Genomic DNA, 144,179 nt, shown 5'->3' with positions numbered 1-144,179 from the left:
ACTGATTTCAAAGCTTTTCCTTTATGAACCCTAATTTCACTCGCCTGTTTGGAATTGATTGATTCTTTTCCCTTTACTGTGATGTTTTGCCTTACTCAATCTTTTTCCAAAATAAGCATATTTCTGTACTTAGACTTGATTACTTACTTAATGCTTGTACTACTCCTTTTATGGAAATAATCAGTCTGTCTCTAAACTGATCTCTTTCCTTATTTGAATCTGTTACTACCCGTTAAACAGTGATTCCTTAATTAAAGGGAATCACTTGTATAATTGATTCTGACTGTTGATTGTTTCCATATTTGTAGTAAAACTTTACTTATTACCTCTCTTTCACTCGTTTTCAAAAAGCTATAAATACCTTTCACTCCCCTTCTTTCAAACACGAACGAACCACTTGAGTTCAGAACACACACTTCACTCAAAACTCTCTCTCATTTCTCTGTTACTACTTGTGTTGCTGCCTTGTCTAGCCGGCTGAAAGCCAAGGCTAGGCTGTGTAAATTTGCTTACTTTTCTTTCTGCATTTGCTTCTTTACTGGTATGTTCTAATTAATCTTCAAGCATAAAAAACAACATATTTTCTTTACAATTGCCTTCACTCTTGCCTGTTTCGTGCTTGTGTTTAATCAAGTTTCATTCCTAAAAGCATGCTGTAAATCAATGTGTTCCTTTATGTATAAATATTCTGTCAGTCATTTGATTATGTGATTATGCCTTATGAATCCCAAACCCTCATATCCCATATGTGTTTGTATTCTCTGGTTGGTTTGAGGGCATGTCAGCATTAGACATTGCTGTGCATGACCCAAACCTGACCCTCCCTGGGGTCATATGCTTTATATCCCCTCTATGTGTTGTGTTCTCTGGCTGGTTTATGGGCATACCAACACCATCTATTGCTGTGCATGCCCAAACCTGATCCCTTCCTAAGGTCATATGCTCCCTGTAATGAATTCCCAAACCCCTGACCCCTTTGTATAAAAATGCTGATTCTGTGTAGTGTTAGCTTTACTACTACTATTTTCCAATCACTCTTACCCCTCTCTATTCTCCACTCAGTTTTAAATCTCTGTTTCTGCACTTCAATTATACTCTTAGACTTAGGTTCTGCCCCTCTTTGGGACCCATGAGCTCCCTCTGAACTTAGACACATAAGGGTTGGCCCTTCCACACTGCACTCATCTCTATCTGGTTATGCAAACTTAGATGTAAGCACTGCCCTGGGTACCTTGAGACCCTTAGGGAACTTTGACACACTCAAGTGTGAAAAAGGCTTTGAAACAAATGGCATTTGAGGTGGTTTATTCCATAACTTAGAGAGGAAGTCAAGAATCAAGCCTCCTCTGGTTGTAACCCCTTCTTTTACACTCTTCTGATGCAATTCATTATTTGGTCTGTAATAAGTTGTAACAAAAATTGGGGTTGGTTAGTGAAAAGGGCTGGGTAATTATGCATGCTTAACTATTAGAAGGGTAGAGAACATGCCTATAGGACCTGTTTTCTGTATGATTAATTCAGCATTTAGATAATATGCCTATAGGACCTGTTTTCTGTATGATTAATTCAATATTTAGATAATATGCCTATAGGACCTTTTTTTGGTCTGCATGTTTAACTCTGCATTTAGAGAACATGCCTATAGGAACTGTTTTCTGTATGATTAATTCAGCACTTAGATAATATGCCTATAGGACCTTTTTTAGTCTGCATGTTTAACTCTGCATTTAGAGAACCTGTCTATAGGACCTGTTTTAAATTCTGCATTTAAATAACATGCCTATAGGATTTGTCTTAAATTCTGCATATTTATTACCACACTTAGACACCATGTTCTTAGGATCCAATTGGTTATAATCCGGCATCATGTCTAATAGATTAAAATCAGTACCTTTTCATAGAAATCATGCCTATAGGAATTTCAAGCAAATCCTGCCTGCTTCGTTTCACGTTCAACTAGATATCATGTCTATAGGAATTAAAATTAGCAATAATAGATATCAATGTCGATAGAATCTGAAACCAGTCTAGTCTAAAATCAGTTCAACTCATACTGTTCTGAACTAACTTTTAGAACAACTCTCTCTCTTCCTATTAATACGGTTTAGAAAGCATGTCTATAGGATCTCAAATCGTTTATTTTAGAATTGTTACTGCTTTGCCACATTCTGAATAAATAATTGATATCATGTTTATAGGATCTCACCCAAACACTTAGGCAAGCCTTAGGCGACAACAAATAAAACTGAACCCGCCTTTGTTAATTAGTAACTGCTACAACCAGCAGGCAGGCCTGATTCGGACTTCTTATCTGAGTTATGTAATAAACTGGTCTGCCTCAACAATTAAAACTCCCCTTGCCTTAGTACTTTAAAATTAGACCCTGACTGTGTTTAAGTCATGCTATTTATGTGCTTTGCTTGAGGAGGTATACATGAGCCTTTTAGTTGTTTACATGTTTCCCCTTTATGTGCAGTCCTATGTGTTTTTGTATGTCGCCTTAGCTTTTTCACCTTTTGAAACCTAAAAGTCAGCCTAATAGGAATAGTAGTCCTAAGTTCCTCCGGGAATGATAGGAATGGGACGAATAATAGCATGCAATAGTGGTCGAGACCTATCCGCGCTTTAATACCTCAACGGGGTGGGAAGGGTAGATAGGATATGATGACCGGTGTGCTAATACCATGTCTAACCCCTCTTTTGAGGAGTGATAACCGGGTATTTCATTGATGTGATCCATATTATAAATAAACCTAGGACCCCTTTTCTTTTCATTTGCCACTTCTTTTCAAAATTCGCTTTTTAATAATTGCTCTTCTGAACTTTTATGCGTTTAAACTTAAATCCCCTACTATTTGAGCCTATACTTGTCTATTTGCTAAATTGCACAAATTCACAAAAAATTGTCTGGACGGGAACCACACTAGTGGATCCTGAGGGGTACCTAACACCTTCTCCTTAGGATAATTTCAAGTCCTTACCCTATCTCTGGTTATCAAAGAAACTTAGAAGTGAACCTTATAGGTGTCCTAATGCACCTTAAATCATTAGGTGGCAACTCTTCAAATGCAAAACCCAGTTCCCAAAAGGAATGAGTTGTCCTATGCCCAAAATGTCATAAACCCGATTTTCCGATGCAAAGAGGGAAAAAGGGGGCGCGACATTAAGTTCGAAATGTTTGATGGCACGGGTGATCCAAGGGTCCATCTGAGGACATATTGCGACAAGCTGGTTGGAGTAGTGAAGGATGAAAGGATCCGCATGAAGCTGTTCATGAGGAGTTTGAAAGGAGATGCACTATCTTGGTACATCAGCCGAGATCCCAAGAAGTGGTCAAGCTGGGTAGGCATGGCATCTGACTTTATGGACAGGTTCAGGTTTAATACAGAGAACGCGCCAGGCGTGTTCTATATCCAGAATTTGAAGAAGAAGCCCACGGAGATGTTTCACGAATATGCTACTCGCTGGAGGTCTGAAGCTGCTAAGGTCAGACCCGCCTTAGAAGAGGAGCAAATGAACAAGTTCTTTGTCCGGGCTCAGGACCCGCAGTACTATGAACGGCTGATGATGATTGAGAACCACAAATTCTCCGACATTATCAAATTAGGTGAAAGAATTGAAGAGGGTATTAAGAGTGGTAAGGTCACAAATTTTGAAGCCTTGCAAGCTACAAATAAGGCTTTACAGTCTGGTGGTGTGTCCAAGAAAAGGGACGTAAGGGCCGCGATGGTTGCACAAAGGACCAAGTCTCCCCTCAAAATACCAAGCTTACCCAACACCTACACTCACATTCCAACCAACCCCAAATTACCAAGCACCCTCATACCAAGCTCCACCACCAACTTATCAGTCATCTCCGCCTCCTACATATCAACCTACCTCACCCAGATACTCCCAACCCGCTCATGTCTACCAAACCTATAATGCTCAACCATCCCATTATCAATCACTCCATGCACGCCAAAACTTCCCTAGACCTCGACCTAATTTTGATTGCAGACCTCCAAAACAATATACCGCCATCGCCGAACCCATCGACCAGCTGTATGAGAGGCTCAAATTTGCTGGTTATGTCACCCCATCCCTGCTGCAACCCCTGAGAATCCTTCTCAATAGGTTAACCCAAACAAGTCCTGTGCATACCACTCCGGCATGAAAGGGTACACCATCGATGAATGCCGCTCTCTGAAAGACAAGATACAGTCTTTGATTGATAACAAGATCATTGTGGCAAAGGAACCCGCTCCAAACGTCTGCAACAATCCTCTGCCATACCATAAGGGTGGAGGTATCCACATGATTGATGTAGAAGATGACTGGGATCCCGAGGGATCAATCGGGTTGATCGCAGAAGGTGATGACCCAAAGAAACCGGCAATTACTCTCAAACCAATCATAGTCCAGATCCAACCGTCTGAAGACGCTGAGGTGAATATGTCTATACCTCTTGAGTTTGAAGCAGTGCCATCCGCAAAAACACCGGTACCAATTGAGGTTGAGTTCGTGTCTCCGGTAAATGCACCCGCACCATTTGAGGTTGCAGTCTTGCCACCCAAGGCACATGTTCCATTCGAAGTGGCAATGTCAACCACGCCACCCTTCTATACAAATGCTATACCCTGGGATTATACAGCCGAGGCGAGAAGGAAAGGCAAGGTCAGGATTGAAGAAACTGTCGCAGCACAGGGTATGACAAGAACTGGTAGAGTATACACCCCTGAACATCTAGCTGAATCAAGCAAGCTAGCCTCCAATCGGCCACCCCTCATTGAGACAGGTCCGGACGACCTTTTGAGGAAAACAGGCCAAGGAATATTCGGTCATCGACCAATTAAACAAGACGCCAGCACAAATATCCATTCTCTCTTTGCTGCAAAATTCCAAGACGCACAAGAATGCTTTGTTAAAGGTGCTAAATGAAGCGTACGTACCAAGTAACATCACTGGCGGGGAAATGGCTAATTTGGTATGACAAGTGCTGGAAAGCCATAAAATCACCTTTTATGAGGACGAGTTGCCACCTAAAAGGCTGGGGCACAACAAAGCACTGCACATCATCGTGCAATACGAAGATTATTTCATCACCAGAATCCTGATCGATAGAGGTTCCAGTCTTAACATTTGTTCGCTGGTAACACTCAAGAAGTTGGGCAAAGGGCTGCACGAACTAAAGGATGGAGCAATCAATGTGAAAGCCTTTGATGGTTCTCAGAGATCCACCATTGGTGAGATTAGTCTATGCCTGCAGATGGGACCAGCCTGGTTCGAGGTCAATTTCCAGTTACTAGATGTACCAGCGTCTTACAACTTGCTGTTGGGACGGCCGTGGATTCATGTTGCTGGGGCCGTAGAATCAACGCTGCATCAGACAGTAAAGTTCGAATGGAATCACCAGAAAGTGATCATTCACGGCGACGGTAGTAACCCTATATACAGTCGCCAGACCATTCTGGCAATTGGGGGAAGAAGGAAGCTAGGTGGAGAAACTTACCACCACATTGAGCGGGTCAATGATGTCGACAAAGACAAATGGTAGGATAGCAAAATCGAGAGTATACTGAGTTGGAATGGGTACGAACCCGGCAAAGGGCTCGGCAAGAACCTCTAGGGAATCCCTAAACCCATAAAACTCAAGAAACATGGCGCTACCTTCGGTTTGGGATATGAATACACCTGGGAAGAATTCAATAGCTGGTCACCACCATGGCACGGTTCTTACTACCCACTAGAGCAGCCAATACCGCATTTGGAGCAGACCTTCCAACAGGCCGACATCATTTATGGGTCAGATGAAGAAGAAGCACTTGCAGCAGTGAAGAACTTGTTTCTAGAGGATAATCATATGGACTGTTCCGTTATTATCGAGGAGGAGGGGGAGGAAGGCCCTTCCATACAGGCCGTGAGCAGAGGGGCACATCTCAAGAATTGGACAATCAGGACAACCAGAGCCCGAAGAGCCTCGGGCGTTACTATTACTTGTCTTGATGAACCGATGACTGTGACATGCAATGAGACAACGCAACAAATGAACATTGATTCAGAGAAAGATGACATACCTGACGAGATTGTCAAAGAAGTTGAGAATGTTGAGAACAGACCTAAGTCCAACCTGGACGAGACCGAAATTGTCAACCTGGGAGATGCAGAAAACGTCAAGGAAACACGAATCAGCATTCACCTATCGCCATTGGAGAAGAAAGAATACACAAAATTTCTAAAGGAGTATGAGGACATATTCGCCTGGTCGTATGATGACATGACTGGTCTGAGTACGTCTATTGTGGCTCACAAACTGCCAACCGATCCAATGTGTCCACCGGTAAAGCAAAAGCTCAGAAAGTTCAAGCCTGATATGAGTTTGAAAATCAAGGAAGAAGTCACCAAGCAGATCAAAGCCAAGGTTCTCAGGGTAGTAGAATACCCGACATGGTTAGCCAACAGTGTGCCAGTTCCAAAGAAGGACGGGAAGGTCAGAGTCTGTGTCGACTATCGGGATCTCAACCGGGCCAGTCCGAAAGATGACTTCCTATTGCCAAATATACACATCCTGATTGACAATTGCGCCAAGCATGAGCTACAGTCATTCGTAGATTTCTTTGCTGGTTATCATCAGATCTGGATGGATGAGGAAGATGCGAAAATGGCTTTCATTACGCCGTGGGGAATGTACTGTTACAAGATGATGCCATTCGGCCTGAAGAATGCAGGGGCCACCTACATGAGGTCCATGACTACCATCTTTCATGATATGATGCACAAGGAGATAGAGGTATACGTGGCTGATGTTATTATCAAATCCAAGAGGACCACTGACCACATAGAAGATCTAAGGAAGTTCTTCAATAGATAGATCAAACACAAGAATTCCACTGTCATGCCCCAAGCTCGTGAGGCGCGACCGGCGCTCAATCGAGTGATGCCAACTGAGCAAGCCTTATCAAACACTTTCTACCCAACTCAATGTGATTAAGGAATCCGGTTTCCATTTAATTAGACAATAAGAGGGGTTGCACATTTAACATGGATAGCTTATTTTATAACACAACCTTAACCGTAATTAGGCTTCCAAGATTCCATACAGTTATAGTTTAGAAGAAAGCAAGAGTACAAGATTACAACATGGTTCATTGACCTATCCAACACCCGTACATAACCCACACAAACGTCTACAGAGCCTCTGAGGATATAAAAGACAACGATAACAACGCCTGTAACAAGGCCCCGGCTATACCTCAAAAAGGATATCTATAACAAAAGGTGTACAACATAACCCCTTGAAGGAGGAAGGGGCTCACCAAGATTTCTAGAAGAGAATGCTCCGCTACACACGATCGGCACTATCCGCTATGAAGCCACCTACATTCATTTAAAAATGTAGCACCCCCGGCAAAAGGGACGTTAGTACCATGGAATAGTACTAGTATGTATAACTAAACGCCATCCTGTTAGAAAGAACAACCACACAAGAGCAAAGAGGAAATCGTAAAGACAACAAAGTTTCAAGTAAGCACCATGCCAACAATATAAGGAGGTTCACATGATTTTCACATAGTTCTTGAAATTTTAGATTGGAGCATCCCACACTGTTGCATCATTATCCATATTACCACCGCTTCCGTGAGCGGAGTCCGATCACGGCCCGATCGGCTAAGCCGTCTCCCTGAGACGTTACCATTATTTCATTCACACTTTCCAGCTTCAATCATCAATACATTACCACCATGTTTATATATATCATGGCGTCCGATCACGGCCCGATCGGCTAAGCCGTCTCCCCGAGACGTTACCATTTTTCGTTTTCCATCTCACACCAATCTTTCGTTACACGTCGCCTTCGCTAGACCTCTGTTCACCGCGAAGCTGCCATCTCCGGTGAAGCTTCACCTTACAAACGACCAGCCAACACCATGAACAGCCACGCATAGTAGTAGACGATCTCCTCCCTTCCATTCTGTCACGAAAACACGACACTCATCTTCGTCTCGCTGGAAAACACTTAAATACAGCCACACACGCACAGAACGGGAAAGGGACAATAGCGAACTCGTTGAGTTTTTGTGAGCATGAGAGGCACGTGAATCTAGTTTCAAGCTTCGCTTGGTTTATTATAGATATCGTCCATTCAATCTGTTTTGAAATCGCGATTGAGGTAATATCGGAGGCGAGGTTGTTCGTCGAGGTCTTCGTACGTGGTCCGCGAGATCCAAACGATTTGTTGCTGTACATTGGAGGTCTAACTCTTGCTATGTTCCTCTAATCTCTTTTATCTTGCTGCCTGATCTTATAAATGGCTTGAATATTGAAATTAAATGTGTTATCTTTGTTGGTTGCCCAAAGTAGTTTGATGTCATGAATATGATATTTTAATAGTTTGGATATTATTTGGTTTTGACTTTGTGAAATTCCTTTATAATCGAAAGAACGTCCAGATAATTAGAAATTCCTAGTGATAGAGTACTGATTCTAACTTTGTGTAATTGAGCTTCTTGAGTTGTTGTTTTATGTGTGTTTAACGTGCTACATGGGGATCTTTCTAAAGCGTATTTTCTATGGAGGAGGAAAAATCCAATAAAGACACGCAATTGACTCTGTTTGTTTGATAACTCCTCTTTGTAATTGACAACAAATTGAGTGTAAAAGCTTGATGACATAGGGATAGTTTCTTAAAAATCAGATTCGGCCTTTGCTGTATATTGTGCATTGGACTTAATGGCCATTGCATTTGATTCTACTCGTTTTATTCTAGTTGAATGTTAATTGGATATGTGACGATTTGATGTTGTGATCTATTCGGTTATTATCTCCAGTTTTGAGTTTGTTCATATAGTTATCACTCGAATTGGTTATAGCTGAACATGACTTTGTCACGGTAAAGAGATTGGGTAGTTATTCTTCAACTGAACTACGTGAAATTAGATTAAAAGGGCTCGGGTGTGCATTTCATGTGACCCGATTCTAATTTCCAACAATGTTAAATAGAATGTGTCGTGAACCGCGGGTGCATTTCTTGTAGCGTGGCTTACGATGTGTTTTAAATAACCTTGGATTTTTCTGAAATACTAAAAGCGGTTAGAAAGTTAAAAAAATGCACAATAGGTTTAAAAAGTGTAATAAGTCGGATAATAGGCGAATTTTAATAGTTTAAGCGACCGTGCTAGAACCACGGAACTCGGGAATGCCTAACACCTTCTCCCGGGTTAACAGAATTCCTTACTTAGAATTTCTGGTTCGCAGACTTTAAAATGAAAGTCGAATTTCCTCAATCTGGGATTTATAATAAACCGGTGACTTGGGACACCAAATAAACTATTCCAAGTGGCGACTCTGAAATAAATAAAATAATCCCATTTCGAATAATGTCACTTAAAATAATCCCATTTTGATACCCTCTTCAATCCTCTCACCCAGTTTGATAATATCGGAAAATTTGTGGCTCTCGATCATCATTAGTCGTTCATAGTATTGCGGGTCTTGGGCCCAGACAAAGAATTTGTTCATCTGTTCCTCCTCTAAGGCAGGTCTGACCTTAGCAACTTCGGACCTCCAGCGAGTAGCATACTCGCAAAATGTTTCTCTAGGCTTCTTCTTTAGATTCTGAATATAGAACACATCCGGCGCGTTCTTTGTGTTAAACCTGAACCTGTCCATAAAGTCGGATGCCATGCCTACCCAGCTTGACCACTTCTTTGGATCTTGGCTGATGTACCAAGACAGCGCATCTCCTTTCAAGCTCCTCATGAACAGCTTCATGCGAATTCTCTCGTCTTTCCCTACTCCAACCATCTTGTCACAATACGTCCTCAAATGGACCCTTGGATCGCCTGTACCGTCAAACATCTCCAACGTTGGAGGTTTGTACCCCTCAGGCAGTACGACATCGGGTTGTATGCAAAGATCTTCATAGTTCAGCCCCTCAATTCCTGTGTTTCCTTCAACATCTTGAATCCGGCTAGTCAATTTCTTAAGTTCCTCAGCTAGGTTCCTGATGAGCAAGTCTATATCATCAGACTCGGGTCTGCTTAAGATGGGTTGGGTGGAGTATGGCATGGTCTACACGTAGATGGGGGTGTTATGGTGGGTGTGAAAGTGGTCATTTGTGGAAGTTTGGAGTTCTGGGATGAGTAGCGGAGTGTTATTTGAGAGGTGGCAGGTGTTGCATTGGGTCTTTAGTGGAACAGTGTGAGGAGCGGGGTGATTCTGTTGCTTCAGGATCTTTTGAGGTGGTGTAGGGTTCTGAGTATTGGGAAAGGTGATATCTGGGGTGCTGAGGGAAAATGACAGGCTTGCCAGATTTCGGACTTGATCGAGCTCTTCCTGGAATTTCAGCAATTTCTGTTCAAGTTGGGATACATTTTCCTTAGGAACCTGAGTACCATGACCATTAGTGGCCTCTTCCCGTTCAGTTGAATTCTCCTTTCTGACGTAGTTCAAATCTTCCATTTTGCCTTTGTTCTTGTTTTTGACAGGACTAAGAGGAGGAGTGGTGGAGGGCCCCTGGATCTCGTGGAATAGGATGATGTTGCCAGAGTGCTGTCGCGCCCCCTTTTTCCTCCAAAATCGGGTTTATGACATTTGGAGGGACAACTCATTCCTTTTGGGAACTGGGTTTGAAGAATCGCCACCTAATGATTAGGGTGCATTAGGACACCAAAAGAATTCGATTTGAATAACCAGAGATAGGGTAAGGGCTAGAAATTATTCTAAGGGGAAGGTGTTAGGCACCCCTCAGAATCCACTAGTGTGGTTCCCGGCCAGACAATTATTGTGAATTTGGGTACAATTGACATATAAACAAATAAGGCTCAAATAAGAGGGGATTTCAGCACATAATGGTTTGAAAGTAAACAAGGTTTTCAAGAGCAATTAGAACAGCTGATTTTAAAAATAAAGAGTTAAAATGCTAAGGAAAAGAAATAAAGAATGAAGGGAGAGGGGTCCTAGGTTTATTAATAATATGGATCACCCCATACAATATCCGGTAATCACTCCTCAATGAGGGGCTACACGTGACATTATCGCGTGGTCATCATATCCATATCTAACCATCCCACCCCGTTAAGGTATTTAAAGCGTGGATTGGTATCGATTACTTAATGCATGCTATTACCCATCCCAATCCTATCAGTCCAGGAGGCACTTAGGACTACTAATCCTAAAAGGGAAGGATATTAGGCTTATTTGGTATTTCAAAGGTAAAATTCTAAGGCGACATACAAAGCACATACTGCATATTTGGGGAGACATATAAACATATAAGGCTCAGTTATACCTCCCTGAACAGAAAAACATATAATTAGTATGATTTGCACATACTGTTTAGGTCTGATTAAAATTGAATACGAGGGAGTCTAAAAGATTGGGGCAGATTGGTTTACTACATAATTCAGATAAGAAGCCCGAATCAGGACTGCCTGCTGGTTGTAATAATTAGCTGAAGCAGATTCAGTTTTTAATTATTACTCTAAGGCTTGCCTAAGTGTTAAGACGGGGTCTTATAGGCATGACATCTACTGAATTCAGAAGGCGATGAGACAGTAAGAACTCGGAATGAATTATTTGAAACCCTATAGGCATGCTTGCTAAACTTTGGTTAAGTGAAGGACTCAGATTGTCAAAAGAGAGGCAGAATTAACAGATTGATTACAGGTTCTGCAGGTGAAAGTACATATTGTTACTGATTCTTAGATCTAACAATAGATAGGGTGCTTTAACCAAGGATAAAGCTCACGAGTTGGAGGGGAGGTTATCCGCTATGGGAGCTTGGAGGAGTAGTGGACATGCGAGCACTATGCGGTCAATGACGGCGAGCTGTGTGAGGAAGGCGGCGAGGGAGGTGCTAGGTATATCAAAGGGTTTTTCTAGCAGGCACCAAGGCGACTGGTGGTGGAATGACGTAGTCCAAGGTAAAGTGGAGGCGAAGAAGGTAGCGTACACGAAGTTGGCAGGGAGCACTAGCGAAGAGGAGAGCGAATAGAGAGAGGTACAAAGTGGCTAGGAAGGAGGCAAAGCTGGCGGTCACGGAGGCTAAGAATGCAGCGTTTAGCCGTCTATACGAGGAATTGGGGGAGAAAGGCGGGGACAGGAAGCTGTTTTGGCTAGCTAAAGCGAGGGAGAGGAAGGCCCGGGATCTGGACCAAGAAAGGTGCATCAAAGACGAGGATGGTAGAGTATTGACGGGGGAGTCCCAGATTAAGCAGAGATGGCAGACGTACTTCTACGGTCTTCTAAACGAGGAGGGGGACCGGGATATAGTGCTAGGGGACTTGGGGCATTCGGAGAGTTTTCAAGATTTTAGGTATTGCAAGCGCATTAAGGTGGAGGAGGTCGTGGGGGCTTTGCGTAAGATGAGTAGGGGTAGAGCGACCGGGCCAGATGAAATCCCGGTGGAGTTTTGGAAGTGTGTGGGTAGAGCAGGATTGGAATGGCTGACTGGGTTGTTCAATGTAATTTTTAGGACGAAGAGGATGCCAGATGAGTGGAGGTCAAGTACAGTGGTACCGTTGTACAAGAACAAAGGTGATATCCAGTGTTGTAACAATTATAGGTGTATCAAGTTACTTAGCCATACCATGAAAGTCTGGGAGAGGGTGGTGGAGGTAAGGGTGAGGAAGACGACGTCTGTTTCCGACAATCAGTTTGGGTTCATGCCGGGTCGCTCCACTACGGAAGCTATCCAGCTTATTAGGAGGTTGGTGGAACAGTGCAGGGATAAGAAGAAGGATCTGCACATGGTGTTTATTGACTTGGAGAAAGCGTACGACAAGGTTCCTAGGGAGGTGCTCTGGAGATGTCTTGAGGCGAAGGGCGTGCCGGTAGCCTACATAAGAGCAATCAAGGACATGTATGATGGATCTAAGACTAAGGTTAGGACTGTGGGAGGCGACTCGGAGCATTTTTCGGATGTTATGGGATTACACCAAGGCTCTGCGCTTAGCCCGTTCCTATTCGCCTTGGTGATGGATGCATTGACACACCATATTCAAGGGGATGTGCCATGGTGTATGTTCTTTGCTGATGACATAGTTCTAATTGATGAGACGAGGGCCGGTGTTAACGAGAGATTGGAGGTTTGGAGACAGACCCTCGAGTCTAAGGGTTTCAAATTGAGCAGGTCTAAGACAGAGTACCTGGAGTGCAAGTTTAGCGCTGAGTCGAGGGAAGTAGGCAGGGACGTAAGACTTGGACCACAGGTCATCCCGAAGAGAGATAGCTTCAAGTACCTTGGGTCGATGATTCAGGGGGACGGAGAGATCGACGAGGACGTTACTCACCGTATAGGGGCGGGCTGGATAAAATGGAGGCTTGCTTCTGGAGTTCTGTGTGACAAGAAAGTGCCACTGCCAGAGTGTTGGCCGGTTAAGAACTCCCATATCCAGAGGATGAAGGTAGCAGAAATGAGGATGCTGAGGTGGATGTGCGGGCACACTAGGATAGATAAGATTAGGAATGAAAATATTCGGAAGAAGGTGGGTGTGGCCACTGTGGATGACAAGATGCGAGAAGCAACGCTCAGATGGTTTGGGCACGTGCAGGAGAGAAGCCTAGATGCGCCGGTAAGGAGGTGTAAGCGGTTGGCCGTGGTGGGTACGAGAAGAGGTAGAGAGAGGCCTAAGAGGTATTGGGGGGAGGTGATCAGGCAGGACATGGTACGACTGCGGATTTCCGAGGACATGGCCCTTGATAGGAAGGTCTGAAGGTCAAGCATTAGGGTTGTAGGTTAGGGGGTAGTAGAACTTTCCTTACTTCATTCTGGGGGTGAGGCGGGGTTGGAGTAGGGTTGATCTTAGATAGCTTGCAGTTTATGCTGAATACACTCTGTACTTGCTGTTTATCTTAGCCCTAGGCCTTAGATTCTGGTTACTGTTATTGCATGTCTTTCATCTTTTGATTGTTATGCTTTCTTTACTATTACGGTTTATACTGGAGTTACTAATGAGTTGTCTTTTCTTGTTTTCTTGTTTTTTTTATTTCTGTTTTTCTGAGCCGAGGGTCTATCGGAAACAGCCTCTCTGCCCTATCGGGTAGGGGTAAGGTCTGCGTACACATTACCCTCCCCAGGCCCCACCTGGTGGGATTTTACTGGGTAGTTGTTGTTGTTGTTGTTTTTATCTTAGATCTAACATTGAGCGAAACGAATCAGATTCATTTAGAAGCTCCTATAGGCATGCTTTCTATACATTGCTGATTTTAAACCTTATAGACGTAGCATCTGAATGCAGATGCTTATTTTTTTTAAACCTATACGTATGGTATCTAATGCAGAAATTGCTTTTAAAACCTATAGTCATGATTTCTATATGTATTTGAATATGCAGAACTATAATAGACCTATAGGCATGATTTCTACCCTTTTTGCATGCATAGTTACCCCAACCCTGTTTCACTAGCCAACCCCGAGTATTCTTTACAAATTATTACAAACCAGAGTAACAAATACATCAGAAAAATACAAAGAAATTAATTACAACCCTAAAAGGCCTGATTCTTGACTTCCTGCCTGAATTATGAGATAGACCAACTCAAAGACCACCGATCCAAAGCCTTTCTCCAATTTGAGTGTGTCAGAGTTCCCTAAGAGCCTCAATGGGACTCCGGGCAGTGCTCACACCCAAATTGTATCACCGGAATAGGGACAAGTGCAGTGTGGAAGGGCCAACCCTCGAGTGTCCAAGTTTAGAGGGAGCTCAATGGGTCCCAAGGCAAGGCTCACAAGAGGGGGCAGAACTTAAAGTCTAAGAGAGAGTGCAAGTGCAGAAATAGAGTTTTAAAGAACTAAGAAAGTAAAGAAGAGGGGGAGAGGTGCTGGGAAACAGCCATAAACAAGTCATACAAAGGGTTCAGGGATTGGGGAAATTGCTAAAGAGCCTATGTGCTTAGGCATTAGCTAATTCTGGGCATGCACAGCAATAGAGAGTGCTGCTATGCTTACAGAATCAACAAGAATACACAACATATGATGGTGACATAGAGGTTATGATTCCAGGGGAATCAAATTTGAGTCATAGGTAGTAATACTTAATACTGTCATGCCTCAAACAAACCATTAGCATCAAACACATTTAGGATGCATAGTAGATGCAGAACAGGCAAAAGGAAATTGCAACATGCTAAAATAAGTACTGAACTAAACACAAGCAGTAGGCAAACAAGAGGGTAAAAGTATTAAGTAAACACATTGTTGTGATTGCTGAAAATCTTAATCAGGACATACCAGTTTCAAAGAGCAAAATACAGTAAAAGCAAGTAGCAGGGCTTGAGAGCAGGCCACAGTAGAAGTAACAAGAGAAAATACTTTTGTGTGTGAGTGTGAGTTCAGAAACTAAGAGTGTTCGTGTGTGTTTGTTAATGGAAAAGCCGGGTATTTATTGTTTGAAAATAGGTAGAAAGTACAACAACAACAAGAAGCCCAGTTTGATCCCAACAAGTGGGGTCTGGGGAGGGTAGTCTGTACGCAGACCTTACCCCCACCTAATTCAGGTAGAGAGGCTGTTTCCAATAGACCCTCGGCTCAGGAAGGGCAAGAAAAAGAAGAGGAAAGCAAGGGAGAAAGAAAGATGGAAGATAAAAAATGAAAAAAAATATAAAAAAATAATAGGATAAGTGGCACCAAATAATAGCAACAGGGAATACAATACCCGAGGCGAACAAAACCACATAACATAATAAAAATCTAAGACTATGAAGGGACTTGCCTACTACTAAGACTAACAGTGAACAACTATAAACTACCAACTAACCTTCTACCTTAATCCTCGACCTCCACCCTCTCCTATCAAGGGTCATGTCCTCAGTGAGCTGAAGCAGCGCCATGTCCTGCCTAATCACCTCTCCCCAATACTTCTTAGGCCTACCTCGACCTCTTCTCAAACTCTCCATGGCCAACCTCTCATACCTCCTAACTGGAGCATCAATGCTTCTTCTCTTAACATGTCCAAACCATCTCAGCCTCGACTCCCGCATCTTGTTCTCCATGGAGGCTACTCCCACTCTGTCCCGGATATCTTCATTCCTAATCCTATCTCTCCCGGTACACCCACACATCCATCTCAACATCCTCATCTCTGCTACTCTCATATTTTGCACGTGGGAGTTCTTGACTGGCTAACACTCTGCCCCATACAGCATAGCCGGTCGAACCACCACTCTATAAAACTTACCCTTAAGTCTTAGCGGCACATTCCTATCACACAAAACACCGGAAGCGAGCCTCCACTTCATCCATCCCGCTCCAATACGATGCACGACATCTTTATCAATCTCCCCGTTTCCCTGGATAATAGACCCGAGATACTTAAAACTCGCTCTCTTGGGGATAACTTGAGCATCAAGCTTAACCTCTACGTCTGCATCGTGGGTCCCGTCACTAAACTTGCACTCCAAGTATTCCGTCTTGGTTCTACTCAGTTTGAAACCTTTAGACTCCAAGGTCTGTCTCCAAACCTCCAACCTCGCATTAACTCCGCTGCGCGTCTCGTCAATCAATACTATATCATCGGCAAATAGCATGCACCAAGGCACCTCCCCTTAGATGTGACGCGACAATACATCCATCGCCAAGGCAAATAAAAATGGGCTAAGAGCCGATCCCTGGTGCCACCCCATCACCACAGGGAAATGCTCCGAGTCACCACCCCCAGTCCTCACCCGAGTCTTAGCATTAACATACATATCCATAATCACACTAATGTACGCTACAGGAACACCGCTAACCTCCAAACACCTCCACAGTACCTCCCTTGGAACTTTATCGTATGCTTTCTCAAGGTCAATAAACACCATATGCAAATCCTTCTTCCTCTCCCTGTACTGCTCCACTAATCTCCTTACCAGATGAATCGCTTCCGTAGTCGAACGCCCCGGCATGAATCCAAACTGATTCTCGGAAATAGACACGCACCTCCTCACCCTAGCCTCCACCACCCTCTCCCAAACCGCATGATACCCCTATAATTATTGCAATTTTGGATATCACCCTTGTTCTTGTAAAGCGGAACCATCGTACTCCACCTCCATTCTTCGGGCATCTTCTTTGTCTTAAAAATAACATTAAACAGCCAAGTGAGCCACTCCAAACCTGCCCGCCCCGCGCTCTTCCAAAATTCCACCGGGATTTCGTCTGGCCCCGTCGCTCTGCCCCTGCACATCTTACGCATCGCCCCTTCCACCTCCTCTACCGTAATCCGCCTACAGTACCCAAAATCCCGCCGACTCTCGGAGTGCTCCAACTCACCCAGCACAATGCGTCTATCCCCCTCCTCATTCAACAGTTTATGAAAGTATGTCTGCCATCTTCTCCTAATAAGTGCCTCGTCCAATAACACTTTTCCATCCTCGTCCTTGATGCACTTAACTTGGTCTAAGTCGTGGGCTTTCCTCTCCCTCGCCTTGGCCAACCGGTACAACCTCTTGTCCCCGCCTTTGCCCTCGAGCTCCTCGTACAAACGAGCAAACGTCGCGTTCTTAGCCGTCGTAACTGCTAACTTCGCCTCTTTCTTTGCCTTTCTGTCACACTCCCGATAAGTCCTTTTTTCCTCCTCGTTTGTACTCTCCACTAGCTTCAAATAAGCAGCTTTCTTAGCTTTCACATTACCTTGAACCTCTCCATTCCACCACCAGTCCCCTTTATGACACCCAGGAGAGCCCGTCGTGACCCCTAAGACCTCTCTAGCAGCTACCCTAATGCAATCAGCATTAGTGCCCCACATACTAGATGCGTCCCCCCTACTCATCCAGGCCCTCATAGCCAACAATTTCTCCCCTAACTCCTGAGCTTTGTCCTTGGTCAGGTTACCCCACTTGATCTTAGGTTGCCTGCACCCCGCCCTCTTCCTCCTACTCCTCTTGATCTCCAGGTCCATAACTAGGAGCCTATGTAGAGTCGTGAGGTGCTCACTCGGGATGACCTTGCAGTCAATGCACAGACCTTTATCACACTTCCTGCAAAGAAGATAATCAATTTGAGTCTTGCCCATTGAATTCTGGAAAGTGACCAGGTGCTCTTCCCTCTTCGGAAAACTCGAGTTAGCTATAACCAAATCAAAAGCTCTAGCAAAATCCAATAGTGAATTACCTCCCTCATTCCTAACCCCAAAACCGTACCCGCCATGCACATCATCATAACCCTAGCGCTAGCCCCAATATGACCATTGAAATCACCGCCAATGAACAACTTCTCTGTGTGCGGGATACTACGCACCATCTCGTCCAAATCCTCCCAGAATTGCTTCTTGACCTCCTGGTCCAAACCTACCTGAGGAGCGTAAGCACTAATCACATTTATAGTAAACCCAACAACTACCAGCTTAATACTCATCAACCTATCATTTAACCTCCTAACCTCAACCAAGAGCTCCCTGAGGTCCCTGTCTACTGAAATACCTACCCCATTCTTACCCCCAGCGCTCCCTGAGTACCATAGTTTATAGCCGTCTACATCTCGTGCCCTAATACCCTTCCATCTAGTCTTCTGAACACACGCTATGTTAATCTTCCTCTTCTGAAGAATCTTACCTAACTCTATAGACTTCCCCGTCAACGTCCCAATGTTCCAAGACCCAATTCTCAACCTAGAGGGTTCTTACCCCCCTTCCCACCCCTGGACCCCACCCCCAGCCCCACCCGAGGACATGACCTTACTCTCACATCGTCCACTACCGCCACTATAAACAAAAGGTATTAGGTACACACTACCACTAAGAACCAATAATGGGGATGAAGGACTACAGGCTACGAACCCGAGTGCTAAAATAACTCAAAGGGGCGACTACGAGAACACTCACGCGAGCAAGCACTGGGACAATGAATCCACCACGTCCACGAAACTACCCCTATGCAAACACAGGATTAAAATGAATAGATGAAACCTTAAGCTTAAAACACTAGTGGAAAAGATAGAAAAAGCAATCAATCCAATCGAAACTGCCGGCAAGGCAACAGTCAATAGATGTGCGCAGATACAATTCAAGAAAGATGGAACCTGGATCACAGTCGGGACGCGCTGGGTTTTTCGACTTGGTATACTCCAGATGCTACGGAACCTGGCGTATAGTTGCTTCTCTACTGCTTGTGCGTGCGCACCTCCCTACCGCCACCAAACAGCAACAAATGTGATACCTGCAAAACACACAAACACCCACGTATCCAAGAAAAATACAGGCAGGCCGGACTGTCACCGTTACCAGCGGCAGAAAATTAATTCAAGAAAGATAGAATCTGGGTCACGGTCGAGGATGTCCGGACTGCTTGTTTTAATATGATTCAAAAGAGTTGTTTTCCGGCCCAAAAATTAATTCTTATTAACTTTTTTCTCCTCTGAAGTTTGCAAATCAAGAACAATGAGGACTACTGTTCGCAAACCCAAAGTCCGAAGAGAAATCGGAAAAGCAAAGAAAGAAATGAAATGGAAATTAATGGATTACTGTAAAATTGAAGAGAGTACTGAAGAAAACGAACCAGTTTGTATTGTAAATCAAATGCTATCGATTTCCACAACAGTCCAATTCAATCAGATTTTCTCAAGAAGTTTTGTATTTCCAGATATTCCGGTGACCGGAAACTGTGACGGAATATTCAAAATTCTCCAAGATAACGGGGGCTAAAGAAAAATGCAGAATTAAGGAAACCAATAATTGATGATTTAAAAACAAGGAATTAAAGAAACCTGGCAATAAAGAAACTGAGCAAAGTGGTGTGTAATCCAATAGCAGAGTGATTCTTTCTTCTTCAAGATAATGAAGAAAATGACCCAACTCTTTTAATTAAAACCGTTTTTAAAATTCACCAGAGATGCAAGAGAAAACGGACAGTCTGAAGAATTCTTCTCTGACGCTTCCGATTCCTTCTGATTCAATCCGATGATAAATTAATATTATCAGTATAATATATATATTTCTAAATTGGCCTATCCAGTATTAGTATGTGATTTTTATTCTATTACTTTAAACTGTGTTATTTCATTTAAAAAAAAAAGCTTAGAAAAATAAACTTTATCCAGGAGCTTAGAATTAAGTAGAATTGACTATTTGAAAATAAATCTAAAGTTTCTTGCTTCGGGACAAAAAAATAAAACAGATGTGGAATGGGGGTTGCATAGACTTTTCTCAAGTGGACTTTGAAAAGCTTAAAAGTAATTTTAGTCAGCCACGTAAAGCATGCTACGGAGTTCTGATAGATTTCTTTATAACTAATTCCTTTGATTTAGCATTTGTTTTGAACGCAAAATATAATACGTAGAAATTTCAAAATAGGTAGAAAGTAAGGCAAGAAAATAATTATGGAACTATGTATCAATTAAAAATCAATCAGTATCAAAGACTTCCTTTAATCAAGGGGTTAAAACCAAATGGTAGTGGATAGAAAACTTTCAAGGAAAGAAATCAAGTAAGCATCTTGTGCAAAGTAGACAATTAGGGGTAAATACATAAGGGTTTAATTAAGGAAAGAATCTTTGAAAGACTCGGTTAACCAAATAAGGTAAGAAAACAAAGTAAAGCTTCAGAATATAGAGGCAATCAGTGCATAGTAAATCAAGGAGTCAGGGATTCGAAATTACTGATTCATGAATAAACAAATAAACCAAGTCAGAAATAGGAGAATCGAAAGGCTAAGGAAAGCTTTCAAATCAACCCAAAAAATATGGAAATCAGTAAACAAGGAAAGAATCAATCAAACTTACACGAGGAGGTCTGAAATCATTCCACAATTAAGGGTTATTTTGAGAGGGAAATTTAGCCTATAAAGAGTGCATAAACATTAAGCATGCAAGTCTGAATCTATGACAAAGAGAAGTGTCATGCAATCACAAAATCAGTAAGTAGTAGATTATAGGAACATGGTAGTCACCTCAATAACAGTGAAGAGGGAATATCCAATAGCATGCCAAAAGGGGTCAAGTAAAAGATCTTATAGAGTTTAGCAGGAAGTCAGAATCATACAAAGAAACAAAAGTTGAAACAAAGATTTCGAAACTCAGTCGAGCAGTAGATGAAACAACTTCAGAAACTCGAATAGGTCCAGAGAAATTAGGTTTTCGAAACCAAACAAGTGCAGAGATGAGGAACAAGCAAATCACATAGCAAATAGTCTCAAAACATGATTTGGAGAACAATGTCTAACAACTGGTACTCAGTAATTGTCAATGGCTCTAGGTGGGGTTTCTTTCACTCCACAAGGGGTCTAAACAAGGTGACCCTCTTGCCCCAGCTCCATTTATCATTGGTGCTGAACTTCTTTCCAGAATGCTCAATATCCTCAACCATGACCAATTTTTCAATGGCTTTTACATGGAAAGGAGAGGCCCTCAAGTCAATCATTTGAGTTTTGCTGATGATATTATCATCTTCACTTCTGGGAAAAGGTCCTCTCTTCAGAAAATCATGTGGGTATTGAACAACTATGAAAAAACTTCTGGCCAGCAGATTAACAGACAAAAAAGCCATTTCATGACCTCTCCTTGTGCTTTTCCTTCTGCTATTAGAAGAATCCAATATGTCACAGGTTTCACCAAGAAAACATCTCCTCTAACATACCTGGGCTACCCTCTGTACATTGCCAGGTTGAGAATCATGCACTTCAACACTCTGGTCTCAAAGATTGTGAACAGGATTAGCGCCTAGCATGGAAAGATGTTGTCTCATGGAGGAAGAGCCACTCTGATCAGATATGTCCTTCAATCTATGCCAATTCACCTCCTGGCAGCTGTTTCTCCTCCTAAGACTGTATTGAAACAAGTGGAGAAGATTGCTGCTAACTTTTTCTGGGGAATGGATAATAACAAAAGAAAGTACCATTGGGCTTCATGGCACAAATTATGCTACCCTCTGGAGGAAGGTGGCTTGGGATTCAGGAAAATGGAAGACATTTGCAAGTCCATGGAATACAAGCAATGGTGGCACTTCAGAACATCTCAATCACTTTGGAGCAATTTCTTGAAAGCCAAGTATTGTCAGAGATCTAATCCTATCTCCAAAAAATGGCATACAGGTCAGTCACAAGCCTGGAAAAGGCTAATGACCACCAAAAGAGAAGCAGAGAAGTATATTCACTGGAGGCTTCATACAGGGAATTGCAGTTTCTGGTGGGACAACTGGCTAGGAGTTGGTCCTTTACCTTACCACAGACATGAAGGAGGCAGGCCAGGAAATGTTACAGTTTCCCACTTCTGGGACAATGGCCAGTGGAGTATCCAAAGGCTCAATGCAGATGCCCCTGCCAACATGGCTCATCTGATCATGCAGACCCCCATATACTCCAACAACAATAATCAAGATACAGCTATTTTGAGTCCAAACACTGAAGGCAGATTTACATGTGCATCAGCTTGGGAGTTAATTAGAATCAAGAAACAACCTAATTTCTCCAACAAGATGACCTGGCATAAGAAGATCCCATTCAAGTGGTCCTTCTGCCTTTGGAGAGCTATCAGAAATAAACTCCCCACAGATGACAGAGTTCTTCCTTTCAGTAGCCCCACTGTGACCAGATGTATGTGCTGTTCTTTACACACAAATGAAACTGTCAACCACATTTTCAGCAGGGGCAACTTTGCCAAAATTGTATGGAAAAGATTTGAATGAATTGTTGGGGTCCAAACTGAAGAATTACCCCTAAGACTTCTGTTGATGAAGTGGTGGTTGCTCCACAGTAATAATGAAGTCCAGAAGCTCATTCTCCATTCAATCCCTATCATAATATGCTGGAACTTATGGAAGAATAGGTGTAATGCAAAGTATGGAGCAAAATCAACTTCCTTGACTAGANAGGATGAAGCCAAGACATTGGTATGTTAAGGTTACAGTGATAGGGAGTTCTCTTTCAAACCCAGGCAAGATTTGGGGCAGGAGTGATCATCAGAGATCACAACTCTGACTTTATTCATGCAATTGCTGCTCCTTTAGGGGAAGGAACCAACAACTTTGCAGAAACTGAGGCTGCTTTTATAGGAATCCAGTGGTGTTTGGAAAATGGTTTCTCTAAAATCCACTTGGAAACAGACTCTGCCCTCCTTGTTCTGTGGTTAACCAATGGCAAAAAATTCCCTTGGACCATCAAGATGAAGCTTTTGCAACTCCTAGACCTATGCAACACCTGTGAAAGCTTCACTTGCTCTCATACTTACAGGGAAGCCAACTGTCCTGCAGATTCTTTGTCAAAACTCAGTCATGACCTCACCACAAAGACTGAGTTTCACAATGTCCACTCATTGCCTCCTCACATCAGAGGGCAGTTTCAGCAAGACTATTTGGGTACTCCTGCTTTTAGGCATAAGAGAACAAGAAAGATTCAAGCCCATCCAAGCTATGCAAACACATCTACTTCATCTAATGGTTATGGTTGATGCCATATTGAGATAGGAGATCCCCTCAGAAGTCCAAAACATCACCATGATCTAGAATACCACAAACACCACCTCACCCTACTTCCCTAGGGGCAGCAAAGTCAGGTTTTTTTCACTACTCGTGTTTGCTCTTTTGCAGGTTTTTCTTCCCTATAAACTATCCAACCTCTTGTTGAAGTTTCAGGGTGTGGTATTAGCCATAGTGTTCATCCTCCTGATATTACAGCAAAGGGTTGGTATAGGTTATAGGAAGGAAGGAACTCACTACATCAATGGAGGGCTTTCTCCAATTTACAAGCAAATGGTCAATCTCCTAGTGACAATTGGCCCCTGGCACATACCTGATCCTAACACACAACACATCTCCAAATACCAGTTCAACAACACAACCCCTTACAAAAATCACCTCCCACCATTCAGTCTGATCCAATGAACACCTACAACCCCCTTTGTCCATCTCTATGTCTGTTCACAAACACTCCTAGAACCCACAAGAACCTAGGAGTAGACCCCACCACTTGGATAACCTACAACACATATCCAAAATCCAAAATAGACATACAGGCAGCAGACTACAGAAACTGGGCTGAACCCTTCTTTTTCTCTAACTCAGTTTCCTTTTTTGCAGGTCTTCAGTCAACCCTTATCACTGCCCAATTGATATGCTTTCTAGGAGTGGTATTAACATCTTGGATGTTCATTCTCCTGAAAACATATCAATGGTGTCCCTCTGATCAAACAGGCAATAACATCAGCTCAAAGGTACTCCTAGATAAAGCAGCTAGTGCAGAAGAAAAAAAATACAGAAATTACTGTTGCTAATAGCAGTAATTCCTCAGTCAGCCAGTTTTCTTCAATCCATAGCAACAGCAAAGAAAAGATACCTGAGCAATCTGTTAATGCTGAACCGATACCCCAGAAATGCAGCTTCCCACATAAAATGATCCTGCAACTGAAAGGGAGCTTCAGTAGCCTCAACACACCTTCCCAACATCAGAGGCATTAGTGCAAAAAGATGCAGTCAACACACAAACCTGCAGCCTATGCCCTCAGTTCTTCAACTCTCAATGCTAGTACCAGAACACACAAGAACCTAGGAACTAGGACAGTCTCATAACAATGCCAGCAGTCAACACAAGAACCTGCTGGCATCTGAGTATCAGAACCTGCATCAACCTCACATAAATACCTGCAGTCCATACAAGAACCTGCAAGTAGCATTTCAGCAAGAGTTCTTGATATAGGCATCTGAGCATCAGCAAGAGTTCTTGATGCCATCACCTCTTTGGCTCCCAAACTCACTTCCAGATCCCACAAGAACCTGGAAGGGGAGAATTTTTACACTAACATGTTTGCTCTTTTTTGCAGGAATTTTGAGCAGGCTTGGTAAATTGGTGCATTTCCAGCTAGTGGTATTAGCATCTCAGATGCTCATTCTGCTGAAAAAGCATCAATTTCATAAAGCCTCTCAAACCATCACTTCACAACCATGCTAGATCACCACTTCTTGGCTGCTAATTCCAGCCAGTAATCCTCTCAAGAGGACCTCAGGAACCACAGCAGGCACATTTTAATAGCCTGAATCCTCTACTAGGCATTTCTGGATGCAGCACTATCAGCAACAATTGGCCATGTGCTCAACTGTCCAGCAACAGACTATTAGGGACTCAAACCTAATCAGCCTGCAACACTCCAGTCCACAACAGCCAACACCTTCTCATGGCAATAATGTTCTCAGAAGAAACAAGCAAGCTGCAAAACACAAAGCCATCTGGAGAAGTGAAGCAAGCTTATGCTCACTCTCTTTTGTCATCTTCAGGAAGCAGCAACTCCCTAACCCAATAATTTGGGCCTTTTTGATAGCCATCTTCAACTTAGCTTTCCTTGCCCTCAATGTCAAAGCAAGGCTGAAGATGGTCCCTCCTACCATCAATTGCTTTTTGTCAACCTTCATACGGATTTTCTACACTGTCACTAGATGTAGAACTGTCTGTATTTGGAAGATAGCCTTCCAACTCACATCTTTGGTAGATTTAGGATCACGTGTGCTTTTTTCTATAGCTGATCTAGGTTTACTTCAGTTTGATTTTGTTCATCTAGTTATCTACCATTTGTGGATAGGTAATTGGAGCATCTTTATAGATCCAACTTATCACATTGTACAGGACATATTTGATTGTCATGCTTGGACAATCAAATATCCTTTTCATCACTTGGAGGTCAGGTTTATGCCCCCCTCCAATTATTGTATTTTATGTTATATATATATATATATATAAAAATATATATATATATATATATATATATATATATATATATGAAAATTAACCCTAGGCACAATGCCTAGTGGCCTTTATTAAAAAAAAAAAACCCCCAAATTTTAGGGTTTCTACCATCAATCGAGTATAGAGATGAAATACAAGAGAATTAGGCAAAAAATATCAACAAAGAAAATAAAATCAAAAACCTTAAGAAAGAACTAAGATTTTAACATGCACACTCCAGTAGAAGAACAACATAAAGAAACACAGTAGAACATGCTAAAGATCAGAGAAACTTCTAAATAACTTAACAAAACCCTAAATCTGGAAAGATAAAGGTTCTGAAGGTAAAGTTTTGAAAGAAACTTCGAGAAAACGTTTAAAAGCTTAGAGAAAACACAGATCTACAACGGATCTAAAAGAATCAGAAGAACCTCGAAGGTTAGGGTTTCAGAAGAACCCAGATGGTGAGAAAATCTTGGAAGGTCATTGATCTGAGCAGGAAAAGCCAAGAGTCAGGCTTGAATAGCCATGGCTGGCCGGAACAAGGTCAAAGATGGCCGGAAACAGCCATAGAACTGAAAGCATCCGAGGTCTGGACCAAGCTTCTTCAAAGTCTGGTCTTGAAACCATAATAATCGAGCATGTAGGAGTCACAGGAGGGAGATACAGGCCTTTAATGGCTTTAGAAGCCATTGATTCAGGCGATTTTAAGGTGGTGTTAGAAGGCGGCGACTAGGTTTGAGAGAGAATTTGGGAGAAGGGGGGATTCAAGGGCGGCTACCGGTGAGAAGTGATTAGGGTTTGGGGGGGTAATGGGGAATTAAAAAGGAAAGGTTAAAAGGTGGTCGTTGATCATTTTGATTAACGGCCTGGATTAAATGGGGATCCGGACGGGTTATTTTAAAAGGGTCGTGGGTCGGGTAGATTAGGATTTGGGTTGGGTAATTGGGTCTTAGGATTGGGTGTAATTGGGGTACCAAATCATGCTAAAAATTGAAATAAAAAATGGGCTAATATTTAAATAGCCATTTTTCCCTTGTTTATTTTATAAAAATAGTAGAATAATTTCTGAAAATAAATAAAAGGCACTAAAATGATTAATAATACTTAATTATCAAATTAAAAATACTGGAGTTAATTTTATAATTATAAACACAATTAAACCTTAAAAGAGGCTAATATTACAATGATATGCAATTTAGAAGTGCCCTTGGAGCTTCAAATGTCGCAAATACGACACATACTTCACAATGTTGAAGGTCGCAAATGCGACTCCAACTTCGCAATTGTGAAGATGGCCTCTCCCATCCCATCTTCGCAAATGTAAGGTCCACTTTGCAAATGTGAAGCTTGCCTTTGCGAGCAGTTCATCGCAATTGCAATGAATGTGGTACCAGCAATGCTTAGTCTTTCAATATAACTCAAAATTAATCTAAAACTCACCCGAGCCCATCAGGGCCCGATCCAAATACTCAAACAAGTATAATAACCTCACATGAACTCGCTCGTAAGATAAAAACATCAAAATAACATCTACAATCAATAATCAAGCATCAAAACGCAAAGATTTCAATGTACATAAACTCAATTTTATAACTTTTTGCAATAAGCACCAAAGCAGCTTTGGGTCACTCGGGACCCCAACCAGATATGCGTACAAGTCCAAGATCACTATACAAACCTATTAGAATCGTCAAAATATCGCCGTGGTCAACTCCAATAATTTTAAAGTTCAAAAATCAAGTTTTCTTTTGTTAAAACACATTTAACTTTTGGAAAATCAAAACGGACCACGCACACAAGCTTAAATCATCAAATTAAGCTATTCGGGGGTCTCAAACCATGCAACAAAAAACTAGAACTCAAAAAGACATATCCAGTCGTTACAGTGTGTTTGTCATACTAAAAAGTCTTTTCAAATCAAGATCACGTAAGTATTTCTTTCTGCATAATTTATAACAACTATCTTTTGTTTTAGTTAAAGGAAGTAACACTTCTACACATATTCGTAATTATTATTTTTTCCGGCGAAGCATATAAATAGTCTTGAAAGTTATCACCAATATTCAATAACACACGTTAATTTAGCTATCGACCATTTAGGCACTTTTAGTTAGCAAAGGTGTGTCTCAAAAACACTTCTATTTATAAGACTATCTGCTTGATCTCACTCACTAGTGACATGTCAAATGAACAAAGGAGAAAATGTCACCTATAAGTTTGATTAAAACAATTGCCACATGTAATATTTAACAAAATAGAAAAATAATAATAATAATTAAAAAAAGAAGGAAAATAAAAATTTATAAAAAGCTCCTTCATCACCATTTCATGGAGACCACTATCGGTGCCCATCTTTTCCGTCCCTTGGATCCCTTTCAATATAAAAAGAATATCTAATTAGAGTCACTTTCTCTTACTTAATTGATCTATCTGGTCTGATAATTTTCCATCAATAACTATATTCTCCTTAATCACCATTTTCATTTCAACACCCTCCCCCTTTATTTTCCTTTTTTTTTCCAGCTCCCCCCCCCCCCCCCCATTTTTTTACATTTCAGATTCCCTCATCATCCTCCTTCTTCTTTTCAGATCTCCAACCTTCCAACTCGCCGTTAACCAACCCATTATATATTAAGCGCCACCACCACTTTTGCCACCTCTGATTGGGAGGAATTTGAGATTGTCTCTAAGCAGATGTGGCTTCTAAAATATTCACATTTTCGTTTATTGTAAAAGTAATTGAGCTTATTTTCCATGACCAATCAGCATCGATCATAGTTACTATGAATAGGAATTAGAGATGAAGATGAAGATGATATTGCCATTGTTCTAACAAAGTATGGTATTCTTGAACACAAAAGGGGGGACTCTTTCCTCTTTAATGTAGTAGTCGGACTGAATATGTATTATGGGGATTGGAGTGGCATTTCTACGATGGAGGGTAGTTATTCATGTGTTCTTCTTCTTCTTCTTCTTCTTCTTCTTCTTCTTCTTCTTCTTCTTCTTCTTCTTCTTCTTCTTCTACAATGTGAAATTCAGACAAAATCAACTCTAAGCTTTACCAAACTACATCAAAATTGAGATATAAATTCCAAATAATACTCTCAATTATTTGTAACAATACCCAATCCAAATAAATAATAGTTTTTGAAAACTCAAAGTCGTATTCAAAGGTTCAAAGCTTTTTAATGGTTGTCAATGGTGGAGAGTCAAATACCTTCAAAATTTATTGATTGGCAATTTTATTCCGAACACCAATGTGCAACATGAAAAAAAATTGCTAAGTTAAAACTAGTAAAACGATCCTGAAAAAAAAAGAAGATAAAGTAGATGAGAAAAGAGAGAAGAACAAAGAAAATCGAAGGAAGAAAAATAGGATTGGGGAAAGAACAGAGAATGAGAGAGATATATCGAAGAGAGAGAGGGAAGAGGGAATATCTGGTATTCCCTATTCTATTCCTAATATAAAAGGATATTCATTAATACTAATTCATATATAGGTGATAAATTATATATTAACTTATAATTAAGTTAAAACCTAAATAGTGAGGGTAAATAAATTTTTAATCTCTATTAGTTAGCTTGCAGCCCATAATTATAACAACCGCAATTGGCATTTGGTGGCCCAAAATCTTCTACATAAGCTATGTTCATTTTCACTTCATATCAGAGTACATAGATAATCGTCATGTCAATTCTCCTATTGACAAGGTTTAAGTTTTACTTGAAATAACGGACACTCAGATCATTCAAAAGTTAGCTGTACCTAAACGCTTACACTAATCACAACTTACTAACCGATTAGAATTGAACATATTTTAAACGGTTTGTTGAAAAAAACTTAAATTCCATAGGTGGTGGAGTTCAAGGGTGGTTAATTAGTGAGTGGAAAGTTTTTTTCGGAAAATATTTAGTATTTGGTTAGTGAGTAGAAAATATATAATTTAGGCAAACACTACATGATAAGGGAAAAGCGGGGTGGGGGTGGGTTGGTGGGGATGGGCGAGGGTAGGAGTGGGGGTGAGGGTTGGTAGAGGTGGAGAATAATAAGTGGAAGGTTGAAAACGAGTTTCGAAAAATATTTTCCCTTTAAAGGAAAATGAGTTCATACAAGGAAAATATTTGCAAAAAACATTTAAATCAACGAAACATAGAAAATTAAGAAATATTTCAGTCACAACCCGGAATTTTCATCATCGGGCAGTGATGGCACCTAACATTTTACTTGCTAGGCAAGTCAACGTTAGAAATAGTTTTTAGCCAATTTTAACAATTCAAATTAAATGATAACCAAGAAACTACATAAACTGAAATAGAGAGAGTAGACCAAAATGATATCGATATCTATATACAATCCCAGAACTGGTGTCACAAGTACACGAGCGACTAGAGTAATACAAATAATGGTCTGAGTGAAAGCATGACTGTCTGAAATGAAATAAACAGCTAGAGTAATATAGAAGGGGACTTCAGGGCTGCGAATGCCGTGCAACTGTACCTCAAGTCTCCATCAAGCAATCAATCCGAGAAATCTACTGACCGCCGCTAGGATCAATCATAAAATCTGCACAAGAAGTGCAGGGTGTAGTTATGTACAACCGACCCCATGTACTCTGTAAGTGCTGAGCCTAACCTTGACGAAGTAGTGACGAGGCTAAGGTGGATCACTTACAATAACCTGTATGCGGTATAATATAATAACGATAGGAAAGGAAGACAGGAAGTGACGACAAAGCAGTTAACTGACGAATACAAACTCAATCCTCAAAATTGGAGAATCGTGAAATATCAGTCCTCAGAATCTCAGATGAAGATACTGTAAGCTAGCACAACACAACAATGAATACAACACACACAATCCGTTGCGGCGCGCAACCGGTCCCACCATATCAATATCAAAATCCTCCCTAATTTTACCATATAAATATCATAATCACATATAAAATCCGTTGCGGCGCGTAACTCGATCCCACAATATCAAATCCTTCCTTATTTCACCATATCCGAACCATTGCGGCGTGCAACCCGATTGATAAACAAATTCAATAAATGTAATCAATCCATCACTACAACAAAATTGGCATACGGCAACACTTTTTATAGGCAACGCTTGAAAAATATTGCCAAAAATAGCTATAGGCACGCTTTTATAAGGGTGGCCTTTATTAAGAGCTTTTGGCAACGGATTTTAGGTAACACTCGTAAAACGTGCTCTTTGTGTACAAAGACTACACCTGGTAAGTGTTGCCTAATGTAAAATTTTTTGAGAACGCTTCTCCACATATGAAGCTACGCTTTACTAGCATTACTTTTGGTATTTTTTAAAAGCAACACCGTACAAACATAGTCTAAAATTTTTACAAAATTCACACAAAACTTTCCCACTCAAACTATTCCCTCTAAAATTTCTAACTTAAAATATTCCCTCTAAAATTTTCCATAGATCGATTCAACCTCACTCTAGGTCTAGGTCTAGGGCTTGAAACCCACAAAGAAAATTTTTTCTTCACTAGATTTTTCAAAAGAAAGGACAGTCCTTGGCACCCAGTCGGCGACGATCTTCAGAAGAAGATATGATTTACTTCACTCGACTTCTAAAGACAACAAGAAAGGTTCTTCATTCGAGTTTTATCGATTTTTCGAAACCAATATAGGGTTTGTTCAAGTCAGTACTCGATTTTTCCAAACATTCTCTGCTTTTATTTGGAATGTGCATTTAATTGGAGAAATTAAAGTAATTAATGGTATTTTTGAATGTATAGTAAGTGGAATTTTTTAGGAAATTCTGTGCCTTTCTTCTGAATTTGGGAGAAACACGGGTTAGACGATTTGTAGAACTTTTAATGTATCTGTGTATGGATAGACTTGTTGTGGGTTTCACATAAGAGGTTTGAAATCGTTCTATTAGAATTTGTTATACTGCTTTATTGTCTAACATACTTCACCTAAATTTTAATATTTTTATATTTTTGATAATGCATTTGTTTTAATTTCTTTTGTAACTCTTGGATAACAAAGGAAGAGTAGAGATTGCCGATGATATTTGAAATGTCCTCTTAAATGATAAAATATTGTGAAACTCACGAATTCAGCTACACCGTATTTCTTCGGTGGAACTCAGCTTGATTGACTTGAATAAAGCTAAAACTTCTATTTTTAATTGAAGAACTCGAATATTTCAAGAGGACACAATTCCTTTGAATTTATGTTTGAGATGAGTTTACAAATTTAATGTAGAAATAATTCCGGTGGCATGAACCTGAAGCTTTAAACCGGTTTTGTTTGTTTTATTTTTTTATAACAGGTATACATCATTGGCCATGGCCTGACCAAGAAGTACATAGATCTTCAGACAATAAGCATACCATCCAGGTACAAAAATTAAACATGTAACTAAATTGTGTTTTTACAATTCTCAAAAAAAGAAAGAGAAACTACAGTATGTTAGTATTAGAGATGATTAATCTCTTTGTATTGTTGTTCTCATATAAGTAATCTTATTTCCTTTGCTTGCACTATTTCCTTTGTCTGTAGTATAGTCTTGCTTTGCTTTGTTGAGTTACACTCTGGCTAGTTTAGTATCTCGTAAAAATTTATATAATCTTGTCCTTATTTAATAGCATTGTGAGAGAAGGTATAACATATATTTACACTACAACAAATTTGGTCTAAGGCTACGCTAGTTTTTCCCACGCTTGAAAAACGTGGTCAATACTATCTATAGGCACGCTTTATAGGAGTGGCCTTTGTTTACGTCTTTTGGCCACGCAAAATTTAACAATGCCTGTAAAGTGTGCCCTTAGGAAGTATAGACGACGCTTTAAAGATGTACGCAAATCTTAAAACAATTAGCAATACCTTTTTATATTTATTGCTACTCTTTTGTCCATGAGCAAACATATTCTTTTCTCAATTGTAATTTTGTTTGCATTCCCTTGACTCTTTTTACTTCATGAAAAAAGAACATGATTCTTAACGCGTGCTTGATATTTTGTTGGTCATAGAGATTCTATTGTGAATGCTTCACCGGTGATTAATAGGTTGCATTTGAATAATGTTATGTCAAAAACATATGCAAAGTTATATACTTCGTAATATTATCTTCTCTTATCGGGCTTTAGTATGTGAAATGGAAGCTGAGTAGAGAATCTTAGCATGTATGTCCAATTATCTTTGCAGCTTTGCTAGATTATTATGTTGACAATCTCAGGTCAGCCTTTATCTTTGTGTTCTTATCGATATTCTTTTAAATTGCAGATTGTGAGATTTATTTCTATGCTACTGAAAGTTGGCTGTGAAGTTGCCGAGAAAGAGTTGATCAGATCTGCTCAAAACATATTTTAGATAATTTCTACCACGTGATTTAGTGCTTGACAAAGTAAGTATTACTTCAGCTAATTTTTACCTTTCCACATATGACACCTACATGTGAAATTTGTGTTTAAGTTAAGAGAATTCCTGCTATTTTGAGTGTTCATTTAGAAGGTGGGGTCACAATTCACAGAATTTGTACAGAACTGAGTTGAAATTATAACTTTTTGATATAATGGAACTATATTTCCATGTGTAAATTACTTGATAAATTTATATGTATAACTTTTGATAATTTTTAAAGCCTCTGCTAGATTACCTGTGGTGAAGTTGAGGATACATCATGAATTTGATTCTAATTGAGAAGTTGAATGCTTGTAATATGTTCATCTAGAAAAATAGTTCAGTTATTGTTTGATTAACAACTAGAGAGACATTAAAAACTCATGCTTTAGATGTCAAACTGATGACATTTGCTTGTCGATGCTTTCTTGTCTATTTCAACTATTTCTATTATTCATTTGTTCGCTTCTTATGCTCTCTTCTCGATTTATTTTATATTTTCTAAGTTTATTTGTTTCAGCATTTATGCACAAAGTTTCTGCGATTCTGCATAATATTTTTGCATTTTTTGCATTTTTGCACAGCGTTTCGGCAATTTTTGCGTTTCTGCACAGTGTTTCTGCATTTTCTGCATTTCTGCACTGTGTTTCTGCATTTTCTGCATTTTTGCACAGTGTTTCAGGGTTTCTGCATAGTATTTCTGCGAATCTGCACAGTGTTTTTGCATTTTCTGCATTTCTGCACAGCGTTTCAGCATTTCTGCACAGCGTTTCAGCCTTTCTGCACACTATTTTTGGATTCTGCACAGAGTTTCTGCATTTTTTGGATTTTTGCATAGTGTTTCAGCATGTCTGCATAGTATTTTTGCGACTCTGCACAGTCTTACTGCATTTTCTGCATTTCTGGACAGCGTTTCAGCATTTCTGCACATCATTTAGGCAAATTTTGCGTTTTCTGCTGCACACTATTTTTGGATTTTGCACATTATTTCTGAGCATAGGCATGAAAAGTATAACTTTTGATATAGTGGAACTATATTTCGATGTGTAAATTACTTGATAAGTTTTATATGTATAAACTTTTGATATTTTTAAAGCCTCTGCTAGATTACCTGTGGTGAACTTGAAGTTGTTTTTGGCCTAAGATAAGTGTCATGACTAGGTAACGATTCTTATTCTCTTTTTTTTATTTTTTATTATGCTATTAGATTATTACTAGAACTATGTTGCGCGGACTCTCCAAAATACTGTCGCACCTGTCACACCTCCTTTTTTACTACGCCCGCAAGGCATAAAGGAGTTTTTCCAATTAAAGGACAACCGAAACGGATTCATTTATTAAGAGATTCAGTGTCGCCACTTGGGAGATTTATGGTTTCCCAAGTCACTGGTTGAATCCCGAATCGTGGAAAAGAATGACTCTGTATAACAATCCGCGAACCAGAAATCCGAGTAAGGAATTCTTTTAACCCGGTAGAAGGTGTTAGGCATTCCCGGGTTCCGTGGTTCTAGCACGGTCGCTCAACTGTCATATTTGGCTTATTTGTCTGATTTTAAAAACATGCTTTCAACTATATATGCTTTTAACTTGAACTGCTTTTATATATATTTTAAAGAGAATTGCAACGTCGTGAAAATACGTCTCGAACCACGTCACATAAATGCACCCGTAGTCTTCGACACATTTCAACTTCGTTGGAATTTGGATTTCGGTCACATAAATGTGCACCCGAATTTAGGAAGGTAATATTATTAAATGTCGGACCTAAAGCAACTAGCGTATTATTAACTTTGCGGGAGGCCATGAAATTCGCTAAATGGCCCATCCCGAGGACTAAAAGATTTTTATGTAAGTACTTAAAGAGGGCCACGCAATTTGTGATTTTATTTGGCGCCGCGCACCTCATTTATTTTAAGGTCAACCTAAAAGGACTATGATTTTTCTATTAAGTGTTGTCTCTACTGGGCCTTAACTAATTAGCATGTCAATGAACCGTGATTAAGTATTCAGATGGATTCGATTCAATGCGATAACATCAGTCCATCATGGGCCTCTGTACAGGCCCAAGTGTACTCAACAAGCCTGAATTGAGACTCCATGGTCTCAGTATGAGGCTGTCGTGGCTTTTCAGGGGCCTAGGCTTTGGGGCAAAGCCCGAAATCGTCAAAGGTGCAAGGTGAATTGTGGCAGGCTCAAGTTTAGAAGAATACAGGGCTCAACGTTTAAGCTTTCAACTTGAAACAAAGACTGAGAATGAAACAATTTTAATCCACAGGCAATTAGCTACAATCCATATCATTAACTACAATCCATATCATTAACAATTTTGGAGTCAGATTTCAAGGAGCTAATACAAAACAGTCCACATCTATATTCAAACCTTAAGCCCAAACGTATATCCTTTAATTTTAGAACTAAACTACTGAAGCCACTACTGACAAACGATTACCAGACCAATTTCCAGGTTCAATTTCCAGTTGAACTTCAAGTTCAATTTTCAGTTTTAAAATACAGCTTCATGAGAAACCAAATTATACTACACTAGGGCTACTATTTTAGAATGAACACACTTGAACTCAAATTCTAACAGTCCAGTACAGTCCACAGTTTCATTAATACAACTGAAATATGGTTCAAAATAGATCAATTAAACTAAATTTCTAGATAGAAAAAAAACAAAAGTCCAGGCGCAAACAAGTATTTCCTCATCATTTAAACTTCAAAATGGATTTCTACATATGGATGTAATCTACAGCACCACTTGAGCATAAAAGTATACCTGGAAATAGAATAAAAGTGAAGAAGAGGGAAATCAGCCAAGGCAGTAGCTAATAGCAGCCCAAATTCAAAGCAGCTGGATCAATTTTGATTCCAGAAATACCACAGCAAGCCAGGAATGATTTGTAGAAGAATAAACCGCAACAAATTATTGAAAACAGATCAATCTAAGCCCGAGCAAACTTGAATTTAACTCAAAATCTTTCTACACTTGAATTAATGAAATCTTGAAGCAGTCGAACTATTTTGGGACTTTCTATGAACTTGAAAATGTGATCTAAAGCTGAAACTCAGATTTAATCTAGAGAAAACTTGAATGAAGTAGTGTTTTTGGAGTTTTGCTACATTTTTTTTGATTTTCTGAAAAGTGTAAGATCTAAAAGAGATTTCAAATTCCAGATATAGTTTTTGATCTGAAATTCAAATTCAGCTTGTGAAAACTGTAAAATATTTTTGGGGAAATTTTTTAGAGGTTCCCAACTTGTGGCTTAAGGCAAAGAGGACTGCCTTTTATAGGCAAACTCATGGGCAACCCTCTGGTTCTATTTTTACCCTTTGCCCCCTTTTGACTTTGTTTTTAGCTTAGGTGACCCCAAATTATTAACTTGTTCCCCAAGTTCTACTACCCAAATCCTGAAAATTAAAAACCAACCCCACCCTAGAAGCTTCTCTTTCTGTTACAAAAGATTCCTTATGTCCTATTTCCTAAACTACCCCCCAGACCTTTGTTAATTACTCCTAGTCGTTTACCCGGGCCATACTGAACCCCCATGGTTTAGCCCAAAATGGAATGGGCTGTATTTGCACAATGGCCAGCACCCAACTAACACTCAATCTCAACTAGACAAAACCAATTCTGCCAGCCCACAAAAAAAAACAACCTAACAAAACCCAAACTCAGTTATCTGATTAATCAACACAATTATCAAAGTGACCTAATTAAGCTAAGCAATCACCAGAAGATCAACCAAATTATTATTTAAGCTATTAAACCAAAATGACCTAATTCAACTAAACTGGATGGCCAAAACCAAGCAAGGAAATCAGGAACTGAGCATGCTTATTGACACGAGCCACACAAACTAAGAAAAATCGTGAAATAAAAACTGAAAAAGTCTGACTAATCAAAACAGCAAAGTGACAATACTCAATTTAATCTAAGACCTTATTCAAACATCAATTCAATTAACCAAGCAGAAGAGAAGAGATGAAACAGAAGACAGGGTATATGAACATGAAACGAATACAAAGAAAAGAAAAGAAGAGATGAAATAAAAGAAAGGAACTCACCAACCCGACTCGGACTCAAGGTTGTCTTCGAAGGAAGCTCTTAACACTTCACATATGATTGGAAGAAGACAAGGAGAAGGAGAAATTTGCAAAAAAGTGAAGACGAAGCCGGTCTTATCAGCAACGAGTCTTGACCATTTTCTAGAAAAAAATGGAATACATGTGGGTGGAGAAAAACAACCTGATAATCAACCAGTAGATGGTTTCAGATCTATGCCCTCCCCTCTAGTTGATGAGCATAATATAGAATTGGATGATTTTGCTGCACAAGAAGAAGTTGGCGAGGATGAGTGTGTTAGAGACGAAGCTATGGACGTTGATTCTTCTACGGGTGGTATATTTTAAACCTAGTAATTTTGTATGTTTATTGTATTCTTTTCCTTATGTCTTGGTTTTTACATTAGGGACATCAGATAAGAAGAAAGTTCGAGGTCAAACAAAATGCAAGATGATTCATGCAAGAAACTTTGAGGAAAGACAGGAAGTGACATTTGATAAAGGACAAGTTGTTGGACCAACCGGCAAAAGAGTGTGAGTTAAGCAACTTTATAGGAACAATTGTCAGGAATCCCATATTTATCACCTTGTTGTTCACTAGCTGGCATGCTGTCACTGATGATATTAAACAACGAATGTGGGAATATGTCAATGTAAGAACGATCAATTTTTAATTGTGTATCTTATTGTATTTCTTACTAAACGAAGATAACATATATGTTATTTTGCATAGACCAAGTTCATCATTCCAGCAGAAGGAAAGAAATGGGTGATGGATGGTCTTCGCGATGCTTGGAGGCGACACAAGAGTAATATTAAGAAGAATCATTTTGATGGGTAGCATACTATTGAAGATATGCTAAAACAACGTCCCGCTGAGATACCAGAAGTTCAATTCCTCCAATTGATTGAGTATTGGAGGAATTCAGATGTTCAAGTGAGATTAAACTGTGCATTTCTACTCTTGAACATATTGTTGCATTATATTTTTTTTTTCTTTTTGATTTACTAATTGGTAAACTTCTTTTGGTGCTAGGCCATGTGCAAATTAAATTCTGAAAATAGAAAAAAACAAAAGTGGAGGCATCGGATGGGACCTATTAATTTTGCAAGAGTACGCATGGCATTGGTATTTATTCGATACTTTGTGAAAAATATGGCTTTCATTTCTTTACATACTTTTTTGAATACATTTATGTTTGTTATTTATTTCTCTGGTATAATTTTTAGCGTGCAAGTAAAGAGAACAACGAGGAACCATCTAAGTCTGAAATGTTTATTGCAACTCGTACAAAACAAGGGAAGCAAGTTCATGAAGATGCTCAAATTGCAATAGTAAGCCATGTCGCAACTAACATATTTTCTGGGGCTTAGATTCTTTATATGGTTCTCATAATTTTTTTTTTGCAGTCTGAACTTCAGAACCGTCAAAACGCTGGGGAAACATCGGATGAAGCATTTAGAGCAGTGTTTGGAAAGGAGCAACCTGGTCGAATACGATGCTATGGAAGATCAGTGACAACAAGTTCTCTTAAAAAAGACGAGGAAAACAATAAGATCCAACAAAAGCATAACAATGAAGTCTCTACTTTGAAAGCAGAAATGCAAGAAATGAGAGAAGAAATGCAAGAATTGAGGCAAATGCGTCATTGCTTTATTCTATTGGTGCAAACCAATCCTGAACTTTTTAGTTCAGATATACAAGGATTTGTCGGATCTAACCAACCTTCTCCAGTTGATGCAAGTAGCGCACAAGCTGTAAGAGGCCAAAATCTCCCACATTCCTCTGGACCAACCCGTGGTCCAATTCTTGAAAAGGTATATAGACTCCAACCTGTCTTGCTTTTCGGTCAGTTTTTGGGGTGTTAAAAGGTCATTTTTGGGGCTGCTTTTCACTGATATATTGGGGTCGTTTTGGGGCTGATTTAGAGCTGAAGTTTAGAGGTGCTTCGCTAGAGTTTGTGGCCACTTTTTATGGCTATCTAGGTTGCATTTTAGTAGGCTTTTTGGCTGGAGCTGTGCAGCAATTTTGGTGGTTGTTTGGAGTTGTATTTGCAATTGTATTTACAACTTGAAAAACTCTTTTTTCATGTTTCAATTGGCCCAACGCTAGCTTAAGCTCTTGGAGGGAGGAGTGAAGTGATCTAGCTAGAGAATAGAATCCAGATATTCCTTTTGTGGTAAAGTTTTATTTCGTTTTACCATCCCAAAGTGAAATAGAACAACATTAGAGTCATGAAAATAAACATATGAATTGACAGAAGAATCAATGCTAGAAGTAGAGAAAAGTAAATATATAAAAAAAAAAAAAAACAGTTTTCGTGAGCACATTTATATTAAACTTTCCAATTGCTTTATCTTTGTCCCTCCCTATCCATGAATCTTGTCAATGGTTGAGACTTCAAAGAGCCCAATCTTCTCCTAGTAAAGGATTTAAGAATTCTCATAGCAAATAAATGGCATCTTTGACTGATGAGATGTTGTCTGAAATGGGAGCAATATGTAACGAGAACCCCACGTGTTGTGCTTTTTAGCTTGGACAAAAACATAGTATATGAAACATATTAGGATTGAATATGTTCTTTTCAGGTTTTATGTTCACTTCATTTCTTGCTTTTCTTATGAAAAAATTTAGTTTTTTATATGTGACTGAAAAATATGCAAAACATGGTGCTACTATACAAAGTCTTTGTTCTTCTTGACGAGCATCAAAATTTAGTTTCTATCTAATTATTAATTTCTTTTTATGTGTAGGAGAAAGTGGGTGATGCAATTGGAAATGGTGGCGGAAAGTCAATTTGATCGTAATTTGAATGCGAAGAATTTTTGGATAGTTAAGATGTCTTATATTCATGATACTATATGAATATACTCACTTTTGGAAAGTTTATTGTTAATGGGCATTTTGACACATTGTTTTATTAGTATGTGTATTCTTTTGGATTATTATTTTTGGTATTTATTAGCTAATTTAGTTCTTTATATCATCAAAATATATGATAATAATGCATGTGCTTGAAATAATTGTAATTACATGATATATGTAAACTGTAATTTTTTAAAATTTTAAAAAAGAAAAAATTGTAGCCTAGCCAAAATGGCCACGCTATAAAAGTATGGCCATTTGTCTGTACGTCTAGCATGTATATAAGCAAAGACCACGCTTTGTAGGTGTTCCTTTAAAAGCCACGGTTAACAAGTGTGGCCTAAAAGGTAATAAAGGCCACGTTTTTTGAGTGTAGTTGTAGGGTATAAAAGAGTTGCCATATGGGGCGTAACAAGCGTTGTTTTTGTTGACTAATATGCCACGTTTTTAAGCGTGACTTGTAAGGTAACATTTGAAAAGCGTTCCCTTAGGTCAAAGGTTACGCTTCTTTTGGCCACCCCAAGAAAAGCGTTGCCTAAAGTCGAAAAGCGTGGCCTTTGACCAAAGACCACACTTTTTGCTAGTTTAGGCCACACTTTCTGCAACTCAATTTACAAGAATCTCTACGATTAAAGAATATGAAAGCGAAGCAATATAGGAATCCTGTACCAAATCAAGGAATGCTACAATTACTACAAAATAACAAGACAAGCCATGTACGCGGTGAAATCAGAGGGCCCGATTTCCCGCTGTCAAGCCATCTCAGAGAGGTACCTCGAGACCCCGAGAACATGAAGCCACCTCGGGAAGATAGCTCAAGACCCCGATGATATGAAGTCACAACTTAGTCCACTCTTTCGAGGCTTGTCGTGGTCCGATTCGAGGCCGAGACAAAGAGAAAAGGGGGAAGCCCCCAAGACACGCGGTTGAGTCTGACAGGAGCAGCTTATCCCTAGCCTATGCTAGGGTGTCGAGTCAAGCCATCACATCTCCATATTTCATAAATTAGATATACATGTACTCATTACTAAGTTTCCTCTCCTATATTAAGGGAACTCGCCCTACCTTGTAAGGAACTGATGTTGCTCCCACAATTCTACAAAGTGCAATAATATCTCTCTCTCTCTCTTTTCTTACTAAAGCTCATTGGTTCTCATTGATACTGAGGATACATCGATATCCTTTGTCTCTATACGTGTTCTTCGATTTATATGTGTTTTCCATCGTACAAACTCAATTTCGGTTGTAAATAGCTTCGTCTGATTATATTTCTAGCTGTTAGATACTCCTGTTGATCCTGTCCCTTCGCCCCCGGGAGAGCCGGTCTCGTGCATAGCACATCCACTCAAAGGCATCGACGACCTAAAATCAGGTACCCCGAGGGCAGCAGACTCAGACAATACTTTCTCCTTGGAAATACTGACGTGGTCAGCACCGCTAGAAGCTCCATCACCTCGAAGGGCGGGAAGAGAGGTCAACGACTCCTTACCCTCTTAGGAAGAACACTGTCTCATCCCAAAGAACTGCCCAATACATGCGAGCGACAGTTCCAATGCAAGAAGAAAAGGGGAAAAATGTTACCTCAAATACATAAAGGCCGAGGCAAAAGCCAGCAGCACATACCTTGGCTTTTCGCTCCCCACCTGACGCAAAGCACAGCTCGCCACCGACGCTCGTCGCAAGACGAATAGGTCACCAGCCTCCGCACCCAGCCGGGAAGATCAGAGACTTCGCCTGGCGTCCATGAAATTGCTACAACAAGGTAAAAAGCATCGTTATTTAACTAACTTCCGCTATAGGTACAACCTAAAAAAGCACCGGACGCTCCACTCACATGCATAATTCCACCCTTCGGGGAACGACAAAAGCTCCGAGGGGATGATGTCGACCATCCGGGCCCGGACGAACCAACCGGCCCATTCTCGACCCCCCTCCTTTTCATCATCAACAACAAACGGCGGGGATGAACGACACTTCAGGGTTAGCAGGCCCTGATGATGAAAGGGCCGATACAGCTGGATGAGGTGGTCGAGCGTAAATTCGAGATCGGCCTTCTCCGCAAAGAACCTCATCATCAGCACCACCCGCCAAAATGATGGATGTATCTGCGCCAAAGTAACCCGATACTTCAAGCAAAAATCAAGCACGACCCTGTCGAGGGGGCCAACGCGAAAGGATACAGGTATATATTCAAAAATCCGTTAGCAGAATCTGTAACGTTTTCACCCAGAGGAAGGACCTGTAGCGCTACCTCCTCACTTCACCCGTAGTATTTCTCACCATCTCCAAATGCTCCCCTCTTATCAAAGAAACCGTCGTCAAAACAAAATCCCTCAGCCCCGAGCGCCGGGAACAACACTCTCTGCTCTCGGCCATGCCGCCCCCAGAGTGGCTGCCATGGCTACGGTAATACTAAATAGAGAAAAGCAAGGACGCACACAAACACTTCTTGCACCTAGGGAAATAAGGAACCCTATGCCAAAGCAGGAGAACAGCTACCTCAAAATAGAAGCCCTGCGAAGAAGACGAAGCCGCCCCACTTATGTGATAAGAAATGACAACGTTTCGCCTGCCTGGAGTCAGCCTCGGGAGTACACGACGCCGATATAGTCCGATGGGATGATATCCGACCCCGAAAGTATCCTCCAACAAAAACCCAAGACTCAAGGAACCGCCCGCATTATCTCCTAGCTTGGGATGGCATCGCGCCTCGAGGATCCCCACCGAAGAGAAACCAGAATTTGTGAAGCTTTCCATGCCATCACTCAATGCAAGGAGCTCCAATCGCGAAAGCACCGTAAAAGTTCGAAGCAGTGCCTAAGCGTAGGCAATCGCTTAGCAAAACCTATCTCCTACATATCTAAAAGAAGCTGTCCACATCGGAAATCAAAAGGGACCTGCGGTACCCAAAGCCGGCCTCCATCCAGGATAACATCCTCAAAGGCCCCGAAGTTCAAACACATTATCTCCATGCGATTCAGAAAGCCTGGGCAGCTGAGATCCGACCAATCAACCCAGGGTTGCCCGAGGAACAACGATGGCCTCGAAAGGGAGCTGTGTCGATCAGTAGAAGAAGTAAGAGAATGCTCGCACCCCGGCCAAGTATCAGCAGTCGAAAAGTAAAAAGGGGTGTTCAAGGGGCCTCGATGGTATAAAAACATGTAGTTACTCGGCGCAAATCGAAAGCAGAAATCAAAAGGATATGTTCATATTCATAAAAATTCATGTACAACAGCCCCTAAAGGGTCATGACATACGTTTACAAAAGCCCTCGAAGGGTCATCACATACAATTGCTAAGGCCTACGGAAGTCTACCCCTACAGCGAAGGAACGGAAGGATTTACATGTGATGAAACCTGGAAGCCCAGTCCGCCCTCGAGGGTGCATCTCCGGTATCAGCATCCTCGAGCATCACACCCTCGAGGGTGATCCCTTCGACCTCCACCTCCTCTAGGTTCCAGCTTAATCCCTCAAGGGATTCCCGCGGGAGGAGATGGAGAAGATGAAAATGAGGAGACACAGAGGAGGCAGAGAAAAGAGACATAGCCCGCCAAAACCAAAAATTGGAGATTCGGCGGGCCTCAACCTCAACGACCGAGAGGGCCACCTTATCCCTCGGGAAAGAAAGAGCTCTAAGGATGAGGTGCCACACCAGGCCCGGGTAGGAGAGTGAGCAGCGGCGCATAATCCGAACGACTGTCTACATAAGGGGGGGGGGCAATTCCCCGTCCATCGCCACCTCCGGCCAACGACAACAGCAAACACCAGCATACCAACGACCATAGCGGGACAACGCGCTTATGCTCAATAAAGGGACGTCCCGACGAAGGGCCATGGCACAATTTAAGGAAACTCCTCCTAACGGTCTTGAGGCCATAAGCCCCAAGCATGATGTTCAAAGGTAGAAGAAGATGACAAGAAGGAATAGGCAAAGCATGTCGATGAAGATACTGGGATAGGAAAAGCAACGCCAAGGCACCCCATTTATAGGGGGCAACAAAACGGTCGTCGAGGCTCTGGAAACTGACCGACGAATGCAATTATTGCATCCCTGAAAAACCAAATCGACGGCAGCACTTTTTACCTTGAAGAACGGATGTGGCAGTGTATTGAGCAGGAGTCTATTAGATATGCCATCTATCACGAAAGATCGCGCCACGACGCGGATCGCCAATGCACTATCGCCATAAGAAGCTCGATGAGTCAATGGTCATAACCGTTTCCCATCGCTTCGTTCTGAGAAATGCGGAGACTATCTATACGCGGTGAAATCAGAGGGCGCGATTTCCCGCTATCAAGCCATCTCAGGGAGGTACTTCGAGACCCCGAGAACATGAAGCCACCTCGGGAAGATAGCTCAAGACCCCAATGATATGAAGTCACAACTTAGTCCACTCTTTCGAGGCTTGTCGAGGTCCGATTCGAGGCCGAGATAAAGAGAAAAGGGGGAAGCTCCCAAGACACGCGGTTGAGTCTGTCAGGAGCAGCTTATCCCTAGACTATGCTAGGGTGTCGAGTTAAGCCATCACATCTCCATATTTCATAAATTAGATATACATGTATTCGTTACTAAGTTCCCTCTCCTACATAAAGGGAACTCGCCCTACCTTGTAAGGAACTAATGTTGCTCCCACAATTCTACAAAGTGCAATAATATCTCTCTCTCTCTTTTCTTACTAAAGCTCATTGGTTCTCATTGATACTAAGGATACCTCGATATCCTTTGTCTCTATACGTGTTTTTCATTTTATATGTTTTCTCCATCGTACAAACTCAATTTCAGTTGTAAATAGCTTCGTCTGGTTATATTTCTAGCTGTTAGATTACTCCCGAGTATCCTCGACAGCCCGAGCTCGACCCTGAGGTCGACCTCAAAGTCCCAATCTACCAAGCTTACGCCCGGGTAGCAGACCCTTTGGTTCGGTCGTTACCTCGCTTATCTCCTCCCCCCATCGTTAAAATTCATAATACTAGCATCATCTGCTCTAACAAACTAGCTTGGGAATAGATCACGTATTTTTAGAGTCCCATTTAATAAATTTAATTGTTGTTACCATTTTCACGGTAAACAAGCCAAATATAAGACAGTTAATGTGTACAAGTAAGACAATTAAGGAAAGTAGCAATTAATAATGAAATCATAGAAGAAACGAACATTTCAATACAAGAGTAATTAATGCGAGTAACCAGTTACGACATAGAAAGCAATTAAAGCACGTAACCGTTAAGATATGGAATAAGATAATTAATGAAATAAGGGTAAACTTGGAAACAATTATTTTGACGGCATATATATACTCGTCACCTTGCATATATGCTGTTACACACGTAATTCACATAACATATAGTTCAATGGTTCCTAATTCCCTCAAGTCAAGGTTAGACCTAACACTTACCTCGATCTGCAAGCAAATCAAAGCTCAACCGGGGCCTTTCCTCTAAAATTCACCTCCAAACCAATCAAATCTAACCACAATCGACTTAATATCAACAAACAATGCTAGGGAAATCAATTACAATACATAAAGTTAAGAGCTTTACACTTTTTCAAAAAAGTCAACAAAAGTCAACCCTTAGCTCGCTTGGTCAAAACTCGAGATTTGGACCAAAATCTAATTACCCATTTACCCCCGAGCCTGACTATGTAATTAGTTTTGAAATCCAACATCAATTTGAGGTCTAAATCTCAATTGTTTTTCTTAAAAGAAAACCCCATTCTACCCAAATTCCTAATTTTCATTCATGAAAGAGCATAGATTAGGTTAGTTGATGAAAATGGAAGAAAACGAGTTAAAGTGTACTAACCTATGAAGTGGGCATGAAATCTCTCTTCAAAACCGCCTCTAGGCGAGCTCTAATGTGAAGATAGTGAAAAATGAAGAAAATTCCGATTTTTAGAAGTTTAAAAGACTGGCCATGTGTTTATCACGTTCGCGAGACACCTAACGCGATCGCGAAGCAGCAGCGGCCAAAGGCATTCGTATCCATGAGGGGTTGCATGCGTTCGCGATGGTCTGCCCCCTGGCCATCGTGTTCGCGAGCCTGGACTCGGGTTCGCATAGAACAAACCCCCTGCTCTCCTCCAAGACAACTTACTCATTGCGTTTGTGTAGTGCTGGTCACGTTCGCGAAGGGTGATCCCACCATTGCTTCGCATTTGCGTCCACAACCTCGCGTTCGCATAGAGGAAAATCCGTCCCAGCCCATATTACTCTTTGCAACCATGGGAGTATCTTCGCTATCGCGAAGAAGGATACACCAGACATCACCAGACTCAAAAACCAGCAATAGCCTAAGTACAAAAATCACTCCATAGTCTATTTGAAACTCACCCGAGCCCCTCGGGCTCCAAACCAAATATGCACACAAGTGTAATAACATCATACGAACTTGCTCACGCGATCAAATCAAAATAATACATAGAACTACGAATCGAACATCAAAATGAATGATATTTTCAAAGAAACTCAAGAACATGCAATTTCACAGCCGGGCATCCGAATCACGTCAAATCAACTCAGTTTTGCACAAAATTTTATAAACAAGTCATAAATACTAAAATGAACTTATACCAAGTACCAGAACCGAAATCGAAACCTGGTAGCAACAAAGTCAACCTACACTCAAACATAGGAATTCTTTGAGCCTTCAATTTACTAGTTTTTAACAAAATTACGATAATTCAAGCTAGGGACTTTCGAATTCGATTCCGGGCATACGCCCAAGTCCCAAATTACGATACGGACCCACCAGAACCATCAAAACACTAATCCAGGTGCGTTTATACAAAACATTGACCATAGTCAACTCAAATGATTTTTAAGGCAAAATTTTACATTTTCTTCATTTTTTTCACATCGAGAAATGCTAAAAGAGAACTATTCAAGGTCTCGGAACAAAGAAACGAGGGCTAAACTTAAAATGGCCTATCGGGTCATCATATTCTCCAAGTCTAAAGCAAATGTTCATCCTCAAATGGATATAGACGGGTACCTGGACTGGTGAAAAGGTGTGGATATCTACTCTGCATGTCCGACTTGGACCCCCACATGGCTGCCTCGATTGGCCGACCTCTCTACTACACTCGCACAGAAGGATAACTATTAGACCTGAACTGTCGGACCTGCCGGGCTAGAATGGCCACCGACTCCTCCTTATAAGTCAAATCCTTGTCACCGTGATACTTCTGGAGCATGGAGACAGAGAACACTGGATGGACTGCTGATAAACTAGGTAGCAATGCCAGTCTATAGGCCATACCACTCTCTCAAGAATCCAAAGGGTCCGATATACCTAGGGCTCAACTTGCCCTTCTTTCCGAACCTCATCACACCCTTCATGGGTGAAACCCGGAGCAATACCCTCTCCCCAATCATGAATGTAACATCACAAACTCTACAGTTGGCATAACTCTACTGCCTAGTATGAGCTGTGCGAAGTTGATCTTGAATAATCTTAACCTTTCCAAGGCATCCTGAACCAAATCGGTACCCAACAATCGAGACTCTCCCGGCTTAAACCAACCAACTGGCGAACGGCATCGCCTCCTGTATAATGCCTCATAGGGAGACATCTGAATATTCGACTGGTAGCTGTTTTTGTAGGAATACTCCGCAAGTGGCAAGAACTGATTTCAAGAATCCCCAAAATCCATAACGCAAACGCAAAGCATATCCTTCAATATCTGAATAGTGAACTCAGACTGTCCGTCCGTCTGGGGGTGAAATGCTGTAATCAACTCAACTCGTGTGCCTAACTCACGATGTAAGACCCTCCAGAAGTGCGAGGTGAACTGCGTACCTTGATCAGAAATGATGGACACCGGCACACCGTGAAGACAGACGATCTCGCGGATGTAGATCTCAGCTAACCGCTCGAGGTAACTGCCACTGAAATAAAATGTGCCAACTCGGTCAACCTGTCTACAAATGACTTATATCGCCTCGAACTTATTCTGGGTCCGTGGGAGCCCAACAACAAAATCCATAGTAATGCGCTCTCGGGGTCCCTTGAGACCCTTAGGGAACTTTGACACACTCAAGTCTGAAAAAGGCTTTGAAACAAATGGCATTTGAGGTGGTTTATTCCATAACTTAGAGAGGAAGTCAAGAATCAAGCCTCCTCTGGTTGTAACCCCTTCTTTTACACTCTTCTGATGCAATTCATTATTTGGTCTGTAATAAGTTGTAATAAACATTGGGGTTGGTTAGTGGAAAGGGCTGGGTAATTATGCATGCTTAACTATTAGAAGGGTAGAGAACATGCCTATAGGACCTGTTTTCTGTATGATTAATTCAGCATTTAGATAATATGCCTATAGGAACTTTTTTTAGTCTGCATGTTTAACTCTGCATTTAGAGACATGCCCATAGGACCTGTTTTCTGTATGATTAATTCAGCATTTAGATAATATGCCTATAGGACCTTTTTTAGTCTGCAAGTTTAACTCTATATTTAGAGAACCTGTCTATAGGACCTGTTTTAAATTCTGCATTTAAATAACATGCCTATTGGATTTGTCTTAAATTCTGCATGTTTATTACCACACTTAGACACCATGTTCTTAGGATCCAATGGTTATAATCCGGCATCATGTCCAATAGATTAAAATCAGTACCTTTTCATAGAAATCATGCCTATAGGAATTTCAAGCAAATCCTACCTACTTTGTTTCACGTTCAATTAGATATCATGTCTATTGGAATTAAAATTAGCAATAATAGATATCAATGTCTATAGAATCTGAAACCAGTCTAGTCTAAAATCAGTTCAACTCATACTGTTCTGAACTAATTTTTAAAACAACTCTCTCTCTTCTTATTAATACGGTTTAGAAAGCATGTCTATAGGATCTCAAATTGTTTATTTTAGAATTGTTACTGCTTTGCCACATTCTGAATCAGTAATAGATATCATGTTTATAGGATCTCACCCAAACACTGAGGCAAGCCTTAGTGACAACAAATAAAACTGAACCCGCCTTTGTTAATTAGTAACTGCTACAACCAGCAAGCAGGACTAATTCGGACTTCTTATCTGAGTTACGTAATAAACTGGTCTGCCTCAACAATTAAAACTCCCCTTGCCTTAGTACTTTAAATTCAGACCCTGACTGTGTTTAAGTCATGCTATTTATGTGCTTTGCTTGAGGAGGTATACATGAGCCTTTTAGTTGTTTACATGTTTCCCCTTTATGTGCAGTCCTATGTGTTTTTGTATGTCGCCTTAGGTTTTTCACCTTTTGAAACCTAAAAGTCAGCCTAATATCCCTCCCCTTTAGGAATAGTAGTCCTAAGTTCCTCCGGGACTGTTAGAAATGGGACGGGTAATAGCATGCAATAGTGGTCAAGACCAATCCGCGCTTTAATACCTCGATGGGGTGGGAATGGTAGATATGGATATGATGACCGGTGCGCTAATACCACGTGTATCCCCTCTTTTGAGGAGTGATTATCGGGTATTGCATTGATGTGATCCATATTATAAATAAACCTAGGACCCCTTTTCTTTTCATTTGCCACTTCTTTTCAAAATCCACCTTTTAATAATTGCTCTTTCGAACTTTTATGTGTTTAAACTTAAATCCCCTACTATTTGAGCCTATAATTGTCTATTTGCTAAATTGCACAAATTCACAAAAAACTGTCTGGCCGGGAACCACACTAGTGGATCCTGAGGGGTGCCTAACACCTTCCCCTTAGGATAATTTCAAGCCCTTACCCTATCTCTGGTTATCAAACAAACTTAGAAGTGAACCTTATAGGTGTCCTAATGCACCTTAAATCATTAGGTGGCGACTCTTCAAATGCAAAACCCAGTTCCCAAAAGGAATGAGGTGTCCTATGCCCAAAATGTCATAAACCCGATTTTCCGATGCAAAGAGGGATAAAGGGGGCGCGACAGCATGGCGATTCTGCTAGGGATTTTTAGGCCTTTACCATTTTAGATTGTTCTTGTGAATTCGTACCTCTCCCTATGTGCAATTATTTGTTTATTCCTTTAAGCATTTAATTTCTTCTCTAAAAGCAAAACTTACATATCTCCCTTGTTTCTTTCTTTTATTGCTTTAAATTATGAAACTGTTGTATTTATCGCTTTCTTAATGTGCAAATACATGTCAACATGCTTTTAATTATTTCATAATCATGCTCGACATCATACCCCACTCGTGCCAAACAAATACCATAGCAACGCTTATAATTAGTGGTTGCGCTATTCCTACATTAGTACCCCCTAAATCCGGAAAGGCATATTTGCGGTAAAACTAGTCGATCAGCGGTGCAGTCGAGGGTTCTGTGCTTCCCCCTTGAGTTGTCCGCTCAAGGGTACCAGTCTAAAACCCCATAGAAACCTTACTCTGTTCAAACTGTGCATGCATCATGGTCAAACCTAGTCAGGTCAGTTATGTTGTCCACATAATGATCCTTTAAGATAGCCTTGTCCAAAGTCCACTGGGTTTCCCTTAGCCCAAATGGACATCATCACGTTCTGTGCATTTATTTGGAGAACTAAATGCTTCATGCTAATTTTTGATGTTAAATAGTCGAGTCTGGTGGGGGTAAGGGCCTAACCTTGTTTGCCATGCAGAAAGATGAGGCATGAAGTCCTCAGATTCGGCATGGTCACCAACATCCACCCAAGGTTGCTAAGTTGGTGGGAAGATCTACATTCCAGTGACAAAACCCTCGTCAGAAAATATTTGGGTAATCTACCATCCCTCCTGGAGATCCAGCCTAACAACATGATAATAGAAGCTGCTACCTTATTTTGAGATTGCGAAGGGACCGAAGGCGGACATCTAGCCAGAGCATACTTGTTGCTGGGACTTCGCGAATTGGGGAAGTTGTTCAAAGGAGCCAAGGATGTCGAGTCTGGGGAAGGTCCTTCTGGGACCAAATAGATAGGAATTTACTTTTTCTCTTTATGAATGTAATAAGGCCAATGGCCATTAGTGACCTTTATTTCTTGCTTATTTAGTGTCGTTTTGGGATTCGCCTATTTTTTATCAATAAAATGAGGCATTTAGCATTCTAAGTTCTCCAAATCAATTTGTCGCTAGGCCTACCTCGTGCACAAAGAGGTTCCCAAATTAGGACACGCTTTACATTCCCGCACTATGTGTTTAAATCTTGCAATACTATTTATAATTCTCACTGACTTGATTACCTGTTGTTTTTATTTTTTCTTTCTTTTTTATTCCCCTCCCCAAAGGTTAGTTCGTGCACTTGTTGATACCCAATTTTTCCCTGTATTTTTTTTAATATGTAAAATACCTTCAAAATAGCATGTATATACATATATAAGTGTGTCCCAATATTTTATTATTTTTCCTAATTTTTAAAAGATTTTTAAATCAATTTATTGCCTTATTTTGTGGTTCGCATTTGTGAGTTGCGCTGTTGCGAACAAGAGTTTACAATTGCGACATCTGCAGCTGGCTAAAAATAGAGAATTTTGGGATTAGCTCACTTTATTTAAGTTTTGAGACCTAGACTTTGTGGGAGACGATTTTTGAAGAGATTTTCACCCCAACTTTAAAGATTAGTAACTTTAACTTTTTTTTTTGATTAATTTCCATTACTTCTTATTGATTTTCACCACCAGATCTAGATTTCATAGAGTAGATTAGGATTTTTGTATAGAAACATAGGAATTTGTATTTTAGAGATTTAGACCTCGATTTGAGGTCGGATATTGAAACAAATCACATATTTAGACTCGAAGATGAATGGATAATCGGGATTTGATCTTGATTTTGATTTTGACCAAGTGGTCCCGGGTTGATTTTTTGGTAAAATTTTCAAATATCTTACTCCCTCTATTTGAGTTTAAATGGTACACTTTCCTTACTTGTCCGTTCTAAAAAGAATGACACATTTTTATATTTGAAAATAATTAAATTTTAAACTTTTAATTTTACCTGCTTTACCCTTAATGAGAAGCATTTATAGCCACACAAATGTCATCGCCCTACAAAGCTTTTCCTCCTTAAACTTTGTGCCAAGTCAAATTTAATCATCCAAATTGAAACATGGAGTTTATTAATTAACTGAGTTTGATCTTTAAAGAAAATCGAACAACAATGTATAATATAAAAAGGACAACCTAGTACGTTACTTCGAATGATACAACAATGTAACATAATAAACCAAAGCCTCCACAAACGTCGGACACCGTCACTATTTTAGCGTTCATGGACTTAATCCTATACGAAAAATTAAAGCTTTTCTTGAGTTTTTAAAACATAAGATCATGATAATTTGAGGACACATAAACACATAAACATGGGGAACAAACAATTTAAGTACTTACCAACATATCAGCAATTAAGTAAAGCATGGTAATGGTGAGTTAGAAAAGCACAAACCTTGCCGCACTCTTGAAGTTCTTCTCATGAAAACGCTTGGTTTTTTGTAATATCTCCAATATCGAGGTAACTAACAAGGGTTGATAAAACATTAAAGATTACAAGGTTATATAACTAATTAGGGCACCCCACTAAGTATAAAAAAAAGTAAAATTACAATTTACCCTTATAGTAAGCAGTCAAATATTGTAAAGCTATCGGTCAATGACCTCATATTGGTGTAGGGGGGCGGAGATGCCAGATGTTATTTATTATTAAGGCAAACTTCGAGAGAAAAAGTGATTCTCACCCTAGAGAAGGCAATCCGTATAAAACCGAGAACACGAAAATTGTCCAGTCTTCGTTCCTTTTCATGTTCTTTATTTTGCTGCGTCGAGTGCAGGGGAGGACCCACCTTGTTGGACGGGGTTCAGTTGAACCCGCTTTGTTGAAAAAATCAATTATTTTTACCTTGAAATTTCATTAGCAAATTATGAAACAAGTAAATATTATAATATCGGAATCTGCTTGACACTAACAAAAATTGTAGAGCAGTGACAAATGAGTTCAACTTATTATGGCGAGGGTCACAAGTTCGAACCTTTTAAAAAGCAGCGAACTAACTATGTCAGTTCTTTGCTAAACATATATATTATTTTGCCTATTGTTAGGGCTTGATGTTTCCTATTTTGTCGGTGACTCTTTGTTTTCTTACTTCTCTGTATATTATTTTTTTATATATATTTAAATCCAACAAAAGCTATTCTTATTAAACTCCTCCATTTCACTTCAAAAAAATTAAATCTTTCTACAAAGTGAATTTTTGTTCTAGTGCTTTATCAAAATTACTTATAATCTTTTAATATAGTTTAGTTTAGTTTATATTGAAATTATTAATTTGTGTTATACTCAAAATTTTAGTTTGGTGTAAATATCTTTTTCTTTAATAATTTGTATAAATTAGTTTAGTTTGTAATTTTATTTTTCGTGTCTTTTGTTTGTAACAACTTTGTATGTTTAATATCTTAGAGTTTTAGTATGATTTTGAAGTAGGTTAAATACTTTTTGTCACGACCCGCATTCTCCACCCTCGGGAGTCGTGATGGCGCCTACTAGTGAAAGCTAGGCAAGCCAATCAACTGAATTATTTGCCTTGTTTCCATTTTTAAATTCGTTAACAGTTATAATCCAACAATTAATAATCAACAAAATTTAACAAGCGGAAGACTTAATTTAAGTTTTAATGACACTGCTAATACCATTCCATAACCAATCTACCCAAGACTGGTGTCACAACTTTACAGACTCTCTAGGAGTACTGCAAATAAAGGCCTGAAAGAAATAAATACAACACTGTCTCTGGAAATACATGAAAGAAGCAGGAATAGTAGATAGAAGGAAACGCGAAGGCCTGCGGACACCTGCAGGACTACCTTGGGTCGCCTGATGAACAAGAAGCAACAATCTCACTGCGGTCCGAAAACTACAGCACGGGGATCTGCACAAAAGAGTGCAGAGTGTAGTATCAGCACAACCGACCCTATGTACTGGTAAGTGCCTAGCCTAACCTCGGCGAAGTAGTGACGAGGCTAGGACCAGACTACCAAAATAAACCTATGCAGTTAAATCATATACAGCGGAACAATACAAGCAGAAATGTACGGCTAAGGATGGGAGGGGGAAACATGTTGCGGGGACATCGAAGAATAACAGAAGAACAACGAATAAATATAATCACCACAGTTCAATTGAAGATAGGAAGGGGGATCATGCTGCGGGGTACAACAAGTATCAACAGAAATCCAACAATTAAATGTAGAGAAACCATAACTCAGTTATCAATAAAAATCAGAAAATCAAAGACAAGTGCACGGCATCACCCTTCGTGCTTTAACACTCTCTCACAAAACAATGCACGGCATCATCCTTCGTGCTTTAACACTCTCTCACCAAAATAATGCACGGCATCACCCTTCGTGCTTTACACTCTTCCTCACCCAAACAACAATCACAAAGCAATTTGGGCAAGGAAATTAGTAACATCACCATAAAATCAAGTAACAACAGGAAATCAGTAAGTAAGCGTAAAGAACACCATAACTCAATTACCAGTAAAATCAGGAAAATCATGGACAAGTGCACGGCATCACCCTTCGTGCTTTTACTCTCGTCCTCACCATGAAAATCAGTATAATTGGCACGGCGTCACCCTTCGTGCTTTTACCTCACATAATCACTCATATAAAGGCACGGAACGGTACATCGTGCAGCACGACATCACCCTTCGTGCTTTACACTCTGCCTCACAAAATCATACACGGCATCACCCTTCGTGCTTTACACTCTTCCTCACCCAAACAACAAACACAAACAATAAGGGCAAGGAATAAATGAATCATAATAAAATCCCGGAAAGGGAACAATATCAAAACAACAACATCCCGGCAAGGGAACAACATTAAAAGCAACAACGTCCCGGCAAGGGATCAATACCATAATCCTCTTCTCATTTTCACATTTACTTCACAACTTGATTCACAATTTAAGTCAATGCTCTATAAGGTTCAATTTTCAATTATACTTCCACAAATCACTTTACAGCTTGAGCCAACGCTCTTCAATGTACAAATATCAATATTTTTTCTACAAATCTTGCTCAAAAATAGCAACCACCACATTAAACATGAATAATACAAACGGAGTCACATTAATCATAACATAAGACTCACGGGCATGCTTGACACCAACGTATAGATACTCGTCACCATGCCTATACGTCGTACTCAGCAAATAACACATAGCAAATAGGACACAACTCCTAATCCCTCAAGCTAAGGTTAGACCAAACACTTACCTCGATGCCACGAACACAGTTCAAGCCTCAATTATAGCTTTACCTCTTGATTCCACCACCAATTCGCTCGTATCTAGCCACAAGTTACTTAATTACATAAAAAAATGCTAAATGAATCGATTCTAATGTATGGAAATAAGTTTTCTAAAGTTTTCCACAAAAGGTCAAAAATCGACCCCGGGTCCTCATGTTCAAAACTCGAGGTTCGAACAAAAACCCGACTACCATTCACCCACAAACTCAAATATACAATTTGTTTTGAAATCGGACCTCAAATCGAGGTCCAAATCCCCAAAATTTGAAAAACCTAGGTTCTACCCAAGACACCCAATTTCCCCCATGAAATCATTGATTTTGAGTTAAAATCATGTGAAAAGATGTTATGGATTGAAGAAAACTAGTTAGAAATAACTTAAAATCGATTTGGAGAAGAAGTTGCCTTTGAAAAAATCACCCAAGAGTGTTTATGTTTTGAGAAGATATGAAAAATGGTTGAAAATGCATCTAAGTGTGGATTTACAGGTCTCTGATGTCGCAATTGCGAACTCTTCAGAATACTAGAACTTTCGCATTTGCGAACAAAGTGTCGCATTTTCGACCAAGTCAATTATCCAGCCTTCTTCGCATTTGCGATACTTGTGTCGCATTTGCGACTTCAGGCATAAACTAAACACTTCGCATTTGCGAAGTGTATCTCACAAATGCGAGATAATGCTGGCCCGGGGTTCTTCGCATTTGCGAACCCTGCTTGCATCACAATTGCGATGCCTGATCTCGCAAATGCGAGATCAGAGGCCTGCTACACACCTGCAACACAGCAGCAATTTTCCTAAGTCCAATTTCACTCCGTGGCCTGTCCAAAACTCACCCGAGCCCTCGGGGCTCCAAACCAAACATGCACACTAACCCAAAAATATCATACGGACTCGCTCGTGCATTCAAATCACCAAAATAACATCTACAACTATGAATTTAGCATCAAAATCATGAAATCACTTAAGAACATCAAATTTTCCAATTTTCTCAAATAAGGTCCGATTCACGTCATTTCAAGTCTGTTTCTTACCAAACTTCACAGACTCCACTTAAATCACATATAAGACCTGTACCGGGCTCCGGAACCAAGATACGGGCCCGATACCATCAAATTTCAAACACATTTCATTTTCAAAAACTCATGTATTTTTCAGAAAATAATTTTCTTTAAAAATTCATTTCTCGGGCTAGGGACCTCGGAATTCGATTTCGGGCATACGCCAAGTCCCACATTTTCTTATCGACCTCCCGGGATCGTCGGAACGCGGATCCGGGTCCGTTTACTCAAAATGTGGAGCGAAGTTAACTTAAATTTATTTTAAAGGCAAAATTCATTATTTTCACAGATTTTCATATAATGGCTTTTCGGTTACGTGCCCGGACTCCGCACGCAAATCGAGGTGAGGTAAAAAGGAGGTTTTTAGGCCTCAGAACACCGAATTTGTTTCTAACACAAGTGATGACTTTTTGGGTCATCACACTTTTTGGGTAAAATTGCTAAATTTTCTGAAATAAAATTTGTTAATTCATATAGATAAATTTAAAAAAAAAATAAAGGACGAAATTTTCTTTGTTATTATTTTAAATTTCTCCCTACCTTTTTTTTAACAAAAAATAAATGACTTCATTTTGAAGGGATCTGATGAACAAAAAAGAGTTGTACACAAATTATTTTTACCGCTGCACTCATACAATCGACTATCGTGTTCTTTGATTGAACCTGCTTGTACAAAATTCTGGGTCCCCCACCGATGGAGTTTACGTTTGAACTTTATTCGTACAAAAAGTCATCTTTCTAAAAGATTTTCATTTTACAACAGAAATCATATTAAAGGCACTAAGAATCTCTTGCCAAAAAATTTATTTTCACACAATTAATAGGAAGTAAGGACGATGCAACTCAAAAAGTAGTAGACATCACTAAATTTGCTATAACGACGAAGTAAATTATGCTTTGTAACTATCCGACCGGTCGTTTTGAGTTCTAGCGCTCCATTCAGCAGCCTGAGGCTATGAGCAGCTTCATTTCAGGTATTATGACTTGTACGCGTGGTCGGAATTGAATTTCGGGAAGTCCAGAGTTGATTTGGGAAGAGAATTCTTATTTCGGAAGCTTAAAGTTGAAAGAATGAACTAGGATTGGAATTTTAAGTAAACGACCTCGGAATCGGGATCTGAAGGTTCCAGCAGGTTCGTATGATGATTTCGGACTTGGGCGTATTTCTGTTGGATCGGACCGTCGCCTCGGTGTGATTTGCGCATGTTATATTGTTACTTGAGAACTGAAAATGTGAAATTTGCCCTTCGTGGCTTGACATAAATTGATAAGATAATAAAGAGTAAACCTTGAAAATCCTTGATTATTTGTTGAAGGTGTTTTATCTGTTTTCTGGCTTCGTGAATTAGAACTGCTATATAAATCCATAATTTCCTCACATTTTTAGTATAATTGTCAAATGGCCTCTAGTAAGTGTCCAAGTTGACCATCTCGTCTCTACTTCTTCGAGATTAGGCGGGATACTCATTAAGTACACGTTGATTACGTACTCATACTACACTTCTGTGCATTTTTGTTGCACAGGTATATTTATCTCTAGCAGCTACTGGGCGTAGCAGCGCGGATGATTTGGGGGCTAGGTGAGTTGCATTATTCGAGGCGGTCCGTAGCTAGTATAGCACTCTTCAGTACATTGTATTTATTTCCTGTCCATTGTATTCCGGACGGATGTTGTATTTTATTTCCTTATCAGTAGATGCTCATGCACTTGTGACACCGGGTTCTGGGATGGTTTGAAGTATTGTATTTACAGCTTATCATTTAAATTTGTTTTGAGACTACATTCTTTAATATTGCTAAACTTGAAGGAAAATCATAGATTTCAGAAGTATTAAAACGAGAATTTGATTAAGTAACTTGGTTGGCTTGCCTGACAGCAGTGTCCGGCGCCATCACGGTCCTTAGTGAATTTTGGGTCGTGACATGCTTGAACCTGAACAATTAAGGAGGAGTGTATCAATTGAGAGCACTCACCATCACTTTGCATTGTCGTAAGTTACCAATTGAAAGCATACAACAAGCACAGAGGAAGTTAGGTTCTTTTCGTTGCATCATCGACTTTTACAGCTAATATTTATTAGATACGTTGATAAAGCTCTTACGTCATGAACCATGATATATGTTAAGAGTCTTATTTACAATTTTGACAAATCGACTAAAACTTGTGGTGGATTTGTCAAATAGTATATCAATTTCTAACGAGATCTATAATAATTAATATTTCCATTGAATAATGAAGAACCTTTCGTAATATAGAGGCAAAAAGATCTTCAAACCCTTAGTAAATAGGCGTGAATGCTTTCAAAGAGAGCAGACTAAATTTTTTAGAAAAACAAAACGTGGAAATGGTCGATCAACAAGCTGGAATAGCTCAGTTGGTTAGAGCGTGTGGCTGTTAACCACAAGGTCGGAGGTTCAAGCCCTCCTTCTAGCGCATGATTGTGATATAAGCTTTTCCTCAACACCACAAATATAGCTGCTCATCCGGCTCGGGTGAAGTACACAAATAACTTTTAAAGTGGATGGTCTTACAATTTTAGTCTCCGTTTGCCCCATAGACCAGACTTCAAGTATAATAAGTCTTACTCTACCGTGAGGCAAGCGGGGGTCAAAAGTTAAAGACCACTCTAAAAAGTATCATACTTCCATAACTTTTTGCCAGACAAAGTGCATTCATTCTGATTTTAGCCCAGAGAGAGGATAGCGTATGAACTTGGGGCAATTTGCACAAATAGAATCAATAAACGACAAAATGTAATATTTATCGGTCGGCCGAAATTTATTACATCCGCTAGTCAATATATATAAAGAGTAGTTAAAAATATACTTTTCTCATCTTTTTTTAACGTCATTGTTTAATTTTTATTCCTATTCCAAAAGATTTTGCAAAAATGACTTCGCGACCAAAAGTTGAAAGCTAAATCCTAAACCGACAAGGTTGAAGGTTCAAGCTTTCCTTCTAGCGTATATTAATAGGGAAAGTACCACCTATATCCCTTTAGAAGTAATTTATTACAAAAATTGACTAATTTATTAAATATTACTAATATTAGCTAAATGTTACTAATATTAGCCAATTAGTTATTTGTAGCAAAAAAAGATCAAATCTTTACTTTTTTTGAGTGGGTGTTATTAGAATAGATTGGATACATCTTAAGGAGCTTGAATCTCAGTTTTGGGATGATTTGGTGGAGTTTTGAGATGGTTTGAATTGAAAATTTAAAATAAAAAATGAATTATGAAAAAATTTTGATGTGTATCACACCATGTATCAAATGTGTATCACATATGTATCATATTGTATCAAATGTGTATCACATGTATATCCTGTATACCTGTGTGTGATACGGGTGATACATGTGTCGCAGAAAATTTTTTAAAACTCGATTTAACTACGAATTTTGATGCCAAATCAGTCCAAATCACCTCCAATCTTTTTCAAAATTTGTATATTGACTCATCTATATGTTTTCAATAAATTTCTACCATACCCATTGAAAAATTATATTTTTTGCTTAGGTTTTTGGAATCTTGGATAGATATTTTCTTGTATTTCATCACCTTATTTGCTATCTCATCCATGAAATTTTCTTTCCCCTTTTGCATCTAATGATGTAATCACGCTTAAAAATATGGAAGGAGATCTTTGCATGTCATTCTTGGAGAGAAAGAACCTTATTTATTTGAATTTTCAATTTTTATATGTGCTTGTCTAGTTTTGGTAAGTCTGTGATTAACGACTAGAGGTTGGTAAGTTGGAACATTTATGTAAGATTCCTTATTTAATATGCATTTTCTTTTTATTTTCTCAATAACACAAATAACTGTCCATACGGGCCGGTGCATTCATTCTTATTTTGGCCTAGTGAGAGCTAAGCATATGAATTTGGGGTGATTGCATAAATTGAATCTTTAAATGTCACTGTTTAAGTTTTGTTCTCGTTTCAAAAGATTTTACAAAAATGACTTCGTGTCCAGAACTTGAGAGCAGACTCGTAACGGGTCATGATTTCTTATTGTTGTAAAAATATTGAGTTATGGAGAATAAAAATTAGTTTGAGGCATATCAAGGACAGTGTTATTAAGGATATTTCGCTCATATCGTGATGAATGAAATTAGACGTATCCGCCAGAATTCAACAAGCTCTTCCAGTATAATTCTGGAATGATCAAATTCAAAATTATCAAAAATTTAACTGATTTTGATAGTTATAATGATAGTCACTTAAAGTTAATAAAATGTTATATTCAAAGATATTCAAATTTACTGTTACACACACTAAATTATATTCAAATTGATTGTATAATAAATATCGATTAACATAACGTTACGATCCAAAATCCAGGCTGTCATGGTGCCCAACGTCGCCGTTAAGCAAGCCAACGGTGAACTACCAACTTAATTGTCCGTGAAGTACCAACTTAATTATTTATTTTATTATTTTTGAAATCTTGAATCCCATTAATTAATAGAGTAGAATCAGGAACTCATAGAAACCTGTGCTATTCTTTACAAATTTCCGAATATATATAAATCACAAAGTGAAATGATAATAATAACGTGAACTACAATAGTAAACATCCATCGGGAACCCCAAAAACCTGGTGTCACAAGTGCATGAGTATCTACTAGAAGGTACAATAATCATACAACATCGATTTGGAATACAAGACAAACATGATAATGTAAATAATTATGATGGAGAATCCAGCCGCGATTCGTAACATGGGATGCAGCTCACCGTAAAGTCCCCGCAGTGGCTGTGCCCTTGCGCCCAAAAGACCACCAGAAATGTATATACTTGCACAATAAGTGCAGAAGTATAGTATGAGTACATAAATCAACGCGTACTCAGTAAGTATCTAGCCTAACCTTGGGGAAATACTAATGAGGGGTCAATACCGACACTTACTAGTGGTCCAATAAATCAAGTACAGCAGAAAGTAAACAAGTATAATGCATGGTAATTAAACAGTGAAAACAAGTATAAGTACAATGATCCGATCCTCCTCTGAACAGTAACACAAGTCCTCAAATATCGGTTACCTCCCCAAATGTAGTATATATAATATGGTCCCCGCAAGATAGGTCATCACAACTCAAGTAAGGAAAACTCACGGATACAATGGCTTCTTGTCAATATTACGCACGATTCTGTCGTGGCGAATGACCCGATCCCATAAGAGTATTTCATGAAGTTGCCGAAGCGAACATCCCGATCCCATAGCAGTGTGATACATGATACTGCCGAGGCGAATGACCCAATCCCATAATATTGTTTTATTGAAAGGCCGCGGTGAACGGCCCGATCCGATAAGAATATGATACATGATCCCATAAGAGTGTATCACAACAATATCCTGCCAAGGCGAATAAGAGTGTGGTACGTAATCCTGCCGAGGCGAACAGCCCAATCCCATTAGAATAATAAGCTTAACGGGTCCTTGACCCCACTCACGAATATACGTGTGAGTTATGAAGTTTAAGGAAAACTTTGCGATGAATACGTACCACGCGGGAGAAATTCGTAGGGGAAGCACAATTTCCACGGCTAATCAAGTAGCTCGTCCAATTTATAAAATAGGGAGTCCATTGCTCTCACAAGTTTAATCTTAGGTCGTAATGCGAAATAAAGTAATTAAACATGCAAGGATAACTCCAATAGCACATTTAAAATATGGCGTGAATCTTAGTCTACTCGGACATAATCAAGAATTCAGGCATACGCACGGACACTCGTCACCTCATACGTGCGCAGCTCCCACAACATATAACACATAAGACATATAACATCTGGGAGGGTAAATTTTCCCCCTCATAAGGTTAGAAAGGAGACTTACCTTACTCTAAAATTCTATAACCAACTCTAACGCCTCTCTAACTCCTCAAACAGATGTCCATCGATCCGAAACTAGTCAATCAACATGCAAACCAATAAAAATACACTCCAATACCCATAATTAATCAATTTGTAATAATTTTCAACTTCGCTCGAAAAGTCAACAAAGTCAACCCTCGGGCCCACGTGCCCGGATTTGATTTTTGAAGATTAACATTACCCATGACAACTCAAAGTCAAATATATAATTTATTCCTAATTTTGTGTCCAATTTCGTGGTCAAAATCCAAAAATAGTAATTTCTAGAATTTTCTTCAAAAATCCTTTCCTTAAATTTTCATATTTATATCCGTCTATAACTCATGTATAACTTGCAATAAGTGTGAATCACTTACCTCGTATTCCTCGATGAAATATCCTCAAAATAGCTCCCAAATTCGGCCAACACGAGTGAAAAATGAAAGAAAAAGAGCCAAATCCCGTCTTAAATCCAATTTTTCCAAGAAAATCCCGCTTTTGTCATTCCATGGTCGCTTCTGCGGCATAAAGCTCGCACCTGCGAGAACCCAGCCCAAGTCGCCGACCGCATCTGTGGTCCCTGTAGCGCTTCTACGCTCACACTTCTGCGTTGCCTCATCCGCAGGTGCGGTTCTGCTACTGCGGCAACACGACCGCATCTGCGGTCCTAGCCCTTCCCAACAAAATCCGCTTTTGCGCTTGCCTAACTGCTTCTACGGCGTCGCATCTGCGGTCCTTTTTCCGCAGATGCAATTACATCAGTACTCAGGCCCTTCAGCAATACAAAAAGGTTCCAAAATTATCCGCGACTCGTCCGAAACACACCGGGAGCCCTCGGGACCCCGTCCAAACTTACCAACAAGTTCTATAACATAACGCGGACCTGCTCGAGCAGGGGCGGACCCACGTAGTATCAAGCGGGTTCTGTTAAATCCGCTTCGTTGAAATTTTTTACTGTGTACATAGATAATTATATTTAAAACAAAGAAATCTTATATAGAAACAATAACGTGAACCCGCTTAATGCAATTGCACTATTTGTCGAGATGGTCCAGCGGGTTCAAAACAGATGGGCGGTACTGTTTTCGAATCTATCTGGCACTTGGTCCATTATATTAGGCATTCTTCATAGAGAAGAGCCCTGAGAAATTTCACGATAACTGAAGAGGGAATGCGGCATTACTACTTTTATAAGACTATAGACTTGGAAGGCATTCCCAGTTCGCCATAACACAGTCTTAGGGTCACTACGAGCTGGACTCGTCGTGAAACTCACTTATTCTTAGAGAAATGATGTGTGCTAGCCTTCCATATCACCGGCCTATACGCTTCAAGAGCTTATTCTTTATCAACTAAAAATAGTACAAAGAAAAAGACAAGGCTGCTCCCAGATCGACAGGGGGAGAAGAAGAAAGTCTCTTCCCAGCTAAGTCCTATGCTGAGTAGGAAGACTGGCCTCTCTCCTTAGTGGTCTACGATCCCCCCTGTAGCGGAAGGAGTTACTTACTGCACCTTTTGAATTTATTACTCTCATGTCCTCTCCTTTTGTCATTTTACTATTTTACATTGTTTTCTTTGCTTGAAATCAATAATAATTATTCACAACTTCTACTATAATAACAAGAAAAATTATAGATTTTATATGAATATCGCAAAGCTAATAATTCTTTTTAAAATTGAGTTTTTGAAGTTAAATTTGTTAAATTAAATAGATAAATTGCTAAAAATAGAAACATATAACTTTTTGTATCTAAAAATACAGAGCCCAAACATTAAAATGACTTTGTTTTGAGGTTGTTTTAAAGCAAAAAAAGAAGTAATCATTATTTTGTAAACACCGCTTATATTAATATACCTATCATTATTTTTTTGGAACCTACTTGTGTAAAATCATGGGTCCGCCACTGTGCTCGAGGCTTCAAATCACCTCAAACAACATCAAAACTATGAATCGACGATCGAAACCTTTCTTTAAACTTTCAAATTTTTAAACTTTTAAACTTCGCCGAGCGCGTCCGAACTATACGTAAACATCACAGAATGATGCCGAACTTTACGTGCAAGTCATAAATCACAATACGAACCTATTCTAAAGCACGGAATCCCAAACGGACATCGATAATACTAAAGTCCACTTCAAATCAAACTTAGGAATTTTTAAAAATTTTAAAATGCCAACTTTCCACAATAAGCACTGAAATGCTCCCGGGCGACCTGATACTCAACCCGAACATACGCCCAAGTCCGAAATCATCATACAGACCTATTGGAACCTTAAAATCTGTTACACCCCAGGTTTTCGTGCGTGAAAGTACGCCATAAGTAATGTGATGAATGTCCGAAAATGAGATATTATATTTCGCAATTTCGTACGTTAAAGCGTCGTCGTACGTTATAATTTCGTTTTCAGTTAACCGACGTAGACACGGGGATGAGATCATCTTGACGTTAACGTACTTACGCTGTTTATAACAAGCGATAAATAAGTATTATGAAGGATAAAAGGGTACACAGATTAAAGAAAATGAATTTCGTTAAAAATGGACAATTGGAATAAAATACGGGTCGAGCGATAATACCCGATAATTATAAACTAGTACCATGCAAGGTACCATATGACCACGGTAGTGTAATATATAAAGTATATATGAAGTATTTTGAAAATAAATAGAATTTTAAGTAATTTGTGATAATTTTTAAATTATGCGGGTAATAGATTAATTACCGCGTAACGAAATATTACACGGTTAACTAATAAGTGGATAAATTAGCAAAATCATCCCCCAAGGAGAAACGTGGCAGCCCCTCTTTAGTATAGGGTGAGTCATAGTTAAGCTTTACATTTGTCTAAAGTACCTTAATCTTAAAATCTTAGTAAGACTTTATCCCATGACATTAGTAGAAATATCTTGAACAAAAAGCTTCAGGACTATAATCTGCCAAGAACAATGGAAAGCAAAGCAAACTCCAATTTTAAAAGAGAAGCTTCATTCTGATGAGTTCAAATTCATTTCATTTCAAAACCAACAACAATTTCTACATTCTGTTATGAAACAACGTAAAAAGCAGAAGCAATTTCAAGCTCCAATCTAACGTCCAAGCCTTACCCCAAATCAGATCAAATTCATTCCAAAATTTTAGGAACCAAAAACAAATTTCATCCATGAATCCTTAAGAAGCAGGGGCAAGTTTCGCTCAGTCAACGAAGATTTTCCAACGGAGTATTATACGGAGTTTTCCCTATTCTAGGTATGTTAAGGATATCTCTTCTTTCTTTTGGCATGATCCATACGATACGAACGAAATGTGCAAATGCACAAATTTCATATATGACTCTATTCATAGAAGTATTAGAAGTGCCTATGTTCTTGAATTTTCACATGTCTTATTATTCCATCGTCTGTTCATGGGTCTCAGAAAATACGTAAAATGATATTATGATATTAATCAGAGTTATAATGGTCTTATGACGTACCGAGAGATTTTGTTATCGTATTTCATATGCATTTCATGCATTTATACATGTACATTGACCCATGACTCAGAAGGCGTCATATACGCGTATATATGTATATATATGTATATGGGATATGGGAAAAGGTTACGGCGCTATATACGCACCACCACCTGATCAGCTGGTATATGATGATGATGTTGCCCACAGTGGTGGAGATATGATTCAAACGGCGTTATATACGCGTATATATGTATGTATTCAAATGGCGTTATATACGCATATATATGTATGTATTCAAACGGCGTTATATACGCGTATATATGTATATATATATATGTATATGGGATATGGGAAAGGTTATGGCGTTATATACGCACCACCACCTGATCAGCTGGTATATGATGATGATTTTGCCCACAGTGGCCGGTACGATATAATGGGATGCCCTCAGATGCTAATGATGTTATGAAACATGTACATATGCACGACATGACATTCATACGCATATGCATGATGCTAAAAGTAATTTATGATTTACAAAGTTATTCAGACTTGCAGGTTGAGTCATGTAATCTATATTTCTTCTATGTCTCTGATATACATACTTATGTGCCTTACATACTCGGTACATTATTCGTACTGACGTCCTTTTTGCCTGGGGACGCTGCGTTTCATGCCCGCAGGTCCCGATAGACAGGTCGAGAGCCCTCCAAGTAGGCTATCAGCTCAGCGGAAGATGTTGGTGCGCTCCATTTGCTTCGGAGTTGCTTGGTTGGTTAGTATGATTTAGACGTGTATTGTTTGGTATGGCGGGACTCTATCCCGACCTTTATGACATATATGTATTCTTTGAGGCTTGTAGACATATGTCGTATACGTGAAAGATTGTATGGCCTTGCCGGCCTATGTTTGAGTTTATAAATGATTATATTGGCCTACTAGGACCGTATGTCACGTGTATATAATGATGTAATAAGAAAGGTACGTTATGTTGGTACTCGGTTGAGTAAGGTACCGGGTGCCGGTCGCGGCCCATCGGTTCGGATCGTGACAAAAGTGGTATCAGAGCAGTTCTGTCCTAGGGAGTCTACAAGTCGTGTCTAGTAGAGTCTTGTTTATGGGTGTGTCGCGCACCACACTTATAAGCAGGAGCCTACAGGGCATTTAGGACTGTCACTCTTTCTTCTTACTCTAGATCGTGTGGTAGAGCTCAGTTGTAAGAACTCAATTTCCTAAACTCTACCTTATTCATAATACGACGATGCCTACATCCAGAAAGACAGGTGGTAAGAGATATAGTTATGGGAGAGTTGAGTCAGAGGAACTCGACTTTGCATCATGTTTATGATAAGTAAATGTGAGGTCTCCAGCAGATTATGTGCGTATTAAAAGGTGTAAGCCTCTTGGTAAGGATCTTGAGGCAAGAATACATATCAACCTTAATGGTGAAAGACAACGAGAGATTTAGAAGGTAAATACAAGTGTCAACAAGTAAAAGAAGTAAGATGAAGAAAAGTACGAGGCGCCCAGTTAATGAAGATTAACGGTGTTTATAATTCAGGCAAAGGAATATAAGCTTTTTGAGTTATATTCAATGGTAACAGAGGTATGTATAATTGGTCGTACCCATCTCAGTTATGCCCTATAGGGGCTAACAGACATAGTTTAAGAAAAGGACGAGTTATCAGGATCCGTTTGGGGATATAGTAACCCAAAATAGTGGATGGATTGGTAGAGTTAGTTGACGTTTCCGAAGGATAGTGCAAACGTGGTAATGGATCTCCCTGTGAGACACCTCGATGGTGCACCCTAAAATAGTACAACTAGATATGAGTACTAAAAATACATGCACTATAAACCTTGAAGGGATAAATATTACCTTAGTGTGGCTCGCGTCCCAAGTAAAGCAAGAACGTTAAGCAACTTGAAGAGCCACTAGATGGAGCAAAGGAAAGCTAAAAGCGAAAGAATGTCGTATTGAAGTTTTCACAAAAAAAAGAGATATGCAGAAATATTAGCAGAGTAATGAGAAGAGAGATAAGGAAACATTATGAATAAGGTGTGATACATGGATGAAAACGGTAGAGTGTTACAGAACCTATAGTCGAATGAAGGAAGAGACGAAAGGTGATGGGCCTTAAAACAACAAAAGAGTATAGGCCATAAGGTTATATCCTTATTTCGAGAAATAAGTTCGTGACTCCAACGCAACTACCAGAGGGGAGAGTTAATCTCCAGAGTAATAGAAATCAATATGGACTGGTAAACATGTAAACTAAATATGAATTAGGGACTAAATGATTGGAAAGTACTCGGCATCATGGGGATTTCAAATTTCATTCCGGCGGTAATAGAATGGACCACAGAAGAAGATCCACGAAGAATTCAGAGAATGGTCTTCAGGGAGACGCTTCCCTAGAGCAAGCAATGTGAGCAAAGTTAAGCTTAAGAGACTGTATGTGCCAGTTACGCTAAGTGTCACCCTAGCGAGTAAGGGAATTTGTCATCCTTGGTACAGAAGGATTACCGCAAGGCAAGTAAGGATCATTGATGTTGAGAAACGACATCAAATATGAAAAGGTAAAACATCTATAGGTAGATCCTCGTGGCTTCAGCTTTTAGTACACCCCTGGCATTAAGTCAGAATTAAGTGGTTCTAGTGACTATGGAGTGGTAAAGGAAGAATGCGATAAATGAAAGAGGAACGAGATGGCACTTATCCAAATCTTATAGATACACTACGATTCAAGAATATTGTACAAGCACGACGTCAAGAAAAGGAAGTAAAGGTTCCTGCCCAAGCTGTTATTAATAAATAAGGAGCCAGTGCGAGACATAAGTTAAAACAAAGTAACTAACCCAAGAAAGATTACGAGGAATATTGATATGAGAATGTGCCAACGAGTAGTTAGTAATTGGTCAGGAAGATCCCAGTTATGGCTAAACAGGAGGTTACAGACGAGTCACAGATCGTGTAAGATAAACATAGTAGAACCCAACATGGAGAATTCAGCCTCGGAGAATATCATTATAATACTTGAGATATATTAAACAAGAGTCGGGGTAGTTAAAGGTACCATATGAGTGTTACGGGGATAAAAGAAAGCGCAACTGGGAAGGCAGTCAAAATATCAGTTCAGAAGCAACCATACAAGTACAAGGGCACGGAAGTAAGCAACTACGGATGATTATAGGCAAGTAAGGACATCAAAAAGGCCCGTAATAAGCTCACAGCTTTACGAGAGTCAAGGGTTCTCCCTAAGTACTACAACGAAAGACTAGCTAAGGAGATAAGAAAGAAGGCTTCAACCTAAACACAACGACCTAAAGAGGAAATGGTCGTGTAACAACAATCTCGCAACAACATTGTAAGCATTCCAAAGGAAAATGATGTTGCACCCCAGGTTTTCGTGCGTGAAAGTACGCCATAAGTAATGTGATGAATGTCCGAAAATGAGATATTATATTTCGCAATTTCATACGTTAAAGCATCATCGTACGTTATAATTTCGTTTTCAGTTAATCGACGTAGACGCGGGGATGAGATCATCTTGACATTAACGTACTTACGCTGTTTATAACAAGCGATAAATAAGTATTATGAAGGATAAAAGGGTACACAGATTAAAGAAAACGAGTTTCGTTGAAAATGGACAATTGGAATAAAATACGGGTCGAGCGATAATACCCGATAATTATAAACTAGTACCGTGCAAGGTACCATATGACCACGGTAGTATAATATATAAAGTATATATGAAGTATTTTGAAAATAAATAGAATTTTAAGTAATTTGTGATAATTTTTAAATTATGCGGGTAATAGATTAATTACCGCGTAACGAAATATTACAGGTTAACTAATAAGTGGATAAATTAGCAAAATCATCCCCCAAGGAGAAACGTGGCAGCCCCTCTTTAGTATAGGGTGAGTCATAGTTAAGCTTTATATGTGTCTAAAGAACCTTAATCTTAAAATCTTAGTAAGACTTTATCCCATGACATTAGTAGAAATATCTTGAACAAAAAGCTTGAGGACTATAATCTGCCAAGAACAATGGAAAGCAAAGCAAACTCCAATTTCAAAAGACAAGCTTCATTCTGATGACTTCAAATTCATTTCATTTCGAAACCAACAACAATTTCTACATTCAGTTATGAAACAACGTGAAAAGCAGAAGCAATTTCAAGCTCCAATCTAACGTCCAAGCCTCACCCCAAATCAGATAAAATTCATTCCAAAATTTTAGGAACCAAAAACAAATTTCATCCGTGAATCCTTAAGAAGTAGGGGCAAGTTTCGCTCAGTCAACGAAGATTTTCCAACGGAGTATTATACGGAGTTTTTCCTATTCTAGGTATGTTAAGGATATCTCTTCTTTCTTTTGGCATGATCCATACGATATGAACGAAACGTGCAAATGCACAAATTTCATATATGACTCTATTCATAGAAGTATTAGAAGTGCCTATATTCTTGAATTTCCACATGTCTTATTATTCCATCATCTATTCATGGGTCTCAGAAAATACGTAAAATGATATTATGATATTAATCAGAGTTATAATGGTCTTATGACGTACCGAGAGATTTTGTTATCGTATTTTATATGCATTTCATGCATTTATACATGTACATTGACCCATGACTCAGAAGGCGTTATATACGCGAATATATGTATATATATGTATATGGGATATGGGAAAAGGTTACGGTGTTATATACGCACCACCACCTGATCAGCTGGTATATGATGATGATGTTGCCCACAGTGGCGGAAATATGATTCAAACGGCTTTATATACGCGTATATATGTATGTATTCAAATGGCGTTATATACGCATATATATGTATGTATTCAAACGGCGTTATATACGCGTATATATGTATGTATATATTGGTATATGGGATATGGGAAAGGTTATAGCGTTATATATGCACCACCACCTGATCAGCTGGTATATGATGATGATTTTGCCCACAGTGGCCGGTACGATATAATGGGATGCCCTCAGAGGCTGATGATGTTATGAAACATGTATATATGCACGACATGAAATTCATACGCATATGCATGAAGCTAAAAGTAATTTATGATTTACAAAGTTATTCAGACTTGTAGGTTGAGTCATGTAATCTATATTTCTTCCATGTCTCTGATATACATACTTATGTGCCTTACATGCTCGGTACATTATTCGTACTGACGTCCCTTTTGCCTGGGGACGCTGCGTTTCATGTCCGCAGGTCCCGATAGACAGGTCGAGAGCCCTCCAAGTAGGCTATCATCTCAGCGGAAGATGTTGGTGCGCTCCATTTGCTTCGGAGTTGCATGGTTGGTTAGTATGATTTAGACGTGTATTGTTTGGTATGGCGGGACTCTATCCCGACCTTTATGACATTTATGTATTTTTAGAGGCTTGTAGACATATGTCGTATACGTGAAAGATTATATGGCCTTGCCGTCCTATGTTTGAGTTTATTAATGATTATGTTGGCCTACTAGGCCCGTATGTCACGTGTATATAATGATGTAATAAGAAAGATACGTTACGTTGGTACTCGTTGAGTAAGTTACCGGGTGCTGGTCGCGGCCCATCGGTTTAGGTCGTGACAAAATCCTAATTCCGAGATCATTTACTGAAAGGTCAAACCTTAGTCAACTCCTCCAACTTAAAGCTTCCAAATTGAGAATTTTCCATCCGAATCAACTTTAAACTTTCTGAAATTTAATTCTGGCCACACGTACAAGTCATTATACATGAAGTGGAACTACTCAAGGCCTCAAACCGTCGAACGACACGCTAGAGATCAAAATGACCGGTCAGGTCATTATATTCTCCCCCACTTAAACACACGTTCGTACTCAAACATGCCAAAAGCCTTATGGGATTGACATAAAATCACTATTTAACACATCGTGCACCTGCTCGTGCCACTACGACCCACGTGAGCACACTAGCTCGAGCCAGACTGAAGATCCTCCCTTTTACTTCAACCAACAAGCCTTAGGACCAAATTCCAACATCCAAATTTCTCCACGAGACCTGGTTCCAACATACGATGACCGTAAAAATCTCAACCCACCATACCAAATATGATCGTGCACCCATACTGACATCACACAATGCACCACAAAATTTGTATGTCCATAATAACATCCTCCGACTACATTAGCTGTAAATTTATGAACCAGATGCCCATAGTATACCTCATAACACATATAAGTCCGGACTCAACTCTAATAATACTGCAACAAAAAGAGATGTGCAGGAACTCATAACAACCCGTCAAATTTGTAATCCGTGGAGTTTCTTCGCTTGACAAGAACTGTTACCTCATTCTGAACTGAATGGTAACCTTTTCGCTTTAATATACCTTATATGAATCCGATTGCATTGAATTTAGGTCCAATAACTTCGACTAACCCAGTACAAGCTGCTCAGACGATAAGCCACCTCAAACACTGACTAGAATCTCATATGATGCTGCCAATACGCCTAGAAACTACAACTCGAAAATGACAAATAACAAAGAACGAACTCTGGCAAAGAACTAACCAGCCCGCGTAACGAATAAAATGGCCAACAGATACTATGAATATATCTCAGAGGTGAAAAACAAAACACACTAAAATAAGTATAGGGAACCGTACTCAACATCTCAATATTGCAGCGTGCAACCCGATCCATACATGATACCGTTGCTGCGTGCAACCCGATCCAAATATCATACCCGTGGTGGCGTGTCACCTGATCCACACATAATAATCAATAAGGAAATACCCATCGAGCCATAATACTCATACCTACGAAATATCGACCACAAGCACGCCAGGTGCAGAAATATGACTCTGGTGAGACGGATAGCGCCTCTCGCTATAACTCAAGCACGACTAAGGTGCAATAATGACAAGCTACACTAGACGACAACACACGTGCGAATATTCAAGCCGTCTCACAATCCACATGGCCTAATATAGTATTACAGAAAATATTTGACGACAGGAATAACATCCAACACCCGAAGACTCCTCCATAAGCAATGCTATGATGTATGATCACATTCGGCCTAATGTAGAGCATACATTCACATTAGATCTACTAGCGGACCTCAAGCCGATTGTTTACCGTGAAAATGGTAGTAACAATTAAATTTGATTATGGGACTCTAAAAATACGTGATCTATTTTTATGCTAGTTGTTAAGCAGTTGATGCTATGTGTGAGACTTAGAAATGAGATAAGAGTTAGGAATAAGGTGATAACCAAACCGATAGGTTAACAATCAGGGCCTCGAGCTTGTCGATTCGGGGGCCTCGAGGTCGATTCCGATGCTCGGCTGGGAGCTATCGAAGGCAGTTGGAGAGCGACTAACAGTTATAGCAAAATCAACGAAGGCTCTTTATGGCCAATGATAAGCAATAAATGATGAACAAAGAATAGAACACAATAAATATTAACAATAAATGAGATAACGAAACCAAGAGGAAGTGTTAGAGAGCAGAGAGAATGTTCTAGTATATTTAGTATGGAGTCACCACATGTTTACAAAATGACAAGGATCCCCTTTATATATGAAGAGGGATCTCAACACGGTATAAGATGCATTAATTACAAAGATATGGAGCAGGTACAGCCACCGAATGCCTTGATTCGTTTTCAGACTAGTCCACTAGGCTTTGTCAGCCCTAGCTACGTTCCTTGGGAACTCCCCATTTCTATCATAGCTGAGGTCAACATTGTCCCAAGGTCGAGCATCGATGAACCTCGAGGGAGGAAACTCGACCGTAGCCTTGTAGCCTCGAGCCTTCGAGATGATCTTCTGAGGTGCCTCGATGACGAGGAATTGGACCCTCCGATTTCACCGTATATGGATAGTTCCCGCGTTTCTTGGAGAGGAGCGATACGAAACGATTTTGACATCCAACTTTGGACTTTCCGTGATGATGTCATATTGATGATATCACACTTATGACATAAGCCTTTGCGATAACCGGGACATCCCATGGACTTGTCTTTTCAGCGTCATTCAACGCACAATCGATCCTCATCCTTCCAAGTGATAATATCGCCGCCGATTCAGTTCTCGAAATGCATTAATTGTGCCTGACGATACATCTTTCAAGGGCATTGATGGCGTCGTCGGTTGCGTTTTTTAAAAGAGTATTGATTGCGCCCGCCGGTTACTCTGCCCTTTTTCTATAAAATGGGGCTTTCTGAAGTCAATTCCTCATTCAAGTGTTCTTCAATCAGCCTTTTTCCCATTTCTTCTCTCCATCCTCATCCACTGTCGTTTCCTATGTCTGAGGCCCGTGGCCTCAAAGTTGCCTGGCAGCATTCTCACCAGTTATACCATGGCCTTTTCCCGTGGTCTCTCCTCATCGAACGAGATTGCGCGAACTTGTTGTTGTTGTTGTTGTTGTTGTTGTTACTGCTGTCGCCGTTGAGTCGAGATGAGGAGATAGGGAGGCCGATCTCTTTCGTCTTGGGAAGGTGTTTGGACTATACACCGTTGCTCATGAGGGCGTTCAGACTATACACCGCTGCTTACCCTCCTACCCTGACCTGGTGTGGCACTTCACCCCTTTTGCTTTCTGTGGGGTGAAGTGGTACCTCTGGACGGTAGCTTGCACGGCATAATGTCCCAAGAAGTTGACTCAAAGTAGCCGTGCAAGTGAGTCCGACGCCCTTCGCCAAGTCTTCTACCGGGCCGCGATCTTCCTGGCCTGGGGAAAGCCTTTGCTCGTTGGCGGGCTATGGCATTTTATCATCCCTTTCTTCCTCTTTGCTTTCCTCTTCTTCATCTTCCCACTTTCCTCTTCTTCATCTTCGCCTTCAGAGATATCATTCTGGAGGACCGAGATGAGACCCCCGAGGAGGTGGCGGTCGAAGACGCTGCCGCCGAGGAAGCATACCTGAGGGGTTGGCGCTCGAAGATACTGCCGCCGAGGGTGAACCCTCGAGAAAAGATTAGACTCTAGGCTTTTCTTGCATATGTATCTTTTTTGCTTCTTTGTTTCTGTGTAAGGACCCCTTGTGGGCTTTTGTAATCGAATGTTTATCAATGAAAAATGTTCCTTTAATTTTTCTCTGATGCATACTATTTTCCCTTTATTTATGCTTGTGTAGAATCTAAGTGCATGACCCCATCGGTTGGTGCAAATGTCGAGCCCGGGTTGGACTGATAAACTCAGGTCGTCGGGACCCTGACTTCAAGTCGAATGAGAGTAGGGCTTTGAACCCCTAAATCGAGACTTAGCCTTTAGACCCTGCGATAATCTTCTAGGGGGAATTCGCTAAGAAGCTCGAGAATGGAGACTGCCTTTAAGCTTTTGAGAGCAGTCCCCGAGTGGGGGTTTGCTCGAACCCGGCCCACCTGGGAACTCATCTTGAACTTAGTGCAGATAGCCTTAAGGCATTGTAGATAGATTCCGGATGAGGGTTCACCCGGATTTAGATGGTACCCCGAGACCAAACCCATATGAATAGGGTTTAAGCGCTTATTTTCTTCTTGAGAGAAGCCCTCGAGATCGGGTACCATCTCGGGACTTGTAATGATGTCAACGGTTTACTTGGAGCCTGTCTCCTTTTTGTGGAGGTCATCGAGGTCGGGTACCACCTTGGGACTTGCAATGATGCCAATGGCTTCTTGGAGCCTAACTTCTTTTTGATGGAGGTCCTCGAGGTCGGGTACCACCTCAGGACTTGCAATGATGCCGATAGCTTATTGGAGCCTAACTTCTTTTTTATGGAGGTCCTCGAGGTCGGGTACCACCTCGGGACTTGCGATGATGTTGTTAGCTTCTTAGAGCCTAACTTCCCTTTGATGGAGGTCCTCGAGGTCAGGTACCACCTCGGGACTTGCGATGATGACGTTGGCTTCTTAGAGCCTAACTTCCCTTTGATGGAGGTTCTCGAGGTCGGGTACCACCTCGGGACTTGCGATGATGCTGTTGGAATCTTAGAGCCTAACTTCCTTTTGATGGAGGTCCTTGAGGTCGGGTACCACCTCGTTACTTACGATGATGCCGTTGGCTTCTTAGAGCCTAACTTCCCTTTGATGGAGGTCTTCGAAGTCAGGTACCACCTCGGGACTTGCGATGATACAGGGATCTCCGTTCCCAAAACGTTATACGGCGTCGCCTAATGTACGATATGGACAAAAGGCTATCGAGGCGATTCCGCCGACGTAGCTTCCCGAAGTGATACCGGTCAGTGTTTTTAATCGGTCTCTGAGGCAGACGGATTGCCGCTGTTTTTTCCATATATATGGTTGTTTCTGCTTTTTTGGAGATCCCACCATTCTAAGTAGTTACCCTTCTGTTCCTTGAAGATTACTTCTTCGATAGGAGAGGGACACCTTGAGTCGGTGAGGAAAGACTGTGGATGGGGGGAAAAGGTAGTACTGCAGGTACCTTCCCCGGATGAGAGTATTACGGACCGTACCGAGAAGTTTCTGAATGTGCTTACGTATCCTTTAACGCTAGGCCCCCCCTGATAGGGTCGTGCTTGATTTCTGTCGGAAATATCGGGTTACCTTGGCGCAGATTCATCTGTCATTTTGGCGGATAGTACTGATGATGAGGTTCTTCGCGGAGAAGGCAGGGCTTGAATTCACGCTCAGCCATCTTATCAGGTTGTACCGGCCTTTTCACCATCGAGGCCTGTTAAATTTACGATGCCGGTTGGCCACGCCTTTTGTTGTTGATGATGAAGGAGATGGAGACCTGGACTGGATGAGTCGATTCGTTCGAGTTCGGACTGTTGATATTATCCCTGTGGAGTTTATGCTATTCCCTGTGGAATAGAATTATACACATAAATGGTACACTTCGTGTCTTCTTAGTTTTGTATATGGCGAAGGCTGTCTTTGTAAATGTGCCTTCTTTTCCTTTTCTGCAGCGATTTCATGGACGCCGCGCGAGGTCCCTGATCTGCCAAATTAGGCTCGGGAGTTGGCGGCCCACTCGACCCGCGACGAGCGTAAGTGGCAAGCTTTATCTAGGGGTCGATGGGAGGCAAAACATCATGGTATGTGTTGTGCAATTTGTTCCCTTCCCTTTTCTTTGTTGGAAAAGTTCTTTCTCTTCCTGTGTACTAACCCTGTTATTGCAGGCATCGGGGATCCTTCTGAGGCGAGGTCGTGCCCCCTTTGGAGAGGGAGAAGGGTTGGTGGCTTCTGGGCCAAAGAATGATAACAATAAGCAGGAGGTACCTTTGCAGGGCGATGGTGCTCAAAGCAAGGTGAACCTAGACCGGGGGCCCGGAGTGGAAGTATTGACTAAGCCTACCACGCCCGTGATTTCTGGTTTTGGAAGGGCGGTTTCTCCTCCGCTGTCGTCCTCTTTTTCCGTCGGAGGTACTTCGAGGGATGCTCAAAACCTAGGGTCATATGTTCCGAGCGACCGTGCCTCGACCGGGGTCAACTTTTTCAGAGCTGGGGGAGCTAGGCTAGCAGATGTGTGCTCGACCTTCGAGGAAGCCTAGTGGCATCACTATGCGGTGAGTTTTGGCTCAGGTTTTTCGAGTTTCGTGCCTTCCCTTCCTTATTGTGTTTTCCTTCGCAGGCTTTTGATAAGCTTAAGTTTGAGTTGCTTCACCGTGAGGCCAGGCTGCGGAAAGCTCTAGATGGGGGGAAATCCCTTAGGCACCTTTGCGAAGAAAGGGGAAGCGAGCTGGCATATTTACAGTATGAGGTGAGTCGGAGCTTGAATTATGAGAGCTATTTGAAGGAGCAGGTAGTTTTTGTTTCGATCGAGCGTGTGTTCTTTCTTCTAGCTCCTGAGGCTAATGTTTTGTTTATTTTAGTTGCAGAAAAAGACGGAGGACCTGGAGCGCCTTCGGAACGAAGTCGGCCAAACCAAGCGCGAGTTTGATGAGTTAAAGGCTCAGGCGGACGCTCAGGCTTCGGCGGAGGTGTCACGCCCCAAAATCCAAGAAGCGCGACTGACGCTCAACCGAGTAAACCCGACTGAGCAAGCCTGTTAGGTTTCATACTACCCAAATTCGTCTTTGAATAAAGAGGAAATGAACACCACTAATCAAATTCTATATACATGTCATTAACGATTTCCATTTCATTTCCATTAGCAACTTCGTTCATAATTTTGAAGATATTACAAGTTCTATACATCTTTGCCAAACTTCAATATTTCTATTTTAATTCCAATGCCCGACACTACCCACAACCTGTCTACGGAGCCTCTAAATACAACTGAAGAGAAATATGAAAATACCGGCAACAAAGCTCCGGCTATACCTCAATTACAAGTACATGATGAACAGATGATACAGGACCCCGAATGAAGTGGGACTCACCAAGTCGGCTGAAAAGAGGATACGCCACTAGCTGCGACCAACACTGACTGCTATGGAACCACCTACATCCATTTAAAGATGTAGCGCCCCAGCAAAAGGGACGTTAGTACCATGGAATAGTACTAGTATGTAAAACTAAACACCATCTCATTAGAAAGAACTATCATACAAGAACAAAGAAATCATAAACACCATCTCAATAGAAAGAACTATCATACAAGAACAAAAAAATCATAAAGATCAATCAAATGCTTTAAACAATCACCACATCATCAAATCGAAGGATCATATAACTTTCACTTAATTCCCATACCTCTAGGTTGCGGCTTTTAATACTTTTCATAATCATACACAATACCACCGTTTTATTGCGCGGAGTCCGATCACGACCCGATCGGCTAGGTTACCTCATTTGAGACATGTACCTCAATCACAATTTATTGTCACTTTCCAGTTCAATATCAACACAATACCACCATGTGTGTAGCATGGCGTCCGATCACGGCCCGATCGGCTAGGCCGTCTTACCAAGACATTTTTCCTTTTCCATATATCATCTCATTTCAATCTTTACTTCACATATGTCAGTTCATCGGCACTTGGGGCCACAATTATCACATAATACTTGGCACTAGGCCACATTTCATAATTCGAGCTCTTTTCCCCCACATTTCACATCAACATCAATTTCAACAACAAGCCATTCAATCCAAGATGTCAAGTACACATGAGAGGAATCATGAATCATGGAGATACACAATATTTCAGAAATCAAACACCTCAAGTTCATTAGCAACGGAACTTTAAATACAAAGGATTCTTCCAAAAAGGAGGGAACACACCAAACCACAATAGAAACACACATCAAAGTCATAAACAAGCAATTACACCAATTATTCTTGAATTACTCTTTTCCAATCACGACAATATACAATTTTAACATCGGAGCATGTAACAACTCGGATCACATTAGATGTACTTATAAGGCAAAACATTATCTCGAACATCCACTTATGGGCATAAATTGTGTACAAAGCCTTTAGGACACTTTATTATTGAAGTCATTTATGGAAAGTAGAGTCAAGGCTCATTTCATAATCAGTTTCATATTTTCTCATGTCATAGGCATCACCAGGCACAATTATAACTCAAGTTCTCGGCACGTTGGCCACACTCTATTTCCCAAATTCATTTGATTTATTTCAAACATCTTTATACATAGAGGATTTCACATAGTTTGGCACAACAATCTCAATTTAAACTTGACTTGAAATCTAGGCATTTTAGCACATAGTTCACATTCTTCACATATTCTCATTTGACAAAATAGCATATTGAAAGCATTGAGACACACCTTGCACATATATTCTTGCAACACCAATTCCTTTGAAATAACAAGTACTACATGAATCAAATTTCGGACTTACAATATTTGCATGGACACCATGGGAGCTCAATTTGTAAGCAGAGGGGGTTTTAGCCATACATACCTCAAAGAACTTTTGCTTAAGTTCCTACAATCCACCAACACCTCTAGCAATAACAATCTATAAGGAGATAGCGGGAATCGATTAATAATTAGGAAGAATACCTATGGTGTAACTCTCTTAGAAATTTCATCAAACACCTAACATGTGAAGTAGTCTACAAGGTCTGAAAATGGAAATTCCTTCTTCCCTCAACCAATTTTAACAGGAACTACCCAATTTAGTACTTTAATATCACATGCTACAACTTATTCCCACATGCATGGCCTATTTCTAATCCCCACAACATATTTGAATCCTTAACCTCTTGCATGAAATCTTGGAAGAAGGACTTACCCGGATGGAGAACAATCAAGTGGTTATCTTCCTTGATTCTTGAAAACTTGAACAAGATTTGGGTGATTATGAAGCTAGGCTCCTTCTTTCTCTCTCTATATGCTCTCAACTCTCTCTAAAATCAGTAGAAAAATGACCCCAAATAAAGCCCCTAAGCTTATTTATTAAAATGCGGTCGAGTTATAAAAATAGGGAAAATAAGCCTCGGAAATCGGGTCTGCGATTGCATAATGGACCGCAAAATAGGAATATGGGTCGTAAAATGCATCGCGGAACTGGTGCCCAAAACTGGGCTACACTGGACAGGTCTGCGACCATTTTGCGGTCGCATAACCACTTTTGCGATCGCAGAACTGGCCGCAGAATGGGATTTTGCCATCTTTTGGTAATTTGATCATAACTTTGTGTAGGAATGTCTAATTGACAAACGGTTTGAAGCGTTGGAAACTAGACTAGAAGAAATTTCATATGATAGGTTGTTCATCACATAAAACCTTATATATATGCTCATTCAAAGTGGGGACTTGTGCGAACCCATTTGGAATTTTAGCCTATTATAAAATTTCCCCGTTTGACTTAGACTTAGGCCTTTCCTTGGACCCCAAATTACTTACCATAAGACTTATACACTTATTTACCAAATCCAATTGATGCCCATCATGTTAATAGCACATAAAATATTATAACTAGTCTACCTGGCACCACGAAGTCCTAAATTACTTAGCGAAATTTTCTGGGGCCTTACAGGAGGAGGGTGATCTGGGCAAATTCTCTGCCCTTGAGGCTCAACTTTGCTTAGCTCGTGACAATGCTTTGGTTCGAACAGATGTGATTACGAAGCTTGAGTTCGAGCTTTTGAAGGTTAAGGCTGAGATCGTTGATGCCGGGGCTGAAGCCGTAATGAGCCGAACTAAGGCTGACCAGGAGATGGTGATCTATTTAAAAGACGTTGCCGATGCTCAAGCTGAGCTGAGGAGGATCCTCGACCGCGAAGATAGGATCAAAGAGTATGCTCGTTTCAAGTCTCGAAGAAAGATTCACGAGGAGATTTGTGCTAGGGGTTTTTTCCTCTCAGAAGAGTTGGCGCGAGCGAGGGCGGACGAGCGTGATGCTCGGTTATTTCTGTCTGATACTGAAGAAAGCGAAGATGAGGCCGACAGGCTATAGCTCCCGGGAGGGCATAGATTTTTCATCTGTATATAACATTTCCAAATCATGTTTGTAGGTTGAGATAATGTTTTCTCGCATATGTGTATAAAAGAAAACCTTGCGGCTTTACTTCTTCTGTGTCTCTTTCTGTCTCAGATTTGGCCAGGTGAACTGGTCTTAGAGTCGATAGGAATCCTTAGATTCGTCATATGGCCCTAAGGCTCATTAGGCTGGCTCGTAGGCTTTTATGTACTTGGCCGATGCGAGCCTTTAGTACAAGCTGGTGTTTGAGCTCTTATGCTTTTGTTTTTAGGCATGTTTTGATCAACTGTTTTGGGTTTAGTCTCCGAGTCGGGTTTCGACTCGAGCTAATTTGACCCTCAAATTTTTTTTTGATTTGTGTGGGCTGGCGACAACGGCTCTTACGCCTTGGGTCGAAATGACCTTTTAGTGTAAGCTGGCATTTGAGCTCTTACACTTTTGCTCTTGGGGATTTTCAATTAACTATTTTGGGTTCAGTCACCGAGTCGGGTTTCGACTCGAGCTCATTCGACCCTCAAGTTTTTGTATTTGTGCGGGCTGGCGACAATGGCTCTTACGCCTTGGGTCGATAAGACCTTTTATACGGGCTGGCGACAATGGATCTTACGCCTTGGGTTGATGCGACCTTTTATGTAGGCTTTATTTTTCCCTCGATAAGGATTTTTTGAAAGTGTTTGCCTAACTCTTCGACGGTTTAATAAAAAACCTCGATTGCGAGTCATTATATGGCGATGATCGAGCACCTCGGGAGGTTTGGCTAGGAGGCTGAGTATCTCGAAGCCAGTGTTTAGGAGCTTAAATGGTCAAATCTCTTTTTCCTATGTCGAGGGTAGCCTGTTTAACCGGTTCTTTTCGAAATAGATTCGAAGTAATTGAAGGCCTGTGATTTTGTAGCGACGGTTGAGCATCCCCGAGTCGCGTTAGTTTGGTTGGTACAGCCTTTCGACCGTAGCCGTTTGTGTTCGACCGGAGCCTTTTAAGTCTCGAGTGAAGTAGTTTCGGCGTCTATATCGAGGATATGCCTTTTAGGGGTCTTACAAGTTCGATATATAGCCTTAACTTTGTGATCGGGTTTATGCCTTTAGTAAGGTCTTACAAGTTTTACATGCCCTTGAGGTCTTACAGTTTGGATACTGGGTAAAAGTATGGTTCATGCCTTGCTTGAGGTCTTACAGATATTTTCACTTGGTGCAAGTGTGGTTCATGCCTTGCTTGAGGTCTTACAAATGTGATCACTTGGTACAAGTGTGGTTCATGCCTTGTTTGAAGTCTTACAGATGTGTCACTTGGTACAAGTGTGGTTCATGCCTTGCTTGAGGTCTTACAGATGTCGTTGTTGCCTTATGTAATGGCCTCGGGTTTTTGATAGGTGGCAATTGGCGACAATCCCTGAGTTATCGAGGATTTTTCGGCTCGGAATCCATTGCGATGGAGATGGCGATTTGACGGCAGTCCCCGAGTTATCGAGGATTACTCGGCTCGGGAGCCATTACTTGCAAACTTGGTGCTGCCTCGTTCGAGGGATTACGATTCTGGAGTCTTCGACCCGGAGATCATGTGGCTTTGAGTTTTTTACGCTAGTCCCTGAGTGTTCAGGGCGTTTTTGGCTTTGGAGCCATTTCGTGATTTTGATGTTGCCTCGTTGAGGGCTTATGAGTTCGGAGCTCTGACCTGGGAGTCGCATTGTTTTGAGGTGTCGATGCCAGTCCCCGAGTGTTTGGGACGTTTTTGACAGAGGAACCATTTTTGCAAAAAATATCGAGTTTCTTTTGAAGCGTGAAATGCTTTGATGAAAGGTATTCATCGATTACTTGGTACAAGTATACATGCCTTTGCTGTTAGGAGCTTGGTTGTTCTATGCGGACACGGTTCATTTGACCGTTTGGTCCGGTACATTATTTTCCTATCGAGACCCTGTTCAGCATGTTTTAGCTTCTCCGAGAAGGTGATCTTCCGGGGGGATGCCCCCCAGTATTTGAGGTTGATTGCAAAAGAAGCCTTGAATACTCGTTGAGTTTTCCTTAGGTAGCATGTAGGTAATGCCTCGTTAAAAACCTTGCCGGTAAAACCCTTGTTGGGATAAAAACCCGGGCGAAGGAAAAGAGTGCAACGTATGATTTTGAAACCTAAGGCCTTCAAGAAGTGCTTCGGCCGTTTTGATTGGTTACCTGCACTCAGGTTAGCGTAGAATAAAATTGAAAGAATCGGGGGCGGTCATACCTTGGCGTAGATTGCGCTGGCGATGTTTCGAGCCCTGATGTGTTTTAGTCGCTTGTGATGAGGACGCGGTACGGCCCCCTGCTTTGTTTAGTCAGGAGTAGCCGAGAATGTGGCTTGTTATCGCTATTTCATTGTTTGTTTATCCTTCTGCTCCTCCGAAGGTGGAGGTACCGGTGTTGGCGCCACATCGTGTACCGCAAACATTTCTCTCGCAGCATGCTGTTCCCCGTAGACGGTTTTGATCCCATCCTTCGTCGGGAATTTCGTCATTTGATAGAGGGTAGATGGCATCGCTCTCATGCAGTGTATCCACGGCCTTCCGAGCAAGGCGTTGTACCTCATGTCTCCCTCGATGACATGGAATTTAGCATTTTGGGTTGTGCCAGCCACATTGACCGGGAGGGTGATTTCTCCTTTCGTTGTTTCGCTCACCATGTTGAATCCATTGAGGACTCGAGAGGCAGGTACGATTTGGTCGAGCAGTCCGAGCTGCTCTACCACCCTCGATCTGATAATATTGGCCGAGCTACCTGGATCCACAAGTACACGTTTAATTTGAAATGAATTTACAAGGAAGGAGATTACCAGTGTGTCGTTGTCAGGTTGAGATAAGGTATCGATGTCCTCGTCGCTGAATGTGAGGGCATCCTCGGGTATGTAGCCCCGAGTTCGCTTTTCTCTGGTGATGGATATTTTTGTTCTTCTCATCATGGGCTCCTGTGGGGCGTCAATGCCTCCCAAGATCATGTGGATGACTGATTTTTGGCCCGGTCGCTTAGGAATTCTCGGAGGTGACCTTTGTTGAGTAGTCTGGCTACTTCTTCTCGGAGCTGATGGCAATCCTTGGTCCTGTGGCCGTGCGTGTTATGAAATTCACACACTAAGTTATGATTCCTTTGCGAAGGATCTGATTGTACATGCCTGGGCCAACTGGCGTCTCTGATTTTACTGATGGCGAACACGATGTCTGATACGTCGCCGTTGAAGTTGTATTCTGACAAGCGAGGTGACTTTGTTGGCCCTGTATGCCTATCAAATCCGGCTCTGTTGATGGGTCCCCGAGGATTCTATCCTCGGTCCATCCTTCGATCGTTGCGGGGTATGTTGCGCCTCGGGGCATTCCTCCTGTCTTCAATGTATGGCAGGTACCTTTCTTTGTTTGGTTTTGGCTCCTTTGCTAGAAGCCTGATTGGGTATACCAAGCCCGAGGGGGCCCCTAGCTGGTCGTCCTCGACCCTGATTTTCAACTGGTATCGGTTATGAACATCCGACCAAGTCACGACCGGGTACTCGATTAGATTTTGTTTCAGTTGTTTCGAAGCCATCGAGCTTTGTTCCTTCAGACCTTGAGTGAAGGCCTGTACCACCCAATTATCGGAGACTGGCGGTCGTTCCATTTGAAAGCGAGATACAAACTCTCGCAGCATCTCATTATCCCTCTGCTTAATCTTGAAAACGTCGGATTTCCTTGTTGCTACCTTGATGGCACCAGCATGTGCCTTTATGAAAGAATCTGCCAACATGGCAAATGAATCTATCGAGTTTGGGGCCAGGTTGTGATACCACATCATTGCCCCTTTAGAGAGCTTTTCCCCAAACTTTTTCAGCAGGACGGACTCGATCTCATCGTCCCTTAGGTCGTTGCCTTTTACCGCACAAGTATAAGCAGTAACGTGCTCATTGGGGTCCGAGGTTCCGTTGTGCTTCGGCAGGTCTGGCATTCTGAACTTCTTCGGAATGGGTTTCGGAGCCGCTTCTTGCGGGAATGTCTTTTGCACGAACTTCTTTGAATCTACACCTTTCAGGATCGGGGGTGCTCCCGGAATCTGGTCGACCCTGGAATTGTAGGTCTCGACCTTTTTGTCGTTGGCCTCTATCTTTTTCTCGCCCGATTCGATCCTCATCGTGAGGTCCTCGAGCATCTTTACGATGGCGGGGTCGGCTGCCGACCCGTTGTTGCTTGACCTCTCTGGTACCTTCGTCCCCGGTGTTGCCGTGCTAGGAGTTCTCTGGTGTTTTGCAGCTGAGCAATAGCCAGTTGTTGTGCCTGCAACATTTCAAAAATAACATGAAGGCTAACCTCCCGTTCTTCCCCAGCTGGGGTTTTCTAGGATTCTTGTTGGTCGCCTTGGTGAATGCTCCTGTTGGTGTGGGAGCTTATTTTGACATGTTGGGCATCGCGTGAAACCGCATCCACGGGAATTAGTTCCGGTGCGTTCTCAGGGTTTCGTGGTGGTACACCAACACCTGGAACGTGAACACCATTTTCTCCAATTCAAGGTTGATGTTTTCACGTGTGTTTACTGAGTTAGACATTTGACCTGAAATCAAAGATCTTGGGCAAGAAAAAGTGTGAAAGATAACTTGCGTTACGTGGTTAAGCCAGCAAGAAAATAATCACTATTATTTTTAGACCCACGGTAGGCGCCAAACTGTTTACCGTGAAAATGGTAATAACAATTAAACTTGATTATGGGACTCTAAAAATACGTGATCTATTTTTGTGCTAGTTGTTAAGCAGTTGATGCTATATGTGAGACTTAGAAACGAGATAAGAGTTAGGAATAAGGTGATAACCAAACCGATAGGTTAACAATCGGGGCCTCGAGCTTGTCGATTCGGGGGCCTCGAGGTCGATTCCGATGCTCGGCTGGGAGCTATCAAAGGCAGTTGGAGAGCGACTAACAGTTATAACAAAATCAACGAAGGCTCTTTATGGCCAATGATAAGCAATAAATGATTAACAAAGAATAGAACACAATAAATATTAACAATAAATGAGATAACGAAACCAAGAGGAAGTGTTAGAGAGCAGAGAGAATGTTCTAGTATATTTAGTATGGAGTCACCAGATGTTTACAAAATGACAAGGATCCCCTTTATATATGAAGAGGGATCTCAACACGGTACAAGATGCATTAATTACAAAGATATGGGACAGGTATAGCCACCTAATGTCTTGATTCATTTGCAGACTAGTCCACTACGCGTTGTCAGCCCTAGCTGCGTGTCCTGGAACATTTCTACCATAGTCGAGGTCAACATTGTCCCAAGGTAGAGCGTCGACGAACCTTGAGGTAGGAAACTCGACCGTAGCCTTGTAGCATCGAGCCTTCGAGATGATCTTCTGAGGTGCCTCGATGACGAGGAATTGAACCCTCCGATTTCACCGTATACACCGGTTTCGATTATCCCATAATGGGCCAATAACCTCTCAAGAATCAACAATGGCCCCATCCATGATACATAAGAGCAGCTAACAAATCGGGAACAAACTCCCACAGTCCACTACCAAAGCAATAGAGCGCCTCTTAGTCATAATCTCTACCATTGGCGACAATACCAAAATCTCCATACCTGATTTATATCTCTAACAATCGAATGACTAACACGTCACACTTATATGATCTTCTCGTGGGATATACCCCCACAACCTTCCATACCAGGTAGTACAATCTGAACATTAATAGCCATCGACCATGTTATTTCCATAGTGCTAGTCAAGCATACGCATTTCAACACCCAACACTTCTTCCACAAAACAAACCAGCCTCAGGCTGCCCGAAAATAGTGTCAGCATATTCCGAACATCTGAAATCTTTTTGTGCTCCTCCGAGCTCGTGACGGTCTTATCAAAATCGAACCGTAACCTTGATCCTCAACTTCCAATTTATACCGCTCACTGCACCTATCCTGCCGCTATGCGAGAGTCCAAAAATTTCATCATAACCCCTGAACCACCAGTAGAATACACACTTCATTGGCGAGAATCCCTTTCACTCCACTTATTTCAGAAGAACAATTGCAACATGTAACCAAATTCACATAACTGCAGAAATCAAACCTCAAGTTGCGGTCTAAACCACAATAATTCTTCCGAGATTCATTTAACCATGACAAGGCCATCAGAATCAGATACTTCCTAAACAATCAAATTACGGTGGCTGTCAAGCCCGGACGTATAGCCACGAATCATCTGTATAGCTTAACATATCGAAGGAACTGGTCATTTCCACAACCATGCTGATTCAAACCATTACTAATTGACCCAACTTCTTCCAATTTACTCTTGACTGGCCTTCGAAATAATAATATCTACATTCAAACACAAAACAAACCTCAAACAACACTCACCCTGAGTGACCCGAATCATGAGACCACATCATCTTAATACCCATCAGCCATCTCTTACCCTCCTTATGCACTCAATAGTATCGCCAACTGATACACCCATCCTAAAAGACCTTCCGTGAATCTAAAGTTGTTTATCCTATTTCTCCAATACTGCACCGTAGACCCGATGATAACTTAAAAGTTCCCCTAGTACTCTTCACACTCTGCCGCAAAATCCAGTCCTCAGCCACATAACGAACCCAAAATCTTTAAATACCGCACTTTAATTCTCGAACCCCTTAGAACCATTGTTGAGAGTTACCCACTCTAAACTGGTCCCGAATATATAACCAAACTCTAGTGCTCTGTTAGCACATGAACACTTTCAAAGAAGCAACCGGATGAATTCTTTTACTTGCCCATCACATCCACATGAAGCATTAATTATGAGTCATCCCAGCACCTGCACATGAATCAATAAGGTGAAATATAACACATATACGTCAAATTTCCTTATCCAAAATCCCTCGTCCTCTTGGTCATAACTAATCAACCAATGCACCGATAACCAGAAAATACGCAGGCACACGACCACATGAATCGCTTATAGATGGTGGGCTCCCCCACTTAGTTTTACGCTACAAACACGTAGATCCAGACCCCACAACGACCTCTTCTTACCAGTTACCACGCTCCTACACCGTTGCTCAGTCAAGTTGCTCATAAGTACTTGTTGGACTAATCATAACACATCCTGAATTATCACCCACATTCACATACTCGACCTCCTAACCGTTGTAACATCTTCTTCAAGAGATCCAAGCTTACACCGCAGTACATACAACCCATGTTGTAGAAAGTAGAACTCTTCGTTGGGGCGTCATCAAACCACGCAACCGCTAACCTGCTCACAGGAGATAGCCTACCCGTGTAACCTCATATCGACCTTCTCCAGCGTCATTGCTATGGTTACATCCATCGTGAAATCAACTAACCTCCCTGGGTCCACAGTGATCCACCAGCCGTAAGAATCCCTTCATTCATTAACATCACCCGTAGGTCCAACAACGTGTTTGAAACTCAAAGTTGTATTGCACCCAAAAGAATGATCGAATACTTCATTTTTTCCTACATTCCAATCAAGCCCTTCTCGCCACATTCAAAATTTCCTAAGCACAAAAACCACCTCAGAGATCATCTCCCTTGAACCATCAACACTGGAAATGCCGATTCAATCCTGAAATCGCAACACACAACCATCTCTGATAACTTCCTATTAGGTTCCATCTCACAACACCGCGCCCAGAGGCAAACAAATGAAGACCAACATGCCGATGAGCCTCAATGCATTCAATCAAGGAAGACGACACTACAATATTAACAAGAATTCCACTAAATTAAGAGATATTAAATCTCGACCGCAAGAAATACTGATACTGGGCTGAAATAAAGCAATACTCCTCCACAAGGCTACGATAATGGTTCGTCTGCATTCGCAGGGAATAGCATCCTGCACCACATCTGTAGCATCTTCACAACTTGGCGGTGCCCAATTAATAACAAGAACTCCACACCGTATAAGAATGAGTAGGAAGGAAATGAAGGCATAAGCTTCAATAGAATTAATTCGCACAACGAGGAGTCAAGAGGGTAAGTGCTCTTAACAGCCCTGTAGCCTCTCGAAGATAAGTACAGACATCTCTGTACCGATCCACAAGACTCTACTAGACTTGCGCATGACTCGTGAGACCTAAGTGAACCTAACGCTCTAATACCAAATTGTCACGGCCCAAGATCCATTATAGGTGGTGATGGCATCCAACGCCACCGTTAGGCAAGCCAACGGTGAACTACTAACTTAATTATTTATTTTATTATTTTTGAAATCATGAATCCTATTAATTAATAGAGTAAAATCTGGAACTCATAGAAACATGTGCTATTCTTTACAAATTTTTGAAAATAAATATATCACAAAGTGAAACAATAATAATAACGTGAACTACAATACCCCAAAACCCAATGTCACAAGTGCATAAGCATCTACTAGAAGATACAATAATAGTACAACATCTGTGTGGAATGCAAGACAGACATGATAATGTAAATAATTATGATGGAGACTCTGTATGCTACGGTTTGTAACATAGGATGCAGCTCACTGTAAAGTCCCCTCAATTTCTATGCCCTTGCGCCCAAAGACCACCAGAAATATATATACCTGTACAATAAGTGCTGAATTGTAGAATGAGTACGTAAATCAATGCGTACTAAGTAAGTATCTAGCCTAACCCAGGAGAAGTAGTGACGAAAGGTCGACATTGACACTTACTAGTGGTCTGATACATCAAGTGTAGTAGAAAGTAAATAAGTATAAAGCATGGTAATTAAACATTGAAAATAAGTATAGGTACAATGATACGATCCTCCTTTAAGCAGTAAATGAAAGTCCTCAAATATCGGTTACCTTCCCAAATAGAGTATATATAATATGGTCCCCGCCAGATAGGTCATCACGACTCAAGTTAGGAAAACTCATGGATACAATGGCTTCTTGTACATATTACACACAATTTTGCCAAAGCTAACCTCCCGATCCCATAAGAGTATTTCATGAAGTTGCCTAGGCGTATGGCCAGATCCAATAGGAGTGTGATACATGATAATGCCGAGGCAAATGGCCCGATCCCATAAGAGTATTTTGTAGAAATACCGAGGTGAATGACCCGATCATATAAAATATGATACATGATGCTGCCGAGGCGAACAACCCAATCCCATAAGAGTGTGTTGCAATAATATCCCGTCGAGGCGAACAGCCGGATCCCATAAAAGTGTGGTTCATAATCCTGCTGAGGAGAACGGTTCGATCCCATAATTGTGTATTCTATTATCCTGCCGAGGCGAACGTCCTGATCCCATTAGAATAAGAAGCTTAATGGTTCCTTAACCCCACTGACGAATATACGTGTGAGTTATGCAGTTTAAAGAAAACTTTGCGATGAATACGGACCACGCGGTAGAAATTCGTATGGGAAGCACAATTTGTGGTTAATCAAGTAGCTCGTCCAATTTTTAAAATAGCAATCCATTTCTCTACGCAAGTTTTATCTCAGGTCGTAATGCAAAATAAAGTAACCAAACAGGCAAGGATAACTCCAACAGTACATTTAAAACATGGCGTGAATCTTAGTCTACCCGGGCATAATAAAAATTTCTAGAATAGGCACGGACACTCGTCACCTCGTACGTGCGTATGTCCCACAACATATAACACATAAGATATATAAACCTACGGGGTAAATTTCCCCCTCACATTGTTAGGCAGGAGACTTACCTCGCTCCGAAATCCGATAACCGGCTCTAACGCCTCTCCAACTCCTCAAACCGATTCCCATCGATCCGAAAGTAGTCAATCAACATGCAAACCAATAAAATATACTCCAATACCCATAATGAATCAATTTGTAATAATTTCCAACTCTGCTCGAAAAGTCAACAAAGTCAATCTCGGGCTCACGTGCTTGAATTCCAAAAATCTTTGAAGATTGACATTACCCATGACATGAAAAACTCAAATATATAATTTATTCCTAATTTGATGTGCAATTTAGTGGTCAAAATCCAAAAATACTAATTTCTAGGGTTTTCTTCAAAAATCCGACAATTTCCATAAATTTTTATGTTTAAATCCGTATGTAACTCATGTATTTAACTTGCAATAAGTAGGAATCACTTACCCTGTGTTTCTCGATGAAATATCCTCAAAATATCTCCTCAAATTCAGCCAACCCGAGTTAAAAATCAAAGAAAAGAGCCAAATCCCGTCTTAAATCCAATTCTACCCAGAAAATCCCGCTTTACGTTTTGATGGTCGTTTCTGCGATAGCCGCTTCTGCGGCGTAAAGCTCGCACCTGCGAGAACCCTGGCCAAATCACCGACCGCATATGCGGTCCCTATGGCGGTTCGGCGCTCACGCTTTTGCGTTGCCTTATCTGCAGGTGCGGTTCCGCTTCTGCGGCAACTCGACCGCATCTGGGGCCTGAGCCTTTCCTAACAAAACCCACTTTTGTGCTTGCCTGGCCGCTTCTGCGATGTTGCATCTGCGGTCCTTTTTCCGCAGGTGCAATTGCACCAGTACTGAGGCCCTTCAGCAATACAACAAGGTTCCAAAATGATCTGTGATTCGTCCGAAACACATCCGGGTCCCCCGGGACCCCGTCCGAATGTACCGACAAGTTCCATAACATAACGTGGACCTGCTCGAGGCCTCAAATCACCTCAAACAACATCAAAACTATGAATCGATGATCGAAACCTTTCTTTAAACTTTCAAACTTTCAAACTTCACCGTACGCGTCCGAATTATACCTAAACATTCTGGAACGACGCCAAACTTTACGTGCAAGTCATAAATCACAAAAGTAACCTCTTCCAAGGCTCGAAATCCTAAATGGACATCAATAATACCAAAGTCCACGTCAAGGCAAACTTAGGAATTTCTAAAACTTCAAAATGCTAATTTTCCACAATAAGGGCCGGAATGCTCCTGGGCGACCCGATACTCAACCCGAACATACGCCCAAGTCCGAAATCATAATACGACTCTATTGAAACCTTCAAATCCTGGTTCCGATATCGTTTACTCAAAGGTCAAAACTTAGTCAGCTCCTCCAACTTAAAGCTTCCGAATTGAGAATTTTCCATCTGAATTAACTCCAAACTTCCCGAAATTCAATACCGACCACATGTACAAGTCATTATACATGAGGTGCAACTACTCAAGGACTCAAACCGCCGAGCGACGTGCTAGAGCTCAAAATGACCAGTCTGGTCGTTACACATAATATCAAAGAATGAACCTAGACATCAATTTGAATATTTCTTTTTGAGTTGTCAAAAGTACTTTTCTAACAGTCTCCCACATAACTCAAAAATAATATTAAGTAATAAAGTGAGATAAAAAGTTCCGCTGGATTTTCACAAATGTGCAAAATGCATCGAATTTGGTATCTCTTATGTTATGAACCAGATCTAGATAAAATAAGAATAAACTTACAGAACTATTGGTGAAGTTTAAAACTTCTATCAACCAAGAATTCTTTTGCAAGTTAGTGTCTTATCTGTCACATTATACCCCCCCCCCCCCCGACACTTCGTTGTTTGTCGTGGTTTTGTGCTAATAGGTCATGCACGTGCCTGGTTTACATGACAGCTTTAGAAATTATTTGCCATTAATTTCATAGGAGCTGCCCCACTCTACACTCATATAGGTCTATCCATCAAGTGTATTCTGCAGCACAATACACCACCTATAAAAAGCTATGGATTAGATTAAGAGTTTAATAACTCAGTCTCCCATTCCTTGCAGTATAGCACTATATATACACACCATAGGAAGGGGGATAATTTAATAGTGCACATTTGATCAACTAATGACTTGTTATTACCCAAATGAACCTACTTCATGGGATCTCCTATCACATAGGTTGGTTACCATCATTGTTGATATAAGTCAAACTGGCAATGGTTCCATTGTCCTTGGTGTTTCAGATAATAATTTTTCCCAACGATTTAGTCAGAGGATCAGCTAAATTCACATCTGACTTCACATAATCTATGCAAATAATTCCATCTTTCAGCAGCTGCTTTATCACATTATGTCTCAATCGAATATGTCCACTCTTCCCATTGAAGGATTTTTTAGCAATGGATATTGAAGCTTGATAATCAAAATGCATCGACACAGAAGATCGGTTTAATTACTAGTAGAATACTTGTCAAGAGAGTTTTTAACTACTCAGCCTCATTGCTAGCCAATTCCAATGCCACAAACTCAGATTCCATGGTACATAGATCTAGCTATTATTGTTTGTTTATTCGATATCTTAGTTTTTTTAGGTTTTGCACAAACTTCTCACTTATCAATATCTAAAAAATTAATATTTGAAATAAGACCTTTAGAATCCACTTTCTTAATATAAGATAAACTAACATCTCCTAATCTAGGATGCCATAAATTAAAAGAGTCAATCAAGTAAGCAGAAGAACTATCATTTTCATTCATAACATTGTGTACAAATAAGCCATGGTTATAATAACCCTTTCCAAAATAAACTTCACCCTCACTTTTCCTAATAATCTCATAGAGATCAAATTGGCTCGGATACTAGGAACATGCAACACATCATTCAATGTTGCCAGATGTGAGTTTGAGAAGAACTTTTCCTTTTTCAAGAACTGAGGTAGTCCTTGAGTCACCAAGATATATAACTTCTTCTCCTTTCTCAACTTGGGTGTAAGATACAAAGTCTTTTTTTGTAACGACCTGGCCGGTCGTTTCGAGAGTTGTAGCCTCGTTCCCCCATTTTCTTCTTCTTTGGCGTTCTACAGCTATTATATGACTTACTAGTTAGTTGGTTCTCGTATGGAGTGATTTCAGAGTGAATTGAGACACTTAGTCTCTTAATTGAAAGCTTAAGTTGGAAAAAGTTGACCGGATGTTGACTTATGTGTAAACAACCTCGGATTTGAATTCTGATGGTTTTGCTAGCCCTCTTAGGTGATTTTGGACTTATGAGCGCGGCCGGATTGTGTTTTGGAGGTCCGTTGTAGAATTAGGCTTGAATTGGCAAAAGTTGGAATTTTGGAAAGTTTGATCGGGAGTTAACATTTTGATATTGGGGTCGGATTTGATGTTTGGAAGTTGGAGTAGGTTCGTGGTGTCATTTATGACTTGTGTGCAGAACTTGAGGTCAATCGGACGTGATTTGATAGGGTTCGGCATCGTTTGTAGAATTTATAAGTTTCGAGGTTCATTAGGCTTGAATCTGTGTGTAAGTCGTATTTTTAATGTTGTTTGAGGTTATTTGAGGCTTCGACTAAGTTCGTATTGGGTTATAAGACTTGTTGATATGTTTGGTTGAGGTCCCGGATGGGGGAGGGGGGGAAGGGAAGACTTTGGGTTGATTTCGGGTGGTTAACGAACTTGGTTTGGAGTTGGTGAAACTGCTTAAGTTGGTCTGTTGCTGGTGTAATCGCACATGCGAGGGTATTAGCCACAGGTGCAATGCTGTAGGTGAGGCAGGGGCGCAGATGCGGAGTTGGGGCAGTCCTAGGAAAAACGCAGGTGCGAAGGATAATGCGCATTTGCGAGCCCGCAGATGCGAGAAGGGTTCCGCAGATGCGAAGTTTGAAGGCTTGGATGTTTAGCAGAAGCGGACAAAGGGCCGCAGAAGTGCCTCCACAGGTGAGAGACCTAGAGTGCAGGTCGGAGCCTAGTGAATTAAGTGGTTTCCGCAGAAGCGGAGGAATAACCGCAAAAGCGGTCCGCAGGTGCAAATAAGTGGCCGTAGGTGCAAAAAGCCTGGGCAGAATGTTTAAAAACAAGGGTTCGCAATTTTAGTCTCATTTCAACATTTTGGACTCGAACTTAGGCGATTTTTGAGAGGATTTTCGAGGGGATTGTTGAGGTAAGATTCTTGTACTCGTTTTTTTTATCATAAATCTTGTTTCCCCATTGTTTTTCCCACCTAGATTGTGTGGTGTTGAGGTGAAATTTGGGGGTTTGAGGCTAGGGATTGGAGAGTGAGTTTTGGGGATTTGCATGGCCATTTGGTGTCGGATTTTGATAAAATTTGTATGGTTAGACTCGCGAGTGAATGGGCTTTCGGGTTATGTGACTTTTGTCGGAATCTGAAATGTGGGCCCGGGGGCTGGGTCTGAGCCGATTTCAGATTTTTGGCTATAATTTTGTACTTTTCTTGTGGAATTGGTCCCTTTAGCCTATATTGATTGTATTGTACTACTTGTGGCTAGATTCAGGACGTTTGGAGACTGATTTGAGAGGCAAAGACATTTTAGAGTAGAGTTTTGCTCGGATTGAGGTAAGTAACACTTTCAAACTTAGTTCCGATGGTTCGAAACCCTGAATTATGCGTTATGTGATTGGTATTGAGGTGAAGCACATGCCAAGTGATGGGCGTGCGAGCATACACCGTGAGAATTGTGACTTGGTTGATTCTATGGCACTGTATAGTTACTCTATCTTGTTGATATCCATGTTTTCATCATGTGATAAAGTAATTGAGCTGTTAATCATGCTAGATATCATGTTTAGGCTTTATGCCGGTAGTGTTGGGGCCCATAGTGGTTGTTTCTTAGTGTCACCTTATCGATTTTATTGATATTTCGTATGCAGTCATATTCATTCATTTCATATCATATCTGAGTCTCAGTTGTTATTTATTGACACATCATATCATTGTTTCGGGCTAGTTTTCATGACATTGTGAGCCCGTGAGTGAGACTAGAGAGATTGATGACTGAGTGAGGCCGAGAGCCTGATTATGAGTGATAGTTATGGGTTCAGGCTGCACGCTGCAATGGTTATGTACCCACCCCCATTGAGCGCGGTTGATATTATTGAGGGATGGATCTCCCCTGGACATGGATCTTGTCCGAAGTACTTGATACCTGGAGATGGATCTTCTCCATAGAGTTGGATTGGCCTTCCTCGGTACTGGGTGACTGATGGTCAGTGATGTATATATTCAGGGGTGGATCTTCCTTGGGTCGTATGGGCCATATACAGTACCGAGTGGTTGAGCATTTGAGAGCGTGAGAACATGAGGGTGTCCGCATGGGTATCACATACAATATGTGCATTGGCATGTAGAAGTAGAAGAGTTATATTCTTCACATTGTTCAAATTTGATCTACTTTACTGTTTTGAACTATCTATTTAACTTGAAAGCATGCCTACGTTTCTGCACAATTATTTCTATTTTATCTGTACTGGTTGAGTTCGTCACTACCTTTCAGTCCATAGGTTGGACTTGTTACTTACTGAGTTGGATGTACTCACGTTACTCCCTGTACCTCGTGTGGAGATCCAGGCGCTTATGGTCACGGCGGCTGCTGATTAAAGCATCAGAGTTTGGAGACTATCGAGGTAGCTGCACGACGTTCACAGGCCTTGACTCTCCTTCTTTATCTCTATCTGTATTTCAGTTTTTATTCTCTAGACACTATAGTGGACTGTATTCATGTTTAGACGCTCATGTACTCAGTGACACCCCGGTTTTGGGATGGATTGTATCGTATTTTAGATTATTTTCTATTTTCAAAAAGGCTTTTCTTTAATATTAACTGCTTCTGTCTTTATTTTCAAAGTTATTACTGTGTTGAGATGTTGAGTAGAGGCCGGCCTAGTTCCACGATAGGCGCCATCACGATGGTGGATTTTAGATCGTGACAAATTGGTATCAGAGCCTAGGTTACATAGGTCTCACAAGTCATGAGCGGGTTCAGTAGAGTCTTGCGGATCGGTACGAAGACGTCTGTACTTATCTTCGAGAGGCTGCAAAACCTTTAGGAAACTTCACATTCTTGAATTCTTGTCGTGCGAATCTGTTGATTCTGGTAACTAAACTTTTGTTATTCTATTATCTCACATATGGTGAGGATATGTACTACTGGGCCGGACGGACAACCACCAGTACCACCAATCAGGGCCGTGAGAGGTCGAGGTCGCGGTAGAGGCCGTGGTAGGGGTAGAGGTGCAGCTCGCACAGCAGTTAGGGTAGCACCTGAAGATCCACCAGTTGCCCCAGTTCAGGATTAGGTCCCAGTTGTGGATGCGCTAGCGGAACCAGCTCAGGTACCAGCTGTGCCCAGTGTGATTCTAGGCCTTCGGGAGGCCTTAGCTCAGATTTTTATCGTGTGCACCAGTCTTGCTCAAGTGGTCTCTTTTCCGGTAGCAACAACCACTTCTCAAGATGGGGGAGGTACTCAGACTCCCGCCGCCCATACACCCGAGCAGGTGATGTAGGGACTCAAGACACCGATGGCACTAACAACCTAGTCGGTGCACCTGCTCAGAGGCTCATCCAGTTCACTGTGGTGCATCATCTAGCCATGGTTCTCACAGTTCTCAGCAGGGTCACTTATCTCTCAGTTCCCTTCCAGCTAAGAGTTCGTCTCATGCACCATCAGCTCAGGGTTCATCTATGTTGGGTCCTTCTAGCGGTTATCCCGTTGCTCGGGGCTCCCTTCAGTCCCACCGCCATTTGCAAGGAGAGGTTGCTTTGAGTGTGGAGATTTGGGTCATATCAAGAGGTATTGTCCCCGCCTTTCGCGAAGTTCATCTCAGCAGAAGAGTCAGCCTTCGACTTCAGCACCAGTTACTTAAACACCGGCCCAGCCAGCTCGGGGTGGAGCTCAGTCAGTTAGAGGTCGCCCTAGAGGGGGAAGCCAATCAGGTGGCGGTCAGGCCCGTTTCTATGCACTCCCTACCAGACCAGATGCTATTGCTTCAGACACAATGATCACAGGTATTGTCTCAATATGTCACCGAGATGCTTTTGTATTATTTGACCCTGGTTCCACTTATTCATATGTATCACCGTATTTTGCTCATTATCTGAATATGCCCTATGAGTGTTTAGCTTCATCTGTTCATGTATCTACGCCAGTGGGCGATACTATTATTGTGGACCATGTGTATCGGTCGTGTGTAGTGACTATTGGGGGATTCGAGACTAGAGTTGATCCTTTGCTGCTTAGCATGGTTGATTTTGATGTGATATTGGATATGGATTGGTTGTCTCCATGTAATGCTATTTTGGAGTGTCACGCTAACATTGTGACGCTGGCGATGCCGGGGTTGCCACGAATCGAGTGGTGAGGTTCTTTAGGCTATGTTCCCAGTAGAGTGATTTCATACTTGAAGGCCCGACGGATGGTTGGGAAGGGTTGTTTATCTTATTTGACCTTTGTCAGGATGTTAGTGCTGAGACCCCTACTATTGATTCTCTTCCGATGGTGCGAGATTTTTCGGATGTATTTCCTGCAGACCTGCGGGCATGCCGCTGATAGAGATATTGACTTTGGTATTGACTTGGTGCCGGCCACTCAGCCCATTTCTATTCCTCCGTACCATATGGCACCGGCTGAGTTGAAGGAGCGGCTTCAGGAACTTCTTGAGGAAGGGTTTATTAGGCCTAGTGCATCATATTGGGGTGCACCAGTTCTGTTCGTGAAGAAGATGGATGGCTCTATGAGAATATGCATTGATTATAGGTAGTTGAACAAAGTCACAATCAAGAACAAGTATCCTTTGTCGCGTATTGATGATCTATTTGACCAGCTTCAGGGAGCGAAGGTGTTCTCCAAGATTGATTTGAGGTCAGGGTATCAACGACTGATGATTCGGGACTCAGACATTCTTAAGACAGCTTTCAGGATCCGTTATAGTCATTATGAGTTCCTTGTGATGTCTTTTGGGCTGACCAACGCCCCAAAATCGTTCATGCATCCGATGAACAATGTATTTCAGCCTTATCTCGACTCATTTGTTTTTGTACTCATTGATGATATCCTGGTGTACTCTCGTAGCCAGGAAGAGTATGCCAGCATTTGCAGATTGTATTGTAGCGGTTGAGGGAGGAGAAACTTTATGCTATGTTCTTCAAGTGTGAGTTTTGGCTTAGTTCAGTGGCGTTCTTGGGGCACATGGTGTCCAGTGAGGGTATTCAAGTAGACCTAAAGAAGATAGAGGCGGTTCAGAGTTGGCCCAGACCTTCCTCAACTACAGGATTCGAAGTTTTCTTGGTTTGGCTGGTTATTACCGTCGTTTCGTGCAGGGTTTCTCATCTATTGCATCGCCCTAGACCAAATTGACCCAAAAGGGTACTCCTTTCAGGTGGTCGGACGAGTGTGAGGAAAGCTTTCAGAAGCTCAAGACTGCTTTGACCACAACTCGAGTTCTGGTCCTGCCATCAGCTTCTGGTTCTTATTTAGTATATTGTAATACTTCTCGGATTAGTATTGGGTGTGTTTTGATGCAGGAGGGTAGAGTGATTGCTTATGCTTCGCGCCAGTTGAAGCCCCATGAGAAGAACTACCCTGTTCATGATTTGGAGTTGGCTGCCATTGTTCATGCGTTGAAGATATGGACGCATTATCTCTATGGTGTGTCTTGTAAGGTATTTACTGATCATCGTAGCCTCCAACACTTGTTCAAACAGATGGATTTTCATTTGAGGCAGTGGAGATGGTTGGAGCTGCTAAAGGACTATGATATTACTATTCTGTATCATCCGGGAAAGGCCAATATGGTGGCTGATGCCTTGAATAGGAAGGCAATGAGTATGGGTAGTCTTGCATTAATTCTTGTTGGGGAGAGACCTCTTGCAATTGATGTTCAGGCCTTGGCCAACCAGTTCGGGAGATTGGATATTTCGAAGCCCAATCGGGTTCTAACTTGTATGGTATCTCGGTCTTCCTTATTTGATCGCATCAGAGAGTGCCAGTATGATGATCCTCACTTGCTTATCCTCAAGTACAAGGTTCAGCATGATGATGCCAGAGATGTGACTATTGGAGATGATGGGGTGTTGAGGATGTAGGGCCGAATATGTGTGCCCAATGTAGATGGGCTACGGGAGTTGATTCTTGTGGAGGCCCTCAGCTCGCGGTATTCCATCCATCCGGGTGCTACAAAAATGTACCAGGACCTGAGGCATCACTATTGGTGGAGGAGAATGAAGAAGGATATAGTTGGGTTTGTAGCTCGGTATCTCAACTGTCAGAAGGTAAAATATGAGTATCAAAGACCGGGTGGATTGCTTCTGAGGATAGAGATTCCAGAGTGGAAGTGGGAGCGGATCACCATGGATTTCGTGGTTGGGCTCCCACGGACTTTGAGGAAGTTCGATGCTATTTAGGTGATTATGGATCGGCTGACCAAGTTCGCGCACTTCATTCCAATTGGTACAACTTATTCTTCAGAGCAGTTGGCTGAGATTTACATCTGAGAGATTGTTCGCCTTCACAGTGTGCCAATTTCCATCATTTCAGATAGAGACACAAAGTTTACATCGCAGTTTTGGAGAGGCGTGCAGCGAGAGTTGGGCACTCAGGTTGGGTTGAGCATAACATTTCACCCTCAGACGGACGGAAAGTCTGAGCGCACTATTCAGATATTGGAGGAAATGCTACGCACTTGTGTCATCGATTTTGGTGGTTCGTGGGACCAGCAAGGTCCGTGATGTGTCTTACATGGTTGGGGGGAAGGTTTCACCCATGAAGGTGTTATGAGGTTCGGGAAGAAGGGCAAGTTGAGCTATCGGTTCATTGGGCCTTTTGAGGTACTTCAGAGGATTGGAGGTGGCTTACAAGCTTACCTTGCCACCTAGCTTATCGAGTGTACATTCAGTATTTCATGTTTCTATGCTCCGGAAGTATATCAGCGACAGTGTCAAGTTTTGGATTTCAGCACGGTTCAGTTGGATGTTGATTTGACTTATGATGTGGAGCCGGTGGCCATTTTGGAGTGGCAAGTTCGAAAGTTAAGGTCAAAGGATATAACTTCAGTGAAAGTGTAGTGGAGAGGTCAGTCCGTTGAGGAGGCTACGAGACCGAGAGGGAGATGCAGACGTAATTTGATTGGGTTCGGCGTCGTTTGTAGATTTGGAAATTTCGAGGTTCATTAGGCTTGAATCCGTGTGTAATTTGTGTTTTTGATGTTGTTTGAGGTGATTTGAGGATTCCACTAAGTTCGTATTGGGATATAAGACTAGTTGGTATGTTTGGTTGAGGGGGGAGGGGGAAGGGTTGATATCGGGTGGTTAACGGACTTGGTCTGGAGTTGGTGAAATTGCTAAAGTTGGTCTGTTGCTGGTGTAATCGCACCTGTGAGGGTATTAGCCGCAGGTGCGGCAGGGTTGGCGCAGATGCAGAGCTGGGGCAGGCCTGGGGAAAACGTATGTGCGAAGGGCCGCAGAAGCGAACAAAGGGCCGCAGAAGCGCCTCCGCAGGTGCGAGACTTGGAGCGTAGGTGCGAGCCTGGTGACTTAAGTGGTTTACGCAGAAGCGGTTCCACAGGTGAGAAAAGCCTGGGCAGAATGTTTAAAAATAAGGGTTCGCAATTTTAGTCTTATTTCAACATTATGGACTCGGACTTAGTCGATTTTGGAGAGGATTTTCAAGGGGATTATTGAGGTAAGCTTCTTGTACTCGTTTTTTATCATAAATCTTGTTTCCCCATTGTTTTTCCCACCTAGATTATGTGGTGTTGAGGTGAAATTTGGGGGTTTGAGGCTAGGGATTTGGAGAGTGAGTTTTGGGGATTTGAATGGCCATTTGGTGCCAGATTTTGATAAAATTGGTATGGTTAGACTCGTGAGTGAATGGGCTTTCGGGTTTTGTGACTATTTTTGGAATTCGAGACGTGGGCCCAGGGTCCGGGTTTGAGCTGATTTCAGATTTTCTGCTATAATTTAGTACTTTTATTGTGGAATTGGTCCCTTTAGCCTATATTGATTGTATTGTACTACTTGCGGCTAGATTCGGGAAATTTGGAGACCGATTTGAGAGGCAAAGACATTTTGGAGTATATTTGTGCTCGATTTGAGGTAAGTAACACTTTCAAGCTTTGTTCTAAGGCTTAGAAACCCCGAATTATGTGTTATATGATATGTATTGAGGTGACGCACACGCCAAGTGATGGACGTGAGGGTGTGCACCGTGGGAATTGTGACCTGGTTGATTCCATGGCACTGTATAGTGACTCTATCTTGTTGATATCCGTATTTTCATCATGTGATAAAGTAATTAAGCTGTTAATCATGATAGATATCATGTTTAGGATTTATACCGGTACTGTTGGGGCCCATAGTGGTCGATTCATGATGTTACCTTACTGATTTTATTAATATTTCGTATTCAGTCATATACAATTCATTTCATATCATATCTCAGTCTCAATTGTTATTTATTGACAAACCATATCATTGTTTTGGGCTAGTTTTCATGACATTGTGAGCCCGTGACTGAGACTGGAGAGATTGATGACTGAGTGAGGCCGAGAGCCTGATTATGAGTGACAGTAATGTGATCGAGCTGCACGCCGCAGCGGTTATACTGATTTATGATAGCGCTTGGGCTGAAGAAGCCCCTCCGGAGTCTGCACACACACCCAGTGAGCGCGATTGATTATATTGAGGGATGGATCTTCCCTGGGCATGGATCTTGTCCGAAGCATTTATATACCTTGGGATGGATCTTCCCCAAGGGATGGATTTGGCCCTACTTAGTACTGTGTGACAGTTGGTCAGTTGATGTATATATTCCGAGATGGATCTTCCCTGGGCCGGATTGGCCATATACAGTACTAAGTGATTGAGCATGATGAGTGGAAAGTGTGAGGCAGTGAGATTGAGTACTCTGAGAGTGTGAGTACATGAGTTCATCTTTGAGATACATGGAATTGACTTGCACACATGACATACAGGCATAGAGATGCATTTTCCTCATTCTTTACGGTGTCACGTCATTTATGACTTCTCACACATATTGATATATGGGCATAAAGAGGTATTTCACACTTGCTATCTGTAAAGAGAATGAAACATCTTATTTATTGTGGAAAGGATTTTCGGGAAAAACTTATAGTTTTCAAACTTATTCATATTTTCGACGATTTCAGTAAAGGATTTGGGTTTTCACTGATATACTTGAAAAGCGGAACTATTTTTGGGGAAACTATGAACAACTGAGCATTTTATCTCTGAGTTACTTCTTTTATTACTTGCTTTGCCTTACTATGAACTGTTGTTGGCTATCAGATGTTGGACCCGACCTTTGTTCCAGCTTGTCACTACTTTCAACCTAAGGTTAGGTGTGTTAATTATTGAGTACATGGGGTCGGTTGTATTCATATACACTTCTGCACCTTGCGTGCAGATGTTGGCTGTTGATGTTGCTGTGTTCGACGGGAGCTGGATTTGAATATGTACCTGCGTTTCGGTTATTGCTGCCTCTTGTTCATGGTAGCCTTAGATTCATAAAACTCTGTTTATGTACTTTTTAAGCAGATGATTGTTGATACCCAATTTTCCCTATATATTTTTAATATGCATAAATACTTTCAAAACAGCATATATATGCATATATAAGCATGCACAAGGTTTTTGTATTTTTTCTATAATTTTAAAGATTTTAAATTTATTTATTTCCTCCCCTTTTACTCATAAAATCCCCAATAGTTATCCCTCAAAGCATTGTTGTGGTAATTTAGTCATCTAAATTCTATATTTATGCCAAAATATTGCTTAGATAATTTTTGTGCATTATTTATAATTGCATTTATATTTTTAAAGCCAATTTGCATATAATTGCAATATTAGCCCTATTAATGTACAATTACGTTTTATATTCATAAAATGATCTTCTATATTTTTTAAATGTTTAAACATCTAATTCAAACATTTTTAGTACACGAAATTATTTTTTTAGAAATTATTTATCATTTATTATAAATTGTATAGGGTTAAATTGGCTATTTAAAACTTAGCCAAATCATATTTCAATTATAGCCTCAATTAAACCCAATACCCCAGCCCAATTTCGGATTAAAATACCCGACCCGGGCCCTAATTACACCTACCCGACCCAAGGCCCCATCATATCCTGGCCGTTGATCTAAACGATCAACGACCCTCATTGGTTCTTTCCTTTTTTAATTCTAAACAACCCCTAACCCTAATCATTTTCCATATACCGCCACCCTAAAATTCCCTCTACTCTCAGTACACTCTCAACCCAACACTAGCCCTTCAACCGCCGACCTCCCATCTCCAGTCATCTCCGGTGACCTCTCATCGTCTCCTAAGCCTCCAATGGCCTCTCTCATGCCATGCATGCCTTCTCTAAGGTCTTCAAGGGCCCAGGGCCATGCCGACTTGCATCTAGGGTTCATCAGCTGTCTGTCTTGGCTACTCCAGTGTGATTTCAAGCAAAATCACACTGTATCTGCAACGATCCTTGGGTTTTCTAAGCAGGTTCTTCATCTCTATATGGGTTTCTTTCGAAACCCTAATTTCTTTTCTATACCTCCTAGATCTGTACAGATTTAGGACGATTTGAGTTTGTTTTTTTAATATTTTACACTGTCTTTGAGATTCTTTACAAGAATCGTTGATTTTAAGTGTTTTTCACCTTCTTCTAAAAATAGGGTTTCGGAACTTCTTTTTAAAACCTTGTTTAACTGATTCTTTGTGTTTAAACTTCTATTTCTTTCATGTTTTGACTGATTCAATGATTTTACTACATCTTCAACTCGTCTATGTTGAAAGCCCTATTTTTTCTAGGTTTTTTCATTTGGTTCTGTGTATCGGCATGACTGGCCGGTTCTCTTTTGAGTTTCTGTGACTATTTTGCCTCGAATATGTTTCCACTGAGTTTCTTAGCCTAACTTACATCAACTCTGTGTGCTTGTATTCATCTTGACTGTTCAAGACTTGCCTCTTTCTATCAGTGCTGTTTAATCTTCATGTTTGATAGAGTTATGTGTCGGTCTCTGGCTATTCTTGTCTTACTCTATTTATATGCTAAAACATTGACTCATTATTCTCTCTTTGATTGATTCTGAGTTCCCTGTTTCTTGGCTTGATTTGAAAACTTTCCTTTAGACCTTCGATTCTCTTGACTTATTTGTTTATTCATGGGAACATATGTTATTCTCCATAATTCAGTATTATTTCGAATCCTTGATTCACTGATTTGCTATATGCTGATTCTCGATTATTTCCATATTTTGCAACCTTATTTAGTATACTTACCTTATTTGGGTTAACCGTGTTATTTGCTGATTCTTCACTAACTGTTTCCTTAATTAAACCCTTGTGTATTTACCCCTGATTGTCTATTTTATACCTAATTCCTTACTTGATTTCTTTTCTTAAACATTTTCTGCCCATTACCATTGGTTAATTTCCCCTTAATTAAGGGAATACTTGCATTGATTTGATTCTAATTAGTACATGGTTCCATTATTATTGTTGAACTTTGATTCTTGCCTTATTTTTCTGTCGTTTTCAAACTATAAATACCCTGCTCTTTCACTAACACAACACGAACACATTGGTTAAGAAAAAAGTTCTCTCACACTCAAAACTTTTCTGCTCCCTCTTTGGTTACTTGCTATCATTCTGAGTTAGCCGGCTGCAAGCCAAGGTTAACTATTGTGCTTTCCTATTCCTCACTTTGTGTTTACCATCTCTCTATTGGTATGTTCTGATTTCAAGACCCAAGGACAGATCAGTAATTGGCACTAAAAGGGTTTCAGAAACAAGCTTGATGAAGATGGAACAATTACAAGGAACAAGGCAAGACTGGTGGTCCAGGGTTATAGCCAAGAGGAGGGTATAGACTAAGATGAGACCTTTGCTCCAGTTGCAAGATTGTAAGAAATAAGACTTCTTATAGCCTTTGCAGCACACATGGAATTCACTCTTCATCAGATGGATGTCAAAAGTGCCCCTCCTGAATGGCTATCTAAAAGAAGAAGTGTTTGTTAAACAACCTCCAGGGTTTGAGAGCAAGGAATGTCCTGAACATGTGTACAAATTAGACAAGGCTCTCTATGGACTCAAGCAGGCTCCCAGAGCATGGTATGAACGATTATCCAAATTCCTGCTTGAACATGGCTACAAAAGAGGTAAAATTGACAGTACTCTATTCCTGAGGGAAAAAGGTAATAATCTTCTTGTTGTACAAATATATGTTGATCACATAATTTTTGGGGCAACCACTGACAAACTAAGTAAAGATTTTGCCAAATTAATGGGGAGTGAGTTTGAAATGAGTATGATGGGTGAGCTTAACTTTTTCTTAGGCTTACAGATCAAACAAAACCCAAATGGAACCATGATTCATCAGCAGAAGTATGCAAAAGAGTTAATCAAAAAGTTTAAAATGGATGAATCAAAGGAAATAGAAACCCCCATTGCAACTGCCACTAAATTAGACATAGATGAACCTGGTTCATCTGTTGATCAGAAGTTGTATAGGGGTATGATTGGTTCACTTTTGTATCTTACTGCCAGCAGACCTGACATAGTTTTCAGTGTAGGGCTTTGTGCTCGATTTCAAGCTAATCCGAAGGAATCTCACTTGACTGCTGTCAAGAGGATACTGAGATAATTTTAAGGCACTACTGATCTATGTCTTTGGTATCCTGAAGGTAGTAATTCAATCTAGTAGGGTATGCTGATGCTGACTATGCAGGTTTCCTTGTGGATAGGAAGAGCACCTCAAGTATGGCTCATTTCTTGGTTCATGTCTTGTATCATGGGCCACTAAAAGCAGAATTCAGTGGCCTTATCCATTGCTGAGGCTGAATATGTTGTTGTTGCCTCTTGTTGTGCTCAATTGCTATGGACCAAACAGCAGCTGATAGATTTTAGCATTGAAATTGGTTGCATTCCTATCTTCTGTGATAACACTAGTGCTATAAGTATGACAAAGAACCCTGTTCATCATAAGAGGACTAAGCACATAGATGTTAGACACCACTTCTTAAGAGATAACTATGAGAAAGGATTGATTACCATAGAGTTTTGTGCTACTGATAAACAAATTGCTGACATCTTTACTAAACCACTGAGTAGAGAAAACTTTGAAAGGAACAGGTTGGAATTAGGGATGATTCAAATCACCTAATTGGACCAGCTCAGAATGCATAATGAAAAAGAATTGGCTAGGAAATCTGAACTTGTGTAAATATCTAGATTAATTTTTACTCAGCCTCATACTGTAATTAGTATACTCCTGTGACATGTGTTAATATGACTAACTGATCTCTCACAAAATTTTTTCTATTGTGGCAAATTGAGGCATGGTCAAGAGAATTCTAAATGAAGAACTTGGTTCATCAGTATGGGTTCATCTGAATGCTAAGGTATGTTTACTATGCTCTGCACAATTAGAAAAATAAATATTTAAATCATGAGCAGAAGTCCTACAATTGCTCAACTCCTTAGAAAATACTATTCGTTAGTTTTTAAACCAGTTTCGTCAGCCTTAGAACTCTAAACCACAAAAAATTATTGCCTAAACTCTAGGGAAGCCTAACCGATCATTCAAACCTGAAATTTCAGGTTGATTAGACCTCTAATTGACCACTGCTAAAGCTGCCGTTGTACATTAAATGTGTATCTCTCTTTAAATATACATCATTACCTCCTGCCATCCTCATAATCCCAAACCGTCAAAAATCCCTCTTCACTTTCACTTGCTTTCTTCTTCAACATTATAACTCACCAATTCTCTCAAAGAAACCAGTGATCATGACAAACCCACAAGACAATCATGGAACTCCTCCACAGCCCACTCCCTCTGATTCATCTACTCCTCCTCCCCCTAGCACATCTCCCAAACCCAGGCTGAGAAGGGTAAAAATGCTTGCTCGAAAAACAGTAGCATCTGGGGCTCTCACAAAGAAATTCAATGAGAAATTAAAGGCAAGCCAGGTCCAAAACTCTGACTCCACCTCTGATTCTGACTCATACAAATCGGCTAGTGAGGGGGAAGGACCTGGGTCTTCTGACTCTGAGAAGACTCAAGAAACCCCTTCTAAGGTAAGTTCTTCTGTGACTGAAAATCTAGAAACTAGGTTTGTTTTGGTTGGGCCTATCAGGGATGTAGAACTACCTAAGTTACGAAGGAGTGGAGGTAAAAATAAATTTGAAAAAGAAAAAAAGAGAGAGTGTTGGCCCAAGTTCAGATGAAGTTTTGAAGATTGACAAAATGAACTCAGTTATGAACCAGGTCCATCATGTGAGACAGACACAGTATTGATATACTTATACATGTGACATACGTGTAAAGATAAGTCTCAAGGGTCAGCAACAATATCTTCTGAGTAGATCGAAAAGGTTGCATGGGATAAGAAATTGAAGTCTCCTTATGTGAAGAGAACTACATCCGGATCAAGAATAAGGATTGGAGTTTGAATTGTTCTAGGACTCGAATTTGATCAAGGATCAGCAATTCGAGTTTTAATCAAACTCTGATTACCTAACTCTATAAATAATAATGATTGTTCTCTTTTACAGGGATTGCACAAACGCAGAAGTGAAACTAAATTGAAGAGCAAAATCGCAAGGCTTTTTGCAAGCAATTTACGTGAGATTCAAGTGTGCATTCCTGAAGCTACTTGGACAAGATAGGAGAACCAATTCCATTGTGTCTTTCTTTTAATCTAGTTCAATTGTAGTAGGTGTTTTAAAGTTGTACCTTTCAGCTTTCATAGAAGCAATTGTATTAGGTACTTTGAGTATTCAAGTTAGAGTTAACTTGAAAGTGTCGCAGCAGTTGAGGTTGTGTGCCACACTGGGATTAGAGTTTAATCCTTAGGTTTACAAAGAGTTTTGTAAATACAATTTTGGCTCAGTGATTTTAGTGGAAGTTTGTGAAAATCCTATTGAGTAGTAGGTCGTGGTTCTTTCACCTTTTGAGCCAGGTGTTTTCCACGTAAAAATCTCCGTGTTCTTTATTTTATGCACTCTTAATTCCGCAAATAGTCTTAGTAAGTACATCTAGAAGAACCAGGTTCTTCTAGTGCGAAAATTAGGTACCACACAAATCACCCCCCCCCCCTCTTGTGTGATATTGACGTCTAGAACATCAATTAGTATCAGAGCAGGTTATCCTTGAAGAGGCTAACACCTTAGGAGAAGATCAACAATGAGTGCACCACCTGGGAACTGGGAAGGGCAATCCACTGCCAGGCCTCCACTTTTCAATAGTCAGTACTATTCTTGGTGGAAGAACAGGATGAGAGACCACATCATAGGAGAAGACTATGAACTCTGAGACATAGTCACTGATGGTCCCTTGGCTACTACAAAGAAAAATGCTGAAGGAGTGGATGTGCCAAAGACAAGAGCTGACTGCACTGCTGAAGATTTGAAGAAATGGGAAAAGAATGCCAAGGCCAAGAAATGGCTTGTGTGTGGACTAGGACCAGACGAGTACAGCAGAATTCAAAGTTGCACCACTGCTAAGGAGATATGGGATGGTTGCAAGTGGCTCATGAAGGAACTCCTAGAGTAAAGAGATCAAGAGGAACACTGCTATATTCTCAATATGAGAATTCCACCATGAAGGAAGGAGAAACTATCCAGGAGATGTACACAAGGTTCACAACACTAACAAATGAACTTAAGTCTCTTGGAAGGGTTATTCTTGAAGAAGACAAAGTTGAGAAGATTTTGACAAGGGTACTGCCAATCTCTTGGGAAAGCAAAAACACAGCTATTCAGGAATCAAAGAACATTGCCACTCTTAAATTGGATGAGCTAATTGGAAATCTCACTACGTATGAACTTAGAAGGCAAACCATGAAGATGGATACCACCAAAAAGGAGAGAAGCTTAGCTCTCAGAATTGCTCAAGGTGCAGATTTGGAAGATGATGAAGTGACTATGATCACTAGGGATTTCAAGAAGTACCTGATGAGAGGAAAGGGTTCTTCGAGAGGCACAAACTTCAATAAAACAAGTGCTCCGGAGAAACAGACCAATGAGGGATGCTACAAGTGTGGTAAGACTGACCACATGATCAAAAATTGCCCTCAATGGGAAATTAAGTGGAAGAAAGAAAGAGATGAACGAAGGAACAGGAAGAAGGAACAGGTTCAACCAAAGAAAAACAAAGGTTCAACCAAGGCTATGGTTGCTGCTTGGGGAGAAACCTCAGATGAAGACTCAGAAGATGAAGCTGAGGAGGAGCAAGCATTAATGGCCATCAGAGAATCAGATGATGAACAAGAGGTAAGTATTCTTCATCTCAAAGATGAGATTAAATTCTTGTCTAAAGAAAGGCTGCTCGAGCTATTAATAGACTTCATTGATGAGTCTGAGATAATTAATAATGAGAAGAAAGTTCTGTCTAGGGAATGTGTGATTCTAAATGCGAAATGTAAAAGTCTAGAGTCTAGGGCAAATGAGAGTGATAACAAAAATGCTGAGTTGAAGAACTAGGTTCTTGAACTTGACAACAGTGTCCTAGAGCTTAGGTCTAAAAACTTAAAACTGAAATTAGGAACAGGAAAGAAGAAAGCTGATCACACATACCTCACTCTAGAAGAAAATTTGGGAAAAATGAAAGATGAATTATACAAGAAAGATGAATTCATTAAAGTCTTGAAAGAAGATCTAGGAAAGGTAAAACATGAACTAGACAGAACTTGCAAGTGGAACAAGGCTTCTGATGCTCTCTCCTGGCTGCAAGAGCATCATAGCAGCAACAAAAGAGGACTTGGCTATGGGACTCAAGCTCCAAAATGGGATCCAAAAAGCAAGTACCTCACTCTTCCTGAAAATAAAATCTGCACACACTGTGATAAGACTGGCCAGTACAAATATGAATGTAATGCAAAAGAAAAGGCCAGTCAAAGAAACAAAGCTTTTGTTCAAGAAAAGCACAAGCTGCCTAGTTGGGCAAGAAAGAATCTGATTCATCCTTTTGCCCATAGAAAGGGACTCAAACTAGTTTGGGTTCCTAAGACTAACCCCTGATTTCCTTTTGCAGGTCCAAGTGAAAGGGAGGAGCCAAATATGGTATATGGATAGTGGCTGCTCAAAACATATGACTGGGGACAAGGACCAGTTCCTTTCACTTGAGAACCTAAAGGGAGGTAATGTCTCCTTTGGTAATGGAAAGAAAGGTGAGATCATTGGGGTTGGAAAGGTAGGCAAAACAGATTCTCATTCCATAGAGAATGTCTACCTGATAGATGGCTTGAAATATAGCCTAATAAGTGTGTCACAACTGTGTGACAGAGGTAACCTTGTGGCTTTTACCTCCACCAAATTCTTTGTGATTAACCTTACCGCTGACAAGATAGTTTTGCAGGGAAAAAGAGTTAACAATATTTACATTGTAGATTTGTCCACTCTTTCAGAAAATGAACTCACTTGTTTAAGTGTGTTGGTTAATGATCCCCTCCTGTGGCACAAAAGACTTGGTCATGCCAGTCTAAATCAGCTAAACAAATTAGTCTCCAAGGACTTGGTTATAGGGTTACCTAATATCAAGTTCAAGGAAGACAAAGTTTGTGAGGCATGTGCAAGGGGGAAGCAGGTAAAGTCATCCTTCAAATCCAAGAAAATGGTAAGTTCATCCAAGACGTTGGAACTGGATCATATGGATCTATGTGGTCCAATGAGAACCATGAGCAGAGGTGGAAAGAAGTATGTAATGGTGCTAGTTGATGACTATTCTAGATTCACCTGGGTTTTATTTCTAACTTCCAAAGATGAAGCATTTGACATGTTTTCTGCATTTGTTAGGAAAACTCAGAAAACAATTAGGAAATCAACATGTATCCATTAGGTCTGATCATGGAACTGAGTTTGAAAACTTTAAGTTTGCTGAGTTCTATGATGAAATGGCATAGATCACAACTTCTCTGCACCTATGCTCCACACAAAATGGAGTAGTTGAAAGGAAAAATAGAACTCTTGAGGATATGGCTAGAACATGTTACTATCTAGCAAATTGCCTCACAGTTTCTGGGTCAGAGGCTGTAAACTACTGTCATGTTACATCATAAATAGATGCATGACCAGACCTCTACGGTAGAGAAACGTCCGTACCCTAGTGTACGGTTTANATTAATGGGGAGTGAGTTTGAAACGAGTATGATGGGTGAGCTTAACTTTTTCTTAGGCTTACAGATCAAACAAAGCCCAAATGGAACCATGATCCATCAGCAAAAATATGCAAAGGATCTGATCAAAAAGTTTAAAATGGATGAATCAAAGGAAATAGACATCCCCCATTGCAACTGCCACTAAATTAGACATAGATGAACCTGGTTCATCTGTTGATCAGAAGTTGTAAAGGGGTATGATTGGTTCACTTTTATATCTTACTGCTAGCAGACCTGACATAGCTTTCAGTGTAGGGCTTTGTGCTCGCTTTCAAGCAAATCCAAAGGAATCTCACTTGACTGCTGTCAAGAGGATACTGAGATATTTGAAAGGCACTATTGATCTGTGTCTTTGGTACCCTAAAGGTAGTAATTTCAATCTAGTAGGGTATGCTGATGCTGATTATGCAGGTTTCCTTGTAGATAGGAAGAGCACCTCAGGTATGGCTCATTTTCTTGGTTCATGTCTTGTATCATGGGCCACTAAAAAGCAGAATCCAGTGGCCTTATCCACTGCTGAGGCTGAATATGTTTCTGCTACCTCTTGTTGTGCTCAATTGCTATGGATCAAGCAGCAGCTGATAGATTTTGGCATTGAAGTTGGTTGGATTCCTATTTTGTGATAACACTAGTGCTATAAGTATGACAAAGAACCCTGTTCATCATAAAAGGACTAAGCACATAGATGTTAGACACCACTTCTTAAGAGATAACTATGAGAAAGGATTGATCTCCATAGAATTCTGTGCTACTGATAAACAAATTGCTGACATCTTCACTAAAGCACTAAGTAGAGAAAACTTTGAGAGGAACAGGTTGGAATTAGGGATGATTAAGATCACCTAATGGAACCATCTCAGAATGAAAAAAAAGGTTTTTTTTGGCTAGGAAATCTGAACTTGTGTAAATATCTAGATTAATTTTTACTCAGCTTCATACTGTAATTAGTATACTCCTGTGACATGTGTTAATATGACTCACTGATCTCTTACAAAATTTTCTCTATTATGGTAAATTGAGGCATGTTCAAGAGAATTCCAAATGAAGAACCTGGTTCATCAGTATGGGTTCATTTGAAAGCTAAGGTATGTTTTCTACACTCTGCACAATTAGAAATATAAATATTTAAATCATGAGCAGAAGTCCTAAAATTGTTCAATTCCTTAGAAAATTCTATCTGTTAGCTTTGAACCAGTTCCGTCAACCTTAGAATTCTAAACCACAAAATCGCCTAAAATCTAGGGAAGCTTAACCGATCATTCAAACCTGCAATTTCAGGTTGATTAGACCTCTAATTGACCACTGCCAAAACTGTCGTTATACATTAAATGTGTATTTCTCTTTAAATACACATCATTACCTCCTGCCATCTCCATAATTCTAAACCATCAAAAATCCCTCTTCACTTCCATTTGCTTTCTCCAAAATTCTAACTCACCAATTCTCTCAAGAAACCAGCGATCTTGACAAACCCACAAGACAATCCTGGAACTCCTCCACAGCCCACTCCCTCGTGATTCTAAATTCTACTTCCTCATCGCACCCAGTACATCGTCCCAAACCCAGGCGTGAGAAGGGTGAAAATGCTTGCTTCGAGAAAATAGTAGGCGTACTGAGCTCTCAAAAGGGAATAAATGAAGAAATTGAAGGCAAGCAGGTCCACCAGACTCTGAACTCCAACTCTGATTCTGAGTTATACAAATCTACTAGTGAGGGGGAAGGACCTGGGTCTTCTGACTCTGAAAAGTCTCAAAAATCCCCTTCAAGGTAAGTTCTGCTTTGTCTGAAAATCTAGAAACTAGGTTTAATTCTGGTTGGACCTATCAGGGAATGTAGAATTACCTGAGTTACGAAAGAGTGGAGGTAAAGGAAATCTGAACAAGAAAAAGAGAGAGGGGTGCATGTGGTGAGAGAGGGGAAATGGGAAAAGAGTGGTTGATCATTCACACCACTGCTGGTTTGGCTGTGCCTGCTATCTGTGGGATTGAACAAGAACATGTAGAAGAGAGTGGCAAGAAGTTAGGGGGAAGTGGTTCTGGTGAAGGGCCGCTGAAGGGTTGGTTAACTTAAGTTCAACAGAGAGATGAACCTAATTCATCAGTTGAAGAGACCCTAGCAGAAGACCTTTTTGAAAAAGGTTGGGGCGAGTTTAATGACCCAAAGAAAAGAAGAACCACCACATCAAAAAGTATCTCCTAAACCTTCTAAAGAAAAGAAAGGCTTCATCCCAACACCTACTGACACTTCCCTTGCCAAAGGGAAGAAGCCACAAGAAGCAGGGTGAAACAGAGTGAGGCTGATCTGCAAAAGGCCTTAGTTGAAAGTAAGAAGAAAAGAATGGATAAAGAAAAAGGGAAGGTTGCAGAGTCCTCAGAGGCTATTGAAGTTGAGGAGATGGAACAGGTCCATCAAGAAAAGGTTACAACAGAGGAGGTTCAGACCCCCAAGCCCAAAAAGCCAAAGACTTCTTCCAAGAAGTCTTCTTCTGTGTCTGCAGCTGTTGAACCTTGATTAGCCAAGAGGACAAGGTCTGCAGTGAAAAGTAAACAAGTAAGAATCTCTGAAGATGAGGAGTGGAGTGGAGAAGAAGAAGAAGATGAGTCTGATGGTGATCAAGACAAGCTTGCCATGTTTGGAAAAAGAAAAATTTTGAAAGGTAGATTGCTGAAAGACCTGGTGGAACCAGGAATGATAAGACTGGTAGATGCCTTGGCTACTCAGTGGTGGAAGGACATGGTCCTTCAGATGGATGGAAGACTAGCCAGGAATGAAATCATTGAGTTCATGGCAAATGCAGAGGTTAAGGATGGCAAGGTTAGCAGCCTGGTGAAAGGAGTTCAAGTGACCTTTGATGCAGAAAAACTGGGAGAGATCCTTGGCATACCCTCTAAAGGGTTTGATGACTATACAAGGCAAAAGTGGCCTTGTCTGGACTCCCTTCCTACTGCCCTTGACATAACCAGGAGGTTCTGTGATGCTGAAGATGTAAATGAGGCTAGGGTTGTTCAGAAGAGTGAAATGAGGCCACAACACAAAGTCATCTTTGAGTTTGTCAATAAGTGCCTACTGCCCAGGCAGGAGAGAAGGCATATGCCAAATTATATGGACTTAGTGCTGATGGAGTGCCTGGAAAGAGGAATGCAAATTAATTGGCCCGCACTCATCATCAAGCTACTGGACAGGGTCATCAATGGCTCCAAGGCTCATGCTACTCCCTGTGGCTTTATTCTGACTACGATTCTGGATAGGTACAATGTGCCTCTGAAGAAATGGGAAATGGCCTCAAGCAAGGATCACTTTGGCATTAACACTCTGATTGCTTGTGACTACTTAGTCAGTGCCATCCTAAATGAACCTGGTTCATCCAAGAAGACTCCTATTAATAGTAAAGTCAGGGCTCTTGTTCAGGAATGTGAAGCCAAGGATGCTGAGATAGCTAGGCTCAAGGCTCGTGTGGTAGAGGTGTAATCTGAGAGGGATGCTCTCAGAACTGAACTTACCAAGGAAAAGGAGAGGAATTATGGGATTCTTCATAATATGCTGAATCTTCTCCAAGCCCAAAACCAACCCTCTAGCTCCCCGAAGCCTTAGGAATTCTAGCTTTTGTCTCCTGAACCTGTCTAGTACCTTCAATGACCCGGATTAGGGATTTTTCTATCTTTTTGCTCATGTTTTAAATGTTTTTTTTTTTGCTTTCTGGTTGTGGATTGTGGTAGCAACATATTCACTATCAATGATATCTACTGTTTTTGCTCTTGTTCTATGTTAATCTTTCCTTGATAGTTTAAATATGTTTGCTTGATTACTGATGATTAATCCATGATTGCACTTGCAGTTGCCCTAGTGGCCACGAGTACTTATTAAATTCTGGGACTCACACTTTGTATGCAACTTTTCGATGATGCCAAAAGGGGGAAGAGATATTGTGCTTTACACATTCTGAATAAGTGATGTTTATAACCTAATTAACCTGGTCCTTGATGATAAGTGAATTTTTTAAACTTTGTATAAATGGTTAGGCTGAGTTCATACAGGATCCAAGTAAGTAAAAAGCACAGAGTTTGTCATCATCAAAAAGGGGGAATTTGTTGACCCAAGAACAGGTGAAGTTTTGAAGATTGACAAAAGAACTCAGTCATGGACCAGGTCCATCTTGTGAAGCACAGTCATGATCAACCTATACATGTGAGATGCACGTGAAGGAGATAAATCTAACTGATCAAGAAGCAATATCTCCTGATCTGATCGAAAAGGTTGCATATTGGATAAGGAGAGAAAGACTCATTTCATGAAGAGAACACAATTTAGGAAGAAGATAGTGTTAGAGTTTGAGATCACTATGAACTTTTCTATGATAGAAGAGTAGTAATTGAATTTCAGTCAAGCTCTGATTACTAACTCATTAAATATTAGTGTTTTTCTCTTTTACAGGTAACGCATATAGGCAGAAGTTAAACTTAAATTGAGAGCAAAAGAGCAAGGCGATTTTGCAAGCAATTTATATGTGATTCGAGTGTGCAATCCTGAAGCTACTTGAACGAGATAGAAGAACCAGTTCCATGTGTCTATCTTTTATTCTAGTTCAATTATAGTAGGTGATATTACATTGTACCTTTCAACTTTCATAGAAGCAATTGTATTAGGTACTTAGAGTTTCAAGTTAGTGTAAACTTGAAGTTGTCGCAATAGTTGAGGTTGTGTGCCACAACGGGATTAGAGTTAATCCTTAGGTTTACAAAGAGTTTTGTAAATGCTGTTTTGGCTTAGTGATTTTAGTGGAAGTTTGGGAAAATCCTATTGAGTAGTAGGTCGTGGTTTTTTCACCTTTTGAGCCAGGTGTTTTCCACGTAAAAATCTCTGTGTTCTTTATTTTCTATGCTCATTATTACGCAAACAGTAGTAGTTGGAACGCATAGAAGAATCAGGTCCTTCTATAGTTTTATTAAGCGAAAATTGGGTACCACACAAATCACCCCCCCCCCCCCTTGTGTGGTATTGAAGTATAAAACATCATATTCTGTGATAGCGGCACTTCAAATCACAGAACTTCAGCGAACTCAACAAACAGAGCAAATCACACTTGACACTTATGTTTATTTAAAAATAATGCAACAATGTAGAAAAGAGGGGAGAAGATTACAGATTTTCCATGTCTCAAAAATGAGGCCAAGCCTCTAAATTTATAGACAGAGGAAGAATGAGATGGAGAGGTGCAATCCAAAAGGTGCCTCTTCCATTTCCCATCACACCCTTTAAAGAAAAACGCAACAATACCCCACATGAATGGGGAATGGACATATGTGAAAAAACATGCATGAAAATACTATGTATTTCACAAGTAAGGATTAATCGCATCTGGATAAGTAGGTTTCCCTTTGAACTTTCTGTAGTGAATTAACTTACGTCGGATATACTCGGTCAATCGGTAGATTTGATATCTTTGAACCGTCGAGCTTTGGTGTATACCTAGACAACCATAAGTCACACAATCGATCCTTAACCGTCTTTGGCTCTCACGGTTGTGTTCGTTTCACCATGAACACCGCCTGGTTTCATGAGTGCTTAAAGAGTGGGCCTTTACTTTCATTCCCCATAAAGCGGCTTACACTTCACACTCACATAGGTAATTTCTAAACGTGTAATCCTATAGACACACTATCTGGTCATATCCTGCCAGACTTAGCAAATCATTAAAAAGATTTAAGCTTTATTGACTCATCAAAAAGCCTTAATGTTTTGCCTTGATTTCTGAACATTGTCTTCATCACGAGAATGGGTTGAGTTATTTGACAATGTTGAACCGTCATTTATAACTTTGTTTGATCTCTTTGAATCTAGCTCTTGGAATCTCCAATCTGCTAGGTAGAGTTAGCGCCATGATGACTTGTCCTAGGCCTTAGCCCCATTCCCTTCAATGATATTTTAAATGCCTCTCTAGATAGGCCTTTTGTAAGTGGATCCGACACGTTATCTCTTGACTTTACGTAGTCAATCGTGATATCACCACTAGAGAGTAGTTGTTAACGGTATTGTGTCTCCGTCGAATGTGACGAGATTTTCCGTTATACATAACGCTACCTGCCCTGCCTATTGCCGCTTGACTATCACAATGTATACATATAGGTGCCAAAGGTTTGGGCCAAAATGGAATATCTTCCAAGAAATTTTGGAGCCATTCAGCTTCTACACCGGCCTTGTCTAAGTCTATAAACTCAGCCTCCACTGTAGAGTGATCAATACACATTTATTTGGACGATTTCCAAGACATCGCTCCTCCATCGACTGTTTAGTATCGATTGAACCAGTGATCTAATTCGCATCACTATACTTTGTTATCGCGGGATACTTATTGTAGTGCAAAGCATAATTGGAGTACATTTCAAATACTTCAAAACTCATTTCATTGTCATGAAAGTTCAACGCAAACTTTCTTATGCCGTAGACTAATACGTCTCGACTTTTGATTGCATATCAAATTATTGACTACACTTAATGTAGTAATAGTATATTATAACAACAGTTGGAATGATTGGCATCCGTTGTGGCAACAACCTTTTAATATATAACACATTTCGCAATCATTCCGCCATTTTCAAGCATTTGTATGTTGTTTATTCATACGTCTATATGATATGCAAATTATAGCACCTTCATTCATGAAATAAATCCAACTTGCAATGGATTTTAGTCATGTTCGGTTGATTCACGTCATTATAGACCAATGTCTTAATATGTCACGACCCATTTCCACAATAGGTCATGAGGGCGCCTGACACCCTTGTCAGGCAAGCCATTGCGGAAACATTTCTAAAATTCTTATGTTGCTTCTTAATTAGACAGAAGTGGAATAAACACTTAACTTGGAATTTAAAACAGAAGAGCGAAATACTGTAAGTAATATAATTACACAACCCCAAAGTAATCGTCTACCAAAGTGTGTGCCAGAACCTGATGTCACAAGCTACGGGCAACTAGTAGAATATACAACCAAAAGAATATCATACTATCCTACTGTCTGAGTCCAAAGAGACAGAAAATAGAAATACAAAAAAAGACTTCTTCGGCTGCGGGTCGACATGGAGGGAAAGCAACTCACCGTAGAAGTCCCAAGTCCGCTCACGGATACGCACTGGAATGATAACCAGATCCACCTGGCTCAGATCCTGTACATTTAAGTACAGAAGTGTAGTATGAGTACATAAACAATATGTACCCAGTAAGTATCCCGTCTAATCTCGAAGAAGTAGAGACGAGAGGTCGACTTGATACTTACTAGGGTCAATTAATATGCGAAGAGTTTATAATAAGCATGGATATCTCAAGCTATTTACATTTAATAATCATGGAGTAACAGTTCTTTACCAAACACTAACAAGAATGATTGTCTATAGTCTAAGAAAATATGTATCTCGGCCCTTGAAGGATTTCTAAGCAAAACATATGCAAATAATCACCGTGGAACGTACGGCCCGACCCAACATAAAATAAACTGTGCACTGCCGAGGGTCGAACGGCTCGAACCATAGATGCATCTATTACCCCACTCGCGAATCACCCATGCGACGCGGTCAAATAGAAAATAAGCTCATTAACAAGCAACGTTAACAATTAACATGTATATGAGGAGTAGCCATACACAGAAATACCAAGTATTCTCCCTTAAAGGACCAAAACAGGATAAGGGTCATTCTCTAGTCTCATTCTTCTTACTCAAAATAGTTCATATAAATCCGAATTAATCAACACGTACTAGAATGTCACGTAGAGCATGCTTATGGGTCCTAGACTCCCCGGACTTAACGTAATAGCCACTACGTACGGACTCTCGTCACCTAGTGCGTACGTAGCCCCCGAATATAATGACAATTAATTCAATTATTATACCTATGGGGACAATTCCCTCTTACAAGGTTAGAAAGGAGACTCACCTCGCTCCGAAGCGCACTTCCGATATCAAGAACAAGCCCAAACTCTCAATTTGGAGACGAACGATCACAAACTAGTTAAAATAAGTAAGACCTAGTCAATAAAGGCTTACAAGGCCGAATCCTAACTATTTAAGTAATTTCCCAACCCTTTTCACAAGTTTCCTAAATTCTGACCCCGGGCCCACGTGCCCGGATTCCGAGATTTTTCGAAGGAAATTGTTCTCTNGATAAAAGGCTTAATGCGTTGGAAACTAGACTCATAGATCTTCAATTTGGTAGGTAGATCACCCCGTAATTCCAAGTATATTGGGAGAAAAGCTTAATAACATTTGACCTAAAGTTTAAGTAAAACTATGAACCTAAGTTGCAACAACTCTTGTCGACTTTTGTTTCATAACTCGTTTGACTTCAATACTATGATACGGATATTTTATAATTCATATACCTTAAAATACGACCTCTTGAGAGTATTAAGCACCCCTAGGTTTACCCAAAAATACGGCTGACAACATCCTTGATTCGTTTAACTTCTAATACTTGTTAACCACCCTTATACACCTTTGTATCATTTAAGACCAATAGGATTAATCTCTTATCATCTCAAAGATAATGTCTTCATGGATTTACGTCGACGACCTTATGGCATGAACTAACGTATGTGAATATGGGTTGTAACACATGGTCCTTCAGATGGATGAATGACTAGCCAGGAATGAAATCATTGAGTTCATGGCAAATGCAGAGGTTAAGGATGGCAAGGTTAGCACACTGGTGAAAGGAGTTCAAGTGACCTTTGATGCAGCAAAACGGGGAGAGATCCTTGACATACCCTCTAAAGGGATTGATGACTATACAAGGCAAAAGTGGCCATGTCTGGACTCCCTTCCTACTGCCCTTGAAATAACCAGGAGGTTCTGTGATGCTGAAGATGTAAATGAGGCTAGGGCTGTTTAGAAGAGTGAAATGAGGCCACATCACAAAGTCATCTTTGAGTTTGTCAACAAGTGCCCACTGCCCATGCAGGAGAGAAGGCATATTGCAAATTATATGGACTTAGTGCTGATGGAGTGCCTGGAAAGAGGAAAGCAAATTAATTGGCCTGCACTCATCATTAAGCTATTGGACAGGGTCATCAATGGCTCTAAGGCTCATTCTACTCCCTATGGCTTTATTCTGACTACGATTCTGGATAGGTACAATGTGCCTCTGAAGAAATGGGAAATGGCCTCAAGCAAGGATCACTTTGGCATTAACACTCTGATTACTTGTGACTACTTAGTCAATGCCATCCCAAATGAACCTGGTTAATCCAAGAAGACTCCTATCAATAGTAATGTCAGGGCTCTTGTTCAGGAATGTGAAGACAAGGATGCTGAGATAGCTAGGCTCAAGCCTCGTGTGGCGGAGGTGGAATCTGAGAGGGATGCTCTCAGAACTAAGCTTACCAAGGAAAAGGAGAAGACTGATGGGATTCTTCATAATATGCTGAATCTTCTCCAAGCCCAAAACCAACCCTCTAGCTCCCCCAAGCCTTAGGAATTCTAGCTTTTGTCTACTGAACCTGTCTAGTACCTTCAGTGACCCGGATTAGGGATTTTTCTATCTTTTTGCTCATGTTTTAAATGTTTTTGCTTTCTGGTTGTGGATTGTGGTAGCAACATATTCTCTATCATTGAAATCTACTGTTTTTGCTCTTGCTCTATGTTAATCTTTCCTTGATAGTATAAATATGTTTGCTTGATTACTGATGATTAAACCATGATTGCACTTGCCGTTGCCCTAGTGGCCATGAGTACTTATTAAAATCTGGGATTCACACTTTTATACAACTTTTTGATGATGCCAAAAGGGGGAAGAGATATTGTGCTTTACACATTCTGAATAAGTGATGTTTATAACCTAATTAACCTGGTCCTTGATGATAAGTGAATTTTCTAAACTTTGTATTGATGGTTAAGCTGAGTTCTTACAGGATCCAAGTAAATAAAAAGCACAGAGTTTGTCATCATCAAAAAGGGGGAATTTGTTGGCCCAAGAACAAGTGAAGTTTTGAAGATTGACAAATGAACTCAGTCATGGACCTGGTCCATCTTGTGAAGCACAGTCATGATCAACCTATACATGTGAGATGCACGTGAAGGAGATAAATCTAACTGATCAAGAAGCAATATCTCTTGATCTGATCGAAAAGGTTACATATTGGGTAAGGAGAGAAAGACTCCTTATATGAAGAGAACACAATTTAGGAAGAAGATAGTGTAGAGTTGAAGATCACTATGAACTCTTCTACGATAGAAGAGTAGTAATTGAATTCCGGTCAAACTCTGATTACTAACCCATTAAATATCAGTGTTGTTCTCTTTTACAGGTAATGGACATAGGCAGAAGTAAAACTAAATTGAGAGAAAAAGAGAAAGGCGATTTTGCAAGCAATTTATGTGTGATTTGAGTGTGCAATCCTGAAGCTACTTGAACGAGATAGAAGAACCAGTTTCATGTGTCTATCTTTTATTCTAGTTCAATTGTAGTAGGTGATTTTAAATTGTACCTTTCAGCTTTCATAGAAGCAATTGTATTAGGTACTTAGAGTTTCAAGTTAGTGTTAACTTGAAGTTGTCACAGCAGTTGAGGCTGTGTGCCACAATGGGATTAGAGTTAATCCTTAGGTTTATAAAGAGTTTTGTAAATACTATTTTGGCTCAGTGATTTTAGTGGAAGTTTGGGAAAATCCTACTGAGTAGTAGGTCGTGGTTTTTTCACCTTTTGAGCCAGGTGTTTTCTATATAAAGATCTCTATGTTCTTTATTTTCTTTACTCATTATTACGCAAACAGTAGTAGTTGGAACGCATAGAAGAACCAGGTCCTTCTATAGCTTAGTTAAGCGAAAATTGGGTACCACAGAAATCAACCCCCCTCTTGTGTGGTATTGAAGTATAAAACATCAAAGCTAGAATTAGAGTTAGTGTATATGGTTAGTTAGGAAACCTAAATGCCTTTTAATAATTGTCATGTACAACTTTGCCCTAATTATCTAGGTGTGTCAATGCTAGTGATTTTGAAGGTAAATGTGAAGATATTATAGTTGTTGATTGAACCTCAGAAGTTTTTGGAATTTCAATTTCTTTTAGAATTGCATGCAGTTGTGCGGTTCTTAGTTCACAATTAGTGAATGTTTGACAAATTTTGAGGGGATTTGCAAAACTCATTTTGAAATTTAAACCTTTCATTGTTCAAGAAATTTATTAAGTGAAATTGTTTGCTTTATGCAAGTACATTATATATTCTTCGAAAAAGGTTCTGAAAACCCTTAGGGAAAAACCATAATATGCTATCGAGAATTCCTGTACTCAAAAGTGAATTGTGTAAAATATATAATTGTTCTCCTTTGTCTCATTGTTTATCTTGTGATCATATGATTCCGAGCCCATTTGACAACCCGATAGGTCATCTTATGTATTAGAACCTAATTCTATGTTTCAAAGTCTCAAATACCTCATTTGAGCCCTCCTCGATTTGCATGCACAGTCGGGGTATTTTTCCGGAAAGCTTATATTTTAAAAATAGATAGAAATAAGAATTTTGCCTTAAAAATTCAGTTGAGTTGACTTCGGTCAACATTTTGATCAAACGGACCCGAATCCGTATTTTGACGGTTTCGGTGGATGCGTATCATGATTTTGGGACCTGGGCGTATGCCCGGAATCGAATTCGGAGGTCCCTAGCTTGAGTTATTGATTTTTGTCGAAAATTAAAAGTTTGAAGGTTTAATGATCTTTGAAAATTGACCGTCTTTTTGATTTTGTTGGTACCGGGTCTGTATTTTTGTTTCGCAGCCAGGTACAGGTCCATTACTATGTTTATGACTTGTCTATTGAATTTGATGAGAAGTGGTGTTGGTTGCCAGGTCTAGACCTTGGAGTCGATTGTATATATACAGGTTTGATGGGTAGGTCGAGGCCCTGTCCCGATCATGGCACAATTCAGTTATCTCTAGAGGTCTTTTAGACATACCTCGTATAGTTTGTATATTAGTAGATGCTCATGGAAGCCTCGTCAGCCTCCACAGTTATATATATATATATGAGCTTTTGGGTATGTTTACCCCATAGATGAGAGAGATGTTATTTTCAGACGATTCAGAATATGGCCTCGTCGGCCTACAATGAGGATTACCCCTCCAGAGTCCACAGTTACAGAGTGGTACGCTCGGGCCGAGTACGGCACCGGGTGCCGGCCACGCCTCCCCAAGTTCGGGGCGTGACAAACTGAGAGCAGTTCTGTCCTAGGAAGTCTACAAGCCGTGTATAATAGGGTCTTGTTTATAAATGTGTGGTGCACCACATTATTTAAGGAGGGGACTACAGGGCATTTAGGAATTGGTTACCCTTTTTTCAAATCTAAATCGTATTGTAGTAGCACTGAGTTATAGGAAATTTGAGTGAAACTTACGTGTTGACGTTTGCATGCACAGATGACGGTAACTAGGAAGACTACGGCTAGCCAGAGGAGAGAAACAGCAGTAGGTGAGGGGACTAGACGGGTATCCCCAGCAGATGGGGCCCAATCGGAGTCGCAGGGAGAGACCCCTACCCAGCGATTACCGGCTCCTTCGCCACCTGAGGAGATTCCAAGGGAGACCGCACATCCAGTTCCCCCTCCGCTTCCATCAGTTCAGGACTTGATGAGTGCGGTGCATTTGTTGGCACAGTTGGTAGCTACCCAGCAACAGGCTAGGGCATCCGTTAGTGCAGGACCTTCTGAGGGATCTGGGAGTTCAAGGGTTCAAGAGTTTATTGCCGTGATTCGGATGTTCGGTTACTAAAATAGATGTTATAAAGTTTCTTGGAAATTCTATTTGATTTAGTGTCTCATTCGTAGTTCTAGGCGTTATTTTGGTGTTTTGATCGTGCGAGCGAGTTCGTATGAGGTTTTTGGACTTGTGTGCATAATTTGTTTTGATCCCCGAGGGCTCGAATGAATTTTGGATAGGCTACAGATGTTTTGAAACTTAGGAAATCTGTTTTTTTGTGCTTCAGCTGGTTTCTGGTGTTTACTTCTTCACGTCTGCGAAGGTACTCTCGCGAACGCGAAGAGTGAACTGGGCTGGGTGGGAGTTTCTGCTTTGCGAACGCGAAAGCTGGGTCGCGAATACGGAGCAATGGGGGCATTTCCTTTCGCGAACGCGGCCAGCCTCTCACGAACGCGTAGGCATGGGGCCTGGGGGAGGGGAAACTGATCGATACTCTTCGCGAACGCGGCACAAGTCTCGCGAACGCGTAGGCTGGTGGGTATAAGCCTTCGAGAACGCGAAGGGTATCTCGCGAATACGTAGGCTATTTGTTCCGTTGCTTCACGATCGCGGCAAGCCCTTCACGAAGGAAAAGATGGCCTGACGCTGAGCGATTAAAATAGACCCATTTTGGGTTTTTTCCATTCTTTCAAAATTTCAAAACTAGAAAACCCGTGAGGCGATTTTCCCAAGAGTTTTTCTTCCCCAATTCGTTGGTAAGTGATTCTAACCTACTTTCTTTCATTTACCCATTTCTTTTCATAAGATTTTCACCTAAAATCTAGGATTTTCATGGAGGGTTTAGGTAGAATTAGGGATTTTCGTAAAATTAGAATTTACACCTCAAATTGAGGTTGGATTTCGAAACTAATTACATAATCGGGCTCGGGGCTAAATTGGTAAATGGATTTTGGTCCGAACCTTGGTTTTTCACCAAGCGAGACCGAGATCGATTTTTGACTTTTTGGGGGAAAGCTTCGGAATTCTAAATTTATGCACTGTAATTGATTCCTTTAGCAATATTTGATATTATTAAGTCAATTGTGGCTAGATACGAGTGATATGGAGGTGGATTCTTGGAAAAAGCCCCGGTAGAGCTCTGAAGTCATTGCAGAGTGAGGTAAGTGTTGAGTCTAACCTTGACTTGAGGGAATTAGGAACCCTCGGACTATGTGCTATGTGAATTTCATGTGAGCGGCGTATATGCAAGGTGACGAGTGCTTATACACCGTCGAATTGCTTATTTTCCCTGATTTTTGGATGTTCATAATTATCTCCTTCGCTGTCTTAAATGTTATATGCCCTAAATGCTTTCCATGCTTATTTGCTACCTGTTAATCGGTGTCCTCTCCAGTTAATGATGTTAGATCTTTTTATAGTTTCATGATTACCTACTATTTTCTTATACTGACTTGCTTGTACCATCTAATTGTCAATTACTGGACTGGTCTCGTTATGTGGTATTACTTGTGTAGATTCCTATGTTGTAAAAGATTTCCTTTTGGTTCAGTTTGGTATTTATTGATCGTAAAGGTTTTATGGTTTGAATTGTTAATTTGACTATGCACATTGAGTATTTGGTACTGATATGGTGGGATCGGGTTGCACGCCGCAACAGGTGAAATAAGGGTGGATTGATATGGTGGAATAAGGGTGAATTTGTACTGTACGGTGGGATCAGGTTGCACACCGCAACACATGGAATTAGGGTGGATTGATATGGTGAAATAAGAGTAAATTATGATATATGGTGGGATCGGGTTGCGCATCGCAATATTTATATATTATTTACTGTTATTGATGTTCTTACGGTGAAATAAGGGAGGATTATGCATTGTACGGTGGGATCGGGTTGCGCGCTGCAACAACCATGTGTTTTATTCCTTGAGTTGTTTTGGTTTTCGGTATTTTCATTTGAAACTCTAAGGATTGGTAATTCTGAACGATACTGACTTATTTCTTGAGGCTCTAACTATTATTTTCAGTTGACTGTATTATTTTGTTCCATATTTCCATTTATGTCTTTATTATATACTGCAAATAAGTTGTAGTGTAGGTGACCTGCTTTAGCCTCGTCACTACTTCGTCCAGGTTAGGCTCGGCACTAACAGAGTACATGGGGTCGGTTGTACTCATACTACACTCTGCACTTCTTATACAGATTTTGGAGTTGGTCTAGCAGTGGTTGTTAGTAAGCTCGGATTGGACAGTTTGCGGAGACTTGGGGTACATCTGCTCAGTGCCCGCAGCTCCTGGATTCCCCTTCCATTTTTATTTAGCTATATACTTTCGTTTCAGACAGCTTTATATTAATTCAGACCTTTGTTTGTACTATTCTAGTAGCTCGTGCACTTGTCACACCGGGTCCAGGGATGTATCAGATGTTTGGCTATTTTAGCTTCCGCATTATTACATTGGATTATTGTTGTATTTTCATTTATTTCTCATTAAGTAATATTAGACTGTTAAAAATGGATAAAATATTTTAACATGGTTTGCCTAGCAAGTGAAATGTTAGGCACCATCACGGTCCCGATGGTGAGAATTTCGGGCTGTGACAAGTTGGTATCAGAGCACTAGGTTGCATAGGTCTCACGAGTCACGAGCAAGCTTAGTAGAGTCTGGAGGATCGGTACAGAGATGTCTGTACTTATCTTCCAGAGGCTATGGAGTTAGGAACAATTTCATCTCTATTCTTCTCTGTCGTTCGAGTTTATTCTACCATTAATGATTGAACTCTTCTATTCTTGATCTCTCGCAGATGGCGAGAACACGCACCGCATCTTCAGCTGGACAGCAGCCGTTGCCCCCAGCTGTAGCTCCTACGAGGGGCAGAGGTCGAGGCCGAGGTTGCACCAGAGGCCGAGGCAAAGCTTAGGTCCCAGAGGGGTTCATCACCACCCCAGTGCTTCAGGACGCTCTGGTCCGTTTTGGTGGCCTTACAGAGAGTGTGTCCCAGGCCGGTACATTTCCTATGGCACCAGCCGTCTCTCATGCTGGGGGAGGAACACAGACTCCTGCTACTCACACTCCAGACCAGATGACTCCCCAATATCAGACTCCAGCAGCCTCGCCAGTTAGGGTAGTTCAGCCAATTGTTGCGGCATAGGCTGGTGATGGACATGCCACGTCTTCTGAGGGTTTATTTAGATTGGACAAGTTTACCAAGCTCTTCCCAGATCACTTCAGTGGAGCACCTTCTGAGGACCCACATGATTATCTTGACCACTACCATGAGGTGCTGCGAAACAAGGGTATAGTTGAGACCAATGGGGTCAATTTTGCTGTGTTTCAGATGATGAGTTCAACTAAGAGATGGTGAAAGGATTATGTATCTACCAGACCAGCAGGGCCGCCTGATCTTACTTGGGACCAGTTCTCTCAGCTATTTATTGAGAAGTTCCTTCCTATCACACTGAGAGAGAGTTATTGCAGGCAGTTTGAGCGTCCCCAGTAGGGCAGTATGTCAGTCACTCAGTATGAGACACGTTTTATGGATCTAGCCTGTCATCCTATTCTTCTGCTTCCTACAGAGAGAGAAAGAGAGGGTGAGGAGGTTTATTGAGGGACTTGCTTACCCTATCAAGCTTCAGATGGCCGAGGAGACTAGGGGTGAGATTTCTTTTTAGACGGCTGATAATGTCACCAGGCGGATCGAGGATGTTCTTTCACAAGAGAGAGGGAAGAGGTGTGATAAGAGGCCTCACCATTCCGGTGGTTTTAGTGGTGCCTCTTCTGGAGGCAGGGGTACTTTTGGTAGGGGCCATCCTCCCAGGCAATATCAGTCAGCGCTTCAGGCATCCCACAACACTTCTGGGAGTCGTGGTCCTTATGTGCCTCATTCTGGGCAGGCAGCCTATAGTGCACTGCCAGCTCCTATCAGTGTACCTCCTATTTAGAGTTACTACCATGGTCATCCGGCCCGTTTGGGCCAGTCTCAGTTTCAACAGCCACAACGCCAGGATGGATGTTACAAGTGTGGTGGTTTAGGCATATCAAGAGGACTTGTTCGAGATTATTGGGCGGCATGCCACAACAGAGTTCTTGTGCCATGATTCCGGCACCAATTACATCACCACCAGCTCAGCCAGCTAGAGGTAGGGGTCAGGGAGCCAAAGGTAGAGGTTAAACCGCTAGAGGTGGAGGTCAGGATGTTAGAGGTGGAGGTCAGGCCGTTAGAGGTAGAGGCCATCCAGCAGGAGGCCGTCCTAGAGATGTAGTTCAGAGTGGTAGGGACCAACCCCAATGCTATGCCTTTTCAGCCAGGCCTGAGGCTGAGTCATCTGACGCGGTTATCATAGGTATGGTTTCATCTTGCAGTAGAGATGCCTCGGTTCTATTTGATCTGGGTTCTACTTATTCCTTTATGTCATCCTATTTTGCTTTATATGTGGTTATGGCTCCTGATTCTTTGAGTGTTCATGTATATGTGTCCACACATGTGCGAGATGCTATTGTGGTAGATCGCGTCTATCGTTCGTGCGTGGTTACTATTGGGAGTCCTGAGACTAGCGTAGATATTCTACTTCTCGATATGGTTGATATTCATGTCATTTTGGGTATGGATTGGATGTCTCCATATGCTATATTGAATTGTCACGCCAAGAAGGTAACCTTAGCCTTGTCGGGGTTGCCTCGATTAGAGCGGAGAAGGACACTTGGTCATTCTACCAGCAGGGTTATCTCTTATGTGAAGGCTCGACATATGGTCGAGAAGGGGTGTCTAGCTTATATGGCTTATGTTCGTGATTTTAGTGCGTAGGTTCCTTCCATGGATTCAGTACCAGTTGTTCATGAGTTTCTAGAGGTGTTTCCTGCAGATCTGGCGGGGATGCCACCCGACAGAGATATTGACTTCTATATTGATTTGGATCCGGGCACTCAGCCTATTTCTATTCCGCCATACGTATGGCCCCACTAGAGTTGAAAGAATTAGAGGAGCAATTGCAAGATTTGCTTGATAAGGGCTTCATTAGACCTAGTGTCTCGCCCTGGGGTGTGCGGGTGTTGTTTGTAAAGAAGAAAGATGGATCGATGAGGATGTGTCTATGTTACAGGCAATTGAACAAAGTCAACATCAAGAAAAAGTATCTATTGCCTAGGATTGATGAATTATTTGATTAGCTTCAGGTGCCAAAGTGTTTTTGAAGATTAATTTGAGGTCTGGCTACCATCAGTTGAGGATTAGGGCATCCGATGTCCCAAGGACAGCTTGTCGGACTCGGTATGGGCATTATGAGTTTCTAGTGATGTCATTTGGGCTGACAAATGCCCCAACAACATTTATGGATTTGATGAGCCGAGTGTTCAAGCCCTATTTGGATTCCTTTCTATTTTTTTATGATATCTTGATCTACTCCCGTAGCCCAAAGGAGCATGAGCAGCATCTTTGGATCGTACTTTAGACTCTGACAGACAACCGGTTGTATGCTAATTTTTCAAAATGCGAGTTTTGGTTGGAATCAGTCACTTTCTTGGGGCACGTTGTATCAGTCGAGGGCATTTAGGTGGATCCTAAGAAGGTTGAGGGTGTTCAGAACTGGCCCAGACCCACTTCAACTACGAATATTCAGAGTTTCTTAGGTTTGGCGGGATATTACCGTCGGTTTATGGAGGGATTTTCATCTATAGCATCCCCGTTGACCAGGTTGACCCAGAAGGGTGCCCCGTTTAGATGGTCAGACGAGTTTGAGGCAATCTTTCAAAACCTCAAGACTGCTTTGACTACAGCGTCAATGTTGGTATTGCCCACAGGTTCAAGATCTTATATGATATATTATGATGCATCTCGTATTCGGCTTGGTGCAGTATTGATGCAGGATTTCAAGGTGACTGCATGTGCATCGCGGCAGCTGAAGGTTCATGAGAAGAATTACCCTATTCATGACTTAGAGTTGGTAGCCATTGTTTATGCGCTGAAGATTTGGAGGAACTATCTATACGGCATGTCGTGTGAGGTATTCATGGATCATCAGAGCTTGCAGTATTTTATCAACCAATAGGAGATCAATTTGAGGCAGCAGAGGTGGTCGGAGCTATTGAAAGACTATGATATCACCATCGTGTATCGTCTCGGGAAGGCCAATATGGTGGCCGATCCCTTGAGTAGAAAGTCAGTGAGTATGGGCAGCCTTGCGTACATTCCAGTCGGTGAGAGGCCGCTTGCATTATATGTTTAGGCTTTGGCCAATTAGTTTGTGAGGTTGGATGTTTCTGAGCCAATCGTGTTCTAGCTTGTACAGTCGCTTGGTCTTTCTTGTTTGAGCGCATTAGGGAGCGGTAGTATGGTGAGCCCCATTTTCTTGTCCTTAGAGACACAGTGCGGCACGGTGATGCCAAGCAGGTTACCGTTGGAGATGATGGAGTTTTTAGAATGCAGGATCATGTTTGTGTGCCTAATGTAGATGGACTTCGTGAGTTGATTCTTGGGGAAGCCCACATTTCCCGGTATTCTATTCATCCATGTGCCTCCAAGATGTATCAGGACTTGTGACATCATTACTAGTGGAGAAGTATGAAGAAGGATATAGTTGCATATGTAGCTCGGTCAGCAAGTAAAGTATGAGCATTAGAGACCTGGTGGTTTGCTTCAGAAGTTAGAGATTCCAAAGTGGAGGTGGGTACGTATCACTATGGATTTCGTTGTTGGACTCCCACAGACTCAGAGGAAGTTCGATGTAGTTTGGGTTATTGTGGACAGGCTGACCAAGTCAGCGCATTTCATTCCTATGGCAATTACCTATTCTTTAGAGCGGTTGGATGAGATTTACATCCGTGAGATCGTCTGTCTTCACGGTGTGCCCATATCTATCATTTCTAATCGAGTTACGCAAATCACCTCACATTTCTACAAGGCAGTACAACGTGAGTTGGGCATGCAAGTTGAGTTAAGCACATCATTTCATCCCCAAACGGATGGACAGTCTGAGCCTACTAATCAAATGTTGGAGGATATGCTCTGCGCTTGTGTTATAAACTTCAGAGGTTCTTGGGATCAGTTTTTGCCACTTGTGGAGTTTGTCAACAACGTCTACCAGTTGACCATTAAGATAGCTCCCTATGAGGCATTATACGGGAGGCGGTGCCGATCGTCAGTTGGATGGTTCGATCCGGGGGAGGCTCGGTTATTGGGTACAGATTTGGTACAGGATGCCTTAGATAAGGTCAAGATTATTCAGGATCGACTTCGCACAGCTCAGTCAAGGCAGAAGAGTTATGCCGACTGTAGAGTTCGTGATGTTGCATTCATGGTCGGAGAGCGGGTGTTGCTCCGGGTTTCACCCATAAAGGGTGTGATGAGGTTCGGAAAGAAGGGAAAGTTGATCCCTAGGTATATCAGACCTTTTGAGATTCTTCAGAGAGTGGGTGAGGTTGCTTACAAGCTCGCATTGCCACCTAGTTTATCAGTAGTTCATGCGGTGTTCCATGTGTCCATGCATTGGAAGTATCACGGTGATCCGTCCCATGTGTTAGATTTCAGCTCTGTCCAGTTGGACATGGATTTGACTTATGAGGATGAGCCGGTGGCTATTCTATCCCAGCAGGTTCATCAGTTGAGTTCAAAGAGTTATCCTTTAGTTCGATTGTAGTGGAGAGGTTAGCCCATCGAGGAAGCTACTTGGGAGTCTGAGTCGGACATGCGGAGTAGATATCCGCACCTTTTCACCAGCCCAGGTACTTTTCTATGTCTTTTCGAGGACGAACGATTGTTTAAGAGGTGGAGAATGTGATGACCCAATAGGTCATCTTATGTTTTAGGACCTAGTTCCGAGTTTCGAAGCTTCAAATACCTCACTTTAGCTTTTTTCGATTTGCGTGCACAGTCCGGGTGTTTTTGTCACGCCCCGAATTCGAGGGACATGACTGGCGCCCGGCCGTGTGGCCCCAGTCAAGCGGACCTGGGTGCCTTTCCTAACCCACGTGTTACCCCATGTTTTCCTTACTCAATATTCCAAGAATTAGCCATATAATTAACTTAGAACACCTTTTTGCAACACATATATACGTACATAATAGTTAATGAAATTACAAATTCTTTGCCCAACACATGAACATAGATTTACACAAGTTCTTAACCCACATCTACTGTCCATGGAGCCTTTAAAAGTACAACAGGATAATATAGTATTTGCCGGTAACAAGGCTCCGGATATACCTTTCACAAAAAAATCAAAATAAAACTCCGGAAACAAGCGGCCTGAGCCACGCAGGGCCCCGAGAGGAAAGGGGCTCACCAAAAAGCTGATGGAGGTCGAAGGGGAGCTACGATCGGTGGACTGGAGTACCTGCTATGGATCCACCTACAATCATAACACGAATGTAGCGTCTCCGGCAAAAAGGACGTTAGTACATTTGAATTGTACTGGTATGTATGAACAAACCTTGCTCCAAGTAAACTCGAACCATAAACAACTATGTAGCAGTAATAAGAACAACAATCAAATCAACAAAGAGGGAACAACTAAGCCGAACAAGTATACAATCTCTCCTGCTTCCTCTTGCACACTTCCACATCAATAATTTCACAATTATAAGCAAGTATGTAATCGTAATAGAAATAACAATCAAATACACAAAGAAGGAGCAATCAAGCCAAATAAGTTTACAATCTCTCCTGTTTTCCCTTTCCACATTTCCACATCAATAATTTCACAATTTGTTCATAATTTCATTTCAATAGTGATTTCGATCACTTTTCACCCTTATTACCTCGGCCACCTTTATTACCTCGGCCACCCTTATCACCACAACCCACACCTTATTACTTCGTGTTACGGCGCGCAACCCGATCCCACCGAGCAATCACAATTCACAAACAATACCACAGCAATGACAATTTACAAGGAGAACAACAACAAGTTTTAGGAACAACAACAACAAATCCCAATAACAACGACAACACATCTCAAGGAACAACAACACAACTCACACAGGGTTTATATGACTATCAATGCCATTTCCATCTTTTTCAACAGCCCGTTGTACCATTTAAATCACAACAATGATTTTCCACAACTAGCCACAAAGGATGTTACCACAGTTATCTCAATTTTCACCAATCTCGATTCTTTTCCATCATTTATTCCACAGTTCTTACCACATAACACATTCGCAATCACAACTTGGTTTATTGCCATTTACTTGCACAATCATATCAGACGTCTTAACCAACAACGTTTAAGGCACAATATTTACATGAATTCACAAATGGTTCACACAAGTAAACACATATTACTAGCAAGAGTTTAACTTCACAAATAACCCACGTAGACAACACGTACCAAATATTGAACACCAAGCAAGGTGATTTTACAAGGATCAAAGTTAGCCATACATACCTGGAGCCGAATTCCCTTTTAACTTCTATTTCCAATTCACCAAATAATCTAGCAACGTCAATCTAGTGCACTATTTAATACACATAACTTAAAATTGGGGTTCACAAATGCTTCTCAAACTTATCTAGGTTATCAGCCCCTTCTTTGTATAAGTCCTTGCTCCCACCCAACTACTCCTACTAGATTTTAGGTTATAGAAAGGCATGCATGTATGGGTTCAACCATTATTTTCAAGAACCAATGCATGAGACCCCCCCTTAGTTTAAACCTGAAATTCAATGAAAAGGGTTAGGGATTTTACCTCCAAGAAAAGGGGGATGAAGATAAGCTTGAAATTTTCCGGCCCGGATAGTTTTGAAGAACCGAATTTTGGAGAAGATGACTTTCTCTCTCAAGACCCTCTCTTCCTCTCTCTTATTTTGTGCAGAAGATCGTTGAAGAATGAGGGGGATGGGTGTTTTATTTCAAAGGGGTCGGGTTTTAAAATTTAGAAAAATAGAAGCCCGAGCAAGATCTGCGGTCGCATTCTACGATCGCAGAAACGAAATGCGGTCCGCAGATTGGACCGCAGAAGTGCCCCCAAAACTCTGAGGAGTCTGTTCGGGTCTGCGACAGGAATGCGGTCCGCATTCCTGTTATGCGGTCGCATTGTGCACTGCAGAACTGACCTTCACAAATCCTTGAGGAACTTATGCGAGGATTGTGCGGTCCGCATATTGGTTATGCGATCGCATAATAGACCGCATTTTCAATATTAATTTTGACAACTCTTCTGTTTTACTCTGCGGTAGGAATGCGGTCCGCATACTAGATCTGCGACCGCATTCTGGGCCGCAGAATGGCATTTCTGGAAAAATTGATTCTTTTGATTTTTACAAGCTTAGATCAATACCAAGGGTCCGAACCACGGGGAGCAAGCTCGCTGCGAAGAATTCTACGCATTCCTAACACATATTCGGAGTCGACACCACAAGATACTAGGTTTTGAGCCAAAATTTTTTACGGGGCCTCACATCCTCCCCCACTTAAAATCATTTGTCCCCGAATGAGGACCTATTTCAAACTTTTCAGTATTTCAAAGAACAGTTGGTTTTGAAAACATGTTACGCAGATTCCTATACTTTTCACTATTTCCCATATTTTTAGAAAAATTTTGCCAGAGTTTCCTTTGTAATTTGGACATCTTTACCTGACAGAGGGCCCCCGATACACAAATTCCAAACACCATAACAGAATTACAACCATCCCTACAACTGCCATACAATTTCCTACCTTAACAATTGCACACATTTGATCACTTGATACGTTTTTCTTATGAATCAGTTATTTCAATGAGTTTCACATAATTTAGCCATTTCAACATACTACATGCATACAAATAATTCATTACTAACATATACAACCATTAATTGATTACTTATCACAAGAGTTCTTTGTAAAATTTTCATTTACCAAAGAGATGTTCACATGACTTTAAAACAATCACAACACCTATAAGTCTTGCACAACTAAAGGGACTTCACTAGCATTTAGGAAGGAACCAATTCGGACACAATGATAGTTGTTTTAGAGATAGAAAGGCCACATAATTTCTTCTAGACTTGATCAAACAGATGGGGATATTTCTCTTTCATTTCCTTCTCCGCTTCCCATGTAGCTTCCTCAACTTGTTGACTTAGCCACAACACCTTAACTGAGGCAACTTCCTTATTTCTCAACTTACGGACTTGTCTATCAAGAATGGCAACCGGAACTTCTTCATACGACAGCTCTTCATTAACCTTGATAGTCTCGACTGGCACGATAGTGGACGGATCTCCAACTACTTTCTTCAATATAGACACATGGAACACCGGGTGCACTAATGACATTTCAGGAGGCAATTCCAACCTATAGGCCACCTGCCCTACCCTTTGAACGATCCGGTACGGCCCGACGTACCTAGGATTCAACTTACCTTTCTTCCCGAATCGCATGACTCCCTTCATAGGAGATACCCTCAAGAACACCCAATCAACAACTTGAAATTCCAATTCTCTTCGACGAACGTCCGCATAGGATTTCTGGCGACTCTGAGCAGTTTTCATCCTTTCCTGAATGACTTTAACTTTCTCCATAGCCTGGTGCACAAGATCCGGTCCTATTAATTCTGCTTCACCCACTTCGAACCATCCGATCGGAGACCTGCACCTCCTTCCGTACAATGCCTCAAATGGGGCCATTTGAATGCTAGCATGAAAGCTGTTATTGTAAGCAAATTCTATAAGTGGCAAGTGATCATCCCAATTACCTCTGAAATCCAAGACACAAGCCCGCAACATATCTTCAAGCGTTTGAATAGTCCGCTCCGCTTGACCATCAGTCTGTGGATGGAAAGATGTGCTGAGATTCACTTAAGTAACCAAACCTTGCTGAAATTTCTTCCAAAAATTAGCTGTGAACTGGGCCCCTCGATCCGAGATAATAGAAAGTGGAGTGCCATGAAGCCTTACTATCTCATTGATATACAACTTAGCATATTGTTCTGCAGTATCGGTGGACTTGACTGGCAAGAAGTGAGCTGATTTGGTGAGTCGATCCACTATTACCCAGATTGAGTCGAACTTGCGCTGAGTGCGAGGTAATCCTACCACGAAATCCATGTTGATCATCTCCCATTTCCACATTGGTATTTCCATAAGCTGTGTTAACCCACCGGGCCGCTGATGCTCAGCCTTCACTTGTTGACAATTCGGACATTTAGATACAAAGTCCGCCACACCCCTCTTCATACCGTTCCACCAATAAATCTCCTTGAGGTCATGATACATTTTCGTAGAACCTGGATGCACGGAATACCTGGAATTATGAGGCTCCGCCATTACCCTCTCCCGAAGCTTATCCACATCCGGAACACACAACCTACCATGACACCGCAATACACTATCCTTGCCGCCGAGTGAAAATGCCGAAGTCTTGTTACTCAAAACTGCTTCCTTCATTTGAGCCAATGCTGGATCGATAAACTGCTTTTCCTTGACTTCCGCTACGAGTGACGATCCTGCTCCATTATGTACCATAACATTCCCCTCGTCCGATGTCGAAATACAAACCCCTAGACTGGCCAATTGATAAACCTCCCGAGCCAAGGGCTTTTGATCCACTCCCAAATGAGCCAAACTACCCATAGATTTCCGACTGAGAGCGTCGGCCACCACGTTCGCCTTCCCTGGATGGTACAAAATGTTCATATCATAATCCTTGAGTAATTCTAACCACCGTCGCTGCCTTAAATTCAATTCCTTCTGCTTGAACAAATACTGGAGACTCTTGTGGTCTGAGAACACATCCACATGGACCCCATATAAATAATGCCGCCATATTTTCAAAGCAAACACAACTGCCGCAAGCTCCAAATCATGTGTCGGATAATTCTTCTCGTGATTCTTGAGTTGCCTCAAGCATACGCTATAACTTTCCCATGTTGCATCAACACACACCCCAAACCAACCCTGGAGGCATCGCAATAAACCACAAATCCTTCCATGCCTTCCGGCAAGGTCAATATTGGTGCGGAGGTCAACCTTGACTTCAATTCCTGGAAAGTTTTCTCACAAGCGTCGGACCATTGAAACTTAACTGCTTTCTGCGTCAACTTAGTCAATGGGGAGGCGAGGGCAGAGAATCCCTCCACAAACCTCCGATAATACCCTGCTAAACCCAAGAAGCTACGAATCTCCGTCGGGGTCATGGGTTTAGGCCAATCTTTTATTGCTGCAATCTTCTGGGGGTCTACCTGAATCCCTTCACTAGAAACAACATGACCCAAAAAGGCAACGGACTCCAACCAAAACTCACATTTTGAAAATTTAGCATACAACTGGTGCTGATGAAGAGTCTGCAGAACTGCCCTGAGGTGACCGGCATGATCCTCCCGGCTCCGCGAATAAACAAGGATGTCGTCAATAAAAACAATCACGAAGGAGTCTAGAAATGGCTTGAAGACACGATTCATAAGATCCATAAAGGCTGCCGGGGCGTTGGTTAGCCCAAAAGACATGACCAAAAATTCAAAGTGACCATAGCGAGTTCTGAAAGCGGTCTTGGGAATATCCTGCTCCCTAATCTTCAATTGGTGATACCCGGACCGTAGATCAATTTTGGAGAAGAACCCTGCACCTTGCAATTGGTCGGACAAATCATCTATTCGAGGCAGAGGATATTTATTCTTGATGGTGACTTTGTTGAGCTGCCGATAATCAATACACATCCGGAGCGACCCATCCTTCTTCCTGACAAAGAGAACTGGAGCACCCCTTATGTCAGTATAAAATATAGAGATGTTATATAGGACATCTAGTTTTTGTTTTGTATAATGTTAGCTTGAGATAAATTTAAATGAGGAACATGGTCATCGAGGATTCACATTGCAGACCCCAACTTATGTGTGACTNGCTGCTCCTTTAACTCCCTTAACTCCGCTGGAGCCATTCTGTTTGGTAGAATAGATATTGGCTGCGTATCTGGAAATACATCAATCCCGAAATCAATCTCCCTATCTGGCGGAATCCCTGGAAGCTCGTCCGGAAACACTTCGAGAAACTCATTCACGACTGGCACGGACTCGGGGGTAGACACTTCTGAAGTGGTGTCCGCCACACGGACCAAATGATAGATACATCCCTTCTTAATCATCTTTGAAGCCTTAAGGTAGGAAATAAACCTACCCTTCGGCACCACATCATTCCCTTTCCACTCGATAACCGGATCATTAGGGAACTCGAGTCTCATGACTCTCGTTCGGCAGTCAAGTTTAGTAAAGCACGAATAAAGCCAGTCCATCCCCATAATCACATCAAAATCCACCATTCCAAGCTCGATAAGATCGGCCGTGGTAACGCGACCACATACCGTGACAATACAATTCCTATAAACTCGCGCGGCTGTAACAGAATCACCAACCGGAGTCGATAAAGAGAACGGCTCATGAAGCTGTTCGGGTTCTATCCCAAATCTTGAAGCAATGAATGGGGTGACATAAGACAAAGAGGACCCCAGATCAATAAGAGCATAACAATCAATGGCCTGAACAGACAAGATACCTGTAACCACATCTGGAGAAGCCTCTGCACTCTAGCGACCACTCAAAGCATAGAACCGGCTGGGTCCACCTCTACCACGAGCTCCACCCCTAACTGTACCACGGCCTGCTGGGGTTGGAGGACGCACAGATGATGTGGCGACTGAAGAACCGGACGACTGAGCAGATCCCCTACCCATGCCCTGACTGGGCAGACGACAGTCTCGCTGAATATGACCTCTCACCCCGCATCTGAAACACACCGGGATATCCAAGTAGCAAGTCTCTGTATGAAATCTCCCACACTTGGGGCATGGAGCCCTCCCCTGCTGCTGTGATCTCCCTCCTGAACGACCGGACTGATGGGGTCTCCTACTGTCTGAACCTGGTCTCATGCGGTTGCTCTGCTGATAACTGTGCAGAGATGGTGGTGCGCTCGCTGAGGACTGAGCATATGACTGGGACGGCCTTGATGACCCTATTCCCTGAGCTGATCTCCCTGAGTGACCCGCTGATCGGGCCCTGCTGCTAGTCTCCCTTTCCGCCCGAATCTTCAACTTCTAGCCTCTGTGGCCTGAGCGAATCCCACAATCTTTCCATAGTTCATATCCGAGTGTAAGGCCGCTGTAGCAGCCGCATTCACTACCAAGGGACTAAGGCCCTGAACAGATCGCCGAACTCTAGCTGCCATGGTCGACACTAACTGAGGAGCATACTTGGACAATCTCACGAACTCCATGTGATACTCCCAAACACTCATGCTGCCCTGCTTGAGGGCCTCAAATTCAGTGGCACGGGCTGCCATTGTCTCATCAGGCAAGAATTGGTCCATGAACGCATCTACAAACTCATCCCATCTGGCCGGAGGTCCTTCCTCCCCACGGGAATCCTCCCACATCTCGAACCATGAATACGCTGCTCCCCTCAACCTGTATGATGCCAACTCAAATCCCTCTATCTCTGAAGCTTTCATCACTCGGAGGGTCTTATACATTTCATCAAGGAATTCCTGTGGGTCGGCCTCTGGGTCTGTGCCGGAGAACTCTGGAGGGGCTAGCCGCAAAAACTGGTTAACTCTGGAACTGGCAGAATCTCCCTGTCCGTTGGAGGACACATGGGCATCATGAGATCTCTGGGCCTGGGCAGCCACTAACTCGGTCAACATATGGATGGCTCCTCTAAGGTCCGCATCAGAAACCTCGGGACCAGGAGCTGGAACGGTGCTAGAATCAGGAATATCGGCGGGAGGGATGGTGGCACCCTCTGCCGCTATAGGAACAGGAACACTCTGGTCTAGGACAGACGGGCCAGGTAGGTTCAAGGCCGGGGAGTCACTCTCACCCACGGAATCAGGTACATGATTCATAGCCTCCCTCGGGGTGGCATTGGCCCCAAGGCCGAGTCAAGCTCTCTTCTTAGGCGCCATTACTGAAGAATTCAGAACAAAGCACGAGTTAGACATAGATACTTTCACATTTCACTTTACCGCACGCTACATAATAACAAGGAAGTGGGAAATTTCCTAAATGTCCATGCAGCCCCCCACTTATAGATGTGGTCGACTTCACACCAATAAGTAGGGCTCTACTGGACACGGCTCCGAGACATCCTAGGACTCCTTAAAACCTTAGGCTGTGATACCAAGTTTGTCGCGCCCCAAATTCGAGGGACATGCCCGGCGCCCGACCGGGTGGCCCCAGTCAAGCGGACCTGGGTGCCTTTCCTAACCCACGTGTTACCCCATGTTTTCCTTACTCAATATTCCAAGAATTAGCCATATAATCAACTTAGAACACCTTTTTGCAACACATATATACGTACATAATAGTTAATGAAATTACAAATTCTTTGCCCAACACATGAACATAGATTTACACAAGTTCTTAACCCACATCTACTGTCCACGGAGCCTCTAAAAGTACAACAGGGTAATATAGTATTTGCCGGTAACAAGGCTCCGACTATACCTTTCACAAAAAAATCAAAATAAAACTCCGGAAACAAGCGGCCTGAGCCACGCAGGGCCCCGAGACTCACCAAAAAGCTGATGGAGGACGAAGGGGAGCTACGATCGGTGGACTGGAGTACCTGCTACGGATCCACCTACAATCATAACACGAATGTAGCGCCCCCGGCAAAAGGGACGTCAGTACATTTGAATTGTACTGGTATGTATGAACAAACCTTGCTCCAAGTAAACTCGAACGATAAACAAGTATGTAGCAGTAATAAGAACAACAATCAAATCAACAAAGAGGGAACAACTAAGCCGAACAAGTATACAATCTCTCCTGCTTCCTCTTCCACACTTCCACATCAATAATTTCACAATTATAAACAAGTATGTAATCGTAATAGAAATAACAATCAACTACACAAAGAAGGAACAATCAAGCCAAACAAGTTTACAATCTCTCTTGTTTTCCCCTTCCACATTTCCACATCAAAATAATTTCACAGTTTGTTCATAATTTCATTTCAATAGTGATTTCGATCACTTTCCACCCTTATTACCTCGGCCACCCTTATCACCACAACCCACACCTTATTACTTCGTGTTTCGGCGCGCAACCCGATCCCACCGAGCAATCACAATTCACAAATAATACCACAGCAATGACAATTTACAAGGAGAACAACAACAAGTTTCAGGAACAACAACAACAAATCCCAATAACAACGACAACACATCTCAAGGAACAACAACACAACTCACACAGGGTTTATATGACTATCAATGCCATTTCCATCTTTTTCAACAGCCCGTTGCACCATCTAAATCACAACAATGATTTTTCACAACTAGCCACAAAGGATGTTACCACAGTTATCTCAATTTTCACCAATCTCGATTCCTTTCCATCATTTATTCCACAGTTCTTACCACATAACACATTCGCAATCACAACTTGGTTTATTGCCATTTACTTGCACAATCATATCGGACGTCTTAACCAACAACGTTTAAGGCGCAATATTTACATGAATTCACAAATGGTTCACACAAGTAAACACATATTACTAGCAAGAGTTTAACTTCACAAATAACCCACGTAGACAACATGTATCAAATATGGGACACCAAGCAAGGTGATTTTACAAAGATCAAAGTTAGCCATACATACTTGGAGCCGAATTCCCTGTTAACTTCTATTTCCAATTCACCAAATAATCTAGCAACGTCAATCTAGTGCACAATTTAATACACATAACTTAGAATTGGGGTTCACAAATGCTTCTCAAACTTATCTAGGTTATCAGCCTCTTCTTTGTATAAGTCCTTGCTCCCACCCAACTACTCCTACTAGATTTTAGGTTGTAGAAAGGCATGCATGTATGAGTTCAACCATTATTTTCAAGAACCAATGCATGAGACTCCCCCCTTAGTTTAAACTTGAAATTCAATGAAAAGGGTTAGGGATTTTACCTGCAAGAAAAGGGGGATGAAGATAAGCTTGAAATTTCCCGGCCCGGATAGTTTTGAAGAACCAAATTTTGGAGAAGATGACTTTCTCTCTCAAGACCCTCTCTTCCTCTCTCTTATTTTGTGCAGAAGATCGTTAAAGAATGAGGGGGATGGGTGTTTTATTTCAAAGGGGTCGGGTTTTAAAATTTAGAAAAATAGAAGCCCGAGCAAGATCTGCGGTCGCATTCTGCGATCGCAGAAACGAAATGCGGTCCGCAGATTGGACCGCAGAAGTGCCCCCAAAACTCTGAGGAGTCTGTTCGGGTCTGCGACAGGAATGCGGTCCGCATTCCTGTTATGCTGTCGTATTGTGCACCGCAGAAGTGACCTTCACAAATCCTTGAGGAACTTATGCGATGATTATGCGGTCCGCATATTGGTTATGCGATCGCATAATAGACCGCATTTTCAACATTAATTTTGACAACTCTTCTGTTTCACTCTGCGGTAGGAATGCGGTCCGCATACTAGATCTACGACCGCATTCTGGGGCGCAGAATGGCATTTTCTGGAAAAATTGATTCTTTTGATTTTTACAAGCTTAGATCAATACCAAGGGTCCGAACCGCGGGGAGCAAGCTCGCCGCGAAGAATTCTACACATTCCTAACACATATTCGGAGTCGACACCATAAGATACTAGGTTTTGAGCCAAAAATTTTTACGGGGCCTCACAGTTTGTTGGAAAGTTTTTATGTTAAAAACTGATAAAACTAAGAATTTTGCCTTAAAAATTCATTTTAGTTGACTTCGGTCAACTTTTTTAGCAAACAAACCCGTATCCGTATTTTGACGGTCCCGGTGGATCCGTATTGTGATTTGGGACCTGGCCGTATGCCTGAAATTGAATTCAGAGGTCCCTAACTCGAGTTATCGATTTTTGTTGAAAATTAAAATTTTAAAGGTTTAATGATTTTTGAAAATTGACCGATGTTTGATTTTGTTGATACCGGGTCTGTATTTTGGTTCCGAAGCCCGGTACAGGTCCATTACTATATTTATGACTTATCTGTCAAATTTGGTGAGAAACGAGTTGGTTTGACGTGATTCGGACGGTTGGTTGCTAAAATAGATGTTTTAAAGTTTTCTTGGAAATTTCATTTGATTTGGCATCTGATTCGTAGTTCTAGGCGTTATATTGGTGTTTTGATTGCGCGAGCGAGTTCTTATGAGGTTTTTGGACTTGTGTGCGTAATTGGTTTTGATCCCCGAGGGCTCGGGTGAATTTTAGATAGGCGACAGATGTTTTGAAACTTAGAAAATCTGGCTTTTTTGTGCTTCAGCTGGCTTTTGGTGTTCACTTCTTCGCGCTCGCAAAGATACTCTCGCGAACGTGAAGAGTGAGCTAGGCTGGGCGGGAGTTTCATCTTCGCGAACACAAAAGCTGGGTCGCGAACGCGGAGCAATGGAGGCCTTACCATTCGCTAATGCGGCCACCCTCTTGCGAAGGCATAGGCATGGGACCTCGGGAAGGGGAAATTGATCGATACTCTTCGCGAATGCGGCACAAGGCTCACGAACCCTTAGGCTGGTGGGTATAAGCTTTCGTGAACGTGAAGGGTATCTCGTGAACGCGTAGGCTATTTGAGCCACTGCTTCGCGATCGCGGTAGGCCCTTCGTGAACTCGAAGAAGGCTTGACGCCTAATGACTAAAACATACCCATTTTGGGATTTTGCCCATTCTTTCAAAATTTCAAAACTAGAAAACCCATTTTCCTATGAGTTCTTCTTCCCCAATTTGTTGGTAGATGATTCTAACCTACTTTCTTTCAATTACCCATTACATTCCACAAGATTTCCACATAAAATCTAGGATTTCATGGTAGAAATTGAGGGTTTGGGTAGAACTAGAGATTTTTGTAAAATTGGAATTTAAACCTCAAATTGAGGTCGGATTTCGAAACTAATTACA

The 144,179-nt window shown here is 41.2% G+C and overlaps 1 non-coding gene across 1 annotated transcript; it reads left to right on the top strand.

The window, feature by feature from the left end:
• The first annotated feature begins 58,561 nt into the window (after positions 1–58,561).
• TRNAN-GUU lies at positions 58,562–58,635 on the top strand. The gene has a single exon. It is a non-coding gene; the product is annotated as a tRNA-Asn (tRNA).
• Positions 58,636–144,179: the final 85,544 nt, after the last annotated feature.

Source organism: Nicotiana attenuata, unplaced genomic scaffold, assembly GCF_001879085.1.
Source record: "Nicotiana attenuata strain UT unplaced genomic scaffold, NIATTr2, whole genome shotgun sequence".
Classification (NCBI taxonomy): Eukaryota; Viridiplantae; Streptophyta; class Magnoliopsida; order Solanales; family Solanaceae; genus Nicotiana; species Nicotiana attenuata.
Note: the sequence above shows the minus strand (reverse complement) of the source record. Positions and strands in the feature narration are given on the sequence as shown.